Source organism: Zootoca vivipara, chromosome 7 (genome assembly GCF_963506605.1).
Source record: "Zootoca vivipara chromosome 7, rZooViv1.1, whole genome shotgun sequence".
NCBI lineage: Eukaryota > Metazoa > Chordata > Lepidosauria > Squamata > Lacertidae > Zootoca > Zootoca vivipara.
This window is the reverse complement of record NC_083282.1, coordinates 77,562,718-77,706,896: the sequence shown is the minus strand read 5'-3', so window position 1 is coordinate 77,706,896 and position 144,179 is coordinate 77,562,718. Positions and strand designations below refer to the sequence as shown.

General features: G+C 45.2%; 2 protein-coding genes and 1 pseudogene across 3 annotated transcripts in view; 1 reads left to right on the top strand and 2 right to left on the bottom strand.

Moving 5' to 3' along the window:
- Positions 1 to 9,614, top strand: part of LOC118089518 (opsin-5-like) — a 24,154-nt gene extending 14,540 nt beyond the window's left edge. The window contains exons 4-5 of the mRNA XM_035124286.1: positions 4,651 to 4,979; positions 9,027 to 9,614. Of these exons, the coding sequence (XP_034980177.1) occupies positions 4,651 to 4,979; positions 9,027 to 9,614 (917 nt within the window). The remainder of the gene's footprint in view (positions 1 to 4,650; positions 4,980 to 9,026) is intronic.
- Positions 9,615 to 60,772: 51,158 nt separating this feature from the next.
- SLC9A8 (solute carrier family 9 member A8) lies at positions 60,773 to 122,088 on the bottom strand. 2 transcript variants are annotated; one of them, XM_035121465.2, is made up of 16 exons: positions 121,800 to 122,088; positions 112,101 to 112,279; positions 107,941 to 108,021; positions 92,123 to 92,181; positions 88,418 to 88,501; positions 85,612 to 85,713; positions 81,392 to 81,426; positions 79,956 to 80,099; positions 79,045 to 79,183; positions 76,402 to 76,507; positions 70,647 to 70,763; positions 68,139 to 68,221; positions 65,684 to 65,795; positions 64,379 to 64,599; positions 62,597 to 62,743; positions 60,773 to 61,223 (listed from the first exon to the last, which is right to left on the bottom strand). In XM_035121465.2, exons 1-16 carry the CDS (start codon positions 121,829 to 121,831, stop codon positions 61,116 to 61,118), a joined length of 1,749 nt encoding a protein of 582 aa, XP_034977356.2. In that variant the 5' UTR covers positions 121,832 to 122,088; the 3' UTR covers positions 60,773 to 61,115. The 2 variants fall into 2 exon arrangements, with proteins under 2 accessions (XP_034977356.2, XP_034977358.1); XM_035121467.2 differs by having other exon boundaries at positions 121,740 to 121,851.
- On the bottom strand, positions 108,776 to 108,879 carry LOC118089614 (U2 spliceosomal RNA; annotated as a pseudogene).
- Positions 122,089 to 144,179: the final 22,091 nt, after the last annotated feature.

The window sequence follows — 144,179 nt, the reverse complement described above, 5'->3', positions numbered from 1 at the left end:
TTAACTGAAGCCTGTCCTCTGTTTTAGGGGGGGGATATTGCACTGAAATGCTGATGAAGTTTCACAAGTTGCTGCTGAAATGTGGAGAACTGAATTCAAGAGAGAGAGTGTCTGCTCATGCACACGTGGCTGTACTAGAACATTGTTTTCCATTCCACCGTCATCCCATGCATTCCACGCACCCATCCCATGTAACACTGTGTTTGCAGCACCGTTTCTCTTCCGCTGCAGTTCATCTTCCATCAAAAGCAATGTCATTCGGCTCGCTGGTTGGCAAAATGGCGTGACCTGCATATTTTTCACATAATTTGTGGCGTAAAATATGCTATTATGTTGTCGTTGTGCTATTCCACCTCGTTCATTCCAATGCAAAGGAAACGCAATGCAAATGAAGCAGGGGGATAACATAATCAATTGCATAACATTTGTGGACTGAAGGCAGCAGCAAGTACCGATCGCATTTGTGGGGTTGCTTTCTGCTCCAGACATGGGATGAGTAAGTGGTAGGTAGGTAGGTAGGTGATAGATGATAGATAGATAGATAGATAGATAGATAGATAGATAGATAGATAGATAGATAGATAGATAGATACCGGTAGATAGATAGATAGATAGATAGATGATAGGTGCAAATTTGGAAACAATTACTTTAATTTAAATTGGAAGAAAATACAACTCACCATAATGGGAAAGAAAGTGACTAAGTGGCCTGCATGCCAGATGATAGATAGACAGACAGACAGACAGACAGACAGACAGACAGACAGACAGACAGACAGACAGACAGCAGCACAGATATGTCTAGATTGTGGAGTGACCAGGAAAAGCTCTCTTTTCCAGCATCTACATACCCTAGAGGTGCTACTGCTGCTTCTGCTCTGGTGTCAAAGGGAAGCAAATGCGAATTTGATCAATGGGCTGCTGATCTGTCCACACACAGCAACTTGACTCCAAGTAGTCCATTTACTGCGTCTGATTACGGCACAGATAAAAGCATGTCTGAAGGAAGGGCAGATGTTTCCTTGTTAACAAGGGCAGCATCAATATGGCCTGCATTGCTTTGTGAGGCAGGCGCTGATGTGTCTGTATGATCGCTCATCTCGAAGCAAATGGGAGTTACTCTTGCATACTGAGAGGATAATACAGCCCTCACATCTGAAGCTTTCTATCAGACCTGACATTAAAGGTAATGTGTTGAAAGGGCTTCTGAAAATATTTGCCAGTGCAGCTCTGCATGTGCGTGTAAATATGCAGTTTCGTGCTCAAAGGGCTATTTGTCAGGCTGTTTGCTGCGGCTTTTCTGCAAAAAAAAGGGGGGGAGGGCACAAATGCAAATAGTGGTGCTCCCCCCCCCTCTATTTTCTCCCAGCAGTTCTTTGGAAAAGGTCATTCAGAGCCAACATAAATCGCAGGGCCTCAAATGTAAATCTTTCTCCCTCAGCGGAACGTTCGTTATTGTTTCCCCGAGATCAATTCTCCGAGAAACAAAAACGGAAAATAATAGTTATTTCAAATAATGGCCCTAACTGAGAATGGGAAGGTGGAAACAACTCCCAAGAGGACAGGGCTGCTAACACCCCCCCCAAAAAAAAATCCTTGATAACTAAGAATAGTCATATAATAGCCATAGTCACTCCCAATAAGGGAGTGGGTGGGTGCTACCAAGAAGTTGGGCCCATGACACCAGCGACTTCTGGGAGGCAAGCAGCCTAATCTCAAACAGTATTTTTTTGAGGGGTGGGGAGAGATCTAAATGTGAGTTTGCCCTAAGAACAGGCAATTGGTAGCCAAGGGCTTGGTATGATTCCTATGGTTCCAAAAACAACAACCCCTTATTATATTCTCTAGGCCGGGGGTCCGCAACCTTTTTCAGCTGTGGGCTGGTCCACCGTCCCTCAGACCATATGGGGGGCCGGACTATATTTTTTTTGGGGGGGGGGGGAATGAACAAATTCCTATGCCCCACAAATAACCCAGAGATGCATTTTAAATAAAAGGACACATTCTACTCATGTAAAAACACGCTAATTCCCAAACTGTCCATGGGCCAGATTGAGAAGGCGATTGGGCCACATCTAGCCCACGGGCCTTCGGTTGCCTACCCCTGCTCTAGGCTAACTTTTGCCAACCTGGTACATTCCAGATGTTTGGGACACCACTTCACTACGGTTACGGTGGAAATGGTAGTCCAATATATCTGGTGGACACCAGGTTGGCAAGGCTTGTCCTTAATACTTGGCCTGAGACGAGACCTGGTCTGTAGATTCAGCAGGAGCTGATAGAGGCCCTGAGATGGTAGAACCTGTAGCATCCTAGAATCATAGAGTTGGAAGAGCCCATGAGAGTCGTCTAGTGCAACCCTCTGCAATGCAGGACTCTTTTGCCCAGCGAGGGGCTCGAACCCACAATGCTGAGATTAAGAGTTTCATGCTCTACCGAGGGTCAGACTAAAGGCGAGGGTGCCATTTTAAAGCCACCTCACCCCACAAAAAAGACAGCCTGCAAGTTTAAAAAAAAAAAAGCAGATCCGACAGTTGGGGAAAAATTTTTCTCTTAAACTCCTGCTTACTATACTATTGTTCTACTTGCAAGCAAGCAATACACACACAGAGAGAGGAAGCATTTAAAAATGGAACTCCATTCCATTCTTTCCCCCACCTCAAGGAATTTTACCACCTCCTTCCCATCTGTTCAACAGTTTATTTATTCCATTTTCACAACTTTCCCCTAACAGTTATGTTCCATGTTATATTCTTCTGGGACTGTAATGGAATACAGTACAAGTTTTAAACTGTTTCGCCCCCACAAGTTGTTGTTGTTGTTGTTGTTGTTGTTGTTGTTTGAAATTTTAATTGTATTATTACTGATGTGTTTGCCATCCTGAGTTTCTTGGAAGAAGGTGCGGCAAATAAATCCAACGGAAAATAATAAATAAGCATGGGAGTGGCCACACTCAATCTTGGCCACACCCATCAGAGTCATGCAGCCCATGGAGTATTGGCCAAGGGTGGCCTTGGGTCAAGAAAGTTTAGCCACTGCTGTTCTGCAGGCTGACCTGAACCTCTGCCAGGACTGAGCCTGTGCATGTACAGCCTTATGTGTAGGGTTACTGCCCTCCCGCATTGCAATGGCTTCCTCCCATGTTATAACCACAGGTACTATTTTATGGTCCAACAATGAACACCTTGGAGGAAGTCAAATTTGATTGATTTGCCCTTACTATCTGCAGCAATTTGCAAGAACCTTCAGATGACTTCTGAAGCTCACAGGTCTCAACCACTTATGTGTAATACACGAAGTTGCTCTTTAAAAGTTACCCTATTGTTAGCCAGGGAAATAAAAGCGCTGGACCTTAATCTATCGTTGGCTGAGCACCTTCAAGGTCTTCTTTCTCCTTTGTTCTAGATAATGAAACCAGTGGCCTTCTTTTGTGACATTCTCTCAACAAAATCAAACTTCTATAGGGCATGATTCATATACCTACTTTGTTTTCTCTGAATCTCTCCCACGTCCCCCCAAGATCAAGGATAGCTAAACTTCCAACAATTGCAGGAAGAGCCATAGCAGAGTATTTGAGGATATGCTTTGCCTGCCAAAAATCCCAGGTTCAATCCATGGGTCCTCCAGGTAGGACTGGAAAAGAATCCAGATGACAGCCACTGCTGGTCAGTGTAGATGTGGGGCACCTGTTGCCCTCCAGATGTGTCATGGATTGGTTGGATGCAGAGGAATGGTGGAAGGAACCAGTTGGAGAACTGCCAAAGGAAGAAGGCTCAGAGCCAGGGGGTTGGTAGAAGGATGACAATGAGTGGTCAGAGGATGAAGAGGGAGAAGACTGGGAGGAGGCAAAGTAGGAAGCTGAAGAGGTAACAGGGCTTAGTGAGCAGGGAGATTCTGTGGCAGAGGGAAGTCCAGAATCAGGAGAGGAGGGAGGCCAAGAGGCAGAGTCAGGCTGGTGAAGAAGCCAGGGTGTTCCTCTCCTGCTGCGACAAGCTCCCCTCCCCTCTGGTCTCCCAGAACCAGGAGAGGCATGAAGCGGGAGGAGCACAGGCAGGTATGCAGGCACAGTTTCAGATTGCTTGGGGGAAACCCTGGAGAGGAGGAGACTTAGGCAGCTGTTGGAAGGCAAGGGCTTTTAGTTGCCACCCAGTAAACCAGTTCTGGCACAAGAGGCTTAATGACAGCCGGGTTTCAATCCATATTTTAGATGGCTTGTTCCATTTGCACTCATCTGTACTAAACATTTAAAGCCGTGCCGTGCCACTTTAAGCAGTCGTCCCACAGATCCTTGGGAACTGTAGTTTGTTAAGAGTGCTTAACAAACGTTGTTAGCAGGCTCTCAGTCACCTCTCAGAGTGACAGTTCACAGAATGGCTTAACCACCAATCGGCTCCCGGAACTGTCACTCTGAGAGGGGAGCAGGGGTTTCTTAGCAACTCTCTGTTCCCTCAGCAGACTACAAGTCCCAGGGTTATTGGGGGGAAGCCCTGGCTGTTTGAAGTGGTATGGTGCTGCTTCAGCTGTTTAGTGCAGATGAGCGGCCCCATTTTATCTCAGCAGGATCATTTTTGAAAGAAAGAAACCCTCCTCTCGGGGAAAGTTCCAAGCAGACGGGCTCTCACTTTCCGTCCCTCTCGTTTGTCCTTATAGGCAATAAGTTCTCTCCCGCATGTGCTGGGGCACTGCTATCTTGCGTCTGGGTCTACGCCCTCATCTTTGCAGTGGCCCCTCTGGCCAACATGGGCAGCTATGGGCCAGAGCCCTATGGGACGGCTTGCTGCATCAAGTGGAAAGTGTCCACCAGAGAAACCAAGTTCTACATCGGGGCCCTCTTTGTCTTCTGCTACATCATCCCTTGCCTCCTGATCCTCATCTCTTACTCCCTCATCCTTTGGACTGTGAAAGTGTCCCGGAGAGCCGTCAGGCAGCATATGTCCTCGCGGACCAAAGCCAACAGCGTCCACACTCTGATCGTTAAGGTAAGAGAACTAGATTGGGAACAGAGGCATAGGTGGGTGCCTTTTTGTCATAACCACCGCCATGTGTAAGGGTAACCTTAAGCTTTTCCCCTGAAGTCTTACAACTCCCTCGTGCCAATTGGGGTCGCCAATGTGACGCCAGCCAGCATCTCCTGCGGTGCCTCTGAATGCTCTCAGTAAATACCACGTTGAAAATCCACAGGGCATGAGAAACTGCTTTCTCCTTCCAATCACTGCCTGTTTCTTTTTCTCTTTTCTTTGAAATTATTTTTCTTTGATTTTACAAATACAAAGTTATAAAAATTCATATACGGAAATTACAGTCGTACCTCAGGTGACGAACTCGATCTGTTCCGGGTCGCAGTTCGTAACCCGAAAAGGTCGCAAACCGAGCGCCATTTTTGCGCATGCACAAAGCGCGCACGCCGCTTCTGCGCATGTGTGGAACGCGCGCGGGGCGAAAACACTTCCGGGTTTGCGGAGTTCGTAACCCGAACTGTTCGCAACCCGAGCGGTTCGTAACCCGAGGTACGACTGTATTGCGAATCCCACAGCTTCCCCCCCACCCCCTCCATGGGGTCCCATTTTGAACATTTACAACTGCCTATTCTTCCATATATCAATCCATATTGTCCATGGTATTTGTTACACTACAGGTGGAATCAAAATCCTGCCAATGTTTCCATCTGCTTACAGTGGTCTCCTAAATAACTTACAAATTTTCCCCATTCTTTTATAAAGTTCTTGTCCTCTTGCTTCCTGAGTTGTCCAGTCAGTTTTGCCAGGCTGATGGACTATGCCGAAATGGCAGTTAGTGCCTGTTTCATACCCACCAACAACTTGAGTGCCAAAACCAGGATGCACACCTTCCTGTCTGAGTTCCTGCACGAGTCATGTGACCTGCGCAAGATCACAGAGCTGAAAAGATGTGCTTTTTCAGGGCCATGCTCACAAAAATGCACATTTTGGGGAGCTCCGTGAGGTTGTGGCTCCGAAAAAAACGCTTTTCCCCCCAGGTGAAACTGCACAAGATTTTGGCACCCAAAATGGCTGTTGTGTTCTCGTGTGAGAAAACGGAATGTCCCCTTTTTTTGCGTGACACTTGTGGGTTATGCTGTTTGTGCTGGCTCAGGCTACATTCACACCAAACATTTTAAAACACCGGCTTCTCCCAAGGAATTCTGGGAGCTACAGTTTGTTGAGGGTGCTGAGAGTTGCTAGGAGAACCCTGTTCTCTGCAGAGAAATGCAATCCCCAGAGTGGTTTAACAATCAAGAATTGTAGCTTTTAGTTTAGTTGGAGTCTACCCTGTGGCTTTCCAGATCTTGTTGAACTACAGGTCATCCCTGACCATGGGCTGAGCTGGTTGGGGCTGATGGGAATTGAAGTCCAACAACTGGAGGTGCTCCAGGGTCACCATCCGTGACCTAGAGTGCATAAATTTCCACATGGGCACATGAGTGGGGTAATGTTCGATGGCAGCCATTTGCTTGGTTCTAAACCAGGCATCCCCAAACTGCGGCCCTCCAGATGTTTTGGCCTACAACTCCCATGATCCCTAGCTAACAGGACCAGTGGTCAGGGATGATGGGAATTGTAGTACAAAACATCTGGAGGGCCAAAGTTTGAAGGGGGCCTGTTCTAAACAGTGCATCTGATTTCCATGGCATCCTCACCACAAGTAGAAATGCAGCCATTGGTCCTTACTTGTGCCGACAGTTTGTTCTTTCAGAACCCCTTGGGGACAAAGTATAACGAATCTCCAGCACAAAGTTGTTGGTTTTTTCAAAAAAGAAAAGAAAAAAGAGTTTCACCCACACATATTTCCTGTATGCCATATGGTGGCGGGGGCGGGGGGGGGAGCAGGGAAGTGATACATGCTCTGGAGTGAGCAAAAGTAAAATATAACCAAGCTCTTCTATCACACCAGGATGATTTGCTCACTCATGTTGCACGGCTGTCTGTCACGACTTGACAACTTAATTTAACTGTGCATACACCTTACCCTCCTGATTTGCAAGCGTTTTTGTCATCGGTAGATTAAGGGCTGCTTATCTGAAAAAGAAGAGGAGCTCCAGGGCTTGTTTATAATCCAGCTGAGTGCACTAACCAATTCACAGGTTCAGTTAATTAACTCATTAATTACAGACTAATGCAATTAATATACACATGCACAGATTATTATTTGCAGCGGCAATGTATAGCTTCTCATCAGAGGTGAGAGAGGTCGGTTTGCTGGCTTGCTTTTTTTTTTTTTTGCAGGCAGCTGGTGCTATTTGATGGTATCCTGCTTCTAAGGTGAGATAATTAAAAAGCAAACTAGTTCATCATACATGAGGAAGGGTCGTAGCTCAGAGTTGGAGCATCTGCTATGCATGCAGATGTTCAATCCCTGGCTTCTCCAGGCAGGACTGGGAATGTCCCCTGCCTAAAACCCTGGAGAGACCCTGCCGGTCAGTGTAGACCAGGCACCCCCAAACTGCGGCCCTCCAGATGTTTTGGCCTACAACTCCCATGATCCCTAGCTAACAGGACCAGTGGTCAGGGATGATGGGAACTGTAGTCCAAAGCATCTGGAGGGTCAAAGTTTGGGGATACCTGGTGTAGACAATACTGAGCTCCGTGGATCAATGGCCTGACTCAGTAAAAGGTAACTTCCTATGTTCCTATTGGACTCACTGGGTTGCTGGGTTCAAGGAGTTGGTTTTCAAAATTATGTCCTTTCCTCTGGAAAGACCATGTTCATGGGTTGCCCACACTGGATGGAGGCGACACTTTAAAAAGGAGGAACTACGACTCCCCTCCTTCATCGTGCTGATAGTTGCATAATTCCCTTCTATGATATGGACTGCAGCAGATTATTTTTTAAAAAAATATATTTAATAAAGATTTTTCCAAACAACAAAAACATACAAAAATACAAACCACATAAAAGAAATACAAAACACATAGAAAACAAAATACAAAAAATACAAAATACAAAAAATACAAAAATGCAAGAAAAACAAAAATTCTAGCTTATGACCCTTGTTTCTAATCTAATGACTTCCTCTTTCCACCTCCTAATACGGTTCTTTGCATTTCATAATTAGTAAATTCTAAATCTTATATAAACTCTAATTGTTACTTCAATATTACCTTATTGCTATGTCTTTAATATCTTATCTTTATAAACTCAATCTATTTCTTACTTCTTAATTCGTTTATCCTTATCTTTTTTTCAATACATGTTTCACACCCTTGTATTATCTACAACCTCTTTGTATCTCCCTCACTTCCATTGGTTTGGACTGCAGCAGATTAATCTTGTACCAGCACCTCCTTGGGCGTATTACCTACCTAGAAACTGGATTAATCTGCATCCTTTCCCCGGGGGAAATGGGGTGTGGATGTGGGTGTGCAGTTGTGAACGTTTAACAGAGAACTCTCAGCACTCTCATCAAACCACAGTTCCATGAATTCTTCGTGGAAGCTGGGAAAATCCAATTCCTATCAAACTAAGCGCTCATCCACACAGGAGTTTAATATGGATTCGAAGCTGCTTGTGCCTCAAGGTTTGTTGTTGTTGCATCCACATTATGTCCTCATCTAAGCAGGAGTTTGCACTCCCTCCTCTCTGCTTAAATTTAAATTTGTCCAATCTGCAGAAAGATAAGCTTCTGTCTGTCTGGACATTATTTGCCCTCCAATGTGTTCCTTGGTGGGCTGCTTGCTCTATATTTTGCGGAGCTGGGTGAAATACACATTTTTGTTTTAAATGGTTTTGTGTCTAATACAAGCTTGGAGTGCATTTCTCTCTGTGTGTGTGTTGTGCGCTGCAGAGATTTGTACTGATTCATCGCAATATCTGCAGATCTTATGGTAACTCCTTACCAATATGCCATGGCGCTCCACATGCAGAGCCAGATTAATACATGTGCTGCAAATGGTGTATGAGCATACCGGACTCAAATTCATCAGTGGATGAGCCATTGAGTCTTGGCATGGGGAAAAGTGCCTGCAGGCTGTTCTACCATTTTTAAATTGGTTGTCTTCTCTCTCTTCCAGCTTAGTGTTTCTGTGTGCATTGGATTTCTTGCCGCTTGGACCCCCTACGCTATTGTTGCCATGTGGTCAGCGTTTGGCGACGCCAGCCAGGTGCCCGTCCTGGCCTTTGCCCTCTCTTCTGTGTTTGCCAAGTCTTCGGCAACCTACAACCCTCTGGTTTATCTGTTCTTCAAGCCCAACTTCCAGAAGTTCCTTTCCAAGGACCTGTCCCTATTGCAAGCTGTCTGTGCTGTCTTCTGCTGCAGCCGGCCGAGGGTTATCACCCTCCAGGCCTTCAACACCCGAGATGGCCGGGCTTCCATGAAGTTCTCCACCGCTTTTACCGACCACCGTGGATCCTGCAGGAACTGCGCGGACACTTTTGAATGTTTCAGTAACTATCCCCGGTGCTACAGGCTCACTCCGAAGTCGGACACAACCGCCAAGGCCAAGCCGCTGGCAATCCTGGCAGACGGAACGACTTGCCGGCCAAGTCTGAAGAGAACCGTGCAGGTCATGGTGCTCGTGACGAGGAAGAAGACCGGGATGGGGACTAGGAATGTGGCTGGGGATGTTCTGCCTTCAAATATTGTCAGAGATCTTATGTGAGCAAGGGTTCGAAGGCAGGGGGAGCCCCCTTTCTGCCTAGACCAATCAGGAATGTTTGGTTGCCATTTCAAAATCCACCTTTTGTCCACATGTATAGTTGTTTCCAAAGTGTGCTTTGCAGGCTAGGGGAAACTGCAAATCTTACACCAGCATTCCTCATCCCTCTCAGAATTCCCCTCTTTTGTTTCTTTAAGCAGCTGCAATTTTGTGCCAACAATTTTGCACCTTTTTTTTGTTTTGGAAGATCAATAATGCAGAGCCAAAAAAAAACACACCCCTGCCTCTTCATAGGTTCCATTTGGCATTTGAGACGTCACAGTGCCACTACAGGCAACTCCCCACTTGAGCAAGATGTCATTGCGCACAACTGCACATGCACACAGCATCTCTTAGTGTTAGGCAGAGGAACAATGGGGCTTTTGTTGAGGCTGCTCAGCTGACATGCAGCTATCCAGCTGACCTCACACATCAGCTGTTTGGTGGGGAGGCTGAGCAGCCTCAACAAAGCCCAGCTGTCCCTCTGGCTCCTGTGGAGACCCTCCCCGGAGCCTGAAGAGGACATCTTCTTTGAGCTCTCGGGAGGGTCTCCTCACAAGCCGCAAGGACTCTCCGGGGGTCTCCCCACGACACACATTTCACTTATGCACACGGGGGCCCGGAAAATAACCCCTGCACAAGTGGGGAGTTGCCTGTATTGGTTGGTGTGAGGCATAAATTTGAGTTTGGGTTCCACACCTGTGCAGTCTGCAGCATGCTACGGTTCACTTGCACAGCTAACATTCAGGTCAATCCAAGCGGTTGCTATTGGAGGCAGGTACAACTAACCGCTCGCATAATTAGACTGTAAAACAATAATCCAATCGAGCTGCGTCAGCTATAGCTCAAATGCAGAGGATCAGATCATCAGAGGTGTGCAAGGCCATGTGGACCAGTTGAACATCCGTCCGGCCAACCCATGCCATCAGAACGGCAGGCAGGTGCAACCGGCTCGTACAGTCATGTTCATGTCTACAGTGGCGTCACTGTTAGATTCTCCTCTGCACCACAATTCTCCTTTGAAAAGTTCTTCCTGATCCAGCTGCAGGTGCAGACACAGCCAGTACTCATCTAATTCCCTACAGAAGGGAACCCTACAGCCAACCCGAGGCCCCTCAGATGTTTTGGACTACAACTCCCATCATCCCCTGCCGGCACAGGGGCTGATGGGAGTTGTAGTCCAAAACATCTGAAGGGCTTCTAGTTGATGGAAGGCTGTCCTGCAGCATCTTTCCCTCCCTCTCCCTCTGTTGTTACACACACTTTTATGGTTAATTTTTTTAAAAAACAAAAAACTGAAGGAACACAACTCTCTCAAAAGGCATTAGGGTGGGAAGCTAAGAAATCTGAGGTGCTATTCCAACCAGCTTCTCACCCTGACTTCTGTGGTCTCCATTCAGTTGTGGAAACACACAGTGAAGGTGCTTCATTTCCCTCACTTGTATCTGAGGGGGAATGGCGATATCCCTCTACCTCATAGGAGAGGCTTGTTTAGTAGATGAAGCAACCTCATGTTTACAGTGCTTTGTACACGACAGCATTCAGTATTGCTTCATCTGATTTTCCGAGGCCATCAATACTGTAGAACGCAACAACCGCTTGTGGCCCAGAAATAAAGGCTCGTTCTACATGGAAGAATTATGACCAATGGATATAGTCCACGCCGAAAGAAGGCATAGAAGAAGATACTGGACTCCAAGGACGCAGCATCCTTTCTGGCCGGACTGTAGTCTGGGCTTCACGACGAGCTCGCCCAGCGTTTTTGCCGTCGTTTTAACAATAAAAGAAGGCAGGACATTCCCAACAACTGAGGGGCCAGAGGTGAGAAAAATCGTTTTCAATGACAAGCCGCCCCCCTCCCCTCAGTGAGTCAATGAGAGTAATCCCGTCAGTTTCAGTCTGGCACAAATGAACAAACCTAACCTCAAAGAAAAACCACCACAGCTATCAAACTAGCTCGGACTCTTTTGGAAGCGGTTGTTGTGGCAAGAGACAAAGGCAAGAGACTGCTAACAACCTAGAACGTTCTCTCTGGCTAGCGCTCGGCGATGTCCTGCTCCTCAGGCTCCATCCGGTGAAAAGGTACAGTTGGGCCAACGGAGATACAGTATTGAGAATCAGATTATTTTTTACAAAAATAAAAATTAAAAAATGCAGAGCAGCTCTTTCAAAAACAACATTATGCTTTAAATAAGAGGGTGCACACAAGAAGAGCTGCAGACCCAGACAGGTACCACTTCCCTTCCTTTGACAGGGGGAAATGATGGGCTTGCATGGTCAGCAGAGTTGTTCCACATCTGCAGTGTGGATTAGCACCAACCCATGAAAATTAGCACAGCAATTCTGTCCATGGAGATAGAAACCGCAGCCAGTCAATTTCACAGGAAGCAGCAGCTTTAAGCCAGTTCAGGCTATTTATCTGTTTGGCTTCCCATACTGGCTGCGGGTCTCTGAAGCAGAGGTTGAGGAGCCCTCGAGGTATTGATGGACTACAACTCCCATAATCCTCAGACCCCGGTGAAGCTGGCTGGGCTGATGGGAGTTGAATTGCGGCAGCATTTAGAGGACTTTAGAGCATTTAGAGGTTCCCCATCCCAACCCTTGTGCTAGTGTTTCAGATGGAAGTCTTTCCCTTCACCTGCTACCAGATCCTTTGACATGGAGATGCCAGGGAGTCAACCTAGACCTTTCTGCATGCAAACCATGCGTTCTGCTGTGGCCCCTATGATTTGGTATTGACCTCTGAGTTGACAGTGGGAAAGGCCAGAGTGCGTCTGGCACAAGACGGTGCTTTCAACTCAGCTCAAGAGCAGTCCACGGACCCAAGCTACTGCCCTAAACCCAGTGCCCATGACCCTTCCCCAAAACATTATTGCAAACTCAAATTTGGTGGGTTGTATTTTTTTCCCCTTTTGCTACTCCGCCCCCAATTACCATGCTTGTAATAAGCCTCCTCTGCAGTTTTTGCACATCTCATTTCATCCTCGCCATCTCAAGATTGCTTTGCAGTCAGCAATCCATCACATGTCCTGACATCTTTGCCGCAAGGTGGGTGGGCTTATTATCCTTCTCCATTTTGGGAAGGTGGGCGAGCAGAGTTTGCACAGGGAGATCCAGCAGTTTGCTCAGCATCGCTGCAAAGGAGTCTGGGGCAGAGATGGGGGGGCGGGGAGGAGGCCAGAGCCTTCCAGGGGTCGTTAGCCTGGGCTTGCCTCCCTGCCTCCCACCAGCACCACCATCCCGATGGCGAATGAGATGCTCGTTGCCACTGTGTGTCCTATCAATTGTCTGCTATCATTAGCAGCTGTGCTGCTCCACACATGCAGCTTATCTGAGAGCCCTGGGGGGAGAATAAAGCACTTAACGAAAGAAGCTGGGAAACAGTTTTGCTCCGTAGTGAGCCATAAGAGCAGAGTCTCTCCCACAGCCTAGGCGGCTGCCATACCACTTTACTCTATATTCTTTGCACAGGGTAGGATAAATTACCTGTCTTTCTGTATTCTATAATCTGATTCTCATCTCCTTCTGCTGGATTCCTTCTCTCGAGATACAGTCATTGCTATTCTCCATGTGAACTCCGGTAGAAGAAGAAGAAGAAGAAGAAGAAGAAGAAGAAGAAGAAGAAGAAGAAGAAGAAGAAGAAGAAGAAGAAGAAGAAGAAGAAGAAGAAGAAGAAGAAGGAGGAGGAGGAGGAGGAGGAGGAGGAGGAGGAGGAGGAGGAGGAGGAGGAGGAGGAGGAGGAGGAGGAGGAGGAGGAGGAGGAGGAATGTTGGAACTGTACCTTTTTTCGTGTAGGCCACCAAACAAGAATTTGGGAGGCAGGCTGTCGGAGAGATACTTAGGTGATAAGCCCACAGTTTTGTCTCTCCAAAAAGTCCCCTCTATTCCAGACAGGCTGGAGGAAAGACCTTGCTAATCGACCACTTCTACGAAACTAGGAAAAACAAAGGAGAAACCAGGGCACCAGAGACGATGCAACACGCAAAAAGATTTGTGTCCAGACACTGGCAGAGAAGCCAGACAGGCTGCCAACTTGGGATGTCACAGCAAAGGTTATCAAGCTGCCTTTTGCTCCATCAGACCGTTAGTCTACCAAGCCCAGCACTTGTCCACATCGACTGGCGGCAGCTCTTAAAGGTCTCGGGCGGGGATCATTCTCAGCCCTGTTGCAACCTGAGATCCTTTTAAACCAGAGACACCGGGGATCGAACCTGGGACTTTCTGCATGCATAGCATGTTCTCTCCCACTGAACAACTGCCCTTCAAAAATTAATAATAATAACACAACAACCTGCCCTTGCTTCCACTTGATTAAGTTCATTGTGCTTATGCGGTGTTGAGTAAGGCTAAGAAGAGGAAATGGATATTTTTTTTAAAAGAAAAAATGAAAAAAGAAAAACAAACTATGCAGTGGGAGTCAGTCCAGGCCAAGAGAGAGAGAAACCCCAGACAATATCTGAAGTGCTTTCCTCTTGTTTAACTGGGGCACAGAGCAAGAGATCTGTAAGCACGTCACTGTCGGCAAGTAATCTCCTCTGCTTCATTGAAGCATTTCTCTACACAGGGGAGATAATGTCAGACGAAAAGCTACATCCAAGGAAGACAAATGAAGGGATACAAAGGGGAAAAACAAAACAAAACCACAAACCAGTGGCTTTCGCTATTGGGAACACGTCTACGAGACACATGAGACATACGTCAACCTAAGATGATCAGGATAGGAACCTCCTCTCTTGCCCTTTTGTAGCAGAGGGGCACAGTTTGGAGCAACACTGCTCCTGTGGTTCCTCAATCTTGTCAATGTTTCAAAGCAAGGCCAGCTGAGGGCCAGCCATTTGTGCAATATATTATTGGGCATTTGCTAGCCGTTTCAGTTCTTAGCTAGGTTAATGTGCTATTGCACCCTCTTTGCAAAGCAAATATTTATGCAAATACGCAACTAGCTTATGCAATTAAAAAGGAAAGGAACACCCACAGAGTGATAACATTGGGGAAGCATCAAATGGACTAACAGGAAACGTTTCCAAATTAGGGCATGGGCCCTGTAAAAGAAACCGGGGTGAGCTGTTATCTGGTTGGCAACTGAGACAGGAAGTGGATGCGGTCTTTCTTCCATGATACCACATGGGCAGGATAAATGCAATGGAGATTCCTTCTCTCAACTCCCTGCCTGCCTATTGTGGGGTCGTGATTGGGGCTGAGTGTGATTGCAACCTAAGGGTTGACTGGGGCCTGCATGCATGCATGTGGTTAAAATAAGACCAGTGGCTAGGGTTGCCGACTGTTCAGCCAGCCACTCTGGTCTTCCATGCTGCGGATAACCTCATATGCCAATGTCTGCTGCAGACCAAACTTGCTATTGGGGCAGACCACTGGGCGATTTCCCCCCTGCTAGATCAGTTGGCAACCCCAGTTGAAATGTAACCTGGATAATGCTTGCTCCATGCAGCCCATCCAGCAATCGTCCAAGTAGAACGTGCGGCTCAGCCACCCCCAGAAGGTATCGGATGAAAGAACAAAAACTTTACCTAGCTTTGATTGCTTGATATTTCCCCCTTCTGGGCTGTTCTTCCCATGGTATTTCTCGCGTGCTTTAGTCTCATTTAGGCTGAAAGAGGAAGACCAATAACGCAGACACTTCACATATTTGTGCTGGCAAATTCATCGAATCCCAAGCTGCCATTTAGATGCTTTGTACCTGAAATTCCCTCGTGCCGTTTCCATTGGGTAAAGTGTTCTTCCTCGCTTGCTGTCCTTAAAAAGAAAAAAAGAAAAAAACCTAGCATGTAGCGTTGCTCTGAGTTGTCAGACAGTTTGCTGCACTTGGCTGCAGGAGCGTTGACACTCCTGCAGCGTTTGCAAAGCGACTGCTGTGTTTGTTTCATGTACCAGCCCGTCGCTCAGAGGCTTGTAAAGCGCTTTGGGATCCACCGAGATGGAAGGAGCTTCCTTTATATGTATACTCGTTACCCTTAATGCCGAGAAAATGCTGGTCGTAGCTGTAGCAAGCATGGCAAAGCATGAGTCATGCAAAACGTGGCAGATGCCTTGGTCCACTGGTGGTCTCAGCTAAGCTGCTGTTGTAAACTAGCATGCTGTCTATGGTGTGAGTGGGAACAATGAACAAGAAACAGGACGGGACACCTGATCTGTCCCGGATTTCCAGGACTGCAATGCAAAAGGATGCGCCCAGATTTTGTGACAACAGGCCCATAGCCAGCATGTGCAAATAAGCAAGCCCAGATGATTCTGCAAAGTTGCACGCACACCGACAACTTTACTACCATAATGTGTCTTATTGGGGTCCACAGATCTGTGCAGAATAATTAGCCACTAGCTTGAGGACACTGTGGAATAGAGTCCCGGCACAAAGAAAGCTAGCCCTCTGCTGTAGCGCCTCTGCATTAGAGTTGCCACCTAAATAGCCTGAAGCATGGAAATATGTCAGGCTATAGAAGGGTCACCAAAGAAGACAGCAACCTTCTTGTGCAACCCAGAAATGTCCCTTGTGGCTTTAAATCCACCGTTGATTCAGGCAACCGGGAAGCCTCGATGCTTCTCATCCACTGGTCTCCTGATCCTTTTTTGCAGCCCTCTCCTTTGTCTGCTGAAGCAAGTAGGGCACCAGGAGGACAGCAGCAGGGCAAGCAGTGCGGGAGAAAAAAACAGACAAAAAGATAGGGCAAAGTGAATGTGAGAAGTCACTACTGTGCCATGCCCTGATTTAGCGGGAGATTTAAAGGTCCATGGGCAATGACAGACTTGTGATCCAGTAACTCAGTGGGTGGTGCTACAGCATCTTTCTGTCTTCAGGTGCTTCTGTGAGGTTTACCCACATTGCAGTCCACGAGGGCTGCTTCCCAATCACAGGGCAGGGAATTTGTGCCGCTAGACAGGGAAGGTAACAAGATGTGAGACCCCAGATTGTGGTTTGCTCATGACCCCTCTATTCTGTAACCTGGTGCTGGGTCCATGTGAACAAGTTTCAAGCGCACACGCAAATCTTTGCACAACTGGAACCTTAAACATCTAGCCAGGCAGCCTGTGTGTGTTTTTAAACACAGATCTCCACTAACAGCTGGCCAGGTTAGATGAGAAGTTCTGGGCTTCAGACCTTATTGGTGCTACTCAGAGGCAAAACTCTTGAGATCAGGGTAGCAAGCAAACAAACTAGAACAACTTCCAACTGTTTGCGAGCCTATCTTTTTTTTTACACCTTTTAAAACCTGGAAATCCTACCCAAAAACCTGAATCCCTCACTCCAGACTGACCACCCAGTGGCCACCACTGAACTACCAAGGGCTACAGCTGTGAATTCCACAGCACCACCCATCCCTGCCACATGGAAACAAAATAAACCACACCACCAACCCAAACCCTCTATTTCTCTGCTTAAGAACTTGATTGTTGTGCAGAAATTGTACTTCCCTGCCCTTCCTCCCTCCCCCCCCCCCAAAAAATAAATTTGCTCGTGCAAAACTATTAAGCACTGGTTCAATTAAGTGTGAGTTCTGTTTCTCGCTGCGCTCCACCTTCTGCCGAACTAATAGAACTGCAAATGCAAGTCCCTCTGGGGCATGAGAATATGGAAAGGTTTCAATCTCCTTGGTTAATGACACCGTATCAAGGAGAGGGGAGGACAGCTCATTTGTCAGTGGTACAGGGGACCAATACTGTGCTTTTAAGTTGGCAGACAAATCTGCCTTCTCCAAAAATTACTGCCTCCATCCCCAGAACGGGCCAAATTCTCATTCCAGCTGAACTGTGACTATTTTTCAGCCTCTCGGGCTTCTGAATACTAATGGAGAGGGGAGGGAAGTTGCTTGGATGAGGGTTGTCAACTTTTTAACATGCCACCATCCCTGTGCCTTTAACAGCTGCCTGAAACACAAAGCTGTTTACACGTTACTAGCATAAAACACAGCTGGGTTGTTCTATGTCTCAATTTGGACCGAAGCTGGTTGGGGTGGGGGTGGGGACTCACCAAAACGCAGCATTTGAAAGAACAGGATGGATGCAGGGTAGAAAAGGATTGTGGCTAATGCCGAATGTACACACCAGCTTCCTGAACCAGAAGCAGGAGTGCATTGGATGTGGAGTAAATTGGGAACGTGTACACAGCCACTAGGAAGAGATAATGTCCGTTCCCAAACTGTAAAAAGTTGCACTGATTTCTGCACATCAAGGTGCTGTTAAATGGTGCAAGAGCAGACCGAAGAGCTTTTTTTCTAATCAGTTGGCAACCCTGCTATGATAAAGTCAGCTAGCAAAAAGTTTGCATTTTACCCTGAGCTGCGGCAGGTGGGGAAGGAATGGGAAAGAGAAGTTGCTTCTCCCTTATAGGGGACATGCTAGTGATAAGTTATTACACAAATGCTTCACAGTATTCCTGCATGCTCAAAAGTAGAGTCCTCCTTTAGCAACGCCTGAAATCAAGGATGCCTACAAACAGAGCACCCTGCTGATTATCTGCGTTTTACCATTCCTTAATGCAACCACAAAACTGTGATCCAGCACCAAGGCTAACCCAGGACACCCTACAAATGGCCCCACTGCTATGCCATCAATGGAAGCCTCCTATGTAATAGGTGAAGCTCAGCAGTAGGACTTAAGACCTCTCAGTCTGCATATCCTGGGACCATGCCTTCTCCTCAAGTATCCAAGGTGAAACAAGAACACCAAGCCATGAGATGTGGGATACTTCTGTACACTGCAAGATTGCCCCCAGATCACATTTTCATGTCGGGTTAGGATGGTCAGATGCAAAGGAAAACAGTATAACGCTTTAGGATCCAAACGGTCATTTCCTTAAGAGGTTTGCATTTTAATAAGTACCGAAGCAATGCTTGCAAACAAGTAAAAATAAAATACAATAATACAACTAGAAAAAAACAGATTTAACAATGTAATAGTGTTGGTACTGCCCAAATGGCCAGGAAAACAATAATGTAGTTGCCAGAAAACCAAAATGTGAGCCTCCCTACTGAGAACATGCCATAAACTACCGTAGTCAACATAATAGTGTGGTGTAAGTCTATGTCTCTGAATTATCAGCCTTGCCACTACATATAGGGCCAATATATGTAGTTGTGCAGATGAGGGGATATCATTAGGCATGCTATTTTGCACCCCTGCAAGAATCCCATGAGTTTCTGAGCCATAAGCAGACAATGCTTCCACACTCAGCTTCCCCTGCCTGCCGTGTGATCAAGAGGACTGGAAACTTGGCCATGTGTGTTTATAAAAAAAAACCCTCAGTTGCCCTCTTAGGGCACGGTGTTGCTTTTTCAGTTTCACAGTTCTTCCCCCCACCCCCAGTTGTTCACATCAGTCCAAGCTAATGGTTTGGATGCGGGAACATATGTTGAGATTCCTGCATTGCAGGCGGTTGCACCAGATCAGGGGTCAGCAAACTTTTTCAGCAGGGGGCCAGTCCACTGTCCCTCAGACCTTGTGGGGGGCCAGACTATATTTTGAAGGGGGGGAAATGAACGAATTCCTATGCCCCACATATAACCCAGAGCCCCCACACACCCCGGAGATCCTGGGGGCCAGGCCAGACCACAGGCCAGACCCTGACGCCGACGCCACTGCCTACACAACAGAGGCCAGAATACCCACCTGCTCCCCTACCACCAAACAGACCGGACCACACCGACAACCCCACCACCCCCATCAGACCCCGCCGGGAGTCACAGGGATGAATTGGGGGGGATACAGGGTGGGGGGTGAGGGGAGTCACAGGGATGAACCGAGGGGTGGGAGGGAGGGGAGTACAGGAAGGGGAATCAAAGCAGTCACAGGGATATACCGACCGATTTGGGGGGGGGGAGCCACTGCAACGCGTGGCAGGGTACAACAAGTTTTAAATAAAAGCACACGATCTACTCATGTAAAAACACCAGGCAGGCCCCACAAATAACCCAGACATGCATTTTAAATAAAAGGACTCATTCTACTCATGTGAAAACACGCTGGTTCCCGGACCGGCCGCGGGCTGGATTGAGAAGGCGATTGGGCCACATCCGGCACCCGAGCCTTAGTTTGCCTGTCCATGAACTAGATGGTGCTTGGGGTCCCTTCCAACTCTACAATTCTGTGATTGCTGTGATGTTTGTGTGCCCATCAGAGGAAGCTGACAGTGCAGGGATGACTTCACCCTATGCAAAGGTGGTTGACACCTTCGATAGAATTAGGAATGGCTCAATACGGACACTGATTGGAGTGAGGCTGCTTTGAGAAACAACACATCAAACAGCAGCATTCTATAACCAAGTACTGTATAGGGTACATGTGCATTTTTAGATAAGGTCATGTGAAAATGACCTAAACCCCAGCACTAGAAATGCACTGAGCGCACAGTAAATGAGAGAGCAGCACAGGCTTTGACTGCATGTACCCATCTCTCGGGGAGCAGTTTAATTCTGCAGCCCTTAGGAAATCCCTATACTTCGCTAATGCTGATTTCTGCATCATCAGATCTTAGCAAAAGGCACAGGAGCAGTGTTTTGTTGTTGCTTCTGGCCGGTTGGCAACCCTGCTCAACTTTACATACCCATTTGAGGAGGAAGAGACATTCCTGGCAACATATAGCCCTGCTTGGCAAACGACTGCCTGAGCCGCAGTGCCCCTTTCAGAGCGATAATAAGATTTTCTCGCTCGGCTGCAGTAAAGTGAGAGTTTGGCAACGGCAACTGCTCCATCGTGTTGCCTGCGTGTCAAAACTGTTGTGCAAATCAGCCCCCGCGGCCGCCTGGGACCCTCGCTCTGTCGCATGCGCTAAAAGCTCATCACATAACACGCAGCGCTGTGCTTCTCCTCTGTCGGCTCCCTGAACAGCGGCCGGCTCGGGTGTGTGGGCCCTTCTGCAGCTGCTGGGCCACTGTAATTACCCTCGGTCAATGAGCCTTGCTAAAATGAACCCGCTTGAATACCAGGCAAGGGAGCAAACTCCTGAGCTGACAACTCCTGTTTGCTTTTGGGCAAGGCACAAGCAGTTTTGCTGCTTTCTCCAGAATCAGCAAGCAGAACAGGCCATCTGCTCCGACAGACCTTAATAGGAGATCATCAGCGTCTCTCTTGCCCCTGGAGCCTCTGCGTACACTTGGCAGGGCTTTGGACGGCTTCGACGCACGTCCCTTTCCCAAACGCTGGGAAGGAGACAGAGAAAGAACCAGTCCGCAATCCTGAATCAAGAAGGGATAAAGCCCCCAAATTACCTGCCCACTTATCTTTGCTGAAAGTGAGGACCCAGGGCAAGTACTTTTCCTAGCAGTTACATATAGGGGATTTTGGCTTTTTTCTGTACCTACCTGGCAAGCAGCATCAGCCAGATCCCCCTCATTTCTGCAACTATTAAAAGGTGCAAGATGCAGCCCCAGCCTCCTCTCCATCTGGCCAGCCTAATAAATCAAAGGCCCAGTAGTTCTGAAACCAGAGTCAAGTTGCCAGCTTTGCCTTCCTCTGGCTGCCCCTCCAGCAGCAGTTTGAGCTGCAACAATTAGCAAGTGATTACATTTAGCAGGTGAGCATATTTAGCTCCAAGCAAGTAAATGTTCGCTTGCTTATCTCTGTATTATCGCCAACCCTCTCCTAAAAGTTGTGGCGGGGAGCAAGCCAGGTATATTCTTTCTTGCTAGTTGGTTACCTCAGCATTGGGGCTGCCAGCATGTCCCACTGTACAGAGGTCAGTCCTCTGTTTGAGGGGTCTAGACATGGAAGGTAAAGGTAAAGGTACCCCTGACCATTAGGTCCAGTCGTGACCGACTCTGGGGTTGCGGCGCTCATCTCGCGTTATTGGCCAAGGGAGCTGGCGTACAGCTTCCGGGTCATGTGGCCAGCATGACAAAACCGCTTCTGGCGACCCAGAGCAGCGCATGGAAACGTTTACCTTCCTGCTGTAGCGGTACCTATTTATCTACTTGCACTTTGACGTGCTTTCGAACTGCTAGGTTGGAAGGAGCTGCGACCGAGGAACGGGAGCTCACCCTGTCGCAGGGATTCGAACCACCGACATTCTGATTGGCAAACCCTAGGCTCTGTGGTTTAACCCATAGCGCCACCCAGATCCCTCTAGACATGGAAGACTGGGGCTCAAATCCCCAGCCAGACACTGCGTTCATTAGGTGATGGCCAGTCAAGGCCTCTCGGCCTACCTTACCTCACAGTAGGGTTGTCGCCCATCCTTAGGAAAACAGGATCGCCCCATTTTTGGACAAAATGTCCTGTTTGGTCTTCAAATGGGATGCCTTTACCCCCATATTCGAGTTTGGCCAACCCAAAATGGCAGTTGTGTTGCTGTTGGTGCAGCTGACCAGGAGCCTGGCCTGGCGCGAGTGACAATAGAGAGAAGGGGGGAGGAGCGACCTCCCTTCTCCCTCCTTCGCCCCCTCCTTCCTTCCCTCTTGCTGGTGCTCCTCCTCAACCGCCACCCTTTGGTCTAGCGAGGTGCATGTCCACCACTGCTTGGCCCCTCCACCACCCCGACCTGCCCTCCCCCCCAGGCTTGACTGTCTACTGACGGTGAGAGGCTGGAGCTGCGGCTCAATTCTTCTGTGGGAACCATCTACCCATGGCCCCTGCCTGTCAAGGGAAAGAGTGGGGCCAAGCCAGGGTGGTGAGGGAGGTGGGAAGCCGAATTCAGGGAGGAATTCAAGTAAATCAATCCAGAGTATTTGCTACTTATATGGAATTAGTCCTCCATTACATTACTTAATTGCCCTTCAGAAGAGGGAGAAAAAGGAGGAATCTAGATCCAGGCTTGGGCATCATCCGCAGAGGCTACTCTGTTACGACAAGTAGGGCGCTTCCCCAACAACCTTAGTCTGCCCTTTCCGATGCCACAACTGCCTTCCTTCTTCCTTCCAACTGGTCAGGGGATTGTTCTGTCTGTCATTCGTGCTGGTGCCAAATGCTGTTGGTCTCCTTGCCTTTTGGCCTACCAGTCCAGTGGGCACCAGCCATGCCTGGGCATCATCCTCATGTATTATTGTCTGTTAAAATGCTTGTTTTATGCTGGGTGCTGTGCCTGGATCAGTCCAGTGGCTCAGGGAAACTTGCAAGCAACACACACAAGTTAAGGTCTGTCCACAGACTCCCAGTCTTTTTTAAAAAATGAGGCAAAAGGAGAGGGCAGTTGGAAGGTAGATGAAAGTTTACACTAACCGGAAGAAAAGGAAGAAAGAAAATGTCCTAGTTTTGAACTATGTTTAGTAGTTCAACTTAGGAGTTGAAAAAAATAAGTCAACTAGAATATTGACAGGGAAACACAGGGACCCTTTACTTTTGTGCGTGATGTGAACAGAAGAGTATTTTTGTCAGTTTTTCTGTTAAAAGTCCAAAAACTCTACTGCAAGGTGGCAGGAGGAAGTTGGGGAGAGCATCTTAAGTCCTGAAATCAGCTTCCCAGGAGGCTTGCCAACTTCTATTAGCACTATTTGTTTGTATTAGCTTTACTCATCAGCCCAGCATGCAGAAATTTGGCAGCAGGAGCTTTCCTTGGCACAGAAGGAAACTCTGCGGCTGCTGAATTCCTGTCTGTGGAGTTGTTGATAAAGGCACAGTAACAATGGCAGTGAAAAGTTGGCGTCGCAACTATACGTGCCAGTCCGCTTACCTCTGGAAGAGGCTGCAAGGTGGTGCTGGGCCTCTTGCCCTGCTGCCTTAGAACAGTCACTTCCCCCCCCCCGCCTCCCTTCCTGCCTGCTTGTGGTGCTCTGCAAAATTCTCAATCCCATACAGATATGTGGGATTATTGGTCTGCAATCTGGAGAGTGTCCCTGTGGAGCAGTCTTGGAGACCTGCTCACTGGAAAGAACAACAGGAGGAGTTGGAGTGGGCAGAAGAAGCCGCCTTGTCTGTCAGCAATCCAACTGCAGTGCCTGTAGTGCGCCTGATCTTGTTGGACTACAAGTCCCATCATCCATGGCTGTTGGCTGAGCTGGCTCAGCATCATGGGAGCTGGAGTCCAACAACAACGACTGAAGAGCCTCGGGTTCACCACAGAGATGGCCCCTGCATTCTGGTATGAGTTTGCATGCATGACCACATTTTATCTCAACAAGTGTGGGGCACTCCCAGGGTTTTCCTCCCCACTTTCGCCAACAGAGATCCTACAACCTTTAACAACTACAGAACAGCCAGGACTTCAACAAGTGCAGTGTTGCCCTGAAGAGCGGTCCACTGAGGAGAAATCCGCACCTGTTGGATTTCTACCTGTTGTGCAGCAGTTAGTTGCACAAGGCTTTGGAGTGGAGGCTACCCCTCTGGAAACCTATGCGCTCCAGTGCTCATGGACGACATTAGCAATCTTTGCACATCTTTCCTGGTCTGGTTTCCTCTCTTCCATTACGGGCGCCTGGCCCTGCATCCTTTCTCTTCCACCCCAGCCCAAGTCACAAAAACTCATCTCCCCAAAACGTAGTGTCACTTTGGATTGTATTAGTCTACAGGGCAAACTTTCCACGGCAGAGGAAGCAATTGATCTGGTCCTCCAGCCGTCTCAGACAGATGCAGACCAAGTAACAGGAAGCCGCATTCCTGGGCCTGGAGATAGAGAGGCCCTAAATGGTCTGAGTGTATTAAAGAGTCTCATTTTATGATAGACAAGGCAATCAATTTGCAGCCATAATGGGTGCAGCGATGCCTCAGCCCATCAGGTACCGCACAGAAGATGGGGGTTCTTTGTCTTCTCGTTTTAGCAGCTCCCTTCTTATAGCTTATTGAGGTGGAGCGAGGGAGGGATCCAGTTGTAAAGTCCCTGTGGCAGAAATTTATAATCCCAAACAGTAATTTCCACTCTGCTGCTGCTGCTGCTCAATTTGTTCTTAAGCAAGTTGCGCAGTCCCAGAACTGAGGTAGAACTTTGTTCTCAGTCCAGGCAGAGTTGCTCTTTCCAAGGGCAAGTTAGCGTGCAGAGGGCCCATGTCCTTAAATTGTAAGGACGGAGGAGAAATTTGGTACGGTTAGCTCTGCATTTTCATGCAAACCTACGCAGTGGAGCCTTGACCATGAGGGTGAAGGAGGGGGGCACTGTCCCACCAAGCACAGTCTGCCTTCAGCTTGTCCTGCGGCGCTCTTACTTGCACTGCCTGTCACTGCCAACTTTCTCCTGTAGGCTCAGTGTTGCCTTGGCACACCTCAGCAGGGGGGAAGATAGAGAGAAAGATGGGATTGGTTGTCTGTGCCTGTTGTTTGCTCTGGTGCCACCTACTGTGGGGCTCCCAGCCATCTGCCCTACCAGCATTAGGGGTCACCAGCCCCCACAGAACCTAGACAATCTGCATTTCCCAAAACAATGCATGAACCGAAACACACAGCTATCCTCGGGGATTCTCACTTTGCCAGATGTTGTTGTGTGGTTCTGCAGCAGCAACAGAAGTGCATGCAAAGATACACATTGTGTAAGGTAACGATAAAGGGACCCCTGACCATTAGGTCCAGTCGTGAGCGACTCTGGGGTTGCGCGCTCATCTCGCATTATTAGCCGAGGGAGCCGGCGTATAGCTTCCAGGTCATGTGGCCAGCATGACAAAGCCACTTCTGGCGAACCAGAGCAGCCCACGGAAACGCCGTTTACCTTTCCGCTGTAGCGGTTCCTATTTATCTACTTGCATTTTGACGTGCTTTCGAACTGCTAGGTTGGCAGGAGCTGGGACCGAGCAACGGGAGCTCACCCCGTCACAGGGATTCGAACTGCCGACCTTCTGATCGGCAAGCCCTAGGCTCAGTGGTTTAACCCACAGTGCCACCTGCATCATGCACAAAAGCTTAGATAAAGATGTTATATATGTATGTTGTTGTTGTTGTTGTTGTTGTTGTTGTTGTTGTTGTTGTTGTTGTTGTAAAGAAGCTGGTAAAATGCGGCTAGAAAATGCTACCATTCAGTGGATCTGTAACTGGCTGACTGACCGAAACCAAAGGGTGCTCATCAATGGCTCCTCTTCATCCTGGATCTGGAGAGAAGTGAGTAGTGGGGTGCCACAGGGTTCTGTCTTGGGCCCAGTCTTATTCAACATCTTTATCAATGACTTGGATGATGGGCTTGAGGGCATCCTGAGCAAGTTTGCAAATGATACCAAATTGGGAGGGGTGGCTAATACCCCAGAGGACAGGATCACACTTCAAAATGACCTTAACAGATTAGACAACTAGGCCAAAGCAAACAAGATGAATTTGAACAAGGAGAAATGTAAAGTACTACACTTGGGCAAAAAAAATGAAAGGCACAAATACAGGATGGGCGACACCTGGCTTGAGAGCAGTACATGTGAAAAGGATCTAGGAGTCTTGGTAGACCACAAACTTGACATGAGTCAACAATGTGATGCAGCAGCTAAAAAAGACAATGCAATTCTGGGCTGCATCAATAGGAGTGTAGCATCTAGATCAAGGGAAGTAATAGTACCACTGTATTCTGCTCTGGTCAGACCTCACCTGGAGTACTGTGTCCAGTTCTGGGCACCACAGTTCAAGAAGGATACTGACAAGCTGGAACGTGTCCAGAGGAGGGCAACCAAAATGGCCAAAGGCTTGGAAACAATGCCTTATGAGGAACAGCTTAGGGAGCTGGGTATGTTTAGCCTGGAGAAGAGAAGGTTAAGGGGTGATATGATAGCCATGTTCAAATATATAAAAGGATGTCATATAGAAGAGGGAGAAAGGTTGTTTTCTGGTGTTCCAGAGAAGCGGACACAGAGCAATGGATTCAAACTACAAGAAAGAAGATTCCACCTAAACATTAGGAAGAACTTCCTGACAGTAAGAGCTGTTTGGCAGTGGAATTTGCTGCCAAGGAGTGTGGTGGAGTCTCCTTCTTTGGAGGTCTTTAAGCAGAGGCTTGACAGCCATATGTCAGGAATGCTTTGATGATGATACCTACTTGGCAGGGGGTTGGACTGGATGGCCCTTATGGTCTCTTCCAACCCTATGATTCTATTATTATTATTATTATTATTATTATTATTATTATTATTAGCATTTCACTCCTCCATTCCTGGATGTGTGATTGTTACATCACATGTCTGTGATTATTTTCTAGGCTGGAAAGCCTGAGAACGGAAGCTAGCATTATCTCTTCCGCTCTGTTGTGGTTTTGTACTTTTTACTTTCTGTTCTCTCTCGGAGCTGAAGTGAGAGAATGTCATGATCGCTTTGTCCTGTATATACTGCTTAATAAAAGCTTAGAATGAGCACACCAATCTTCACTTTGTTCCTGCTAAACTCTGCTAAGTGTGCGTGCACATAGGCATCTGCTATATGTCGCTGGAGCGCCCTGGGACTGTTGATTTGTGGAGGTCCTGGAGCTGGGCAACACCAGGAGGACGCCCAGAGAGGTTTGTCTCATCCCAGGGGCTGCATGGGCCCCCAGAGGCATATCCTGACAATTTATACCCCACTCATCTGGCTGGGTTTCCCTAGCCACTCTGGGTGGCTCCCAACAGAGGACTAAAAACAGAATAAAACTTCAAACATTAAAAACTTCCCTCAACAGGGCTGCCTTCAGATGTCTTCTAAAAGTCTGGTAGATGTTTTTCTCTTTGACATCTGGTGGGAGGGCGTTCCACAGGGCGGGCACCACTACCGAGAAGGCCCTCCGCCTGGTTCCCTGCAACATCACTTATCGCAGTGAGCAAACCACCAAAAGGCCCTTGGAGCTGGACCTCAGTGTCCAGGCTAAACGATGGGGGTGGAGATGCTTCTTCAGGTATACTGGGCTGAGGAAATGACCATTTTGCGCTTGTCCAATATGTGCGCGACCAAGCATGCGTGCATTGCCACGACCTAGAAGTGACCAGAAAACGGGTGGGGCAGGGCAGGGGCGCAAAGGGGTGGAGCAGGCTTATGTATGCTCCACCGACATGTGTTGCAGGATCCAGAGCATACCCCCACACAAAATGGTTGTTACCTGCACAAATCTATTTAGAATATATCAAAATGCATGTATGAGTGAAAAAGCTGCATAAATGCATTATATTAGAGGTGCAATAACTTTATAATAATAATAATAATTTATTATTTATACCCCGCCCATCTGGCCGGGTCCCCCCAGCCACTCTGGGCGGCTTCCAACAAAATATTAAAATACAGAAATCCATCAAACATTAAAAGCTTCCCTAAACAGGGCTGCCTTAAGATGCCTTCTAAAGGTCTGGTAATTGTTATTCTCTTTGACCTCTGGTGGGAGGGCATTCCACAGGGTGGGCATTAACTTTGCATGAATACCCGGTTCATTGTGTGTGGTCCATTTGTGGCCTGGTGAGAAAGCTGTCGGAGCCACTCTTCGATCAGAGATGCAATTCGGGACTCACTTTCGCAAAGCAATTCATGATTTCTCAATAAGGAAATATTTGCATTGCTTTGTTACCTGCCCAAGCGCACAAGGTGTGTCTGGCCCACAGGTATTTCACAACAGTTGTCACAGAGCTGAGCAACAATACACGCTTCTACTTGTGGGTGATGAATCACCATAAGGTATGCCGTATCACCTGCTCATGTCTCCGCATCAAACTGCACAGCTGTGGGGGCCTGTGAAAAGTTGGCAACCCCTCTTACCAAACTCCTCCCCTTCCACCTCCTATACCCCCATCCCGTTTTCCTTGTTCTGTGCTTCAGATGTTTAAAACACACACACTTCCAATCAATCCTGGTATGCATTTTCAATTCTCCTGCCCAACGTCTATTTTATTAGGACAATTTTACATCATGCATATGGGGTGTTAAATAATGAAGGTGATGGTACAATTATTCCTGCGGACGGCGGGTGAGTGTGGCTATGCATATTTCAAATGTGTGGCCTTTGGAGCAAGCTGGTTTCCTTGTGGTTTAACTGCAGGTGTCAAGTTAATCTGCAGAGATCAACTTAAAATTCTGTGGCCATCACCAGTCCTATGGGTTTTAAGAACCATTTCACACATTAAGTGCCACCAAGTCCACCCTCAGCAGTGAGCTGTGGGCCAAAATCCTGATTCAAAGAAAAGCATGTGCCTGTTTCCCTCCCAATTTACAGATGTGAAAAGTTTCTCAAACTGCCACTGTAAAAGCAAAATATATATTACTAGAAAGCTGCAGTGGCTGTCCACCGAGGGATGCTTGCTGAGCAGAAAAGCAAAATGTTTGCAGCTTGACATGCAAATGTCAGCAGTGAACGCTGGGAACCCTGCAGAACTTAGCTGGCAAGAAGGGTATCTAGCATAAGTCAAATTCCTCTTGAATTCAGTTTTTAATAGGTCTCACTTATCCATTACACCGAGTATTGTCTGCTTTGGCAACGGTTCTCTAGGGGACCTGGCTGAAGTTGAGCACAACACCTGCTACCTGATCTTTTTAACTAGAGATACGCGGGTGGCGCTGTAGGTTAAACCACAGAGCCTAGGGCTTGCTGATCAGAAGGTTGGCCGTTCGAATCCCTGCGACGGGGTGAGCTCCTGTTGCTTGTTCCCAGCTCCTGCCAACCTAGCAGTTCGAAAGCACGTCAAAGTGCAAGTAGATAAATAAGTACCGCTCCGGCGGAAAGGTAAACAGCGTTTCTATGTGCTGCTCTGGTTCACCAGAAGTGGCTTAGTCATGCTGGCCACATGACCCGGAAACTGTGCACTGTCAGCTCCCTCGGCCAGTAAAGCGAGATGAGCGCCGCCGCAACCCCAGAGTCATCTGTGACTGGACCTAATGGTCAGGGGTCCCTTTACCCTTTATGTTTAGGGTTGCCAGACATCCAAGTCTGACCTGAAGTCCTCAGGTTTGCCTGGCCTCTTCCAGGTGGCAGGTGGAGGGCTTGAATCTCCAAGTGGGTGAGAGCTGCTTTAATAATAATAATAAAACATTACTATTAAGACTGCATGCAAGAGCTGGCTGCAAATCATAGCACAGGCACTTGGGAGATCTGCCCTTCTCCTCTCCTAATTAACTTCCATTTCCAAGGTCTGCCTCAAGGCATCACAGGGTACTGTCCCTAGGTCTCAGATTTTGGCCCTGAAATCTCAGGCTCTAGGATGTTCCTGAAAGTGTATGATCACATTAAAGGTGATTTGAGCCAAAATAGGATGCTCAGTGCCTTGGGGGCGGGGCAGTTGTTGTCTTCTTCTTCTTCTTCAGTGATCACTCGTAGCCGAATAAGATTGTCTTCCATTAACACAGTTATAACAGTGAGTCCATAAGTGACTGTGGAGGCCAATTCTGGATCCGCATGTCCTTCCACAGTGGAGACATAGGTTTCCGGGCGGGAGATGATTATGGTGAGGGTTTGCCAAATGTGCCTTCCACTTAGCACTTTGCTCCTTTTCACCCTGAATTTGTGCTTCTTCAAAGTCCATGACACCTTTGGTAAAGGCTCTTCTCCAATTGAAGCACTCGCAGGTCAGTGTTTCCCAGTTATCAGTGCTTATGTTACATTTCTTTAGATTTACCTTGAGAGCATCTTTAAACCTCTTTTGTTATCCACCAGTATTCCGCTTTCCATTCTTGAGTTGGGAATAGAGTAGTTGCTTTGGAAGACGATCATCAGGCATCCGCACAACATGACCAGTCCAAGTTGATGGTGAAGAATAATTGCTTCAACACTGGTGATCTTTGCTTCTTCCAGTACATTGACATTAGTTTGCCTGTCTTCCCAAGTGTTGTGTAAAATTTTTCAGAGACAGCGTTGATGGAATCTTTCGAGGAGTTGGAGATGGCGTTTATAAGTGGTCCCCGTTTCACAAGCAACAGTAAAGTTGGTAGTACAACAGCTTTGTAAATGAGCATTTTGGTTTCCCTGTGAATGTCCCAGTCCTCAAACAGTCTGCACTTCAGTCGTGGGAAAGCTGCGTTCGCAGAGCTCAGGTGATGCTGGATTTTGGCATCAATGTCGGCCCTTGTGGAAAGATAACTGCCCAGGTAGGAGAAGTGATCGCTGTGGCGGAATAGTGCCTGGTGATGATTCCGGTTCATCATGGGTTAACCTATCACTCCCATGATAGGCAGGTGTTCCCTGGCAGGCGGAGCTAGACTGCGTTCTAAATGGAGGGGGAACAACTGTCGAAAGGCAGTTGGGGGTTGGGAGTTGTGGAGTGGAGGGTTAGAGAGGGAGCAGGAGGTTAGGTTTGGGAAGAAAAGTTATAACCATTATTATCAAGATGCAGGAGATGTATTAACAAGTCTGTATTATATGAAAAGAAGATATGCACTTTTAAGAACCAGAGAAATCCAGGTTTTCAAGTTAAATAATAAAGTTAAATGTGCCTAAATGTTCGTGCAGTGTCTCAGTACCTTCAGAGGTCTGACTAAGAGGCGAGAACAAAGCTTTCCTGTGGAAGAGGAAACTCTTTGCTTTTTCTCCTGTCATACAAAGGGCTGGTTAGTGAAGCCAAGGGAGCCACATAGTTGCCTAAGGGAGAGGCAAATTGTAGCAGTAGGGATCCATGGGAGGGAGACCCCACTGGTGGCAATAGGTTTTGAACACAGAGCCCTGAGGTACCCTGGAGGCAAGTCCAATTTGGACACTGGAGGTTTACTCCCGTTTGTATAGAAGCACAGGGAGAGCCTCTGTTGTTAAAGCAGTGAAGGGTGGGAAACGGGGAATCCCTCACAATCGACACTTTCCAATGTTACACCATTGAGTTGGATTTGTGGTGCTGCAGGGGGGTTGTTTTGTGCTTGTTGGTGCAGCACTTTGGTTTTTTGGATATTGAGTGATAGGCCAAGTTTTCAGTAAGCTTAAAGTCAGAGTGTGTCTGTGTTTGCATACTCATGCAACAGAAATTTGTCAGTGGAATGCAGGTTCTCTTAATGTGTTCCACAGAATAGTAACTCAAGGGAAAGTAGCAACGTGAGCAAGCCAATTAGGCTGGGAATGGAGATTCCACCACTTACGCACTTACTGTATTTTTGTAGACTGCAAGTAACAGGACTACTCTGAGGTGCTCACAAAGCAAAGCATCAAAATAAAGAGTAGAAACTGCAGCAAATTAAAAAATTTTTTAAAAAACACCTCACTTTAAATACACGTTCAAACATTCTCAAAAACTTGAAACTTCAGGCACACTTTCCACAAAATATACATTTTGAAGCATACAAACACTGCAAGTTGTTGTTGTTGTTTATTTATTTATTAATTAATTAATTAAATTTGTATACTGCCCTATACCTGTAGGTCTCAGGGCAGTTCACAACATAAAATTACAATAAATAAAAAACACACAAAACACAATAATAATAATAATAATAATAATAATAATAATAATAATAATTTATTATTTATACCCCGCCCATCTGGCTGGGTTTCCCCAGCCACTCTGGGCGGCTTACAACAGAAAAATGAAATAAAATAATCTATTAAACATTAAAAGCCTCCCTAAACAGGGCTGCCTTCAGCTGTCTTCTAAAAGTCTGGTAGCTGTTTTTTTCTTTGACATCTGATGGGAGGGCATTCCACAGGGCGGGCGCCACCACCGAGAAGGCCCTCTGCCTGGTTCCTGCAACTTGGCTTCTCGCAACGAGGGAACCGCCAGAAGGCCCTCGGTACTGGACCTCAGTGTCCGGGCAGAATGATGGGGGTGGAGACAAAGACAATCCAATAATCCTTCTTTCTACAACACATTTAAAAGGGCATCGGATATCAATCAGTCGGAGCAGAAATATATATATATATAAATAAAACATTGTCCAGTAGCAACTTAGAGACCAACTAAGTTTGTTCTTGGTATGAGCTTTTGTGTGCATGCACACTTCTTCAGATACACTGAAGAATTTAAACCAATGAACAATCTTAGAATTCTAGCAGCAGCAGCAGCAGCAGCAGCAGCAGCAGCACCGCAACAAAAGTTATTGATGACACAGATGATTTAGGAAATACTTATTAAGATGTGTAAAAGCAGAGTCCATCACCCATCTCCTACTACCCTCCTGAGAAAAACCCCACCCCACCCTCCCACTACGTATATAAGGGTCTGGTGACTTCTGTTTCAGCGTATGGTATCTGAAGAAGTGTGCATACACACGAAAACTCATACCAAGAAAAAACTTAGCTGGTCTCTAAGGTGCTACTGGACAATTTATTTATTTATTTATTTATTTATTTATTTATTTATTTATTTATATTCCTACTGCATAAGACCAACACGGCTACCTACCTGAATCTGTCGGAGGTTTGGTTAAATAATAATAATAATAATAATAATAATAATAATAATAATAATAATAATAATAATTTATTATTTATACCCCGCCCATCTGGCTGGGTTCCCCCAGCCACTCTGGGCGGCTTCCAACAAAACAGAAATTCTAAAATACAGAAGTCCATCAAACATTAAAATACAGAAATCCCTCAAACATTAAAAGCTTCCCTAAACAGGGCTGCCTTGAGATGCCTTCTAAAGGTCTGGTAATTGTTGTTCTCTTTGACCTCTAGTGGGAGGGCATTCCACAGGGTGGGTGCCACTACCGAGAAGGCCCTCTGCCTGGTTCCCTGTAACTTGGCTTCTCGTAGTGAGGGAACCGCCAGAAGGCCCTCGGAGCTGGACCTCAGTGTCCGAGCAGAACGATGGGGGTGGAGACGCTCCTTCAGGTATACCAGACCGAGGCTGTTTAGGGCTTTAAAGGTCAACACCAACACTTTGAATTGTGCTCGGAAACGTACTGGGAGCCAATGTAGGTCTTTCAGGACCGGTGTTATGTGGAAAAAGGAATGCTTTCACCTAAAGGTGTATAATGAATGGTTGAGACAGATTTTAGCAGAGCTATTTTTCTAGCTCACCATGAACTTCTCCCTTGTCCTCTTAGAATGGCAATGGCACCCACCTGAGAGGTGCTGGGGCTGAGCTCCAATGAGCTCTGACTGAAATAAAGCCTTGGATTTTAGTATCCAAAAGTGGTAATTGACAGAGCTGCAAGCTACCTAAACATACAGGCAATTGTGCCAGGGAGCCAGATGCATCGGCAAGATATCCAAGACAGAACCAGCCAAACAGACACAGTTGAGCTGTGGCAGAAGATAACAGGCGTACAAGATTCTAATTACATAGCAGGAAATGGGGAATGCGCCCTGGGGAGGCGGGGGGGGGAGAGCATCTTCACTCCTCCCACCCCTCCAGCTTGTTCAGTTCTACATCTTCTTTTCAAGACTTGTGGGGTAAGTGAGCTGGACCCAGGAGAGAAGACTTCAAATCTCCACTCAGCCCTGAAGCTCACTGGATGGTCTCTTGGGCAAATCACTCTTGCTCAGCCTAGCCTACCTCACAAGGCTGTGATGAGGATGAATTGGGCAGCAGGGAACCTAGCTAACAGCAATGGGTACAGAATAAGCCCCCCCTCTCCCCAGATTGAGGCTGAAATTCTATGTACATTGCTTGAGTGTAAGCACCATTGAATGCTGTAACACTTACTTCTGAGATCAGCCCTGAGTGCTCACTGGAAGGACAGATCGTGAAGCTGAGGCTCCAATACTTTGGCCACCTCATGAGAAGAGAAGACTCCCTGGAAAAGACCCTGATTTTGGGAAAGAGGAGAAGGGGACGACAGGGGACGACAGAGGACGAGATGGTTGGACAGTGTTCTCGAAGCTACGAACATGAGTTTGACGAAACTGCAGGAGGCAGTGGAAGACAGGAGTGCCTGGTGTGCTCTGGTCCATGGGGTCACGAAGAGTCGGACACGACTAAACGACTAAACAACAACAACAAATATGCACAGGATTTAGGTTTGTAGTTTTGTCCTGTATAGAAAATAGGAGCTTCTTCTTCTTTTAAATGAAGGCTAAGACTCTAGTCTAGGCCCTTCTGCTGGTGTTGCAAACCATGGCCCTTTAAATTCACTGCCCTGGGAAATTGCCCCATTTGTCCTCTCATAAATATATTTCTGGATGTGCATCTAAGGCATGGGGGGTGCACTTATACACCCCCACTGATCTCAGTGATTGGACTGGAATATGTGATAGAAATATTGTCTTCTCAATAGGGCTGGGCAAATGTTTCAACTTTGGTTTCTCATTTTCCCAGTCTTAATTAAGTTCAGTTTTCTTGCAGTTTTCTCTTTAAGTCACCAGTGAATTTCTCCTAATTTTCCATGCCATTTTATCCATGCGTCTTTATGCACACTATATGCTAGTATGCGGAATTTTGCAAAAAATTATTTGGCTGAAGAACCACATTGCTAAATTCAGAAAAGCACAAGTTTAGAAGAAGGGTGGCTGTGTTTTGGAAAGGGGAAACTGGAGGGGTTTGCCTTTTGGAATCGAATCTCCCCCCTCCGTACCTTTTGTCTTTTGGGGTCATGCCCCTCCTCTTTATTGCCAAGATGTAAGCGGCTACCCTATAAACCGTTGCTCATGCTACTTCTGCAAGGGCCCCTTGAAAAGCTGGCAACCCTTGCTGCGAAATCAAGCCTGAAAGTGTGCTTTACCTTGAGGTCCTGAGAAGGTGACCTTAAGCTTTTTAGGCTCCGTAGCAGTAAAAGAAGATCTTCTCCCCATCCCTCTGAATTTCCACTAAAAGCCTTGTTTATTTGATCCAGACACAGTGTGCATGCTGTCAGCTAACCCCTCCATTATCACAAACGTCATTTTGAACAGATTCAGAGGGTTTCGTGCTCAGCTTCACAAGGCATGTTAGAAAAGCTCTCCCAAACACAATTCACACTGTAGGTTTAACCTTCCTAGAAGTCTCTCCCCTGCCTATCTTTTTAGCTCTGGTGACACCGATAAATGCATCAGGCTCCCGCGGGAGGCTTAGATGCCAAAGCCTCTCCTCTCTGGCTGCTTTTTGTCACTCCATCCATATCACTGAACCACAGCCCAACTGGGGAGCCTATTGTATTCCAACATGACTCCTGTATTTTATACATTTTTAAAGAGCTGCAGCCTTAAATAAATGGCGGAGAAGGTCAGTGAGGTGCTGTGTCTGGTGAGAGAGCATCATGGCTAGACAGCCAGTCTGGGCAAGAGGGTGCCCTGATTTAGAATCAGAGAATCGTAGAGTTGGAAGGGACCCTGAGAGTCATCTAGTCCAACCCCCTGCAATAAAGGAATCCTGTCCACAGCCATCCCTGGGTGGGCTCAGTGCCCTTACGTGTGCCAGGACTTACTGAGGATGCTCTTCCATTTTTCATTGTTGTATTAATCAGCTATGAAGCCAACCTCTTCTGAGTCCTTTTCATGCCTCTTCTGGTTCTGGGAGACAAGGGGGAGGGGAGCTTGTCGCAGCAGGAGGGGGAGACACCCATGGCTTCTGCTGCCTGATTCTGGGCTTCTCTGCCACAGACTCTCCCAGCTCACTAAGTCCTATTACGTGTCTCGCCATCATTCTCCAGGCTCTGAGCCTTCTTCCCTGGGGGTCCCCCAGCTGCTTCCTCCCACCATCCCTCTGCATCTAACCAGTCCATGATGGGTAGGATGATGGGTCCAAACGTTAAATGTGCTTATTGCAGCATCTGTGACCTGTACCAAAAGTGCAAGGATATTTGTTTACCATGAAGCAACAGGAAAGTATGGGGCAGGTGGGGAGGGGGGAGGAAATGTGTGTGTCTTTAATCTTTCTCATGGGGTCCACTACATAGGTATATATTTAGACACACGCAGAGAGACACACACACCTTCCTTCTGCGTCACTGGTGGGTGAGTGATTAGCAAACTCTTTGTTAATTCTAATTGCTTTCTTATCAAGCATTTGTACTGTTTATCTCCCAAACATCTTCATTTGAAGCTTACGCTGCATAGCAAGCCTCTTGCTAATTTGGTTCTTTGCCATACCAAGGAAAATGCCCACTGCCCGTTGCTTTATGGCTTGGTGTGTCCAGGGTATTGAAAGAACTTTCCCCCTCCAAGGTGGATTTTATTTTACTCATATAACTTTTTTTTACCCCTTGCCTTTCTCTGCCCTCTTATGCTCTGCTCAGAGTGTGGCTGGTTTGGGATTACTGTACCTCCTTCTGTTGTTCCAAATCACTTCCTTTCATGGTGCCAACGGGAAGGAGAAGGTGGGATCATCTCAAGGGGTCCCCCCCCAGGTTTGTAGAAGCACAAAATAGTGACACAGTTGGGTGCCACCCATTCTCACTGCCGAGCAGTAGCAAGAGTCCATGGGGCTCCAGATACTCAAGAGTCTGTGTTCCTTTGGAGAACTGAGACACAACAGAGAGCGCCATAGCTTTAACGGCTTATTCACCTATTTACACCTTCAGTCTGCACAAAGGGAGTCCAGATCTTACAATATGGGCATTTCAGGAGGGTTCGTCCTCCACAGCAGTGCAGCCAGCCTTCAGCCAACCTGCCCAAGATGGATCCCAGTCTTTTCTCTCCCTCCTTCTTCCCAGAACACCTTGCTCAAAAACTCTCTTTCCCTTCAAACCCCATCACCCCATCACCTTGGCAACATCTGTCTCCCCAGGCCAAAGGATCCCTCTCAGGTGGCCCATCAACATATTTTGTCATGTTAACAGATCCGCTCTTCACTGGGCCAGCCAGGCTGATTTGCATTAAGTCAGTCCAGGGATTCCTGCCAACCTAGCAGTTCGAAAGCACGTCAAAATGCAAGTAGATAAATAGGAACCGCTACAGCGGGAAGGTAAACGGCGTTTCCATGTGCTGCTCTGGTTTGCCAGAAGCGGCTTTGTCATGCTGGCCACATGACCTGGAAGCTGTACGCCGGCTCCCTCGGCCAATAATGCGAGATGAGCGCGCAACCCCAGAGTCGGTCACGACTGGACCTAATGGTCAGGGGTCCCTTTACCTTTACCTTTTACAGTCCAGGGATACCCTTGTCTGGCACAGCTCTGCAACTTGTACTTTCATCCATATTCCAATTGACCAAATTCCTACCGCTTATTAATTTCTAGGGTTTAGGGCAGGGGTGTCAAACTCAAATTCATCGGGGGCCGCATCAGCAGTTTGGTCACCCTCAAAGGGCCGGTTGTATCTGTAGGACTATGTGTCCACTCTTTATTATCATAAATTATTGTCACTGCATTCAATTATTACTGTTTTTTGTAATAATGTAAGTAATAACTAGCTCTGAAAGCAGAAACATAGTCAGAATAATGGCAAGTAGATATTCAAATGCACAATTATTGTACAATTTATTGAAAAATGATTTTTGGTAACTGCACTGGGTGGTGGAGGCTCGCTAGGGTTTCATGCAGGACCTTTGCAGAGCTACTAGTACCTGGAGATGCTGGGGTCCTTCTGCATGCAGGGCAGATGTTCTGCCAGTGAGCCACCACCCTTCACCAAAGGGACTGGCTGAGGTTGACTCACTGAAGCTGCTCTCCTGGTTCCAGGGTTTAAGGGCCAGAAGTATAAAGCAGCATCCTATGTTTCTGAGGAGAGGGAGAGGGAGGGGAGGGGAGGAAGGAAGGAAAGAGGGGAGAGAAAGAAGAGTAGGAAATAAGGAAGAGAATAAAGAAGGAAAGAAAAAGAAAGAGGGAGAGAAGACGGAAAGGGAGAAAGAAGGAAGGAAGTAGAGGGAAAGAAAGAATAAGAATGAGGGAGAGGAAGAAAGTTGGGAAGGACGGAAGGAAGGAAGGAAGGAAGGAAGGAAGGAAGGAAGGAAGGAAGGAAGGAAGGTAGAAAGAAAGAAAGAAAGAAAGAAAGAAAGAAAGAAAGAAAGAAAGAAAGAAAAGAGGGAGCAGGAGGGAGAGAGGAAGGAAAGAGGTGAGAGAAAGAAGAGTAGGAAAGAAGGAATAAAGAAGGAAAGTAAAAGAAAGAGGGAGAGAAGACAGAGATAAGGAAGGAAGGAAGGAGAGGGAAAGAAAGAATAAGAACGAGAGAGAGGAAGAAAGAAAGGGAAGGGGGGGTCGCCGCCTTGATTCAGTGCCAGAAAAGAGCGCGAAGGGACCCAGGGGCAAAAAGCATTTCCCCGGCCCCAGCTGTTTGTCGGCGCTTTGTTGGCGCAGCGCTTCAGCAGCAAGGTCCCACTGCTGGGTCCTGCTGGCTGGGGCGCTCGGCGGGCCACATGACGAGGTCTGGCGGGCCTTGTGTTTGACACCCGTGGTTTAGGGGGTCCCTCCAAACCTATAACAATATATTTAAGAGAGGGAAAGCCTAAAGCAGGAGTCCCCAAACTCCTGCTGCGGCCCAATCGTCTTCTAAATCCGCCCCCTGGATGGTCCAGGAATCAGCACATTTTTACATGAGTAGAATGGGTCCTTTTATTTAAAATGCATCTCTGGGTTATTTGTGGGGCATAGGAATTCGTTCATTCCCCCCCCCCAAAAAAATATAGTCTGGCCCCCCACAAGGTCTGAGGGACAGTGGACCGGCCCCCTGCTGAAAAAGTTTGCTGACCCCTGGCCTAAAGTGACTCTAGGGCCATCGTTTGATTTCCAGCATTGCAAATCATTCTTTTTTACATCCAGTATTGACATCAGCCTCGCTCCCCATTCCTCTCCCGAGTGCCAGCTTCCATATGGCACTCTTCACTCCCGGCAAAGGTTTGTTTCCCCCACCCCTTTGCTTTCTGAGGACTTTTAACTTCTTTGCTCTCAGCTGCCTGCTTCACTTTGACTGGCGAGCCAGAAAAGCCCAGAAAGGTGTCAAAGCCTTGCAGAGAGCTGTCGCATGAGCTTCGAGAGCTCTTGAAGAGCAATTCAAAGCAATTGGCTCCGTTGGGGACCATTGCTGCCCATCACCCGGAACGTGGCCTTGGAGGCAGGCAGGCAGGCAGGTGGGGGATAAAAATCAGACCGCTGGATTTCAACGGCAGGAATGTTCCTTCCAGAATTGCTTTGCCATCTAGGTTTTTTTTTTCTTCTTCTTACTGCAGTTGCTGCCGGTGAGAAGCTGAAACTCTTCATCGGTGGCATCTATCTGCTCCCTTTCTTCCAACAGCTGCTCCTCTTTCTGTTGCACAAGTAGAGACAGGAAAATCTGGGAAATGGGATTGGTGGTTGGAGCTGCCAGCGAATTCAGGCAAGAATGCCTTCCTTGAGAAAGGGAAGAGAGCTGTCATTCTCAGATCTGACTGGCTGAATTTCTCTACCCACCCTTCCTCCCCAAGGAACTTGGGGAAGCAAACAGACATCCTGTTAAGAAACAACAGCAAAGCAAAAGCCTTCTAAAAACAATTTGACTTGAAGACAGTTAAAATTAAAAACATGATAAAAGCAATTGCAATTAAAAACAGTATTCCATCCAATGAGCTCAAGGATCTGTACCTTTCAGACACCTAATAATAATAATAATAATAATAATAATAATTTATACCCTGCCCATCTGATTGAGTATCCCCAACCACTCTGGGAGGCTTCCAGCACATATAAAAGCATAATAAAAAGTCAAACTTTGAAAACTTCATGATACAGGGCTGCCTTCAGATGTCTTCTAAAAGATAGATAGATGATAGATAGATACAGTGGTGCCTCAACCTACGAATTTAGTCTCTTCCAAAGGCACCTTTGTAGGTCGAAAAATTCGTAAGTCGAAAAGTGCCATTGGAAACGCAATTCCCCATAGGAATGCATTGGAAACGGAAAAAATCGTAAGTCGAAGCAACCCCATCTAAAAATTCGTAAGTCGAAAAAACCCTATCTAAAACCGCCGCGGTTTTCGTTCGGATGTCGAGAAATTCGTAAGCTTGCAGCCATTTGCCCAATTCATAAGTCAAAAAATTCGGTTGTCGAGTCGTTCGTAAGTCAAGGTACCACTGTAGATAGATAGATAGATAGATAGATAGATAGATAGATAGATAGATAGATAGATGATAGATAGATTAGATAGATACTTTATTGTCATTGTACATAGTACAACGAAATTGAATGCCATCCCATGAAAACAAAACAAAAACACAATTACAGCCACACACACACACCCATCACAACTCCCCAAGATCATATTATTTAGTTTCAGCATTTAATATGGTTATAGCTCTTGGATAGAAACTGTTTTTTAATCTCTTCGTTCTTGATTTAATTGTTCTGTATCTCTTGCCCGAAGGCAATGGTGCAAAAAGACTATATCCAGGATGAGATGAATTCTGTAAAATATTATTTGCTTTTTTAAGGCAATGGGAACTGTATAGTTCTTCCAGAGATGGAAGAGGATGACCGATAATCTTTCGGGCTGTGGTTATGACCTTCTGGAGCACTACATCCATGACTGTGTAGTTGGAAAACCAAGCACAGATACAGTATGTAAGAAGACTATGCTTCAGGTATACTGGCCTGGGTAGACAGGGACATTTTCAGATTCCTCCTGAAAGTTAATAGTGTTGGGGACAGGTGCAGCCTCTCCTGGTATGCCCCGCGGAGGACCTTAAGGTCTACAAACAACAATATGCTGGAGATCCCGAGCCATAAGGTGGCTAGATTGGCCTCAACTAGGGCCAGGGCCTTTTCAGTATTGGCCCCAACTTGGTGGAACGCTCTTTCACAGGAGACCAGGGCCCTGCGGGATTTGTCATCTTTCCGCAGGGCCTGCAAGACGGAGCTGTTCCGCCTGGCCTTTGGGTTGGATTCAGTCTGACCCCTGTGTTTTCTTCCCTCATGGTTTGGATTTATGGACTACTTAAAATGAGGCTGCATTTTAAATTTTAATATTGTATTTTAATCTGTATTTTAATTAATTGTTTTCTTTTCTTTTATGTCTCATTGTAATTTTATTGGTGTTAGCCGCCCTGAGCCTGGTTTTGACTGGGGAGGGCGGGGTATAAATAAAAAATTATTATTATTATTAGAGAGGGCATTATGGGAGAGAATCTTAGATTGGCATTACCTCACCCACTTCAAAATGTGGTCAGCCGGCCAAGCTGTGCTTAGAGGCCCTCCTATTTATTTCTGCTGAACCAGGACCCTGGATGTCTGCCCTAAACTCCCAACTTGATGGCACCACTGGTCATTCATGTAATGAGAACAAGGATGCAGGGTGGGGCTTTCATGGCAGGGGGGCTCCTGTGCCTTTGATAATGGACTGCAAAGCTGAAATTCAACCACAAAAGCTTTCCACCACCAGCATAAACATGCAGAGATTGAGAACGTTTTACCTGTAGAAATTCTGCTTCTCTCTCTGCCAAAGGCAGCAGGAGCTCTGGCAGAGGAAAAAGCTGGTGACTTTATTGAGAAACAAAGAAGGAAAGTATATTCTTCCCACTGCTTTTTTTAAGCTTACAAGCTTATCTAACTAGCAAGCTTATCTAACACACACAGGGATGTGTCACTGTCATCCAAAGGGAAGGAACCATCGCTCAATGACCAGCAGAAGGTCACAGGCAAAATCAGATTAAGAAGACAGGCAGAGGCCTAAGGTGGGTCACCTGCAAAATGTGATAGAAAGGACAACGCAAATAGAAATGAGACACTTTTACATTTGCATGCATAGGTAAGGCTGCCACGCAAAGTTAACAATCTCACATCAAACAAACAGCTTGCAATGAGCCTGTTGGCATGCAAAATACCTTTACATTAAAAGCAGCTAATGAAACGATGCCTTATGAGGAAACGATGCCTTATGAGGAACGGCTTAGGGAGCTGGGTATGTTTAGCCTGGAGAAGAGGAGGTTAAGGGGTGATATGATAGCCATGTTCAAATAAATAAAAGGGTGTCATATAGAGGAGGGAGAAAGGTTGTTTTCTGCTGCTCCAGAGAAGCGGACATGGAGCAATGGATTCAAACTACAAGAAAGAAGATTCCACCTAAACATTAGAAAGAACTTCCTGACAATAAGAGCTGTTCGGCAGTGGAATTTGCTACCAAGGAGTGTGGTGGAGTCTCCTTCTTTGGAGGTCTTTAAGCAGAGGCTTGACAGCCATATGTCAAGAATGCTTTGATGGTGTTTCCAACTCTCTTCCAACTCTATGATTCTATGATTTCATTCTCTGCATCTATGAAAACTTTTAATGGACCACAGCAACACAAAAGCACACATGGTTTCGCCTGTACAAAATGGCCACACATTTCACCATGTTTCTCCAAGGTGAGGAGAAACTCTTCAACCATTTCGCAGGGAAGAAACGCACCAGTAGCAGTTTCTCTCCCCTCTCCCCTCTGCCCCAGCCCCTCCCTCCCTCCCTCCCTTTCTTTTTCAGCAACTGTGTTGGCTGCCTCACAGCCATTTTGCCTCCTCCACAATGACCTGGACCCAGCATCATTCTAGGACACTCTGTGGGGGGGTGGGGTGCAGCATGGTTGCTGCCATCCAAACAGAAGCGGATCATATTTGGGGGACATTCTGTAAAGATGAGGAAAAGAAAATTTATTTGGGGGAAATTTTGTAAAGATGAGGAAAAGAAATTTTATTTGGGGGAAATTCTGTAAAGTTGGGGGAAAGAAAAAGCCAAGGGGTGGGGTGGGGATGTGGCCTGTAAAACATTGGTTCCACTCTATAGGAAATGTCATTTTACCCAATAGTTCTCTTTTGATTAAAAGGGAAGAGAAATGTAAATATGTGCATGGGCTGCCCTCTAGTGGTAGTCCAAAAGCTTGCATACGGTGAAGCAGCTTGCGTTTCAAAGGACGTCATCTGGGGATCACATGACGCCATCTGCGTAAATATGACATTGCAAGGGTATTAGCACAATATGGACGGAGTGGGGAGGAGGGAAGAGTCTTGCTACAGTGAGGATTGCCCTAAAGGAGAAAGATGATTGTACTTGCCATTTTTGGCTACAGGCTGCACGCCCTTAGGTACTGGAGAGGGAAAGGGGCATTTGCTAGCTTGGAAATAAGAGAAGTAAATAGTCCAAGCAGAGGCAGGGCACTTCTGTGGGGGTATAGGTTAGTCTAGGTAGGATTTGCAGCTTTTCCAAAAGTTAATATGGATGCCACTTGCATTTAGTGTTAGATCCTTTAGCATCTTGCATTATTACTAAAGGCACTAACTTCTGTATGCAACAATAAGAGAAGGGGAGTGGATTTGGATTGTTTGTCCCAAATGATGTCGGAGACCCCCCAAAAATGGCAGCCGCTAATAATAGGAGCACCTCCAACCAGCTTTGGCTGATGTGTCCGCTTTATCTGGCTAGAGATAGCGTGCCTACACTTTTCCACACTTCGGTAACTGCCAGGATGGGAAGTTCTCATAACACTAGAAATTGTGGACATCCAAGGAAGCCGAATGTTGGAAATTCAGGACAGTCTCCCCAATGTTCAGCTTCATTGGTTTTAGTATTATGAGAGATGGAGAGGGGGGGAATATCACTTGGGGGTGCCCTTAGTTCTCAGGCATGGGTCCTGAAATCTCAGGGTCCAGGATGCTGTTTACCTGGCAACCGTAGCTCAGAAATTTTTGCAGTACTGTATTGTAAGAGGGAACACCACTTGGATAGCTCAGTCAGTAGAGCAGGAGGCTCTTAATCTCAGGGTCGTGAGTTCAAATCCCACATTGGGCAAAAGATTCCTGCATTGCAGGGGGCTGGACCCCCCTCAGGGTCCCTTCCAACTCTACAATTCTATGGTTTTATGTATACCATCATGTGCACATATCATGGATGCACAATAAAAAGGACAGCTGGAGCCCAGCCCTCACCAGTCACCCCTACAAATGGAATTTAACACACACACACACACACACACACACACGATATATGCATTTCAAAACTTTACTTCCTCCCCCCTCTTTCTGCAGTTCCTTAAATTTATTTTTAATATTTTCTGCACATCCAAATTATCTTGACTTATTCATTTATTTATCTTCTTTAAATATACTTTATTTTTCCATCTATAACACGCCCCCATATATAAGATGCCCCCTATTTTGGGGGACTCCGAACTGAGAAAAATGGGGGGGGGATATTGTATTGTATCCATGTATAAGACAACCCACAATTTTGAACATAATTTTTTAATTAAAAAAAAAACCTAGTCTTATACATGGAAAAGTACGATATACTCTTATGTAGCTGCAGTGTGGAATGTCAATACAGACATGGGATGAAAACAATCACACATCAGCAACGGGAGGAAATAAATCCCAACAGCACACTGGGTGGACATTGGGTCAGATTACCGATACAGTGGTACCTCAGTTTAAGTACACAATTGGTTCTGGCAGTCTGTACTTAACCTGAAGCATACGTAACCTGAAGCGTACTTTCCCATTGAAAGTAATGGAAAGTGGATTAATCCGTTCCAGACGGGTCCGTGGAGTACTTAAACTGAAAGTACTCAAACTGAAGCGTACTTAAACCGAGGTATGACTGTACTTGTACCTAAAGGAAATAAAGGGCTGGATAGAATTCTAAGCATCCCATGCCACGTATTTCTGGGATTTAAGACATCGCAGCACCTCCCCCTGCCATGAAACGCAAGCTAAGAAGAAAGTGACAATAAAGCTAACTCCCAGATGTGCGAGGGTTAATAAAAACACAGAGAGACTGCAGTTCTCCTGGTGACCAGATGGCGGTTGCAAGAGAGACACTTTGGCTCTCCTTCGCAGGAGCACAGGCCTCATTTGCAAGCAAACGCTCCATGATTATGTATGCAAATAGGGCAATTTAAAAACCCCCGAGCCGACGCAAACAAATCTATACAGCATCAAACAGCCGGGATCGGCTTGGCCTGCTATTGCCTGCACTTTTGCTTCTATTAACTTGAGCTTAAATTGAAATGTAGTTTCCCCCATATGTGTCATTTGGATTAGAAGCCTGAATAATTTGCCGAGAACACGGCGGAGCAAGGCTGGAATGCTAAAACTCCGCCGCAGACTGGAAATGTTTGGGCTCCGACGTGGTTAATAATCTAAACTGAAGGTTTGGAGAAAACAATCAGCGAGGCAGGGACACGCTCGCTGCCAGCGGGATACAGCTCCAGTTTTTAATAGGATACCCGGTCAGGAGAAATATGTTTGCATCAAGGAGGCTGTGGATGTCTGGAGACAGGCTGCCTGGCTGGACCTCTCCTAGGAGGTGAAAGCGTCATGGGTGCAGTTTGCCATGCAAAGGGGGAGTAGCGCCCTCTGTGGCGGAGCATGTGCTCTACATGTACACGGTCCCGGATTCAACCCGTGGCATCTCCAGGTAGGACTGGGAAACACCTCTGTCTGAAAACCTGGAGAGCTGCCGCCAGCCAGTGTTGACAATACTGGCAGGCTAGATGGAGTAGTGTTCCTCTGAGCTTTGCCTCCTTAAAATCCCTTCTTCTGAGAGTGGCTTTTGGAAGTAATGGGCTACGCAGAAGTGGCAAAGCTGACAGGGAAATTAAGAGATCAAAATGACTAACTTCTTATATAAGAATGGAGGGCCTTACATGGGCTATTTTTTAAAAAATAATAATAATACCGTAGTCAAATGAAATTGCGGGCAGGACTCGAGATAAAAGCTGTGGAAGAAAATTGATAAAATAACTGTAACTTTTTGTCATAGAAAAAGATATAATGCAGTAGAAAATGTTTGATTAAGAACACTGTGGAAGTGGGGAATTCATTTTATGAAACAACGTAACTATGCGATATATGAAGATTATTGTGAAAATATTCAACAATAATAATAAAATTATACAGCAAAATCCCCTCTTCTGAAAGCGATCATTCACACTGAAATTATCCATCCCTAGCCACTACCCCAATGAAAATGGCACACAAATGCATATTTATTTTGGAAACTGCTGTTTGGCACAAATACATTTTTAAAAAAACGTGTTTCAAAATTTGTTTTTGAAATTGGCCATTTCTCCCTGCCCGCCACCCTCCAACTGCAAAACTTGCACTAATCCAAGGATATTTTTTTTTAAGCAGGCACATGTGGACAGATAAAACAAATACTTGTGATGCCTGCAATAGACTTCAGGTTTCTGGAATTTCTGGAGGGCAGGGAAGTAGTATTTGAGAGGGAGGTAAAACAGGACACGGTGCAAATTCAGCCCAGTGAGCACAGCCCAGTGGTATGGATGAGTAACATCTAGACAACTAAAAGCACTCTTTTGTGGATGAAAGCACACAAAATCACGCATACACACACACACACACACACACACACACAGGCTCGGTGGATCCTCACATATGCATTAAAAACACCCAGGTGTGTACACAGCCTCAGTGATCATGTTTATCTAACTTTGAGGTTCGGGCAGGAAAGATGGCTAAAGTTTACCTTACTAGCCCTGGCAAGTATTCCTTTTGTCAGCTAAACTAGAGGTGACATGTCACCGCAAGAACTAAGGAGTTGGCTGCTCTCGGCTTGTAGAAATATCTGAAAGGGAGAGGCTGGGTTTCCACGGTGCAGCTGAGTCATTTCAGACTCTGGACTTCCCAGTCTCACAGCCCTCCATTCAGATGGCAGTGTGTACTTTTTGGACCCCACCAAAATGTGACAAGTCAGCTCTGTTGTATTTGGGGATCCATCCTACTCATTCCGAGTAGCTCCCTAGTCTGCTGGCCCCAGGTCCTGCCTGGTGGGGCCACTGCTAGCCTTTCCCAGTGGCTTGGAATCTGCTACCTGTTCTCTGTTGTGGATGATGCCCATTACAGCAGGAGTGGAGGACCTCTTTCAGGCCGAGAGCCACATGGACCCACAGTTAACTTTCTGGGGGCCAAATGTCTGGGGAAGTGTCTTAGGGACCCCAAAAAATACCTTTCAGAATGATTGCACCACATTTGTTGTTTAGTCGTGTCCGACTCTTCGTGACCCCATGGACCAGAGCACGCCAGGCACTCCTGTCTTCCACTGCCTCCTGCAGTTTGGTCAAACTCATGTTGGTAGCTTCGGGAACACTGTCCAACCATCTCGTCCTCTGTCGTCCCCTTCTCCTAGTGCCCTCCATCTTTCCCAACATCAGGGTCTTTTCCAGGGAGTCTTCTCTTCTCATGAGGTGGCCAAAGTATTGGAGCCTCAGCTTCAGGATCTGTCCTTCCAGTGAGCACTCAGGGCTGATTTCCTTCAGAATGGATAGGTTTGAACTTCTTGCAGTCCATAGGACTCTCAAGAGTCTCCTCCAGCACCATAATTCAAAAGCATCAATTCTTCGGAGATCAGCCTTCTTCATGGCCCAGCTCCCACTTCCAATCAATCTGATTTCAATGCTGCCCATCTGGTGATGTCCATGTGTAGAGTCGTCTCTTGTGTTGTTGGAAAAGAGTCTTTGTGATGACCAGCTTGTTCTCCTGACAGAAATCTATTAGCCTTTGCCCTGCTTCGTTTTGAACTCCAAGGCCAAACTTGCCAGTTGTTCCTTTTATCTCTTGACTCCCTACTTTAGCATTCCAATCCCTTGCAATGAGAAGAACATCCTTCTTTGGTGTCATTTCTAGAAGGTGTTGTAAGTCTTCATAGAATTGGTCCATTTCAGTTTCTTCAGCATTGCACCACATAGGAGCAGTTAATTCTTTTTAAAAATAAATAAATGACAGATTTGGGGTAGTCTCGAGGGACCCCAAAGAGCCTCTTATGGGAGCTGAATGCTTCCTGCAGGCCCTGGGGTATCTACACCTGCACTGACTGCTAGACGCCTTCAAATTGTACTTAGCATCTCCTGGCATTGCAGCCTGGATGAAGCAGGACAGCATTTAACTAGACCTCCTCAATGTCAGGCCTGTACACTTATAGCTTTAGACATGTCGTTACCTGCTAAATTTAACCACTGGTGCTTCACTGTTATCCACCTGTAACACTGCAATTCTCAAGCCATCCTCCGTGTCTATTCTCATAAGAGATTTAAATGCACAAGCAGATGGGCAGGTCGAATCCACTTGATGAGCCGGTTAGTGCTATATTCAAGCATTTGGGCATGAAAAGGTGGCTATCAGAAGCCCTCGAATCTGTTCAGAATGGCTCCATAAAGAGCACCAAATGATACGTAACGCAATGGAGTCAGACACAAACGGGGCTTTATTGCTGAGAGTGTGGCAAAGAATAGCAGAAGCGCAATCCGTTATCCTAAATCTCCTGGTAAGTCCATTAGCCGATGAACACCGATGAAACTGGGGGGCTCAAACTTGACGTAAACTAATAGGAACAGAGCCTTTTTCAGATGTGGCTTGACCTCCATGCATGGAGAATGCCCAGATACACTTGAGCATCTGCTCAGGTGGCGCAGCATCAAAAGACCATTGGCCAGTGGGAAGATCCATAGATCAGACCCCCAGAGGGTCGACATAACCTGCCCAGGGGGTCCATGGGATATACCCATCAACAGTCTGGGACATCCCATTTTGGGGGGCCTTGCTCTCACATGGAACAACTACAAAAGTGGCACTGCCGACGTGAGCTGCCATACGTCCAGATTTCCCCAGAATACTGAGGTCGACAGCAGTTGTCCAGGTGAAAATTTGTCAGATGTCCGAGAAAATCCATGGCAGCTCATACCAGCAGTGCCGCTTTTGCAGTTTTCCCATCAAAATGGCTCAAAAATAACTTTTTTCACCGTTTGAAAAATGGTAACCCTACCAGGTGCGCATGTCATGCAAGATCGTGGTTGCCCCCAAACACACACTTTGGGGTGCTGTGCTCTCACGCAGGTACATGACTCACATGTGAGTGCGGCCCAGAAACACACTCCCAGTTTTGCGCTGGGACTTATTGGAGGGTATGGGGGCACCATTCACATATTAAAAACTACAGTACTACAGAGATGTCAACCTTTTCAAAAGCAGGAGGCCCATGGCTTGGCTTTTGAAAAACAGGGGGCACACAGTACTTGGCTAATTGGAAACCACTGCTGTGAAGATGCGCATGTGGATGTCCTCATGCTCCTGCTCTCGCCCCCTCATGCAAATGAAGCAAAAACATACAGAGGACTAGTGTGGGTGATGTTCTATTGACACCAAGAAAATAATCCCAGGGTGGCATCATCTTGTGAAACATGACAGCAACATAGCCCAAGGGTCTTATCATCCAGACCCTCCCTCCCTCCTTCTTGGGAATCCCCACTTTAAACTGGACATTCATGTGCTTTGAATGTATCCGCACCATACATTCAAAGCACATGGCTCCCCCCAAAGAATACCAGGAACCGTAGTTAACCCTGAGAGAGCTGCAGTTCCCAGGACTCATAACAAACTGCAATTCTCAGGCTTGTTGGAAGGAAGCCATGGATGGGTGCGATTTAAGTCTCTGGACCTAGACATAGAGATATTTGGCCGATGTTGTGGTAACAGGAGACAAATATTGCTATTGGCCCAAGGACTAAAATGCAACTTGCATATACACGCATATCGGAGTTCTCGAGTTCAGTATGGATTTCCAGTCCACGTAACACAACAGAAAGATGAACCCATAGGAACCTACAGTGTTTGTAAAGAACAGGTCTGGGTATGTTTCAGGCCTGAAGGCTGTTCAGAACCAGTTCAGAACCAGTATGAGACAAAAGAGCAAATATCCCAGGCTTTCAAACTTTGCTTGTTCTTGGAGAAACAGATTCCTGGAAGAGTTTCACAACAAATCGGGAAATGGTGTCTGGTAATGCTGAGCTGCCTTTCAATGGATCCTTTGTGTATTTAGCGTTCTCCTGTGGTTGCTTCATTGGTGGGTGGAGGAGCTCCATGGGAGTATGGTAAAGGGGAAGGGGAACAGACAGATGGGCGGGCACCTGGTATTGTCACAAGCAGCCTGCCCGCAAGCTGGCACCAGGGGTTGGCATCATCAGGTCTGCCAAGCCCCCCCCCCTCCGCAGGGAGTCAAAGGCTGACACCCAGAGCCTCCTGGCCCTGCAGCTGTTCCTCCTTGCTGTCACTCCCTTCAAGGGAAAGTTTGCTGCTTTGCATGCAGAACATCACAGGATCAATTCCCAGCATCTCCACGTAGGGCTGGGAGAGACTTCCCGTTCCCCTTTGTGAGTTTTGGTCAGGGCCAGGCATTCCTTTGTTGCAACAGGTTGACTACAGCAGGTTCACTATACTAGTCAGTCTTGGCAATAAAGTTTTGAATTCCACCAGTAGAACATTTAATCAACAGGGAAGAACTTTAAAAACTCTCGTTCCATCCCCATACCCTCCAAGTGTCCCTATTTTCCAGGGATAGTCCTGGAATTATGAAAGTTTCTGATTTGATCCCGGAATGTCCCTATTTCCCCCACCAGTGCTCCAGGAAGAGGATGAGCCTGTACTTGTCCAGAGCGGCGGTGGAGAGGGAGAATCCTGTCATCTCTCCATGGCCTCCCACCTTCGGCAGCTCATGGTGGTTGCTGGAGAGTGGGCAAGGAGGAGGAGAGTGGCCTCCAAGGCCTCGGGGGGGGGGGAGAAACGGGGAGCAGAGAGGAGTACAAGGAGTCTTGATAGGAAATGCTGGGGGGGAGGACTTCCAGTCTACCGCGCTGGTGGAGAGGCGCAGAAACCTCGAGGTCCAAGGTTTCTGGCATCACGGGGGGGATCCGCAGGGGCACGCGGATCCCCATAAAAACCCCGGGTAGAGCGTCCCGGGGACATAGTAGCCCGACGGAGCTCCAAACGCGACTCCTCCGCTGCCCAGGAAGCTCGGCAGAGCCCCCGAGAGCCAGCGGAGTGGTAGTCGCGGGAACCATTTTGGGCACCATCGTCACCTCCAAGAAGCGAAGCTCCGAGCCTACAGCCTGCAAGCGGTGGATTCTTCCTGCAAAAAGACTGGATTTGAACTAAGTAAGTCAAAAAAAATTGATCTGGACTAAGAATTTGGCGCTGGGAGGAGGCTTAAAAGGGAAGTCAGGCCCCCCCCCCAACTGAGTATTGGACGATGCAGTAAAGCTATGGAAAGCTCAGAAATTTACCTTAAAAAACTTTTTCCTGATGCAGAGTAAGGGAAAAAGTTAAAGTGCATTTAATCTCAGCAAAAGACTGAGATTTGACAAGGGAAAACCTCCCTGTGAACTTGGAACCGGGTCAAAGGAAAGATCGGCTAGCCGTCTTTATGACATCACAATACAAAGGAATGCACCTCTCTGAGAGCTAGAGACTGAGAGCTGCAGATAAATAAAAGAGGAATTTTTAACTTTAAGGCTGCTCAGTACTGAGTTGGATTTGGATGGTTAAGAGAAGAAGAAAAGAAATAGAGGTTGGATCCAGACCAGACAGGATTTTAACTTTTTTTTTTTTACATTTGGATAATACAAAATAAGGATAATAACAACACCACTTCCTGCCTGTTACAAATATGGAGGAGGAGAGCATTAGCAGACTGGGAGAGAAGGTTCTGGATGGTGGCAAGGAAGACACACAGTGGGATTTGTTGATTTTGAAAACAATTCTGGAAATGACAGAGGAGATTCGTAATTCTAAACTTGATATAATGTGCATGTATGAGAGGACTGAGGAATTACCAGAATTGAATATTGAAACAGATGAACTATTTGGACTTAGAAAGGAAGAAAAGGGAGAAGAAGAACGACCAGAGGAAGACGTATGCTGTGATGTGACTTTTGGGGAAACTTCAGAAAGGGCAGAGGAGAATCATAATTTTGAAGGACAATTTGCTGAACCAACAGAACTGATTTCTGAGATAGAGGAGGAGGAAGAAGAAATCACTGTTCCATGGGTGGGAGAGGTGAAACAGGGAAGGGTTGTGATTCAAATGCCCCTCAAAAAGGGGAAAAACAAAAAGGTTGTTACCCCGGTGAGAGAGGGGGAGAGGGGGGGGAGTGGGGCAGGAAGAGAATGAGAGTGGAAATAAAGTGATGGGAATATAGCAGGGGGGAGGGTTCAGCAAAATTTAGACTGGGACAGAGCAGGAGTGGGGTGAGTGAGAATTGTATAAATTTTTATGGATTGATAAAAAATGGTCTGAATTTGGAATGTATTAAGGAGCTGGCTGGAATTTCTGGAGATACCGATTCCAAGGAAAGGGGGTAGATTTAGTTCTGTGGGTGGGAATAAAAAGGGGATAAAAGAGCTTGACAATTAAGTCTGAATATTTCTGGGTAATAGGGTAGAGAACATTGGGTAATAAAGGCAATGTGAAGTATGAAGGGTTAATGGTTAAAAAGAAGTTATATTTTGGAAGAAAGAAAGTGTGGTTAGAATTGGAAACTGCAATAATTAGTGAATTATTGAGAACTCAAGAAGGGGGAATGAGGAAGTCCGAAATGTTTAGAATTAAAGTTGAAAAGCATGATAATATTTTTTTTATTTTTTTTATTATGAATATGGATATTTTCTTTTTATTCCTTTTTTATATAAGTGAAGAATATTGACGAAACAAGATTTGAGGAAGCTATGTTGTATTTTTTTGTATTTTTCTTTATGTAAAATCCAATAAAAATTATTATTATTTTTTAAAAAAGGAAATGCTGGGGGGGGGGGGGAACCAGAAATGGGAGGTCGAGGGAGGTTAGTTGTGGGGAGAAGTGAGGGATGTCCCTATTTTCATCTGAGGTAGAAAGGTAAATGTAAAGGACCCCTGGACGGTCAAGTCCAGTCAAAGGCGACTATGGGGTTGTGGTGCTCATCTCGCTTTCAGACTGAGGGAGCCAGTGTTTGCCCACAGACAGCTTTCCAGGTCATGTGGCCAGCATGACTAAACCGCTTCTGGTGCTACGGGACACCATGACAGAAGCCAGAGTGAACAGAAATGCCATTTACCTTCCCGCCACAGCAGTACCTATTTATCTACTTGCACTTAGATGCTTTCGAACTGCTAGGTTGGCAGGAGCTGGGACAGACCAACGGGAGCTCACCCTGTCACGGGGATTCGAACCGCCGACCTTCTGATTGGCAAACCCAAGAGGCTCAGTGGTTTAGACCACAGCACCACCCGCTCTCATTTTTACCTCATCTGAGGACTGTTGTCCAGAGGAAGTCCTCCTTCTCACAGTGCCTAGTTAAATATGGAACTCGCTCCCACAGGAAGCAGTGAAGGCCACCAACTCACCAACTTTCAAAGAGATTAGACAAATTTGTGGAGAGGAGTAGCTAATGCTTGCGAATACCCATCGCTGGTAACCACAAAAGGGGAGAGTGCTGTCGTGCTCAGGGGGTTCCTCACAGGCATCTGGTTAGCCTGTGAGGACAAGATGCTGGGCTAAAATGGGCCATTGGCCTGATCTTGCCGACTTTTCTTATGTTCTTACAGGACAGGCTTTGGCACAGCGCTGCTTTAATTTAGCCTTGGGCAGGGAAGACCTTCAACCAGATGTCTCCAACTCTCCTCTGTAAATTAGGGCACACAAGCAGCCTCGTTACTTACAGCAAGCTCACCTTTTAATCACATGGAAATTTACTCTGACAGCTCGATGGCCGCTCTATGTACTGTCCCAGTAAGCCCAGTCCATGCAGATCTTCTCTCTCTCTCTCTCTCTCTCTCTCTCTCTCTCTCTCTCTCTCTCTCAACAGAAAAAGGACAAAGCTTAAGACTTGTTCTTCTTTTCAAAAAGTTGGCAGGAGGGAGCGTGATTTCTCATAGGCCCACAACTATAAAGAGAATCACCAAGGGCGTCTTCACCTCCGAGGAAGATGGATGTGCGAGTGCCTGCCGCTCGCTTTCCGAGGGGCCTTAAGGCTAAAAATGACCAATGGGAGCTGCTCTGGTTCTTTTAACTAATCGACTGGAACCTTCTGAGCAATGGCAGTCATTAGGAACAGGAGTGCTGCGGCAGAGCGGCCCGAATGGCGAGGCTGTTGCTTTAACCAAAAGACGCCGTGACAGGAACGTCTCTCTGTTGAGGCTGTTGGGAAGGGCTGACCCCGCCGGATGCGTAAGGGCAGCATCAAACACAGCAGCGTGGATTTTCTGCAATACCTTGGCAGGCAGGAAGCTGTTGGCATTCAGAGCAGGGGTGGGGAGCCCCGTTCACATTCCCTCAGAGGCCATCTTCCAGGAGCCACATGCCAGCAACCGTTACTCTATCTCTCTCATGCATCTCTCTCTCTGTTCCCCATCCCGGCAAGCAAAAGGCATTAGCACAACTTGAAAACCCTTTTCCAGCCAGGCAAAGGCACTTGAGGAGGGTGGAGAACCAGGCCGTTGAGGTGTAGCTTGAGGGTGTGGGTGCAGCCTGGAAAAGGCTGTTGCCTAGGAGGACTTCCAAAAGTCAGATAAAGAGGCCTGGAGCCCGAGGTTAAAAAGCATAGAGCTGTCTCATACCAAGTCAGACTTCCCATTCAGCTCAGGCCATTGTCTATAGACTGATAGGTTCGATCCCTGGCAGCTGCCAGCAGTCTGAAATCTGGCATAGCTAAGGCCAGTTGGTGACACGAATACTGACCTGGATGGACCAAATCTGACTCATTGTTTAAAGTAGCTTCCAATCTTTCTGTGTACCTCTGTCCGTTGCCTCAGGTGTGCCCTTACCTGAGGCCCCCATCATAGATGGCCTACGCTTCCCTTCAAACTTATTCAGACATGGCCCATTCCTGAGGCCCTGTTAGCAAGATGTCTTCCAGAAGGAGGGAACTTGTGTGGAAATTGATCCACAGGGCGGTCTTCTACTAAATAGCTATGCACCTGCAAGAACTAGTGCTAGAGCAAGGGGACATTCCCCCTGTATGCACCCCACACCATCCCCAAATCTGCTCTGTGGATTGAATGGATTTAGGGGGTGCACAAGGGGAGGAGAGGGGAGGAGAGGGGGGAGAATATTCTGTTTTACCAAGGGAAACCCTTGCACTGTTGGAACCAGCAACTTAGCGCCAGGTTGAATGCAACCCACAGAGACCTTAATAATGAGCTTGCTTATATAAGAGAGTTTGCTTTAATTTATTTTAGGAGAATTTGCCTCTGCTTTCCTCATTCCTGCGGTGCCACTCCTTTTTTTCTGGGCTGACTGTATTGCTCACCTCTGAATTTTTATTTTTATTTTTAATAATTTTTATTAATTTTACTGAAAAGAAAACACAGCACTTTTAACACAACAAATACAAACAAAAATAACAAAAGAAAACATTATAAGAATAACAAAACAACAACACAAAAATCCAAAGACTATAATCCTTTCCCCTTAACATTATTAGAGGGGACTTCCTCGAGTTCCCTCTATCTGCGGTTCATTTCTCATTCATCTTTAGCAATTTCCAATTCATTATTTAAAACTCTTTACAATTTCGATTCTCTCATACATCAATTTACTTAACATAATACTTAAACCCGCAGTTTCTATAAACTTCTAAATTTAATCTTAATATACAATTTTACCATACTTTTTAAGATAAACTTTAAAATCTTTCCACTCTTCTTCAGTCGCTTCTTCTCCCCGGTCGCGAATTCTCCCGGTCATCTCAGCCAGTTCCATGTACTCCATCATTTTCATTTGCCAAACTCACCTCTGAATTTTTGGCCCTTTGCTTCATTAGCATGACTGAGGGATGCGGTTTGCTAGGCATGCTAATGCCCTTGTTGCTTTTAACACAGTTACATGTGCTTTAAAAGCAACAACTACACACTAATTCTTCAGGCTAGGAATCTGAACATGAATCTACTTTGAAAACATCCTTTGACTGAGGTGTACGCTAAATAAGTCTTCAAGACTTCTGGACAAATGATCACCTGAGCTCTTTCCCACAAGCTACCAGCAGAGGGCAGAAATGACCAATCTGCATGGGGGAAAAAAGATGAAACTTATTAAATGGTTAAGTAGGTGCCTTTGTGCCTTTATACAAAGATAAGGTGTGGAACTGGGCAGAAAATAAGTCATTGGGAGGATTCAACTATTTTTAAATAGGATCAGATGTCCCTATTAAAAAGATTACTAAAAGAAGATAATAAACATTTCTGTCAACTAAAGGTTCATACGCCTTGTGGGTGAGGTTTGCCTTTGAAAATACAATAAAAAGAACAAGTTAGTCCATGTTTAGAACCTTGGGTAAAGAAAGAAAAAAGTATTTCTTTAATAAATAGGAAACTTCTTCCCCCAACAAGAGAGGAGACCATTCAGATGGTTTAACATACACTGCAATTTTTTTAAAGAAAGTAAAATAAAACAAACCATTTTATAGAGTAGCATTTTAAGAAGTGAGCGTTTGTTTCCCCACTCCTGTGAATAGTCTGAAAGCATTTAATGAAACGTTTAAAACAAAGTATAAGCTAATATAGTAATTTTTTTTCCTTCAGAGATCCATGTTAATGTTTGATTTAAATAAATTGTTCCAAGAAAAATGTAATTGTTACAGGTCAGTTATTTAAAGTGCAATTAATCTCAACTCAAGCTTCAGTTAAAAGACTTTGGATGAAATCAATTATAAATATTAACTTTGTTTCTTTCATATGAAAGATCCAGATCCAGCAGGACTGAAATATCAGGTGACCACAGAGTGCATTAGAAGGTTGGTGTCTTCTGAGAGAACAACTTGAAGAGGTGCAAAATACAGTGACATTCTTAATGAGCTGAGAGAGATGCGATGATATAGTTCCAAATTATCCCATTATCCAAATTATCTCCGTAAACTGGCAGAGAGCCACAGAGAACTGTTGCCTTGTGGGTGTCTTTTCTTAGGATGAGAAAAGTCTGTGTTACAGGGCATGATCCTGGCAAGAGGCCATCCAATTCAGAGAGGTGTGTGAGTGATTCATGAGCAACAGGAGTTTCATTAGGAGAAAAGATCCTCAGGGCTTGCTTTGCCGCCGCATGAGGAATAGTTGAGGGAGTTGGGTATGTTTAGCCTGGGAGAGGAGATAGAATACCCATCTTGAAATGTCTCAAGGGCTGTCCCACGGAAGGTGGAGCAAGCGTTTCTCCTGCTCTGGAGGGTAGGACTTGAACCAACGGATTCAAGTTACAAGAATGGAGATTCCAGCTCAAACACCAGGAAGAGTCAGCAGTGTGATGCAGCAGCTAAAAAAGCCAATGCAATTCTGGGCTGCATCAATAGGAGTATAGCATCTAGATCAAGGGAAGTAATAGTACCACTGTATTCTGCTCTGGTCAGACCTCACCTGGAGTACTGTGTCCAGTTCTGGGCACCACAGTTCAAGAAGGATACTGACAAGCTGGAACGTGTCCAGAAGAGGGCAACGAAAATGGTCAAAGGCCTGGAAACAATGCCTTATGAGGAACGGCTTAGGGAGCTGGGTATGTTTAGCCTGGAGAAGAGAAGGTTAAGGGGTGATATGATAGCCATGTTCAAATATATAAAAGGATGTCATATAGAGGAGGGAGAAAGGTTGTTTTCTGCTGCTCCAGAGAAGCGGACACGGAGCAATGGATTCAAGCTACAAGAAAGAAGATTCCACCTAAACATTAGGAAGAACTTCCTGACAGTAAGAGCTGTTCGGCAGTGGAATTTGCTACCAAGGAGTGTGGTGGAGTCTCCTTCTTTGCAGGTCTTTAAGCAGAGGCTTGACAGCCATATGTCAAGAATGCTTTGATGGTGTTTCCTGCTCGGCAGGGGGTTGGACCGGATGGCCCTTGTGGTCTCTTCCAACTCTACGATTCTATGATTCTATGAACTTTCTGACATGAAGAGCTGTTCGACAGGAGAACGGACTCCATCGGGAGGTTATGGGTTCTCCTTCCTTGGAGGTTTTTAAGCAGAGATTGGATGGCCACCTGTCATGGATGTTTTAGCTGAGATTCCTGCACTGCAGGGGGCTGGACTAGATGACCATGGGGGGTACCTTTCAACTCTACGATTCTATGAAATTCGCTCCCCCAAGACGCAGCGATGACCGCCTACTTGGATGGCTTTAAAAGAGGATTAGACAGATTCATGGAGGGTAAGACTATCGGTGACTACTAGCCGTGTTGGCTATGCTCTGCCTCGATGCTGGATATAGCATTCTTCTGAACACCAGCTGCTGGAAACCACAGGAGGGGAGAATGTTGTTGACTCAGATCCTGCCTTGTGCATTTCCCATGGGAATCTGGCTGGCCACTGTGAGAACAGGATGCTGAACAAGATGGGCCACTGGCCTGATCCAATAGAGCTATGTTCTTATAAGATCACTAGATTGCTGCAGGCTGGTTTATATGCTGGAGCAGGGGTCAGCAACCTTTTTCAGCCGTGGGCCGGTCCACCATCCCCCAGACTATGTGGGGGGCCGGACTGTATTTTGAAGGGGGGGAAATGAACAAATTCCTATGCCCCACAAACAACCCAGAGATGCCACTCACCTCCTGCAATATTAAAAAGTCAACTGCTAATATAACACTATCAGAACATATTGTTTTCAGGGAGCCTGTTGATACTTGCAGCACCAGCCCATCCCAGGGCGGCTTTGAGGTCAACTTTATGGGCATGGGTAAATAACTTCCTGGAAAAACACGGAGACACTACATAGTATGGGCTTGGGCATATCACCTAATTAATGCTGGGTTTTTAATAAACAAACAAGGAAATGAAACCATCTGGTGATGAGCAGCTGGAGCAAGTTCCTTAGTTTTGGCGAGATGTTTACAGCTGTGATAAAATAAGCTCTAGAATCAGAAACTGGGTAAGGTCGGTCTCACAGAATCAGAATTGTAGAGTTGAAGGGACCCCGAGGGTCATCTAGTCCAACCCCCTGCAATGCAATAATCCCGACTAAAACATCCATGGCAGATGGCCATCCAACCTCTGCTTAAAAACTCCAATACTCATAAAGGTGCAGGGTAACAAAAGCAGGTTAGGTATAGTTCTGTCTCCAGTTTCCATTCCCAACTTCCGGTATGTGCAGCCCAATCTTTTTCTCTGAAGTAAAGCATAAGAAGGATTTTTGCAAAAATAAAATAAAATCTTAGATCTTGTGGAGGTCATGGCTGGGACAATGTGGGCTAAAGCCTGGCTGCCTCGCCATCAAGCATACAATCTCCTACAGCAGTCTTGGTCAACCTGGTGCCCACCCAATGTTTTGGACTACAACTCCCATCAGCCCTGTGCTGGCTTGGGCAGATGGGATTTGTAGTCCAAAACACCTGGCAGGCATCAGGTGGGCAAAGGCTGTTCTACAGTCCTTGTGAACGGTTTGGGAACACCTGACACTGTAGTGTCACTGAAGTTAAGGCCTGATCAATAACCTAGACTAAGGCTCCTGCTGTATATTGTGCTCTATATATTGAGAGCCAGTGTGGTGCAGTGGTTAAGAGCGGTAGACTCGTAATCTGGGGAACCGGGTTCGCGTCTCTGCTCCTCCACATGCAGCTGCTGGGTGACCTTGGGCTAGTCACACTTCTCTGAAGTCTCTCAGCCCCACTCACCTCACAGAGTGTTTGTTGTGGGGGAGGAAGGGAAAGGAGAAGGTTAGCCGCTTTGAGACTCCTTCGGGTAGTGATAAAGCGGGATATCAAATCCAAACTCTCCTTCTTCTTCTTCTCTAGGAGGCTTTGTTTGGTCGGAATCAAGAACACACCACCAGAGTTAACACTAAATACATTAATTCCGGTAAATACGCCACCACAGACACTAGAGGGCTGTGGAAATTTGTGTACCAGGCTTTTTAGAAACTTCTACCTATGTACTGTCTGATACCAAAGGGGTGCATTGGTTGCCAGATGTGACTCCCCCCCCCCCCGCAGCTCTCCTACCCCATTAAGGTTGTTCATGGCATCAGCCATGGAAAGGATCGTCACTTAGCTTTGGAGACTCCAGCTGTCCTAGGTACCAATTTACACTTCACACTTGCAAGCCATCAATGAATGGACAGTTCAGAAACGCCAGATGACAATAACTGCTCCTTGCTGTGGCTCCAAGCCAACAGTGCTGATTAGGGGGCCTAATCTTTTGTCATTATGGAGCTCTCTTCATAGTTCCACCGCCCAGGTAGGTTCAAGGAGTGGCAGCCTGGGAGGAGACATTTGAGGTGGCAGCTCCTGGCTGTGGAGTTCCCTCCCTAGGGAGGCGAGTCTGGCAAGTGGACTGTATGTTTTTCATCATATGCTAACTCTTTGCCCAGGTTTATGACACCTCAGAGGTATACATTTTAGTCCCCAACCTATTCTTCAGATTGTAGTTTGTTTTAACTGATTTTGATGCTGCATTTTTACGTTGCTGTAAGCCCGCCCTGGGACCTTATGGTGAAGGGCGGGTAAGAAAGGAAATGAATGAATAATACACATGTTCTCAAGTTGCTGTTGAGAGAGAGAGAGAGCTGGGGATTAAATTCAAGCAAAGTTCTACATCGCAACTGTAGGGAGGGTGAAGTGTGAGTGAAGTAAAGGAGCAGGGTCAGGCCATTTCAATCTCAGAAATAAGAAAACAGCTCAACATCTTCTGAAATACCAGAGACAACGAGGCTTTAATTAGGTGCTTTTCTTCATGCACAGTAACAGTCTTCTGGTACCATTCTTGCTCCGCACCCCTAGCCCATAATATACCAACAGAGCAAATGTAAAGATGGACCTGAAATAATAATTTAAATTGCTCACCCCACTGATGGAAGTTCACAGTATTATTCATCATTCATTCCCACCATGGGTCAGTGTATTTGACAAAGTATAGGATAAAGTGCATTACGGGTTGTTGTTTTTTGACACAGTCCTACAAAAGCTCCCTAATGTACATTTACAGAACAAATCATAATGGGTACAGCCCATTTTCTCATTATTCCAAAGTAGATGGTGCTTGCTGTTCAAGGATTCGACATAACTCCCAGAGACATTTGGCATTAGAGATCGTCCTTCATTTCAAACTATGGTGCAACCTTTTCTTAGGAAAGGAGTTTCCAGGTGGCACTCTTACAAAGGTGTATACTGAGTACACTCTGCACAACTCGAGTACTGTCATAAATCTAATTTTTGGTGTCATCGACGCAAGGGAGTCCACCCTGTCACAGTAACTCCTGCTCATCATCTTCAGAACCGGAGGGCCCTTGTCGCACTTCTTCATACCATTTGTTGGTGAGGGTTTTCATCTGTATGCGTCCGTGATGTAAGTCCTAAGGCAAAGGAACATTGCAACCACTTTAGACAGCATTTCTATCTTTCCCTACGTTGGAAGCACAGCCTGTAGCTGAAAAGTGTGAGTTCTGAACGTGTGGGTTCTGAACAAAGCAGGCACCGAATCTAATTATGAAAGATTTCTTTGTATGCTACAAAATGTTGCTGTAGCTCATCCAACCACGCTGTGAAAAAGGGAGCATAGGGGCAACATTCACACAGAATAAAGAAACTTTGCAGGTGGAAGGAGTTTTCTCTGCCAGGGTCTCAGCCTGGGAATGCCCTTTCTCTCCTGAATCCCACACCTAACCTCTCTCCCCAGGGAGGCCTGAACGGCACCAATGCTGTCATTGTTTCAGCACCAAGCAAATATAGGTTACTGTAGTTTGTTTTTGTTTGTCTCCTAGGCATCTAGGCATCTGGATTGAATGTTTTTACACTAATAGTGTTTTTAATAAGTTGGGTGTTTTTTTATAGTATCACTATATATTTTCCTTCTAAACTGCTTCAGGACATTGCTGTGGGAAATGATTCCTCAGAATGTAAGAAGAGCATGCTGGATCAGGCCAATGGCTCATCTAGTTCAGTGTTCCAGCTGCCAACCAGATGCTAGTGGGAAGCCTGCAAGGTGGACATGAGCACAACAGCACTCTGCCCACCTGCAATTCCCAGCAAATTCCTTCAGTGCCTGAAGGCCCCAGTCCTGCTACTCACCACCTGGCCTAGGGCAGGGCCCGAGGCCTATAAGAACTGCTGCTGCTGCTGCTACCAGCCAGGACTCCTCCTCTGCTCAGTGCCTGAAGGCCCCAGTCCAGCCACTCACCACCTGGCCCAGGGCGGGGCCTGATGGGCTCTATAAACTAAGGACTGTTGCCGCCACTGCTGCTGGGCAGAGAGGGCTCCATTTTATTTTGTTTTTTGTTTAAATTCCTGGTATTTTTTACCTATCTTATTTTAAACTGTATTAAGGATGTATTCTTAGTTTTAGATTTTGATTTATGTCGAAATTGTTTTCCATTTGGTTGTGTATTTTTTGATGCGGTTTATGTATTGCAGGCATCCCCAAACTTCTGCCCTCCAGATGTTTTTGACTACAATTCCCATCTTCCCCGACCACTGGTCCTGCTAGCTAGGGATCATGGGAGTTGTAGGCCAAAACATCTGGAGGGCCGCAGTTTGGGGATGCCTGATGTATTGTTTGTGACTTTTGTAATTGTGCTAATGCTGTATTGTTTTAATATTCGATTGGGAGCCGCCCAGAGTGGCTGGGGAGACTCAGCCAGATGGGCGGGGTACAAATAAAAAATTATATTATTATTATTATTATTATTATTATTATTATTATGTTCAGAGGCACAATGGCCAAACCCACCTCTTGTGTGAGCCGCCTAGTGAAGAAAGGATTCAAGTATTTAACATCGAGCCACATAAAGCCTTTGAGGTCCTGGCGCTTTAAGTAGTGGGCTTCATACTCTTCCTCAGTGAGTTCGGACAAGTGTTCAGATTCAATGGTGTTACCCTGGAGAGATCAGAGAAGGGAAACGAAACATCAGAATCTCAAACCATTGTTTCCTCGGTCACTTCTTAGCCTTTCCCATTCACATACTTCCCTGAAGCCAATCAATACCCCCGATGGAAAGCACCAATATAAAAAATAACGATTGTTCGGGTAATGGACTGCCAATTTGCAGCAGACCATTTCAAGAATGTGGGTTCAGAGGAGGCTAAAACTGCCATGACATTTGTCAGTCCTGCTCTGATACTGCTGACGGCTATGGCTGTGCCAAACACATGGAGAAGGAAAGCGGCAAGCGCATCTGCAAGGGACTGCTTGCCTCTTTTGTGAATGAAACCTCCAACCGAGCTTTGCCCGGTCTGGATTTGCACCAGTAGCATCAAAGTAGATGGTCAAGAAACATTACCATAGGAAAGGGGGAAGCCCCCTGAGCCTAAACCAGGCATCCCCAAACTGCGGCCCTCCAGGTGTTTTGGCCTACAACTCCCATGATCCCTAGCTAACAGGACCAGTAGTCGGGGAAGATGGGAATTGTAGCCCAAAACATCTGGAGGGCTGAAGTTTGGGGATGCCTGGCCTAAACTGTGGCACATGCCACTAAACTGTGGCTTAGCACAACATGTAAACTAGGCTTTTAAGTGTCCTCGATGGGAGATAATGATGTTGGAGTCACCAGTGTTTTAAAGGCCGTGGGTGCATTTGGATTTTTGAGTGAGTGATGTGGGAGCCACCTGCTCTGGTTCTCTCCCCTTGCCCTGGATCAGCTCCCCCCTCCCCTCCCCACAAGAGAAAGAAAGCATAAGTGTGCATGCATGTGTGGGCTCTCTCTCTCTCCTCTCTCTCTCTCTCTCTCTCTCTCTCTCACACACACACACACACACACACACACACACACTCTGCTCGCTTTTCGATGAATCTGGGTGAAAGTCAGATCCTGTAGAATGAACCTGGCCTTGAAAAGTACATAGAGATGAGAGGAAGTGGGAAAAGATGCTTCAGCCTTTATGTGAAGATTCACGTGAGGTGTGGCTCTGAATGCTCTTTCAGTACAACTCATTTTCTCAGTACACACTGGCCTGTTCTGAACCTTGCAGAAGAGCAGCTTGGGTAGAGCCAACTGTTTCACAGTACTTCTGGTCTGGCAAGATAGTGGGCGTAAGCAACCTTTACTCTTTGGGGAACTCTCTCTGCCTTTCTCTGAACAGAGTCATCCATATCCCCATTTTGAAATGCTTGCCAATGATTTACAGCTGCAGCTTAATGGCGGAGGGGAACACCACTGTCTCCCTGAGTGATGTGTGACTCACTATCTATGTGTTATTGACATTTACTTATATGTGACTCAGTCCACCCAGTGCTATCATGACTGAATTTCAGCAGAAATGCTATTTCACTTAAAGGAAATAACTTGCCATTAGACTTCAAGTTGTGAGTGGTATTACAAACTGGAAAAGGGCTCTGTCAAGCCCTAGATTAAAGGGCAGAGATGTTCCACGCGGAACATTTAGGAGGCCTTCAACTCCTTGGCCTGCAAGCCTCTCCTTTCCTTTAATGCCCATACAGTGACAGAAGCAGTCAGAAAGTTTGGCGAAAGGGAAGGATCCGCCCCGCTTAAGCCTGGAAGGAAAAGGAGCTCACCATTTTTTCTGTCTTGCTGAGGTTAATGTCCTTCTTGTTCTTTCGCCGGGCTTTGGAGTCTTCAATGTCAATCAGTCTGATTAAGGGCATGGTTCCTCCTCCCAGTAACAAGATGGTGAACAGCACAATGATGATTGTCGTGGTGCCAATGAGCTGCCGCTTCTCTATCGGCTCCAAGCCCAAATGGAGGCTCAAGGCATATGGGATGGCCCCACGCAAGCCTAAATGAGCAGAGGAAAAGCCCGCAAAATAAGGAAAGCAATTTATTTACCAGTGGGCAGGCTTCCCAAGCTACACAAACAATTTGGTTGTTTTGCTTGTTGCTTTAAGACTGGGTGCATCCCATGCCCGGCACCCTGCCTTGTTCTCATGGACAGTGAAAAATTATGAGTGATGCACGGTCTTTGAGGAGCACAGATTTTTGACAAGGCTGCATTGGTCATCCCTTGTTACCCTTCACCCTGTCTCTGTTGGGGAAAAGGTTGCAGCTCAGTGGTAACATGTTTTTGCATGCAGGAGGTCTCGGGTTCAATCCCTGGCATTTCCAGACAGGCCTAGGAGGGACCCCTGGCTGAAGCCCTGAGGAGCTGCTGTGAGTCAGTGCAGGCATAACTGATTTATATGGACCATTGGTATAGGACAGCTTACTATGTTCCTAGTGTCTCCTTCACAAAATGTTGGACATTTGAGTTGCCTTACGCTGAGTAAGGTCCCTGGCCCATCAAGCCCAGTATCATTCTGACAGTATTGCCTACTCTGACTGGCAGTAACTCTGCCCGGAGGTCTCCACCCGGAGGTCTTTCCCCATCACTTCCTACCTGGCTCCATAAACACAGCATCCATAAACACAGCAACCTCCTACCTGGCCATTCCACTGGAGATGCCTCAGCCGCAGAACTGTTCGGCAGTGGAATTTGCTGCCAAGGAGTGTGGTGGAGTCTCCTTCTTTGGAGGTCTTTAAGCAGAGGCTTGACAGCCATCTGTCAGGAATGCTTTGATGGTGTTTCCTGCTTGGCAGGGGGTTGGACTGGATGGCCCTTGTGGTCTCTTCCAACTCTATGATTCTATGATTCTATGATTCTATGATTCAGCATGCAAAACTTGTGCTCTGCTGCTGGCTGATGCCCCTCTTTTTTCTGCAGGGCAGTTAAATTAGTAGCATACAAAAAAAAATGGAAACTGTAAACTCCTCAGGGCAGGGACCTGTCTTTTTGCTTGCATTGCTCCATAAACGTTGATCAGTAGTACAATATGAAGAAATAACTAGGATTTTTAAAAAAGCATCAAGTAATCCAAAATACTTACCACTAAACCACATGATGAACATCATTTTTGGGGTGATCTTGTGATCGCGGAAGAAATTGAGCAGGTAGGAGAGAGGGAAAATATTGACAGCTCTGCCAAAAAGCACAAGCACCTGTCAAAAAGCAAGCAAATTAGCCACTGGGCAAGGGGAAGCATTCTTCCAGGTGCATCGGAGCAGTCCAAATTGTAAGCAGCTTGTGAGGACATACCTCAGATCAGATGACAATCAGAGTCACAAATAACCCATTATACACCAGCTCTTCTGCCAAGGGGTAGTATCCAAGGAAGTGCTTCCAGCAGCAAAAGGATTTCTATTTTACACAACTCCCCCTCCCTCTCCTGTCCCTGCATATGCCCCGTGTTCTCCCCAAATCTGCTCAAGAGGGTCGGGGGGGGGGACACAAAACAGATTTAGGGGCTGTGCGGGAAGAGGAAGAATTGCATCCATGGAAAGCGTAAGAAGGTCACTGCCCTAACTAAAGTGTTTTCATTAAAGGAACTAAAACTATTCCTTTAAGAAGGGGAGTGGGGTGTAGCTCATGATATACCGGTAGGTTACAATAATGTGTGTGATGCATGTAAAATAATACATTTTTAAAAAATTATTTCTCAGTTATACCCCATCAGGGATGTGGGTAGCGCTGTGGTCTAGACCACAGAGCCTAGGGCTTGCCGATCAGAAGGTCGGCGGTTCGAATCCTGCATTGCAGGGGGTTAGACTAGATGAGCCTCGGGGCCCCTTCCAACTCTACAATTCGAAGATCATTCATATGCTCCTCCCCTTGGCAATTCACTGTTCAACAGTGACAGAATAACACTCCCTGCTAGTAGCAGTCTCTGCTGTAGACTAATTCTCTTTAGACTACCCACTGAAAGCAGGGAGGGGAATCCATCGTTCTGACACTCTTAACTATTTCTGACTATGAGACAGCACAGGCAGCCAATAATCTCCATGTTTACTTGGAAATAAAGCAGCACTAAATAAAAAGAGACACTTCCAAGGAAATATGCAAGGGAGCAGAGTGCATATTAAGTAAACACAACTATATTATCAGAGCTTAGGCAAGAACTATGGGTTTCTTGCACAACCACTACAAAACAACATGTCATGTTCTGAGATGTGCACCTTTCGTTTTGAAAGAGAAGCAAATGCCTAGCTCCCAAGGCCTCCTGAGAGCAAAATGGGCAGAGGCAGTACCTCTCCAGTAGCAGACATGGGGGGGAAACAAAACAAGGTAGCCATCACTGCTTTGTCGTGCTTGCAAGCTTATTATGGAGGCACCCAGCAGGCCAATGCTGGAAACAGGATGCAGGACTGGGCAAGTCACAATGTCTTGCCCTAGCTGGGTCCCTGGTTGCAGGGGATTTGTGCAAGGCAGGAATGCCCAAGGCTGTTCCAAGGTCCAATTCCAGGCAAGTTATTTGCTCCAATAAGGGCTCAGGAAAAAAGCAAACCAATGGGCAGTGCAAGGTCCATGTCCCAGGAAGCGAAGGGTCAATGAAAGGCTCAGGAAAAAGGCAAACTGAGGGGCTGTTCAGGTAAGCAGTGCGTCAAGATCAGGGGCAATGTGCTGTGCAAGCTGCTCTCCCAGCCTTGTAGTGAGGCTCTTAAGACAGAGCCCCACCCTGGCTCCTGCGAGGTTGGTAAAGAGCAGTGGCGTGTGGTAATGTTTTCATAGGGAAACAGTTAGGGCCAGAGGCATAAGCTTGTGAGGGTAGAGGACATAGCCCCATCCAAATCCCCACCCCCCGGAAGAGTAAATTGCAGGTTTCTGTTAGTCTGCTAAATTCTATTCTGACAAATAGCAGTTCCATAAACTGAGGGGCCACCACAGAAAAGGCCTTCAGATTATGGAACTCCCCCTCCACGGAAGTGAGGGTGGCCTCGACCAAAGAAACCTTTAAGTGGACTTCAGAAACCTATTTGTTAATCTGATCTATTCACAGAGCTCTGCTAACTCAAGAGCACAGCCACTAAAAGTCGATGGGATTTCATTAGGGCAGACATTTCTAAATTATAAGAAAATCCCACAACTCCAGAGTGTGATTGTTAATTTACTTAACTTTCTCATTCACCCTGTTCTTGAGACCTGCATTTTTGAACTTTTCACATATACCCAGATAAATATACTACAAAGAGAATATATGCCAAAATCACAGACCCTTGGGGACTTTGACCAAGATCTTTCAGAACTTCTGAAAAGCTCTGTCTCAGGCTTTTGACATGGTGCCCCTAAGTGCAGTCACCACGAATGCTTTGCCATTATTCCTATTTTGCAAAAGAGAATCTTTTTTTAAAAAACAAACAAACCATGATGGCTACTCAGTGGGTTCATAGCTCATCAGAAAATGGAACCATTAAAATTTGGGGGTCCTTTGAAACAGCACCAGAGGAGCTCAATACAACACCTATCTAAAAAAAGTCTGAATGTTTATCCCTGAAGAAAGTACTTACTATGCACCAGATGACAAAGGACATTTCAAACTTGTGAGGAAAGCTAAATATTGACAGGCCTAGAAATGCAAAAACGCATGTTTCTGAAAGAGAGAGAACAGAGATGAACAGTCAACCAGGCTGGATAATGCAAAACCACATGGATGACCCTTTGATGCTGCAGTTTATTAGCACTGAATTACTTTGGTCTGAACGGTGTGGGGAATGCTTAAAAGGACTGCTTGATACGTATGCAGCTGTATAAATGAACAGGCAGCTGGAAGAGTGTTGTAAAGAGAAATGGAAAGAAGCATTCATGACACCCTGATAGTTTCTATTTTCTTCTTAAAGGCAGTAGAAGAGGAAAGAGGGAGTAGGAGGTTCCTCTTCTGCCTCCTTCACAGAAAGCTCTAAAATTGGACTATATTTCCTTTTATGTTCTAAGTTGGGGGAGCATACATTGAACTGGTGAACAAAAGCAACAGCAACCCACCCCACTTAATTTTAGACAATAATTAAAGAACTTGTATGTATATGCTACCTGTATGAGAACCGTGAGCAGGAACAGCAGAGAAACAGATCCCGAGAGCAAATGGATTGTACTTTGGATGTACTGACACAAAGAGCCTTACATTTGGGCTCATGTAACTAGTTGATTAGGGAGTTATCAGAAAACAAAACTTTGTAGACAACTGCATGTGCTTAAAACTAATTAATTTGTTTAGCAATTAAGAGTGTTGGACTAGGACCAGTAAGAAGAGGGCTCAGCCATGAAGCTCACTAGTTGACCTCGGGCCAATCATTTGTCTCTCAGACTAACCTACCCCGCAGGGTTATTGTGAGGATAAAATAAGGACCAGGAGGTGAACAGTGTGCACCACCCAGAGCTCCTTGGATGAAAGGTATGACATAAATGTGATGATGATAATAACAATAATTTAATCCCCACTTAAAATGACAAACAAAAATGGCTAAAATAAGGCAATATCAGAAAGGATGGGCTATGCAGAGAATACTTTTTATATTTAGTCACTTCATATTCTTTCATATTCGTTTGTTACCAGGTCCCCCCTCCCCCAAAAAAAGTTTCTTTATATCCAAAAGCTTTTAACAGCAACATAGGCATGTTGCGTCTCCTAAATCTAAAAATAGCCTAGAGGGGGAAAGGAGTCAAAGAGATCTATTTTGTTATCAATCTTGTGGCAAGTCTTAGCCAGAGCCCGGAGGATGAGGGAGAGAAAAAGATTTACTGCACATTTTATCCTGTTTGGCAGTAAAGGTGACTTTAGACTGCTTGGCAGACTCCGTATTAGTAAGTCGGAAATGTGTGGAAGAGATACTCCCCTGGCTACAGGAACATTTCTCTCTCTGCCTATAATTCATGTCTCTGAATGGCTTTAAACGGCGGTTAGATGAATTCAGATGTGATCGTTCTGGCAGCGGCTGCTACCCAAGGTATCTTAAGTGTTCAGGTTCACCGGGGGGAGGAGATTAGCAGGTGCTAAGGGACAACAGCAGAGGCGAGACATCACCTCCATTCCCCCACTGCTGGCTTTCCCAGAAACATCGATATGCAGTGATGTCCAAGACATTGGACTAGATCAGGGACGGAGAATCTGTGACTCTTCAGATGTTGCTGGACGTCAACTCCCATCATTCCTAGTCATGCTGGTGGGGGCTGGTGGGAGTTGGAGTCCAACAATATCTGGAGGGCCGCAGGTTCCTTAGATCCAGCAGGACTCTTACAATAACTTGAAACCCCTGCTACTTGCTCAAGGTGGGGCGCAGGATTCTCCTCCTTGCCATTCGATCCTAACAACAACCTTGTGAGGTAGGTTAGGATGAGAGACAGTAAGTGACTTGTTCAAGATCACCCCTTGAGCTTCATGGCTGAGTGTGGATTCGAACCCTGGCCTCTCGGGTCCTAGTCCGGCACGCCAACCACTATGCGACACTGGCTCTCTCACACCACGCTGTGCACAATAACTCCTAACCACACTGCCCTGAGCTCCATGGAGGCCTGGCAAGATACAAATGTGAGAAACAATTCCCTGCTCAGGGGAGTTTTTAATGTCTGATGCTCTATTGAGTTTCAGTTTGTTGGAAGCTGCCCAGAGTGGCTGGGGTAACTCAGATGAGCAGCATATAAATGATTAATAATAATAATACAGTCATGCCCTGGATCCCAAACACTTTGGTACTCAGACGTTTTGGTTCCCAAACGCCGCAAACCCAGAAGTGAGTGTTCTGATTTGCAAACGTTCTTTGGAAGCTGAACGTCCGACAGGGCTTCCAATTGGCTGCAGGAGTTTCCGGCAACCAATGAGAAGCCACACTTTGGTTTCCAAACGTTTTGGAAGTCGAACGGACTTCCGGAACGGATTCCATTCGACTTCAAAGGTACAACTCAAATAATGATGGCAAGCCAGTCTATAGCTACGTGAGATCTACAGGAGTATGTGGATAATCAGGAAACGTTTGAATAGCTGAAGTTCAGATTAAGGAGACCAAGAAGAAGGCAGCTTATACCACACATGAAAGCAACGGTCCTCAGTGTCTGCTGCATTAGGATCTGTGTAACCGGCGAGAGGTTATGGTGAGTGTAGTGGGACATCACGATGCCAGAGAACAAGATAGCCATGATACCTGGAGAAAAAACAGCACAAAACAGGTAAATATTATTTCACGTTATCATTGCATAACCTTACAAATCTCCCCCAGTTCTTGCTCATCCCAGACCAATTAGCAAAACATCAACACTGTTCTGTGACGCAGAAAAGGGAACGGGGAAGATAAATCAGGGAGTGAGCCCTACTCCACCTTCGGGTGCAAGTAGTTGCATCGACATTGTACAATTAGTTTGGCCAGCTGCCAAAGGCGCCTCAACCATCTGGTTCAACCTGTGCAAACATAGCCAAACTTGTCACTGTCAGACTTAAAGGAAATTTTTATGAGCTCAAAAAGCACAGAAGCTGCTATATATGCAAGGGCTTCCTTATTCCTTTCAAAATTGGAGGCAGATTGGAGGATGGATGCTGATGTTTAGGCGCCTTTGAGATTAATGGGAGGCAGTCCCTGCTTATGACGGAGCCTCAGGTTTGTGCTGGAGCTCCTAAGGCACTTTGGATTGGGCTACCGAGCTGCATCACCGTACGAGAGGCTAAATCCACATGTTTTCTGCCTTAGGGGTAGAGGAGCTATAAATCAAAACATCTACAGGCCAGGAAAAGGCACCATCTGTCCTTCCACAGCATGCACTGCCCAGATTTCAGGGGGGGAAAGCTTGCAAGAAACCAAGAAGGAAATAAAATACCGGTATTTTCTGGGATAGCAGATAACGCTGGACTGCATACAGTCTGTGAACATATTGCATTTCATCATCGACAATCTTCTCACTCTTAAGCAGCCACCCTTCAATACAGTTAATAAGTCAGCTCTGGGGGTGGGAGGGGCAGAATCTGAAGTGGCCCCTTCAAGATGAGCACATTTATTGTGGCACAAGGCTTCCTGGGTGAAAGCCCACTGAAACCCGGACTTCCGGTCTGGCGCTAATGGAAGCCGGCGAGGGAATTCTTGGGCTCCGAGGTTCCCTGCGCCTCAGAGGGGGGGAGAGCCGCTTGAGCGAAGCGGCCACCCGGAGAACCCCCGAATTGAGCTTTTCGGGAACGTGGGCACTCTAAGCTGAGCTCCTTAGAGTCCCGTTCGCCGCCCGACAACCCCCTTTTTTGGAGTGACATGAGCAGGTTGAGCGGGACGGAGCCTTGGGTCGATTCGCTAACTCTGAGGCGCAAAGCTCCGTGCCAGTGACAGCGCACGCCAGATGCCTTCAAAGACTTGATGTGGACCTGTAAGTCCCCACCGAGAAACCAATAAGCAATTGCCGAGCCTGCAGCCATTATGCTGGAACGGGACTCTGAACTTTGCTAAAAACTAAATTGAATTCTTCCCCTGTGGTAGCGGAGCCAAGGGGAGGTGAGTGATTTTCTGTGTGGACTTCTGCAAAATTGGAACTGCTTAATAATGAGCTCTCCGGTAACCGGGTGGCAGGAACCTGGAGGCCCCGACCAGCTAAGATTGGATTTTGCCTCTGGCACAACAGCCTATGCGCCATATTGTAACTTGAGAAGACAAAGGATACAGACAGTCAAAACAATCTGACAAGGTGTGTGAGAACGGGATACAAAGTGTATGGGAAAAAGTTCAAGAGGTGATGATGGGAGTAAAAGAATACAAAAGACTTACAAAGTTATGGATTGAAACCCAGCACCCACAGACAGCTTTGAGACACAGACTGAAACTTCAGAAGATAAAAACTTTAAACTTTTAAAAGAGGACCAAGAGGAGCTCCAGACTTTGAACGAAGTGCAACCGGTGAGAGAGGTTGCACAGGACATGTGTTATAACAAAAGAGCTGCATTGTGTAAAGACTTCCAAGAAATGCTTCTCCCAGTGAGAGAGGGAGAACAGGTTCTTGGCAAAAACAACCAAGCTGTGTCAAGAATCAAAGAGGTGGTCTGGATTCGAACATCCTTAGTGAGAGAAAGGAGGCAAGAACCAGGTGAAGGACATGTTAACTGGGGGGACAAGAAAAAGAGGAAACTGGAGTGGGGTCGACAGAGGGGCTGTTGGAGAGAGGAAGCAGGGCTGGAGTGGTCGAGAGACGGAGTGGGATGAGATTTAGTGTAATTAAGGGACGGATTAAATGGTTTGAAACTGGACTGTATACAGGAGCTGGTTGGGACATCCAGGGGAATGTCACACGGTTGAGGAGAGGGGATTTAGAATTTAATTTGATAAAGGTGAGATGTTAGAATTGCTAGAGTGTATAAGTTAGAATATTTTTAGTGAAATTTAATAGGCTAAAGGGTATAATTAGAGGAATAAGTAGTATATTATGTGGTTTAAAGAATTTTACATAAGGTATTTTTTTAAGATTTAAATTGATGGTTTTGGAATCATTTAATTATGAAAATTGCTAATATGGGATATAATTCGACTCGGGAAGGGAGGAACGGGGAAGTCGAAGTTACGACAGCGTTATTAATATAAGATTGGTTTTTTGCTTTTTGCTTTTCTTTTTGTAATTTTCTTTTTTTCTTTTTCTTTTTTCTCTTTTTTCTTATGCTTTTTATAGGATATTATGATGTAATATGATGATGTGAATGGAATCTTAAGTTGAAAATGCTAATAAATATAATTTTAAAAAAGAAGAAGAAAGCCCACTGAAACCCAGAAAGCACTATAACTCCGAACCTTGTTTAGCAAAAGCAGTTTAAAGGACTGGTGAGGTTTTGCTACAAGTTGGTTGAACTGGAATGGAAAAGAATATGGCTCAGAGCAAGTTATTTTGAGCATTATAGCCTTGCTCAGTTGGTTAGAGCATGGGGCTGAGAACGCCACGGTCACAGGTTTGATCCCCGTATGGGTGCGTTCTCTGGCATTGCAGGGGGCTGGACTAGATGATCCACGGGGTCCCTTCCAGCTCTGATTCTATGTATGTATGTATGTATGTATGTAGTTTGGGACTTTAAGTCAAGGTTGGAGTATACTATAATTGTTGTTGTTTGTTGTTTAGTCGTGTCCGACTCTTTGTGACCCCATGGACCATAGCACACCAGGCACTCCTGTCTTACACTGCCTCCTGCAGTTTGGTCAAACTCATGTTCGTAGCTTCGAGAACACTGTCCAACCATCTTGTCTCTGTCGTCCCCTTCTCAAAGGAAATGAAAAACTTCCTATGCAATCAGGACTAGGCTACAGGCACAAATGGGGGCCATGCCTCTGCAGCATTAGAAACACAGATAGTGATCTGATAGTAGCTGACAGGCTCAGTAAACCTCAGTGTTTCCATAATCCCTTGGCTGATTTTGATACTAGTATTACAGAACCCCAACATTTTTCAAGTTGATGCTTCTTAGTAACTTAGTTTTGAGAGACTTTTTTAAGATTTCAATTTTTAAAACAAAATTTATATAATATTTACTGCATAACTTGTGATTTATCAAACTAAAGGCATCTCGCCAACCATTCAGCAGGTGAACTCATTCAAGCTTCCACAGAGGCCATCTGAAAGTACACTGAAGATCCTGAACTATGGTTTTAAAGCTAAGCCCATTGATTCAAAGTCCCTGTGTACTTTCTATGTACAGTATTCACAGAGCTGGAGGCTGCAGGCCGAGATATTTTCAAGTAGTGAAATGACGGCATGTACCATCCACGAAAGCGAGATCGCACGTGACATGTCACCAAACTCCACCTAGACAGCATTTGCCAAGCTCTGAGGAATTTCACTCAGATGTGCAAGTGCTTGTACAAAGAAAATGAAAAACTTCCTCTGCAATCAGGACTGGGCTACAGGCACAAAAAGGGGCCTTGCCTCTGCAGCATTAGAACACAGATAGTGATCTGATAGTAGCTGACAGACTCAGTAAACCTCAGTGTTTCCATAATCCCTCGGCTGATTTTTAAAAAATGCTCAGTTACGTAATAACTCAGTTTGCCCAATGTAATTCCTAACACTTCATTAAGTGTTTATTAAATCATTGAATGGGCTCCAAATTTCTAATTATTAATAGTTCCACGGTTTCTCATATTTCATCTGGGATGCACTGCTACAGAAGGGTAAACATAGCATCCTTAGGGTCGCTTCAGGACGGGGAAGAGCTTTAAAATCCATTCCATCTTAAGTGGAATGGAAGTGGTCATCAAAAGAGCTGCTTCATGTCTGCCTTAGATGAATTAGATTCACTGTGCAGCTGTTATCAGTCATCCATCATGCCTCCTATGGAATCCTAAAGGAACAACCAGAAAGGGAAGGAATAGGGCACCTCTTACATGTAAAGCAAGATGGATTTCAAGCTCTGATGCTTGAGATGAATGGCAGGCAGGCAGACACATCAGAGAGCCACCGTAGTGCAGAGGTTAGAGCGTTAGACTAGGATGTGGGCAACCAGGGTTCGAATCCCCACTCAGACATGGAACTCACTGGTGAGCCTGGGTCAGCCTAGCCTACCTCAGGGTTGTTGAGAGGATAAAACAGAGAAAGAACTGCATGTGTCACCTTTGAGCTTCTTGGAGGAAAGGTCGGAAAGAAATGTAATAATAAGAAGAACTATAAAACTTGTGGCAAATCAAATGGAAGTTTTCTTAAGTAGCTGCAGAAAGAATGAGGGAGAATGTTTCAAATCCTTTATGCAGAAACCACCACTATTTGACTGTAATCTTTCATACCTGTAATTATAATAAATGCAAATGTACTTATGTGAAGTCACAACACCCCAGATGCTTTAGAGAAATAGCCAGAGGAGCACTCAGGCTCCTTACTAGTCAATACATTTGCGTTTCATTGATGATTAAATATGCATTTCCTTCCATGTCTTAATGCATGGTCCCTTATTTGGTGGCGGGGGTAGGGGGTGGGGAGGAGAGTAGGGTTGGTGTTAAAAACAGGCGATTGTGTTCCAATGTTCAGACTCTGGAAAGGGACCTGGGTTTCCTGAAGCACCCTTGTTGGGGCTAATGCAGCATTAGCCTTGGGGCTAATGTAACCACACGGGTTACATTACGAGCAAAAAGTGTTGGAACAGACTACGAAGCAGGCTTACATCATTCAATACAGAGAGAGCTTCTCCGTCTTCTCTTCCTATAGACATGACTAAGTTCAACCAAGAACAGACACTTTATTTATACTACCTGAGCATCAACCTCATACGACGCATGACTCTTGTACAGATGTTCTTTCTTCTACCTAGAATGTACAGCCTGAGTACACACACACACCCCACCTTGTTCCTTCCCCCTGGGTAAAAGTAACTCAGAGCCACACCAGGTTTATATGTATTGGGGATTTACACCCACTATCCATCCCCTCTCTTTCAGTCTCAGACTGGAGGTTGGGTTCCAGGACACAAATAAACCAGGCATTTGTCTTGGTTAGGTATTAGCTTCTACCCTGAGCTACTGGGGTAGAACAAAAGCATGCACTGATCTGAAACAGTGCACTTTTCCCATGGTGGAGTTCCCCCCACAGAATGTACTAAAGCTCAAGCAACCTACAGAAGTAGCGTAAGAGCTTATTATTTGGATGCAACAAAGCGGATGCAGGAGAATAAAGATGACTGAACACCCCGCAGCACAAATATTGGCGCATGAGCTCTACAGCCCTTGCAGACAATTGTGGACAAGAAATATGCCGAAGAAGCAGAAAGTTCTGACGATCCCAACAGACTGTATATCTTTTTGACAATCTCAAAGAGGCCTTGGGCTTATTTGTTTTGCAACTTACCTGAGAGAGAAATGCCTTCTGCAAGTCCGTAGGGAAGATAAGCAAAGATGATCATCATTCCAAACTCCAGGGAAGGAGTTTTCCGTAAATCAATATGCTTCAGCACGTTAATATCAAAGAGTTAAGCAAAATAAAAGAAAGATACGGGAGCAGGAAAATCAGACAAGTAGAAAAACAGTTCTTTTTTGACCGGAGGAGAACAAAGAGGGCTGGCAGTGGAGGTCCCATAGTGAACCAATATATAGGACCCATGAGACACACCCTGTGCAAAGCAGAGTTCTTGTATTCTTCTCTACATGCTGTATAGTGCAGGGGCAGGCAATGTTGTACGCTCCAGATATACAAGTCCCACATCAGCCCCAGCAAACATGACCAATGATCATGGATGATGGGAGTTGTAATCCAACATCATCTGGAGGGCACCACACAGGCTAGGCCTGATATAAAGTAGAACAACAGATGCTGTTTTCCTGCCATCTGGTGATGCTCTGTTGGAAGAATCGAATTTTAAAGGCTCCAAGAAGCAGGGCAGGTCCACTCTGTATACAAATGCCTGGTTTGCACAACACACTAGGCCAAATCACGGTTTATCAACATCGCACAACTGTCCAGGCTCCTGGAGTGGAGCTTGCAGCCGCTTTGCTCCTCACTGGTCCTTTTTGATGCCACGTGGCACTAAGCCAAGGTTTGCCCTAGCATGTTGTCCGAACTGGGACAAGTGGCTGGCTAAGCTCTCTCCTCATTCGCCAAAAGGTGAAAGCAAGGATTTGTCTATTCATTTCAGTGGATCTACTGCAAATATGACTTAGTAGGATATTGCCCTGTGTTTTGCACCTTGCAAACTACACTGGAATCAATTTGGTGAAGCACAGTATAAGAAATGCTTTACCTAAATAAATAAAATTATTAGAAAGCTTGTGACCCAGAAATATGCATTTCTCATCCAAATCATTCAGCTGTATGATGATAACAAATAATGTCAGTTGCCTTTTGCCTTAACACATTATTATGCTCCAGAGCTAAGGTACTACTTTTTGAAATGGAAAAATTTAATAGAAGGGAAACTGAACTACCCACTTCCTCATTTTTGTTCTTCAGTTATCAGCTGCCAATGATCAAAAGATGAAAAGGTCATTTTCCCACCAACCCAGCTCAACCACAAAGGTTTAATTTTACAAAACAACCCCATTCAGTGTTTGCATTAGGAATGACATGAAAAAGCCCCTTTGGCTAAAATTTACTTTAAAAAACACACACCAAAAACCACCTATTTCTTTATTTGCATTAAAAATATACTCTGCCCTTGAAATATACATGCACTGCACTATTTTGAAATCACCAGCTTGTTTTCCTCCCTACCCCCCAGAAATCTTTTGAAGCTGCTTAACTGGTGTTGAATTGCATACCACCTGCACTTCCCTGACTTTGCAAGATGAAGTCAGTTGGTCAAGCACCATTAAAAACGCAAGACAATGTCAGCACAAAGGAGACACAATCTCTGCAACCCTGACTGTAGCTCTAGCGGAGGGACTCTGGAGTTCAAGCTAGTATGGAAAGCCAATTCAGTTTTACATAAATCCTTAATGAATGAGAATGATGGCCCAACAAGCCGTATATACTTTTCAGACTGTGCTGCACAATTAATCTTCCCCTTCCCCCTCCCCCCAAAAAACCCTCCCCCCCAAGAGTTGAAGGACAACTTACTAAGCATTGAGTCATATGAGACTACGGTGGGAGGGGAGGAATTGCCCCAAATTGGGCAGAAGAATCTTGCATCTTGGCATGCCAACTCTAGGGGGTGGAGGGATCTTCAGCCCCCTTAATATTTGTTTCAGCCCCCGCCCAATGTTTAGGGGGCATGGCACGATGTTGTGGAAGGCTGCGCTGACCTGTGTGGTGTTCGGAGACGCTGCAGGGACTGGTGTAGCCTAGGAGAGGGCTGCAATAGCCTCCATGGCGTCAGATGTGTGTGACATTGCGTCACACACACACAATGCGTGCCAGCCCCCTCCCCAATCTTGGGGGCAACTTGGCATCTCTTCTTGCATCGATGGCATGATCCAGCAGGACTCTTCCTTCGTTCTTAGGAGGGGAAGGGGGAAATCAGTTGTGTGAGCTTGCCTTGTGCTTGCAAAATGCTGGACACTACAACCCTTAGTACCGTATGCTTATTTCAGCAACCAGGCCCGCAAGGTGGGTGGTGGGTGAGGTGGGGCAGAATCCCTAATTTGCTTATGGGATGTTTTATACATATGAAAACTGGAGCATATGCTAACAAAAATGACCCATTACTGAAAATGGAATTAATGCATTAGGACTAGTACAGCAAACAATCAGCATATTTATACCCCTCTATAAGTATGTGCAATGAGCTATTATACAGTAGCTTAGGCCTTAATGGGATCTGCGTAGAAATGCAACGGTTTAATGTGATCCAAAATCGCTGCCCACTGGCACTGCTACGATTAAACACGAAATAGAAGAGAGGAAACAGAATGCCAACAAAAAGGCTTTCGAGGTTTTTGTGTTGTTGTTTTTTAAGAAAGATAATCTCCATATGAAACATGACCAAGGGTCATTATTAAAATGGAAAGGCATTCTGCTTTATGCATCTGCTTTACTTTACCTAAAAGCGAAGGATATTACTGCAGAAATAAGGCCAGTCAGAGTTCCCAGCGCTGCGGAACCAAAGAACATCTTCAGAAAGTAACCCAAGGCCTGCAGAAAGGTTTGCCATCCACTCACATCTGACGTATGTTCTCTTGTCAAGCCTTCTGCTGTGCTGGGAACAATTAAAAATAAAAGGACAAGGAAAGAGGCTACATATTTGAATCTTATGACTTGCAAGCTCCACTCCATTAAAAAAAATATCTCATCAACCTCTATTTCTTTGTTGAAACTGCTCTTAAAATGCTTTTACTGTGATATAACAAGTAGAATGTCAAGAGGCATTAAATCAAGTGCTGATGCAATCCCCCCCAGGGGGAAACGCAACTCTACTGAAAAAATAACAATAATCTGGAAGTCTAGGTTCGCTTTTTGTGATGCTCTTAAGCAATGGTACAAAATAAGCAAGGAAGATGCCTGCTGCAGCAGAATAGATGGGAATATGTATAAGCAAAGAGGAGATGCACTTTTTAAGAATAAACCCACCAGCAGAAGGCCCGGACTCTCCCTCTCCCCACCCCTCTCTCTCTGTGTGTGTGTTACAATGCTGGATAGATCCTGCCTCCTTGGAAAATAATATCTATGAAAAAAGAAGGTGCTCTTTCCTTTGATCAACAAGGCAGGTGAGAATATGGAAGGGAAGCATTCTGTGTGTAAGCAGGGGTCAAAGGAAAAAGGCAGGTCAGGACATTGGGGGTGAATAAAACTGGAAGGCTGCGACCCTTGGGATTATAAACAAAGCATCAAGCCATAAAGCTAAGTACACCTGGGGAATAGGGCTATTTCACATGTTATCTGGAGTCAAAGGGGGGTCTGACAGCAAAATGCTGCAGCCAAAAATCACAACTCCCTGACAAGCATAGAGGAACATTATGGCATGTACTTACTTTGTTAACACAATTGAGACAGCATCATTGAGAATACTTTCCCCAAAGACCAACATGTTAAGCACAGGATCCACATTGAGAGCATTAAAGATAGCAATAGTAGCTACTGGGTCGACAGCGGAGATCAGGGAGCCAAAAGCAAAGCTGTACAAAAAGGAATAAACAAAAGTGTTAGCATTCTTTTCGAACTATTTAATGCTACTGTGCATGTAATAATAAGCATCGCTGAGCAGTCCTGGGGTGCATCAATGGATTTTTAAAAAAACAACAGTTTTAACAGGAGTGACTTTTCACATTGGAAGACAACTGCTACCAAAAAGTCGCAATATCCTTTTCAAAATCCTTTTGATCAATCTCTTAAGTGAAATAAACTATTACCAGATCAAATGTGTGTGTCTGTGTGTCGCTTTGAACTGATTCTCACCGTGTTACTAATTCAGAATGAAGGTTGTGAGCACCCTCGAGCAACCCAGTCAGATGGACGGGGTACAAATAATAATAAAATAAAAAAAAATTAAGTTTTAAAGAACAGGGCACTGTTAACAAAGAAAGAAGCAGCAGCTGGGAAAGTTCTGCTACCCATTAACTGGCCAAATCTGAGTGTAAACCGGCAGACATTATCTCGCCAGTGATAATCATAAGCTGATGAATCATTTACAGCTGGTTTCCAGATTTCTCAGCAGTTGCATTTCTCTTCTGCAAGTACATATTTTTGATCAAACGTCCCCCATATTCAGCAGGAGTGGATTGTACCCCCTGGAGGGTAGGGCAGAAGGCAAGGAGACCAACAGCAGGTGCAGCCCGCGGCAATGGCAGGCATAGCCAACTAATTCTAGTTTTGTCTCTACCCTCCTCTTTGCTGAGATCTACAAGCATAACACAGAGTTTAAGAAGGAAGAAGTCGATAGGCAGTCCTGCGACTTGGATTGGTTGTAGGTATGAAGGCATGCTGGTTGAGGGTAGATTAGAAAATAGGTGGGGAAATGCCCCACTTTCCCTAAGGGAGCATTTGCAATGGTTACCCATGAGATTTCTCTTTAAACACAAAGCATCACTATTAAGTGATGCTTAATAACAAGCCAACTGAAACGTTATAATTAATACCGAACGAAGTGGTGCAGATGAAACTAAGGTGACTTCTTATCCACAATTAATAGACGGAAGGGCTCGATACAGAAATGTGTCCTCCTTGTCCCGCATCCCCTGCCCTCCCTGGCACAAATTTCCACGATAGCCATAGTTAAGAATTGAATCAGCATGGAATGAGCTGTGGTTGCAAGTAGTTGGGTTCCCCCCTTTCGAGGATCTGCCAACCACCCTTCAAATAAGTACCAATTTCATCAAGAGCTATCAAGGAGAAGTGCAACCACTGCAGCATTTTGGAGAATCTCTTACACAAATAATAGATAATGACACAGATTCTGCCAAAAGCTTACCTGTCAGTCATGTTGAGTTTATAAATAACGTCAGCCTAGAGGGGGGGAAAGCAATGAAAACAGAAAAAAGACTTTTTAAAAAATTAACTTTTTTGCTTTTTAAAAGTCTGTATTTTTGTGCCATGAAAGAGGCATGCGTCCTAGAAAATTCTGACAAACGAGAACACTTACAGTCGCAGCTCATACATCCTAATTAATTTATATACTGCCACCAATATGTGTGAGAAGTAGATTCTGTAAAAGACCGAGAACACTGAAGACCAGATAACTATTTGGGCACTACAGGTTATCAGAATCTTAATTTACTGTTCAGTGAAGTACTGTATAAGGAAGCAGCACAGCTTGCTACAGCAATTTTGTTTAAAAAATGAACCAAAACAGGATCAGGTATAGTATTAGTAGTAATAGTAATCCCACAACTTAAGTGCCTATAGCTAAAATCGTCAAAACACATTGGGTTCAATAGCAGGTGGGACTGACAAAGTCCCTTTCTGCCCTCTGTTTAATTTTTAATTTTTCTAATGCATTCAAGTTAAATGCTAATGAATGTGTCATGGGCTGGTTGGATGCAGAGGAAAGGTGGGGGGAACCAGCTAGGAATCCCCAGGGGAAGAAGACTCATGAGCCTGGGGAGTGGTGGTGGGATGAAGACGAGTGGTCAGAGGGAGAAGCCTGGGAGGAGGAGGTGTCAGAAGATGAAGAGGTAACAGGGCTTAGTGAACAGGAAGAGTGTGTGGCAGAGAGAAGTCCAGAATCGCAAGCTGAAGCAGGAGAGGGGGGAGGCCAAGAGGTAAAGATGAGTCAGGCTAGTGAGGAAGCGTGGGGGTCTCTTCCTCTTGCTGTGATCAGCTCTGCTCCCCATTGGTCCCCCAGTACCAGTAGAGGCAGGAAGCAAGAAGAGCAAAGATAGGCATGCCAGCACAGTCTCAGATTGCCTGGGGAAAACCCTGGAGAGGAGACTTAGGCAGCTGTGGGAAGGCGGGGACCTTTAGTCTCTGCAACTGCTTCATAGGAGCAAGGCCTACCGAAGGGACTTGCTGTGCTCAATAGGCCTGGCACTGCTGTGTAGATCCTGTTTTTCTAATAAAGAATTAATTTCACCTACTCTGTGCGATCAGCAGGTTCACTTCTGACAAAGTGTTATTTTGACAACTAGAGAAGGGTTGGTGGAACATTTCCAACTCAAGAGCTATATTTCCTCTTGTCTAACCTTCTGAAGGCTGCATGCCTATGGTGGGAGGAGCCAGAGGCAAGAAGTGGGTGGAGCAAAGGGTGTGACAGAAGTTAACCATGAAAGTGCCGGGGGGGGGGAGCAGACAGGCAGACAAACCCTCCATCTAGGCAAACAGAGAATTATGCCCCATTCAAGTACACATTATTGAGGTGGACACAGAGCAGGGCCAAGCATGAGTAGAGTCCTAAGGGCTGAATACAGAGGCCTGGAAGGATGCATTTGGCCCCTGAGCCTGAGGTTTCCCATGCCTTCCCTAGAGCACATTGCACAAAATAAGAGGGCCACAGAAGGCTATATATTGCCATCATGCTTAACATAAAATCATAGAATCATAGAACTGTAGAGTTGGAAGGGACTCCAAGGGCCATCTAGTCCAACCCCCTGCATTGCAGGAATCACAGCTAACATAAAATGCCCGAGAGTGGGGTGCTAACAGAAATAAATGGATCATAGAAGCCTATGGATAATGAGGTGGTCAAGAGATGCTTTACTGAGATAAATCAGAATATCACAGAAGGACTGATCCCCTGCTTATCATACAACGAATGATAAATTACAGGGTGCGAAAATGGGCAGTGGTGGTTTTCTTGGCACATTTGGAATCAAACTGGACAAGACGTAAGAAATCTATAAATAGATATCCTGGTATTTCCTTAAAAGGGGAGAGGAGAAGCAGCTACTGAGGGCAAGAGGGAGATTAGGGTAATAGCACTGAGGGAAGGGGTTTAAGCCTTTTGTCTACATAATTTTCCTAAAATAAATCCTCTCTCCTGAAACTGCTATTTGCCTCATTGGGAAACATGTCTGGGTAAATGCAAGACTTAAACGTGGTATGGGACAATGAATGCGACAATGCTGTGATCGATGAAGGAACTCAAATGAGGAGACTAAGCTAACCACTTAGGTTATGCAACACTTTTAATGAGGGACGGGGGAAGATCCAAATTAATTAAAATATATCCACAAGGCAATAGTAAAGAGCACATTTGCTTGCAGAAGCATGAGTCGTAAGCAGAACAGGCAAATTACTTGCTCATACTTTGCAATGTTCGTAGTATATAAGCAAGCTCTTGTACAAGAAACAAATCTGAAGGGCAAAAGCAAGGAAGATGTATGATCACTTGAAAAAAGCCGAGACAATGATCTGGTTCTCTTGTGACATTAAATCGTGGTTAAAATAAGCTATGCCCCTGAAATCGCAAGCACTACGCTCCTTCTCCACTCCTACTGGGAAAGAAGCCGTGGTCTGGCTTGTGTTACCCGAACCTTGTTTCACTCAAACTATGAGCACTAAGAGGCTTCCCTTGTGGTCTGTTTGGGAAGAAACAAACCATGATCCTGCGTTCAGAAAACAGAATAAGCCAGACCATGCAGAGGCAGATTTAGGGGAGTGCAAAACTGCTTCAGTTGCACTTGATGCAGAGCCTCAGGGGCACCGCAACTATCAGTTAGATTGGAGCATGAGCGGAGGGGCAGGGGGTGCTGAATCCTGTACAGTTGGTTCTTCTTGCTTAAGTGCAGAACCTTGCATTGGCCCAACTGAAATTTATTTTGTTAGCTTTGGCTTACAATTGTAAATTTATAGACATTTTAAAGCAATGGTTGATTTTATCCAAGGTGTAAAATACCACATTTTTATCTTCCTAGTTGTAACAGTATTTTATACATTGCAGAAACGATATTATGATTATTTTTTTGGCAAACAAATGAAAAGCCTGTCAAAGAACACAATGTGAAAGTGATATGAAAAGTTGACTTACAATGGCTTCCTTGCAAAGACTGCTGTACACATTGTAAAGTCTCTCTCTTTCTGCTCTGCGTACAATGGCCCTCTGGGATATCGTAGTCTAGGGCAGGGTTGACTTAACCATGATACTAGGCAAGGATTCAGTCCCTGCTGAGGTGTAATTAATTACCAGGAGTTCCCCGGTGTGAAAATTTTGCTTTCTTTCCCCTTGCACTGGGATTTATTAAAATCTCTGTAGTTCAGAATACAGTAGCTGCTTAAAGTAGCACAAGGCAGAGGAGCAACTATGGGGTGGTATACAACATTAGTCATACTCAGACTCAGTGAAATCAATGGGCTTAGGTCCATTGATTTCAGTGGGCCTACTCGGAGTATAACTAACATCGGTTATCACCGGCTGTTTTTTTCTCATGTAAAATACCAACATGGTCAGCATGAAAAGCTGAATATCTGTAATGTGTAAGATGGAGATGATAACTTGTTGAAGGTGCTTCTGAACAGTCAGTAGAGCATGAAACTCTTCATCTCAGGGTTGTGGGTTCGAGTTCCACATTGGGCAAAATATTCCTGCATTACAGGGGGTTGGACTAGATAACCCTCATGGTCCCTTCCAATTCTATAATCCTATAATTTTATGAATGCCCAGATTTTTTGGGGGGGGGTGTTCAGGAGGAAAAGGAAGGGAAATATTCTAATAGGCCGTCAAGTTACTCTAAAATTTCTGTATACACACACCTATGAAATTTATCTAAAAATAAATGTTTTGGGTTTTTTTTAAAAAAAGAATTTCCTCAGCACTTCTGGATATTTCTCCCTTGCTTTTTACCCCTGTGGGAAGGTAGTTCTCTTGCTTCTGAATCCCTCATGTCATTCAGCTTGGCCCTATTCCTAGATCAACATCACCAAAGACACTTTGATCCTGGTACGATGCAACATTTCAGTCCAAGAGGGAATGTGGATTTCTGAAGGTTGCGTCTGAAATTACACTGATCTGCTTGACAAATCAGCCAGGGGCACAGCCCCCCAGAATGTCATCACAGCCCAACACTATGTTGACCCAAGTCTGCCTGCTAGTTGTGCGTCTGAGATGCACGTCTGCCAATCTTTCCATCACCACAAAGGCTCGTGTCTTCAGCCATTTCTTTCCAACAATCCTGCGTGTGGGTCAAAGGACCCAGTCCTTGGCAGCGGCCCAATATTTCACACCGCAACAAACCACATGCACTCAGGCGGCCTCACCTGACCCAAGAAGTAAATTCCTCCACCAACAATGAAAGCCGAAATTGCTGTCCCAATCACAGAAAACAGAGTGATGGAGCCGATGTTCTGAAAGAAGTTGCCCTAAAAACAGGTGGAGGGGAGGAATAAACAATAGTGGGTTTAGAGAGGACTTAAATATGAGTTAGGAATCATCTGGGTTCAGACCCGGAACCTGGAAGCTCAGCCTCTGAACGCATGAAGTAATAATAAAGAATAATGTATTGGAGAAGCACAGAATGTGTTTGCCCACGAGTAAGTAAACAGAGCTCAGCCATGCATGGCTAGGATTAGCAGACAGGGCTTTCAGAACCAGGGGCGCTGACTTTTAAGAAGGCCTAGCATCTCATGTTCTTAGAAGCTAATTGGAAAGTGCAGGCATTTTTTTCATTCTATTAGAGCAAACAAAGAACCAAGTGCATTCACAACTGTTTGGTTTTAAAGCTGCTGGGGCACTTACATGCTCCACCCCAATGAGAGTAATCAGTGTGCAGAAACAGGGCTTTCTCCAAGGTGAAATAGATCACTGGCTGGCGGAACAGATTGTTGCCACCCACCTTGCCCGACAAACTTCCTGTGTAGCTGATGCAAGGAAGTGGAGTCTCAGTGCTTCCCTTCCTCAGATCAGTACTGAAATGATTATTAAATGCATTTGAGCCAGATGAACCAAGACTAAGGTACTCTCTTTCCCCTACTTCAGGGGTTAGGAAGCCCCCCAGGTGTTACTGGACTACAACTCCCATCATTCCTGGCGATCGGCCATGCTTGCTGGGGCTGATGGGAGTTGGGAGTCTTCAGCAACACCTAGAGGGATGGAGGTTCCCCATCCTTGCCCTATTCCCACCCCTTCCTCTCTAGCAGTGACAAATCTTGAGTAGCTCAGATGCAGGACAGCATTTTGTAGCTCAGGTGCAGGACACCCTTTTGTGGTGTTCAGTTCTCTGTACTGGGGACTACTATGTCCCATGTGATTTTGAAGCAAGCCTTTGACCAAACGGGAAAACAATTTTCAAAAAGGTAAGAAATGATGCAGGGACCAAACAAAGCAAGATAAATGAGGAAATTTTATTTCTCCCTGTCAAAAGAAAAAAAAACTTTCTGACAGTTAAGAGCTGTTCAGCAGTGGAACAGATTCTCATGAGAGGTGGGGGACGTTCCTTCCGTGGAGGTTTTCAAACAGAAGTTGGATGGTCATCTATCTTGGATGCTTTAGCTGAGATTCCTGCATTGTAGGGGGTTGGACTAGATGACCCTTGGCGTCCCTTCCAACTCTAAGATTCTATGATTCTATAATCCATTTCCTGGTGTGCTTCTGAAGGATCTAGTTCTCATTTAGATCCATATGACTATAACAATTTGCCACACAGTGATACTACAAGCTCTGGGCAACATTAATAATGGCATTAAAAGTTCACATGGATTTAAGCAAAAAGTATGTGCACACATATCATTCCTGCTAAGTCTCCTCCAGAAAATCAATCTCACTCCCCCCCACCTCTCGCTGACATTGAGTAATTTTCTTATACAATAGTTTATTAGATTTTACACTTGGTGGAAGGAAATGTGACTTAATTAATTAGTTAATCAATGCAACTTTGAACTGCAACTCCCGTCAACCCCACCCAGATCTGGAGGGCACAAGGCTTGAGAAGACTGATCTAGCCTTTTTCTTCCAAGTGGTCCATCTCTCCTTCATAGGAATCAACTCCTATCACTTTAACCCTTCCCTTCCCAAGCACCATTGCCTTCGTATGTCTTTCCTTCCCACCCTAAATCACAACAGGGGGGCAATCATGATCAGGAGTGGAGTGGAGTACTTGATCCTAATAGCATTCCCAATAGTCCCTTCTTACTATGCTCTGAGTCAGGCATGTCCAAAGTCTGTGTCAGGGGCCTAATCTGGCCCGCCGGTCGATTTAATCCAGCCCCAGTGGCAGTATATGTTCTGGGGTAAAATCCTTAAAAAACAACTTTGAAGCTCAACAACTTTAGGGTTAAATCCTTTAAAAAAGCTCAAGTACTTTGGTCGGCCCTCACGCATGTTCACTTCATCAAATCTGGTCCTCTTTGAAAAAAGTTTGGGCACCCCTGGTCTCAGAACAAACCACCCCTCCCTTAACATTTGGGGCTGGGGAAATGGCTTCAGAATATTATTTGGGTTCCAGAATTCTAGAAGCAGAGTTGCTATTCCAGTTTCACCCTAAAGCAGAGAAGCAGCTAAATCAGGCATCCCCAAACAATTCCCATCTTCCCCGACCACTGGTCCTGTTAGCTAGGGATCATGGGAGTTGTAGGCCAAAACATCTGGAGGGCCGCAGTTTGGGGATGCCTGAGCTAAATCATTCACATTTCGAAGCACTCTGGAATTCTGCCCTGTTGGAATCTTTCTTTAGTAGATGCTGGTATTGGGCAAGTTCAATGCTGGTATTGGGCAAGGAGATAGTCAGGCCTTGCAACAAAGGACTGAACTAGATTGCTTTTTGGTTTTGACTTTTTTTGCTTTTTGGTTTTGACTTTTTTTGATCAAGGCATAAGTAATGAAAGATAGAAGCCTCAATATTAGGATCACCCAAGTTCTTCTCTTAAGGGCTGGTTCAAACTTGTATGAATGGCCCATCACATCATTGAGGTACCATGATGAGAAATTAACATTCTACCTTTCCCAAGAGATACACTTGACATAAAATGATGAAATTTTAGTGAATGCCTCCTGTCAACTCCAATGTAGCTGTCATCACAGTAATGCCCAAGACACAAACATAGCTACAAAGGATCTACGATTTCTCACCTTGTGTAATGAATACCCAGATTCAAATATAATTGGTGGAAGTAAAAGAAGGAAAAACATATTTGGGCGAAACATTTCTTCTTCCTGTAAAATATAGCAGACAAAAAGATATATGAGAAGGAAATTTCAAAATTTGTAATAAAAAGAAGGATAGCACATCTGGGACAAACAAACCCAACTCCAGCTTTTTTGAAACATCTACCAAAAGGGGAATATTTTAAGAAACTAATACACTGGGAAAGGAATTTTATATTAATCTGCCTCATTCCCCACCATGAAGAGGACTTTAGGCAAGCAAACACCCTCAGGATTGCCTTTAAATTGCCTTTCATTCAATTACTGAAAAAAAGGAAGCACAATTTGAATTGCTGCATCCAAATAAATAGCGAGGGAAAGCGAGCCTACTGTGCCGCAAAAAACTACATTTCACTATAGGACATACTGAGGCATTCTTATCTTTGGCTTTCAGAATCAGAAATGCAATCAATAATAAGTGGAACTTTAATATGGATGTGGAACTGTGATGAGTTCTATCACTGATTGTCACAGACGTGTGCTATCTACATTGACAAAGGTGGCTTCCATCCTATGGAAAGTCCTCCTTCCACAGTGTGGATGCCACAACAGGTGCAGAAATTCCAGGCAGAGGAGATACAGGAAATACATTGTTCTTGTAGCTCAGCATCTGCACTGGTTCCTTAAAGAAAGTATGTTTCAAAAGCATGTTTCAAAAAAAGGCTTGCTTTGACCAAGAAGTCTTAAATGCCACGTTTTACAATCCACAGGTACCACCCCTTTCCTAAAGCCCAGTCACGACACCTACCATCAGCTGGGAATACTCTTAATGGCATTTTATTGGTGAACTATAATGGACTATAAAGCAGCATGGTCACTTCTTGGTCCAGAGCTAAGAGATTTCCCTTTCTCTGACAAACACTAAAGAAAGAGTGTTCATTCTGACCCGTTAGATTATATCTGATCTTTACTGAGCATCTGTTTGTGGGGATATTATGTAACAATGAACGCTCATCCTGATTTGCTTGCAGGGTGTTCATATGTCTTCCCTTTCATCATCCCTTCATCCCACATTGTTCAAAATTTCTCCATCACTTTCCTAACTGCAAAAAGTCAAATTCTTTTTTAAGTGGATTTGTGGTGCTAGAGTGACAGAGTACTTTAATCCACTTTAATTGTTCCAGCCTTTTGTGCCTGAACCACCCCACACACAAAAAATAGCAGAGGCACCCTAACCAACTCTCTGACACTGCATGACCCAAGCAACAGATTCACACTCATTTATCAGGGGCCATAGAGGTCAGTTAGTAGCAACAGATACTTCCCAGGCTGCTTCCCTCTTTTCTGCCTAAACCCACTAAAGGAAACAGCCACATAAAATACACAATCTATAATGGTCCAGCACTGAAATCTCAAGTCTTTTCAGGGTTGGCTCACTAGCCCAAACAGGTAACCTAGGCACAGGTGGAGATCCTACCAGGGAGAAAGGCAGTAGCAAAGGAACTAGTCAATAGAGAGGGGTCAAAAAGGAAGTCAAGAAAAAGAGTCAGGTAGATACTGCATAGTTCAAAATGAAGGACAAGATAGTGGCTGTAGGGCAGAGTGGGGAACTAGGGAGTGTGTAGTAAGATGTTTTGAAACTCAGAATTGTGGCGCCAGGTCAAATCCTCAAATACTAAGTTATTCAGTGATCCACAAAGCTACACAGGAAGGACTAACAGCTGCATTTTTCTCCAAATATTGCAAATCTCTGATATTAATATAATTGATGGAGCTTAAAAGCTCACAAATTGTGGGTGTTGGGGAAAATGCTTAACTCAGACAAATTGGTTTTAAAAAGTCATTTGCCACACTTTCTGTTTTTCAAATGCTGCAAGCTGACATCAGCAAAACCATTTTGTTGATTTCTCATGGCTTTCTCCTGCATTTTATATTTACAAGTGCAACATTTGTACTGGAAATTACATAGGGCTGCAGATTTTTTAAGTGCTGACTTTTAAAGTCCATCATTCCAATTGAATATCAGGCTTGTAAAGTGCTGATAACCCTTTTTTAAAAAAAGAGCTGAATTTGAAGTAGACCACATTTTTTTATGATTCTTAAAAAAGAAATCTAAGCAACTAGGTATTGTTATATAACCATTACAGGTGGGACGGGGAATTGAATCAAATCGATGGAAAAGGGGGGTGGATAAAGAGATATAGTGATATAAAAAGTATAGAGAGAATTATCTCATTGTCTAGACAGATTGTTTCCTGTTTCACAGTGAAGAGCTATTTTGCACCAGGGCGGAAGTGAAAGTTGCCCATAAAAATAAACAGAGGAACCCAATACTTTAATATAGCTGGGATTAAGCACCAGGGTGTCCACCCCCACCTAATATCAAAAACTCTATTATAGCACCCACCTTTTGCAATGCCCACCCCCAGGTAATTCATGAGGTAGAGACAGTAATCGCTTTTAAACACCTCTTAATCCCTTCCCAAAGCCATCAAAAATGGTGGCCATCCCCACATCCTGTGGCAAGGCAATTCCATAAAGTAATGTTATCTGCCGCTCCAAGTAAGATCCCCAGCATCTCCAGTTCAAAGGTCTTTCAAGGTAACAGGACCACAAAATATTTCTCGGGAGATTCTGGAGAGCTGCAGTTAGGCAAAGCGGACGACACTTAGATTAGCACTGATCTGTTTGTATGCAAACTTCCTTCCCTAGATGTTTCTGAAACTAGACAAAAAGGAGTGGGTTAAAGCACTCTGTAACTGCAGCAGCCTGTAGTGGGGAAACTGAAGCCCAATAGATGCTTCCGAGATATAAAAAGTAGTAGTTAAAGGTATAAAAGAACATGGGGCTGGTTGGGCGCAGGCAATACTTAAAGCAGGTGGTGGGGGGGAACGTTCAGCCCATGGACCAAACTTGGCCTGCCAAGGCAGTTTCCCCCAAACCATGTCCAGTTGCCCTACAACTTATGACTTATGTGACACCATACATGATGTCATGTGAAGACATGGCTGTTGCACAGAGAGTTCAATCCTGCTTGGTTCAGATGCACCAGCCAGTCCCCACTGGTGTGGCTGGTGTGCCCCAAACAGGTAGGGTTGAACCCCACACTCCCCCTGTGCATATGCCTTAAAGGAACATGCTAGACAGTTCTCAGCTTCTGGCATTTGAATGAATTTTATTTTTCATTCTTTGATCTGGCTCGTTTTTAGCAGCATTTCCAGGTTGGCTAGAGATGAAGAGTCCCCAATTAAGCTATGTCTCTTGGGCACTTGCGGTAAGTGACAACTTGTGCTGCCTGCCTCCTATCCTCTCCTGCATCTGGGCAGGAGGGAGGGAAAGAGAGGAGACTGTTGAACTGCGGGAAGGAAAATGCGGGAAGGAAAAGTATTAGGAATGGGACACACATCTCTCATAGTGCTAAAATCTGTGTGGCAAGGGTGAGGGTCGGTGCAGGCATTCCCCTTTCCAAGTCCCCTGGACTAACCCAATGCTTCTTAAATGGTGATGCCCCGGGCAGCTGCTGCTACTGCTTCTTTTGTGGGCTGCGATGACCAGTGCAAAATTTGTCCTGCTTCAGGGATACAAAGCAAGGAACCCTAAGTGGCACTTCTTTTGCTTGCTCAAATTAAGCGCAGCATAAAAGATATGGTAAAAACAACAACCAAGAACTTTAAAATGTTGTCAGAGTACCTTCCAGTTGGCTAGCTTTTGAGCTTCTATAATTTTTATAAATGCTCCCATGAGGATACCTAAAAGGAGAAAGAGAGAAAAGCACAATGTGAAACGTGAAAAGCTTTGACCCATCAGAGTGTTCAGGTGCTCAGTTTTCTGTGAATGGGGAACACAAAGATTTAGTGGTGTCGCCTCGCCTAAAGCACAATCCTGTGCACATCGCAACTATGACTCAGCCCGTTCAATCGACGTCAGTCCAGATTCAGTGAGCTTTGCTCATCCTCCTCCCCTTTCCACCCATTTTCCTTTTCCACCTATGTTTTTAGACAGAGTACAAAATAGCCAGGGCTCCTGGAAATGCATAGCCTTATGGTATTCCCTGCTACCTCATATCCAGGAAATCCTTGCAACCCAGAAGGAAAAAGGAAGGCTAAAAGGAGATCTCTTGCCCTCAGTTCCCCTATTGCAAATTTGAAATAACCACCTGGTAGCCTGACTGCAGAAAACAACCTCCTGCTTCAAAACATTTAGCAGAAGAAGAGGTCATTTCTCCGATGGATTGGTAATGCCTTGGTTTCTCTTCTTTAATAGTTCCTTCCTTCTTCCTCTAAACTCTTAAGGAAGTAACCTTCTAACTCCTCCTTCTAACCTTGTTGTTGTTTAGTCATTTAGTCGTGTCCGACTCTTCATGACCCCATGGACCAGCGCATGCCAGGCACTCCTGTCTTCCACTGCCTCCCGCAGTTTGGTCAAACTCATATTGGTGGCTTCGAGAACACTGTCCAACCATCTCGTCCTCTATCATCCCCTTCTCCTTGTGCCCTCCATCTTTCCCAACATCAGGGTCTTTTCCAGGGAGTCTTCTCTTCTCATGAGGTGGCCAAAGTACTGGAGCTTCAGCTTCAGGATCTGTCCTTCTAGTGAGCACTCAGGGCTGATCTCCTTAAGAATGGATAGGTTTGATCTTCTTGCAGTCCATGGGACTCTCAAGAATCTCCTCCAGCACCATAATTCAAAAGCATCACTTCTTCGGCGATCAGCCTTCTTTATGGTCCAGCTCTCAATCCCATACATCACTACTGGGAAACCCATAGCTTTAACTATACGGACCTTTGTCAGCAAGGTGATGTCTCTGCTTTTTAAGATGCTGTCTAGGTTTGTCATTGCTTTTTCTCCCAAGAAGCAGGCTTCTTTTAATTTCGTGACTGCTGTCACCATCTGCAGTGATCATGGAACCCAAGAAAGTAAAATGTCTCGCTGCCTCCATTTCTTCCCCTTCTATTTGCCAGGTGATGGGACCAGTGGCCATGATCTTAGTTTTTTTGATGTTGAGCTTCAGACCATATTTTGCGCTCTCCTCTTTCATCCTCAATAAAAGGTTCTTAAATTCCTCCTCCTCCCTCTCTGCCATCAAGGTTGTGTCATCAGCATATCTGAGGTTGTTGATACAGTATTTCTTCCAGCAATCTTAATTCCGGCTTGGGATTCATCCAGTCCAGCCTTTCACATGATGAATTCTGCATATAAGTTAAATAAGCATGGAGACAATATACAGCCTTGTCGTACTCCTTTCCCAATTTTGAACCATGTCCAGTTCTAACTGTAGCTTCTTGTCCCACATAGAGATTTCTCAGGAGACAGATGAGATGATCAGGCACTCCCATTTCTTTAAGAACTTGCCACAGTTTGCTGTGGTCGACACAGTCAAATGCTTTTGCGTAGTCAATGAAGCAGAAGTAGGTATTTTTCTGGAACTCTCTAGCTTTCTGCATAATCCAGCGCATGTTTGCAATTTGGTCTCTGGTCCCTCTGCCCCTTCGAAATCCAGCTTGCACTTCTGGGAGTTTATCAATGAAAAATTGGTGTGGTGCGAGCAAATTTTTATTCTGAAAGTGCGGCCCAGAGAAAAAAGTTTAAGAACAACCTTCTAATCTAAAAATTTGCTCGCACCACACCAATTTTTCATTGATAAAAATGCATTAGAAAACAAAAAGAAACAACTCCTAGCAATGTTTGATTTATAATAGAGAACACAACCACTCCATAATATGAACACCCAGAAAATACAAAACAGAAAATATGAACACCCAGAAAATACAAAACAATGCAACTGCATAAGAACATAACTCATTCCCAAAATATAATTATAAACGAGCCTCTTACATGTGTACCTTACATATGCAGACAAACTCAATGAGAGGTGTTAACTTGTTTGAGAGGTGATCTCATTTATCTTAGGTCTAATTTGAGACAAACTCTCATATCCTCATCAACACAAAGAAGCCTCTCTCGTTTCTGAACTTTTATATTTCTGAACTATAAGAGTTGAAAACCCCTGTTCACCCACAATATGTTGGACAGAATTGCAGAATAGCCAATATTCTTGCTCTAATTTTGAAAAATATCTATCCATATGCTGCTGTATCTGTCTGTCTGTTTGTCTGTCTATTTACACAAAACTATCACTACATGACACTATTTAAATGTTTCTTTGATTGTCCATCCTCTCCTGCCTCACCTTTTGAGAACCACTGTTCTAACTCAACTTAGATCTCTGTCTGGCACCTATAGTTTGTACAAGATTTTCCCCACACACACTTACGCTGGGGTTACATTCTCCCCCCCCCCCATATAAGTGAAATCACGTAAAGTGGGGGGCACCCTCTAGTTGCCATTTTTGCCACTCTGTCTCTTCAATCCACACAAAAAATACTGTATCCCCAAATATCCCCAACTAAAATTGAAGCTCTGGGGCTGACAGGAGGAGGATGCAAGGGAAAGCAGCTACTGCTGCTGAGCTACCCCGCACATCAGCTGTCAGGCGGGGAGGCTGAGCAGCATAAACAAAGTCCTGCTGTGCCTCTGGTCTCTTTGGAATCTGGTGAGGGTCTTCTTGCAAGCCACGAGGCCTCTCTAGCCCTCTCCCACCATTTCTGGGTTTGAATTCAATCATTTATTTAATTCCCGATGCCATTCGCACACGAGGCAATCACGCATAAGTGAGGGTGGGGGAATGCCTGGATTTACTTCAACACAGAAAGGCATGTAGGAGCAATTCTTTATTCTAACTCTGGAAGATGTGGTTTGAGAACTGGAAGTGAGAGTTTGGAAGGGTATTTTTAGAACAGGCAGGTGCCACTCTGACCTACAGAAGTGATCAAAAGAGCATCACATGAGCAGCTCCTGATGAATGTGTTGTAACGCAATGTACTGTGAAAATATGAAGCTTCTTTTTGTTTCAGGGACAACCTTCCACGTGTCAGTATAGGATGACCCCTTAAAAGATTGCAATAAAGTGGTTTGGGGGGCGGGGAGAGAAGTGCAGCGACAAACCTTGAAAAGTTTACTGTTTACTGTCTGTTGTTGAATGACCTCCCAACAAAGAAAGCAGTGTGTGATGCAACAGAATTTTTCTCTTAATCTTTTAAGTACAGGAATAAGAAGAAGCCCAACTTATATTTTACTTGTGGAAGGTATTTCTTTTCCAGCAGGCCTTTGGTTAACTGTGTGTTCAAGACTAAATTGTTGCAATATTCTGTGGATTTTCATTTTAAACAGCATTTTTCTTTTACCTGCTTATACTGTTTGTTGTGACTCACCCCAAGATTACATGCGATGAGGCACAGGTCATATAAATCTTACAAATAAAGAAATAGTTGAGAGGTACCCTAGAAGCTATGCGGAGCTGACTCTCACTAATTCCAGCAAAGTCATCCTTCCTCCAAGGAGCATAAAACCAAAACTAGTCAATCAAATGGAACAGTGTCAACTGAGCCTGATCCAATCTGCCGCTTCCCAGCTATTCATAGACTCTTGGAATCAGAAGAGACCCCTGAGGGTCATCTAGCCCCAACCCCCTGCAATGCAAGAACCTTTTGTCCAGTGTGGGGCTTGACAACTATATCTTCAGTTCAGAATTGTAGGCAAGCTTTCCAGGTACCCTGCAAACTTGAACCAGGTTGTGCTTACTTTCTCTTTAAAAACTGTTAACAAGGCTTTGGTCACATTTGCATTTCATAGGCTGGGAGAGAAGACCTACATTTCCAAACTTGATAGGCTGTGTCGAACAGCTCAATCTATTTCCCACAACCCATAGTGCTGAGGAGAGTTTGCTCTGCTGCCAACTGGAGAAGTTTCCTAAGCATAGTTAGAACATGATGCCCTGCAGGCATTTCCATGGGAAGCTACAAAAGTATGCATGTAAAATGGGACAGGTGAGCTCATTTTGGAATGGGTGGAATCTCCTAGCCAGCAGGAAGGATGTGATAGAAAGCAAATCCACAGGAGAAACCAAGAATATTGCTTAAACAGCTAATGGGTTAAGATTAAGCAACTGATAGGAAGGTATCTGAATTTAGCCATTTAATCTTCTGCCTAGTCACTGGCTGGCAAGCTTTTATCAAGAAGCAAAACGAGAGACGACTTGTTCCAAACTATGTTTGATGTATCACTTCTGCACTGAGTGAACTGTGGGAAATGTCATAACACAGCTGATTGCTTGAAATCTCAAGAGTGACACGTTTTCCGTAACTGTTCATAATTAATGCTTTCGTTCCCCATACACATTTTACTTTAATCTCTTATGTATTACGCATTCATCTGTTGAAGAATAGAACCTGCTACATTAAGCCTGTTCAACCAATTTTCAAAACTGCTGCTAAACACACACACACACACACACACACACCGACATACCAGCTGTTCTGATACCAACTTCTTCTGTAAGCTTTGCTTGTTGTTGTTGTTTAGTCGTTTAGTCGTGTCCGACTCTTCGTGACCCCATGGACCATAGCACGCCAGGCACTCCTGTCTTGCACTGCCTCCCGTAGTTTGGTCAAACTCATGTTCGTAGCTTCGAGAACACTGTCCAACCATCTCGTCCTCTGTCATCCCCTTCTCCTAGTGCCCTCAATCTTTCCCAACATCAGAGTCTTTTCCAAGGATTCTTCTCTTCTCATGAGGTGGCCAAAGTATTGGAGCCTCAGCTTCACGATCTGTCCTTCCAGGGAGCACTCAGGGCTGATTTCCTTAAGAATGGATAGGTTTGATCTTCTAGCAGTCCATGGGACTCTCAAGAGTCTCCTCCAGCACCATAATTCAAAAGCATCAATTCTTCGGCGATCAGCCTTCTTTATGGTCCAGCTCTCACTTCCATACATCACTACTGGGAAAACCATAGCTTTAACTATACGGACCTTTGTCGGCAAGGTGATGTCTCTGCTTTTTAAGATGCTGTCTAGGTTTGTCATTGCTTTTCTCCCAAGAAGCAGGCGTCTTTTAATTTCGTGACTGCTGTCACCATCTGCAGTGATCAAGGAGCCCAAGAAAGTAAAATCTCTCACTGCCTCCATTTCTTCCCCTTCTATTTGCCAGGAGGTGATGGGACCAGTGGCCATGATCTTGGTTTTTTTGATGTTGAGCTTCAGACCATATTTTGCGCTCTCCTCTTTCACCCTCATTAAAAGGTTCTTTAATTCCTCCTCACTTTCTGCCATCAAGGTTGTGTCATCTGCATATCTGAGGTTGTTGATATTTCTTCCGGCAATCTTAATTCCTGCTTGGGATTCATCTAGTCCAGCCTTTCGCATGATGAATTCTGCATATAAGTTAAATAAGCAGGGAGACAATATACAACCTTGTCGTACTCCTTTCCCAATTTTGAACCAATCAGTTGTTCCATATCCAGTTCTAACTGTAGCTTCTTGTCCCACATAGAGATTTCTCAGGAGACAGATGAGGTGATCAGGCACTCCCATTTCTTTAAGAACTTGCCATAGTTTGCTGTGGTCGACACAGTCAAAGGCTTTTGCATAGTCAATGAAGCAGAAGTAGACGTTTTTCTGGAACTCTCTAGCTTTCTCCATAATCCAGCGCATGTTTGCTATTTGGTCTCTGGTTCCTCTGCCCTTTCGAAATCCAGCTTGCACTTCTGGGAGTTCTCGGTCCACATACTGCCTAAGCCTGCCTTGTAGAATTTTAAGCATAACCTTGCTAGCGTGTGAAATGAGCGCAATTGTGCGGTAGTTGGAGCATTCTTTGGCACTGCCCTTCTTTGGAATTGGGATGTAGACTGATCTTCTCCAATCCTCTGGCCATTGCTGAGTTTTCCAAACTTGCTGGCATATTGGGTGTAGCACCTTAACAGCATCATCTTTTAAAATTTTAAATAGTTCAGCTGGAATATCATCACTTCCACTGGCTTTGTTATTAGCAGTGCTTTCTAAGGCCCATTTGACTTCACTCTCCAAGATGTCTGGCTCAAGGTCAGCAACCACACCACCTGGGGTGTACGAGACCTCCATATCTTTCTGGTATAATTCCTCTGTGTATTCTTGCCACCTCTTCTTGATGTCTTCTGCTTCTGTTAGGTCCTTACCACTTTTGTCCTTGATTATGGTAATCTTTGTACGAAATGTTCCTTTCATATCTCCAATTTTCTTGAACAGATCTCTGGTTTTCCCCATTCTATTGTTTTCCTCTATTTCTTTGCATTGCTCATTTAAGAAGACCCTCTTATCTCTCCTTGCTGTTTTTTGGAAATCTGCATTCAGTTTCCTGTATCTTTCCTTATCTCCCTTGCATTTTGCTTGCCTCCTCTCCTCCGCTATTCGTAAGGCCTCGTTGGACAGCCATTTTGCCTTCTTGCATTTCCTTTTCCTTGGGATGGTTTTCGTTGCTGCCTCCTGTATAATGTTACGAGCCTCCATCCATAGTTCTTCAGGCACTCTGTCCACCAAATCTAAATCCTTAAACCTGTTACTCACTTCCACTGTGTATTCATAAGGGATTTGATTCAGATTGTATCTTACTGGCCCAGTGGTTTTTCCTACTTTCTTCAGTTTAAGCTGGAATTTTGCTATAAGAAGCTGATGATCTGCGTTACAGTCAGCTCCTGGTCTTGTTTTTGCTGACTGTATAGAGCTTCTCCATCTTTGGCTGCAGAGAATATAATCAATCTGATTTCGATGCTGCCCATTTGGTGATATCCATGTGTAGAGTCGTCTCTTGTGTTGTTGGAAGAGAGTGTTTGTGATGACCAGCTTGTTCTCTTGACAGAACTCTATTAGCCTTTGCCCTGCTTCATTTTGAACTCCAAGGCCAAACTTGCCAGTTGTTCCTTTTATCTCTTGATTCCCTACTTTAGCATTCCAGTCCCCTGTAATGAGAAGAACATCCTTCTTTGGTGTCATTTCTAGAAGGTGTTGTAGGTCTTCATAGAATTGGTCAATTTCACTTTCTTCAGCACCGGTAGTTGGTGCATAAACTTGGATTACTGTGATGTTAAAAGGTCTGCCTTGGATTCGTATCGAGATCATTCTGTCATTTTTGAGATTGCATCCCATTACAGCTTTTGCCACTCTTTTGTTGACTATGAGGGCCACTCCATTTCTTCTACAGGATTCTTGCCCACAGTAGTAGATATGATAGTCACCCAAACTGAATTCACCCATTCCCTTCCATTTTAGTTCACTGATGCCCAGGATGTCGATATTTATTCTTGTCATCTCATTTTTGACCACATCCAGCTTACCTCTATTCATGGTTCTTACATTCCAGGTTCCTATGCAATATTTTTCTTTACAGCATCGGACTTTCCTTTCGCTTCCAGGCATATCCGCAACTGAGCGTCCTTTCGGCTTTGGCCCAGCCGCTTCATCAGCTCTGAATCTACTTGTACTTGTCCTCCGCTCTTCCTCAGTAGCATGTTGGACGCCTTCCGACCTGAGGGGCTCATCTTCCAGCGTCATAACTTTTATATGCCTGTTGTCTTTGTCCATGGAGTTTTCTTGGCAGGGATACTGGAGTGGCTTGCCAGTTCCTTCTCCAGGTGGATCACGTTTAGTCAAAACTCTCCACTATGACCTGTCCATCTTGGGTGGCCCTGCATGGCATAGCTCATAGCTTCTCTGAGTTATTCAAGCCCCTTCGCCACGACAAGGCATTGATCCATGAAGGGGATAAGCTTTGCAAATTGCTTCAAAACACATTTAGCCTGGGACAAACCAGTATGTGGATAGGAGACCAAGTGCAAATCCAACATAGGTTACCACAAATTCTGCCTCAGGCAAACATAAAAACCAGCCAATTAAAAAACCAGTAAAATCAATTAAATACTTTCCATCAACCACATAAAAGTGGTTGTTGCTTTTTTAAAAAGAGAGACCAGCAAAATTCACAAGGCAGAGGTTCAGAAACAAAATCTGAGCGCTTAGTAATGCTCATCACAAAGGAAAGCATTAGAAGGCCCTCAGTTCTTCTCCAGCTCAGATTGGAAGCCAAATTAGAGAAGAGTTCTCAGTTTACCTCCCCCATTCAGTCCCAAAACAGCCAGTGTGGAGCAAATAGTGACTGTTGCTGAGTAACTTCTTGCCTCAAGGAGTCTAGAAACATAGGAAGCTGCCTTTTGCCCATCAAACCCAGTGTTTGTACTCCTGGGATCTCAAGCAGGATTCTGATCCATCACCTAATACCTGACCCTTTTAACTGGGTTTTAAGTGGTTGAAACTGGGACCCTCTGCATGCAATGCATGTGCTCCAGGATGGAGTTAAGGTCACCAAGCTATCCCATCTCCCCAGCTACATTCAAAGCTGCAGCCTCTTTCAAATATCCCCATTGATTTGAATGGGGACTTTGGACAGGCTGGCAAATAAGCTCAGCAATTTACAAATTCTGAGGGAAGTGGTTAGTTTTCTTTCTGTGCCAACCCAATGTGGTCCATGAGAAACCATCCCTAGTAATATCCAGTAGTAACTGCCCCGTTACAGAGCGCTAGAAAAATTTGCACACGCAGAGGCTTAAGAGGGCAGAAGCACAGGAGACTAATTGGATTAGCACTTCCACCACTTTGACTAGAATAAGAGATCGTCAATGGTCGCCTTCTGCAATACTGCAATGGGATATCTTGAATGCAGGGGGGAAGTGTATTCAGTTGAACCAAGGCAAGCCCAAGACATTTTGCTGCCTGTGGAAAAGGACAGCGTAACACTACAGCCCCAGTCCACTTACAGAAGGCAACTGGACTACAAACCAGCGGCAGCCCATGGGGTGGGAACTGTTTTTCCAACACTAGCTTCACTGCTGCATACATGGATGGGGCTGGGCGGTGGCAAGGCTGGGGCTGTGTGCATGCCCCAACAGATCCAATCTAACACTCCTGCCATTGTACCTATGCAACTCCAGCTACACCCAGCTCAGGTACGTAGTGGCGCCGGTGGTGTTGGGATGGTGGCTCTGCCCCCAGCATGTGCACCACTAGTGCTGCCAGGTGAAACTTAATTCAACCCCTAGAATGGGATAGCATCCTCCAGCACACCTAAGGCAGACCAAGGATAGGTCATGTGGCATACACCAAGAACCTGCCCCCTGAGGCAGTCACCTCCTTCTGCCTAATGCTAGCCTGACCCTAAACTGGACCTTTTAGGATGATGGCAAAATTATAACCAGATTACCTTGCAATGTTACCAATGGTAAGGAGTTTGGGAGGAAGAAACTACAGTAGTACAAAGAAACAATAACAATAAAAACCTGCTTCTAAAACAAGCTCGTAAATGACAATGAATTTTATCCCCTGAAGGTCATGCAAATAAATTATCTTGAACGCAGACTGTAAGGGTTCCTGGCATGCAAATTTGGATCTCTTTGGCAGAGGGAGTTCATAACAACCCTTATTGTGAAACAGTGGTTGGGCCCGGAAGCTAAATTTCCAGTAAAGAGTCGGGCGAGACAAGAAAAACTCATACCCCACTTATTCAACAAGTAAACTGCTTTGAAGTCAGGATCCTGTTGACACAACACTAAAAAATGTTACAAGATACAGGATTCCTGAGGAAACTGAGAGGAGAACTTGCCCAAAACGTAATCCTTGCATTCCTCCCTCCAAGTGAGATTGCAATCAGTATGAACATAAAACTGCTACTGAAGGAACTTCCAGGAAAATTCATGCAAATAAAAGTTAATAAGAAAAAGGAGAATCTGATGTTCTCACACCAGGGGAATTAAACAAAATGCTCCTTTGTTTAGAATTAAAAGTCGCTTAGAATTAAAAGTCGTTTAGAATTAAAAGTCTTCCATATAACTGTCAATCAAGATAGTAAACTCAGCAGAATATGTCACGTCTGTTCTATAACCACTAGATGCAAGATTCAGGTAGGTAGCCGTGTTGGTCTGATGCAGTCGAAATAAATAAATAAAAATTTAAAAACTGTTCATTAGCACCTTAGAGACCAACTAGGTTTGTTCTGGGTATAAGCTTTCATGTGCATCCACACTTCTTTAGAGGTGCACATGAAAACTTATACCCAGAACAAACTTAGTTGGTCTCTAAGGTGCTACTGGACAGTTTTTTATTTAATTTTATTTATTTCCACTAGATGAAAATTCAGTCTTCTGTTCTCATTTACGGGATATGCAAACTGAATTTGCAGTGAATTCCTAAATTGTGCTTTTATTAACAAATGCTCTTCAGTTGTTTCTCATTGCATGTTTCTGTGATCCACCCTGTGACCACATGGCACATGGCAGGATAAAAACCTCCCAAATAAATAAATAAAATTACAACGGCACACGTTCTCACGCTTTGAAGGCATAGTCACTCAGAAATCAGGAATGCTACATCAGCAAGCCAAACCAATGGGTAAGCAGAATCCAGCTGCTGAACTTTTTAAACGTATTTGCAAATGCTTCAGAGTTTGATCTGGATTTAAGATGACAATCTCTTACTCCCCAAGTGACAGAAATAGCCCTCATTACGCTACATTAAGGATGCTTCATAATCTTGCAGTAGCTGTAAGATTTTAAGATACAGAGATTAGGTTCTCAGAGCAAGCTCAGTAGCATACACCCTTAAGGAAGCACTTCTGTATCTCTTTCAAATACCAACTACCCCAGAGTAAATTATAGTTGCGGCACCCAAGATTGACTAGAGCTGGAAGGTGCCCCTCCTCCCCAGCTCCTAGGCACATCTTAGTTTTGTAATAAACAATTAGAGAAGTCAGCCTGAACCATTTCAGAGGTAGATTAGTAAAGTTTTAATGAATAGATCTGGTTGCTTTATTTTTGTGCCAAATATGATCCGAAACAAGCTCTTTCATTTTGAGTCCAAAGTTAGCAGGTACATTGCATGTTATAGTGAAAGCACTTCTGCTAACCACTTCTGCTTTTCCATTTAGCAATAAAAACACATCTCACCATTCGTCTATCTGGCTCAGTACGTCAAGAGCGGGCAGGAAAGCAGTTAAGAGATATGTTGGTAGATCTCTGGGTGATTTCCTATAGGGTTTATGACTTTCAGTTTTTTAAAAACAAATAAATCTGCCCCACCCCCAAAAAAATACTTTTTTGCTGCAGAAAGAAAGAAAGGAGGATGACAGCCAGGGGGCAGTAACCAATTTTTTTTATGATGAAGGATAACGAGCTCAGCTCAGTTCTAGTACTCACAACAAATTCATGGGCTCAGAATCCCTCAATTCTAGATACATGTCTTTTGTACCTGCTCCCAGTTGGTAGATCTCAGGGCTTACATCCTGCAAGTCTAAATGCTGCCCACCCTGGTTCACACTGACTGGCAGTGGCTCTCCAAGGTTTCACAAAGGAATCTTTCACAGTCCTATCTGAAGATGCCAGGGATTGAATCTTTTTGGATTCAGCCCATGTGCTCTACCAACTGAGCTACATCCCTCCCTCTTGAGGACAGCTCCTGAAAGATAATGTGGCTGGTAGTATCATATGCCAATGAGCGGTTCAGCAGAACCAACAGGGATGTGCCTCCCCTGTCCAGTTCCTGCGTAGATCATCCACCTGGTCGGTCTAAAACCAACCAGAATCAGGCCTGAACTCATATAGGAAAGAATTCAGATAGTGAGCTTCATCCAAGAAAGGCAAGAGGTTGTTTACCACGTTCTATGACCTTAATCAAGAAAAGAGCACTGAACACAGTCTGAGAATTATCTAGGGCAATGGGATCCAATAATGCCTTTTTCAACACCTCTACACCTCTAGGCTTTACCATCACAAGTGAACTAACTCTTCTACCTGCTGCAATATTTTATGGTCTCCTTGCTTGTACTTTCTCTCTGTGTTCGTACTTTAATGTCCTTTCCAAAACAGCACTCCCTTATATTATTGCTCTTTCCTAAGTGTCTTATGGACTACCGCAATGCGCTCTTATGTGGGGCCACCTTTGAAGGCAACCCGGAAACTACAACTAATCCAGAATGCGGCAGCTAGACTGGTGACTGGGAGCGGCCGTCAAGATCACATAACACCAGTCTTTAAAGACCTACATTGGTTCCTAGTACGTTTCCGAGCACAAGTCAAAGTGTTGGTGCTGACCTTTAAAGCCCTAAATGGCCTCGGTCCAGTATACCTGAAGGAGCGTCTCCACCCCCATCGTTCTGTCCGGACACTGAGGTCCAGTGCCGAGGGCCTTCTGGCAGTTCCCTCGTTGCGAGAAGCCAAGTTACAGGGAACCAGGCAGAGGACCTTCTCAGTAGTGGCACCTCCCCCTGTGGAATGCCCTCCCACCAGATGTCAAAGCGAAAAACAACTACCAGACTTTTAGAAGACATCTGAAGGCAGCCCTGTTTAGGGAAGCTTTTAATGTTTAAAAGATTATTGTATTTTAATATTCTGTTGGAAGCCGCCCAGAGTGGCTAGGGAAACCCAGCCAGATGGGCGGGGTATAAATAATAAATTGTTGTTGCTGTTGTCGTCGTCTTGTTTTTGCTCTATCCATAGCCACTGCTGGCAGGAGGTTGGACTGGGTGGCCCTTGTGGTCTCTTCCAAATCTATGATTCTATGATTCATATTTATCCTAAGGCTTTTGTCATTTGTTCCAGGGCCAACTCAGCATCTGATCTCCCTCTTCTTCAGACAATGTCTCAAATGTGTTCCTCAGTTCAAGTTGGATGTACTTCACAGGACATATCGTTCCCCTAGTCAGCTTTCTTTGTTCCTTTCTCCTGGCATTTTATTCTTAGTTTGGCGTTGCCTTGATGGCAGCTCCTCAATGGCATGCAATGTTTTAGTAGCATCATGATAATTAATACATGGTTTTTATGTAGTACTTAATTCCAAAGGGCTCAAAGCTTATCAGAATTACTTACATATTAATAAGAAGCAGCACTATGACCTTGATTATTATTTATAAAGAGCTTAAAACTATTCTGGGTCCTATAGAATAGCTCCGTGAAAAAGCACTCCTTGCCAAAGGCTTACAACTTAACAATGCAACAGGGAGAGAAAAGAGCAATCTTAAGAAGAACAGCTAATAATTGCAGTTAAAAGAAGGGCTAGTTATTTTGTGACTATTTATCTACATTAGCTCAGCAATACTTAACAACAAACCTTAAGGCAGACTAGTGTTAACATAGGTATTTTACCCATGTTAAAGATGGAAATGAGCTGCTGCTGAAAGGTAGGCAATAGAACCATCCCCAACCCTATATCCTTCAAATGATTTAGATGCAAATTCCCATCATCTTTAGCCAGCATGGCCAATGGTCAGGGATGATGAGGGCTGCAATACAACATCAGCTGATGGTTGGAGACACCTGCACTAAAGACCACAACCAGTGAGTTCATGACTGGTTTAAGATGTAAGGGATGTAAGGGACTTGCAGTGCAGAGTTCATGCTTTTAGCTACCAGATTTCCCTAAAAATAGCTTTCCATCTTGGATAAATCTTCCAACTTTCAGCTTGGATGAATCATAGAATTGTAGAGTTGGAAGGGACCCTGGGGATCCTTTAGTCCAACCCCCTGCAATGCAGGAATCCCAACTAAAGCATCCATGGCAGATGGCCATCCAACCACTGCTTTAAAACCTCCTAAGAAGAAAAGCCCACAACCTCCCAAGGTAGTCTGTTCCACTGTTGAAGAGCTCTTATCGTCAGAAAATTCTTTCTGATGTTTTGTTGGAATCTCATTCCTTGTATCTTGAAGCCATGGGTATGGGTCCTACCCTCCAGAGCAGGAGAAAACAAGCTTGCTCCATCTTTCATGTGACAGCCCTTTGGATATTTGACAATGGCTACCCTGTCTCCTCTCAGTCTCATTTTATCCAGGCTAAACATATCCAACTCCCTCAAATTGTTCCTCACAAGACTTGAAGGGAAAGCCATCGCTCTCTTCTCCTTTCAATTGACAATGTAAACAAAACTTGACTTCCTCATGCAACATAAAATCCACTATAGCCTCATTTGAACAAAATGCAAAACACCTGAACAGACCTCAAGGGGAAGCACTCCCACTTCCTTTTCCACCCCGTTCAAGACACTCACGATAGGGAGAAAGCTATTATGTTGAAACCCGACCAAACTGTGGCCCGCGTTAACTATAGTTAAGAGATCAAACTGTGGTTTACGATCCTGTCTTCTTTAGTTAAGCCATAGCTAAGATCGAGCACAATCTGGAGACTGACATAAAAATAAACCAAAGTTAATTGAAACTAAGTGGAGGCTTTTGATCTCCTCTTCACAATTGTACCAGAAGAGTGAGGACACGAGTCTAAGGCTCATTCATGTAAAACTAAACCATAGTTTAGTGTTACACATCCATACCAGATCTATGTCTATTATTCCCAATCTCTTTCCCCTGCAGGACTCCTTCTCATGTTCTGTTACGATAGTCTACTTTCCTATTGCCTATCATTTATCGTCTTTTGCTAACTGTCAGTCACACGTTTGGAGACAGCTGCAGAATGCTTCTTCGATTCCATACCTCTTCCAAGACCTTCAGCTGAGCAATATTTTGTATATACTAACAAGTCAAGCATAACCTCCATGCATCTGCCTACAGTGAACTGTGAAATCTGGAGAACTACACACAGTACATCTGCTTCTGAAAGCGAGAGAGCAGCACTGCCTATATCTAGGCCAACTCCTGCCACAGGACACTATTAAACTGCGGGTGAAAGTTCTCTCCAAAATCAAGGAAACCTTTAAAAAAAGCAAGCGAAAAAGCACTTTATGAGCTCTTCACGCCATAAATTCTTAACTTTATGATACTGGGTCTTGTTTATAAGAACTCTGTGCCCCTGCCTGTAAATTCTGCCTTCTCTGCTTTTGTGTATTTTTTAATAATGATCTAATTCATCAGACTTCACACACAACCCGGTTGGTGCCTCTGAATTTTCTCCAGCTGCTCACATCCTTATGATAAGCATCTCCCTGGCTGTTGACACAGAGTCCACGAGAAAAGCAGATGGCTGCATGCCTGCTGCTGTTAGGAACATGGAAACTGACTTATACCAGGTCAGACTATTGGTCCATCTAGCTCGGTATAGTCTGGCAGGTGCTCTCCATAGTTTCAGGCAAAATCTCTCCTGGGCCAACCTGGAGATGCCGGGGATTAAACCTGAGACCTTCTGCATGCAAAGCAGATGCTCTCCCACCAAGCCACGGACCTGGGAGACCAGGCTTCAAATCCCCACTAAGCATAAAACTTGCTGGGTGACCTTGGGCCACTCACTGCCTCTTAGCCTAACCTACCTCACAGGGTTGTGTGGAGATTAAAGGAGCGGGGAGAACCATGTGACTTGAGCTCTTTAGAGATAAATGGTAATATATAAATGCAATAAACAATAAATAAACAAATTCCCCCCAAGCACAGCAATGAATGGGTCTGGAGAGAACTGGTTCCCCCTGCGAACTAGATTAGCTCTCAGACAAGACCTGGTTCGTTCCCTGCAAAACAGCCTGCACCGTCCCTTCTCCCTCTTACAGCCCATTTGCTTCACTGAATCGGAATGAGCGCTGGAAAGAAAGGATGTGTTTTATCTGAATTAATAAGTACACAAGAATACAGTTCCTTTCCCCCATTGTTATGAGGTACTCACCTAAAGAAACAACAGCAACACTCTCTGGCATGAAATGCAGCCTGAATCTTATCAATAAATGCACCAATATGATGCAGATACCTGGCAGGGGAAAAACAACAACATTTAGGTACAGGATAAACAGCAGCTACATAGTACAATTCAAACAAATTGCACGATTCCCTTTTGAAATTGAAAGAAATGCAAAGCCAAAAAAAAGTAGTAGTAGCGAAGGAGTTGAGAAATACCAAATATTGCCAGAACAGGGACACGTTCATTAAAAGATGAAATAGTAGGTTTTACAGTGTTGTGCAGGTTCTTTGTTTTTAAGAAAATCTCCTTCAGTATCCCCCAGGTGGATAGAATCATTCTTGATGACTTGATTACAAAGAACCATGCGTGCCAGTGCACATGCGTAACAGGGCTTTCGAGACCCAAGTGCCCTAAAAAGTCCTGATTCTCAACACATTGGCACAAATCTTAAGATAAATGAAGAAGCTTACAGAAGGCATGTTTCTCTTCTCCTCTTGCAGCCTCCTGTGTGCCCCCAAAAGCCTCACTGGAGAGTCAGGAGAGCTCCGCTAAACTATTTAGAATAAGGTGGGGGAGCTCTTCGGGGAGATGGGAAAAAGGAAATATTCCTTCTATGAACTTCCTTCAGTTAACTTTTCTTAGGAGCCAGCCTGATTTTGGCCAATTATCTTCATCTCACATTGCTTAGGAAGACATCCCGACTCTCCCGAGATTTTTAGGCAGCGGTGTCTGCAGGGGAATCGGGGTAGAAAACTTTCATTTCCACTGTCTTCTGTAAAATAACTTACCTTAGGATGCCAGCTGTTTACATGGCCATTAATCCAATGGATTTCAGTAGAACTTACCTTACAGGTAAAACATACTCAGATATTAAACTGATAAGAACAGATGCTACACTTGATCTTAGCCAAAAGGCTGAGAACCTCTTGATACTACCCCTATCAGTGCCGCAGAAGTGCCATTGCTGTGGTGGACTGTCAAAATCTGGTATCTAGCATTTGCAAGCCAGACAAGGACAACTGGTCCTCTAGCGCATTGGTCTGCAAATGGTGGTTCAGGACCCATAACCAGGTTACAGGTACGGTAGATGGATAGAAACAAAGCATTAGAAATGGGTCCCCAGATACAGATTTGGGCTGAAAGGGATCCCAGGGCTGAAAATATTGAAGACTACTACTCTGATAAATGGGGTACATGGGAGGGCTCAGATCCATTCCCTCAAATCTCTCAGTTGTGTTGTGGTTTGGAGCAGGTATTAGGAGGAGCAGTCTTGTCCGAGCAAAACGAGAGGCTCCTGCTGCTGCTTAACGTCTTCATACCTCAGTGCAAATGAAAGACTCTCTGCTAGTCCCTCTGTCCACTTCAAGGGGATTCTGTGGAGAGCAGAAGGCTGGTGGCAACCATAAAAAAAGATGGCTGGCTAGTCCACCAAGCCAACCTTTGCAGACTCCCCAGCCCATGTGTTTATTTTGTGCCAGCTAGTTATAGTCCTATTGTTACGGTTGTAGCAGCTGGACAGCTAATGGCACAAAACCTCTATTTGGGGTAGGGGTGGGTAGTAGCAGGTAGATGGCACTCACAGTACTGGCTGCTTCCAGGACAGTTTTTAATACAGTCCAGATCTTAGTTTATTCTGCTAGAAAAGGGAGGGAAAGAATCTTCAGAGCCAAAGAAACCTTTTAAATTCTTTGAGATGTTTAGACTTTGAGTTGCATTATCTTCTGCCCTTTCCTTTGGCTTGGAACTTTCATTTTTATGACTCCTTAAACATCAAGTTAGCCTTGGATGCAAGGCAGATGCTGGTTTGAAGACAAAGGGCTGTTTTGCACAGACAAGGAATGTTCGTTTATTTGCAACAAAAACAATCTCAATTTTATTGTCTTCTTTTGCTTTGCTTAAAAAAGTCTCTTGCCACTTTACAATAGGATCTGTCTCTCCGTGCTTATAAAAAACGTCTATGGTAGTGCAAACAAGCCTGTACTTTCTCACATGAAGTGCATATTCTTATTACAGCAGACGTCTAAAAGATCACGGAAAACTGTCAAACATTTTGCTTTGTTTTTCTGGAGAGGACACACACACACACACACACACACACACTTGCAATTAATATGCTATGTAAGAACACAAGAGTCCTGAAGAATCAGCTCATCTAATCCAACATCCTGGCCAACAAGGTAACCCCAGGAAACTCACAAGCAAGGTATGAAGGCAGCAGTCCCGACGGCCCAGTATTCCCACCAAGTGACAGGTGTTTAGCAGGAAACTACCTTTGAGCATGGGAGCTGCATAAAGCAGGGGTGGGGAACATCTGTCCCACGGGCCAAATGTGGCCGGGTGTCCACAAACCTATCAGCAAGGGTCTTCATAGGCAACCCTTGCCCTAAGAGACCACGACTCAGTGGCAGAACACATGGTGTACATGCAGAAGGCCCCACATTCAGCCCTTGGTAAAGGTAAAGGGACCCCTGACCATTAGGTCCAGTCATGACCGACTCTGGGATTGTGGCGCTCATCTTGCATTATTGGCCGAGGGAGGTGGCGTACAGCTTCCAGGTCATGTGGCCAGCATGACAAAGCCGCTTCTGGCGAACCAGAGCAGCACACAGAAACTCCGTTTATCTTCCCGCTGTAGCGGTACCTATTTATCTACTTGCACTTTGACGTGCTTTTGAACTGCTAGGTTGGCAGGAGCTGGGACTGCACAACGGGAGCTCACCCCGTCGCAGGGATTCGAACCGCCAACCTTCTGATCAGCAAGCCCTAGGCTCTGTGGTTTAACCCACAGCGCTACCCGCGTATCTCTAGTTAAAAAGATCAGGTAGCAGGTGTTGTGCTCAATTTCAGTCAGGTACCCTAGAAAACCGTTGCCAAAGCAGACAATACTCGGTGTAATGGATATATAGTTGAACCTTGCTGATGGCAGGTTCCTCTAAAGCCTAGTACAAATATGTTATCACCATCAACACAGAAAGGTACATGACTTTGGAGAGTGGAAAATGCCAGTTGAGCAATACTATCTCAATCTACTGCAATTAAATTTGCCAAACGCCTTCTGCATGCCCTGCAGATGTTGCAGGACTCCAACTCTCATCAGCCCCACCAGCAGGGCCAATGATAAGTGACACTGGGAGATGTAGTCCAGCAACATCTGGAGGACCTTGGGTTCTCTTGCCCTTGCTTTAGGGCAGCAGCATCTTGTCCAGCCCTACCACTCCCTTCTGCTCAGCACCAAGCCTGAAGAAGAGCTCTCCAGAACTTGCTCACTACTTTGTGGGACATTTGTTGGTGCTAACAGAGCTATTCTTCTTCTGCGATGGCATGAATACTAGTGAACAAATGACTGTGGGCCCTGCAGTACCCAGAAAAGCATGACAGCGAGGATGCAATTAAAGCAGCAAAGTGTGTCTTCTTCACTGCCACTGAGCAGGCTCAATAATGAGCATTCACTGTCATTCCATCCCATTCTTCTGGAGTTTTCCTCACATGCATTCAAGCAGAATCCTAGCTTGTTTCATTGCCGTCAGCACTGGTATATACCAACAAGTCTCCCATCAAGTGGGATAGGGGCATCCATTTATTCCACAGATCAACCAGGGATTCAGCAAGACAGCCAGTCATATTATCTGGAAAAATCCCCCAAAGCCTTTTGGAAACTAAACGAATCTATCAGCCTCTGAGGGCAGACCATCCTAACAGGTCCCTAATTTCTCACGGGCTTGTGTAAATACAACAATCCGCATAGAGAATCACCCAGTTCATATGCACTAAATAAGCATGCAAATAAAAACCATGCAAAAACTCAAAGGAACAAAAAGGGTTTACTAACGTTCCACACTGAAATAAAGCTAGTGATTGGGACAGGGAGGAGAAAAGAAAAGTATTGTTTGACTACAGACCCTCAGAAGCAGACTAGTTTGCTTGTTTTTTAAGGATCAGAAACATAATACCAGGGACCAATTATTGATAGAAATAACAAATATGTAAATGAAGTCTAAGTGGGAATGGCCTGTGAACAGTGAAACAGGGGACTTGGGTAACAGAGATGTTTAGGTTACCCATGTTCCTTAGTTTCCACTTGCCCACCTGCATTTGCTCCGGGGAGCAGCCAAGAGTAACTGATCAGAAAGTCTTGGATGCACATTCACCTAATACAAGAAGACTAAAGAATATAGTCATGCCGCTTGACTGCTCCTCTTGTTGAGCTTGCACCCCAGTTTGCACTGGAAGGATAGGCTTGGCAGGCGTAGGAAGCACCAGCTTCGTTGTGAGCGCCAGCGTGGTGTGGAGGGTGGCATTGAGCACTTCATGGGTAGCATTTGAGAACCTGTAAGAGAAAACACACCCAGGTTAGACTGAGCAGACACTCAGCTGGTTTTTCTCCAGCAGGCATCATTTCTGCATGACTCACTGAAAGCTAAAAACTCTTTTGTTTTCAAGTTATGCTTTCAGTTAAGACATCCTTGATATAAAAAATATGGCAAAATGGTGTTAAACCTGGCCCACATACTGAACTGCCTACACTCAGCTGCATGCACTAAAAACAAGGTTAGGAACATGTGATGTTGCCTAAGACCACAGACCAGTATTCTTCAACCACGAGTCCCCCATATGTTGCGAGGCTGCGACTTCCATCATCCTAGACCACTGGCACAGCTGGATCGGATTTGTAGTCCAGTAATACCCAAGGAGCCAAGGTTGAAGAGCACTGATATAGACCAGGCATAGGCAAACTCTGCCCTCCAGATGTTTTGGAACTACAACTCCCATCATCCCTGGCTAACAGGACCAGTGGTCAGGGATGATGGGAGTTGTGGTCCCAAAACATCTGGAGGGCAGAGTTTGCCTATGCCTTATATAGACAATTTGTCGATCTTGTCCATTGTTGACATTTCAGGAAGAGATCATTCCCCATCTGCTGCAGACACAAGAACCTTTTAACAAGAGATGTCAGAGACTGAACCTGGAATGTTATACATGCAAAGCACCATCTCTGAATTACTCCCACCCCCAATGATTTAGTACACAGTAAATGTTTATTGGAAGAAGTATTTTTTCTGTTATCCCAACCCCCCCCCCCAAAAAAATGTGAAATATGGGCACCTCTCAGAGACCCTATTCTCCTGCACTTCTGTTATGAATGAACATGTGTCAGATGCAACAACAAAGTATTTGGTAAGAAGCTACACTGAAACTAAAGTGCTCATTAAGTACATATTCCTATATGTGTGTACGTTGCCTCAGGTATGTGAGAGTGACATGTTTTGCTGCTTTAAATTTTCTGCTGTGCAGCACTGAGCCTGCCTAGACAAAAAAAACAAATTAAAGATAAGATGCCAAACGAAGAGGGGTGTGTGTGTGTGTGTTTTAAAGGACTCTTCTCATGAATAGTCAGCAGCTTTCAGGGACTGGCTAGTGTTCCCTGCAGGATCAGGTCCCTTTGGACATAGAGGAGGAGGAGCTGGATCTTCACAGGGGTGGGGAGGTGATTTGGGGGAAGCTGCTGATGGAGATGGAATGTATTTCAGCAAAGTAAATAAATGGTCAGTTCTAGAAAGGCAGCCACAAAAGGAGGCAAGTGCAGGAAGAAAAGGAACTAGCAGGGTTTGTGGAAGTGAGATATCAGGAAAGGGCCAACTGAGGCAAGACGCAAAGCAAAACATAACAAGAACAGGCAAAAGCCAGGAGAGAGGCTACAGTAAATGCTTTGCTGCACAGAGTAAAGGCTGCCAAAAGGAAGTTTATACAGGGACAAAAAAGGGCATTCACAAATCAAAGAGGGGAGTGGTAGAACTGGGCAAAGAGCCAGCAGAACTAGTTGGGCCCCAGGAGGCCTGTGATTTTCCAGAGATTCAGTGCCTTATAGAGCAAGGCTTCAGCCCAACTGCACAAGGTCCAGCATTTAGGGAGGGAAAGGGCATTAAAAAAAAAAAACCTGTAGCTGAAGATATATCTGCCAGCCTTGGATGTAAATCTTCCCTGGTGTGATGCAAAAAAAAAAACCCCACCCACAATTTGCAGAAAGCAGGTTACAGCAGAAAGCAAGCAAAAGTATTGGTGGTAGGGATGTCCCAGAATGCTTCTATTACATGGCAGTATTGTGATGAATGAGCAGCTATGCACCTTGCCTGGCACCCTTGTTCTACTTCTTTGAGGGGAAAGACAACCATATTGACCCTTGGACTTAAACTTCGTAAGAGAGAGTGGATGCCTTAGGGTACCTTCAAGCAACCAATATCTTAAACGGCTCAGGACCACAATACCTCAAAGACCACTTCTCCCCATAAAAACCAGCTCACTCTGCGATCATCCTCTAAGGCCCTTCTTCATGTTCCTCCTCCATGGGAGGACAGGAGGCTGGCAACATAAGAACGGGCCATGAAAACCATGAGAACAGGCCTTTTCTGAAATGGCTCCGTTTGCGGAATGCTTCCCCATGGAGGCTTGTTCATTACTGTATATATCTTCATTACTGTATACATCTTCATTACTGTATATATATATATATATATATATATATATATATATATATATATATATATCTTTAGGTGCCAGACAAAAGCCTTTGACCTTTTTAAATGTGTTTTGTGAAAGGGGGGAGGTTATTGGCTTGTTTTGTTTTTATTATGTGCTCTGTGGCTATCCTTCTGTACTTTTATGCTGTGAACTGCCCTGAGATCTTCGGATGAAGGGCAATATAAAAATTTAAGAAATGAAATAAATAAATAAATCTCTAAGCCCGCTGAGAATGTCAGAGGCCTTGTCAAGTGTGAGTTAAAGCAGCTAGGCCAGGCATGTTCAAAGTCTGTTTCGGGGGCCTAATCCCGCACCCCTGTGGCAGTTTATTTCCTGGGGTAAAATCCTAAAAAAACCTCAACAACTTCAATCCTTAAAAAAGGTCAACAGCTTTGGTTGGGCCTTTGGCTGGCCCTCACGCCCCTTCACTTCATCAGATCTGGCCCTCTTTGAAAAAAGTTTGGACACACCACTGAGCTAGGCCAAGTTGGTGAGAAATTGAGAATGCGACAGTCTTGGATGATGAGGCAGGCGGGGGCGCAGATATGGATCATGAACTTTGTGATAATGATGACTGTGAGGAGAGGGTGGTCTTCTGCTACCTAAACAACACAGAAAGACCCCAAAGTAACCTGAGGTGTTCTCAAGGAAGCAGAAGATAAAGGGGGTGAGAAGACATATACGAGTTCTTGCCAAGATGGAAATAATGGGCAATTATTCCTAGACACAATGGGCTCCTCAAAACATCCTTTTTTTTTGCTGCATTCATGTTGTTTTGTGTTTATGATGGTATTGGGAAGGTTATATATGATTCCTCTTTCAATACTGTACTGCTTTGGGCCAGCAAATGTTTTGGGGTGGACATTCTGCTTTGTTTCCAATCAGTGCATGCTCCATACTTTCCTGTTGAAATCCTGTAATTTTTTGTTCCACTTTTATTGCACTATAGTACAATAATGCCCCTCCAAATGGCAGTAGCATAACCTTGGGGAATTACTGCAGAACAAGCAATAAAGTGGAATGGTTTGTGGACAGTACAGTGTAAATCTATCACTAATGCAATATTATTACATCGGTGGCATGTTGCAGAATATACCAGCAAAAACCCACCAGTCTGAAGGGGGGGGGAATACATGTTGAATTATTATGGTCCAGTCATATATTCAGGTATTCAAGTATTTGGTATATTGTCGTGCACATGACAAAAACAAATAGTAGCACATGATGACAAAGGGACTCTAGCATTAGGTACTGGATTAAAAGAGGTAATAGACTGCAGGATATCATAAGCTTTTATCTATAAAAGGCGGAAATCACTGGGACCTGCAATAAAATGTTGCAGTACATTGTACTCCTGTACAAGGTGCCAGACAGCCAAACATGCCCTTTTCCTGTATATGCCATTTCACTCTTCTTCTCCCACCTGTTTTTCACTACTACCTATCCAAAAGTTAATCAGCATTCTGTGCCCACTGCAGTGGAGTAGGAATGGGCAGAGGGCAAAGTGAATTTATTTCACAACAGGGATTGTGGTGTCATATCTTGAGCCACTACAGTATATGCAAAACCTCAGCATGTCACAAGCTTTTCTCTGAGCGAAACCCACCAAATAAGCTGAGGAAACAAAGAAGTAGGTTTAGGTTGCACAGCATGCTTGCCTAAGAGTTCAACTGCCACTTTTAGTATAAAAAATGCCCAAGTCTTTTTGGGGGGTGGCTTATAGGTATTTCTAAAATATAGTTTGTGATTCTGCAAGCTTGGGGAAGGCATCCCTCAAAGCCTGGGGCCCTTATATAACCCAAACAGCACAAAACACATGAAAGGAGGTATCAGCGGGCTTTGGGGGACACCTCCCCAAGCTTGCAGATACCTCCTTTCATGTGTTTTGTGCTGTTTGGGTTATATAAGGGCCCACGCACAAAGGAGGACACCTGACTCATGTTTAAATGTTTTTAATTCTTTTAATACTGTTTGTATTGCTTTTGTTTTGTATTGTCAGCTGCCCTGGGCTTCTTTGGGAGGAAAGTCAGGATAAACATCAGAGAGAAAAAATAAAATAAACCATAAATAATAAGGAAATAAAGCTGCTGTTTCCTTTTTTATTATCTCTACAGTTTGAAAGCCTGCTTCTGAAGACTGGGAACTCTGGTCTACCCTTGCTGTTTCAGGCTGTTTTGCTGTATTTACAAAGAATGCTCATCTTTAATAAAATACATTTAGTGCTGTTTTTTGAAGAATACTAATAAAAGATGACCTGCTTCAAAATGCTGCAGTGTGAGGGGCTGCTGTTCAGATTCTAGCTGCTCTGTTCCATTTCTCCTTCCCCACCACTGCTATTCCAGGGCATTTTACCCCCAATAGTCAGTCAGAATTTTAGCACACCTAAAACTCACTAGGGTATCTTGGAAGTTCCCCTTTATAATTTCTCTTCCTTTAAAAGAAATGTACGTCAGCTCACTTTGGGGTTCCTCCAAACCCTCTTGTGCAGGGGTAGTGCTGCTTTGGCTACTTAAGCAACAATACTCACAATCTGAACATCAGAGAAAGAGGAAATGATATAAAAATGCAATGTCATTAAGCAATGGTTCAATGGTGACTGTAAAACTAAGGGATCAAACTTAGAGGAAGAGCCACCAGGATGAGTGAGGTTAGGACAGTATAAAATCTACAAAAGAGGATCAAATTTATGTGGGAAATGTTCACATACAGAGGGCTCCTTAATTCACATGTGGTGGCAATGCAAATTTGAAAAAAATGGGAAATTATATATAACAAACTAAAAAAGATGCTTAAGTGCACTTTCCCCCAAAAAACCCAGAAGCATTCCTGTTAGCAATAGTAGGTCAGGAAATACCAAACAAAGTTAAAAACTTATTACTTTCTGCAACAGCAGCCACAAGAATACTATACGCAAAAATGTGGAACGAGAAGGCTATCCCAACAAAGGATCAATGGCTGCTTAAACTAATATAATATGTCGAACTAGCAGGTATGACGGCCAAAATAAGAAATATAGATGGAAAGATAGTGACAAGTGAGTGGGAACAATTTGAAGGGTATTTAAAATGAAGTGGTACTAAGATAAATCTACAAGCAGGGATAAATCTGTGATCAGCATACAAAATAAAGGATCATGAATGGAAGGAGAAAAGAATAGATATAATCCATGGAGATGTAGCAAACTAATGAATCTGTAATAGGATGTCAATGAAAGACAGGTTGGGAAGTCTGTATTAGATTTGATAGGATGGAAAAAGATATGTATAATGTATGCTGAAAAATGCATAACTAAAAATAAATTTAAAAAACTGATCTCACACAAGACTTCTCTGAGGTTTGCAAGCAGAGCCCTGAGGCATCCCTAGGCCCACTTTCAAAGAAAATTGAGAATGATTTATGGTGCCCACATCACAGCTGGTGAAGCATTATTCTGGCAGCTTGGTGAAGCTTTGCTGGAGCGGTGCGGGACAGGCACACGCTGAGGGTGGTATGTGGGGCAGGGAGAATCTTCCAACGCTTGGTATACATTCAAATCCTACATTTGTACCTTTCTGCTAAACTATCAAGCTGCTAATCTGCCGCCTCCTCATCTTTTTCCTGCCCAGACTCGTATGCCAACCTGCCATATGCCAACAAACTCTTATGAGCTGTCCACACTTTCCCCAAAGATTCTTAGTAATGGGTTTGCTCACCCCTCCAGCCACAACCTGAAGGACACAACTTTGGAATGATGGTGCTCTGGTCTCTTTCTTTTTTTACACTTATGTAAATCGTATCATTTATATAAAATCCTTACTTATATACTGCTGTTTGATATTTGACAGCTATTTACCTAAATCCTTTGCTGTGAATACCTTCAAAAAAATGTTACAAACCATATTTTAAAAATAAAAGTTATATTTTCTTTTTCTTTCTTAAACTTGCACATTAAATGCAAAGGAACCTCTAATGTAAAAATGAGAGAGGGGGGATAGAGTGGATTTCTGGAATATGCCGCCTTAATTTACCTAACCCAGCTCAGCTGAGATCCAGTTTGCTGAGCCATGGCTGAAAAAGAAGTACTTGGGAATGTGGCATGGTTGGAACCAAAGAGGGATGACAGGCTGGATCCTACGCCTGTTTCCATCTGCCAGACTTAGGCCAGCTCAGCCAGCAACAGCCCTGCTCCTGAATGGAGCTTGGATCTGGTGTACAGTGGTACCTCTGGTTACGAACTTAATCCGTTCTGGAGGTCAATTCTTAAGCTGAAACTGTTCTTATCCTGAGACGCTCTTTTGCTAATGGGGACTCCTGCTGGCGTGTGATTTCCATTCGCATCCTGGGGCAAAGTTCGCAACCAGGAGCAGCTACTTTTGGGTTAGCAGAGCTCGTAACCTGAAGCATTCGTAACCAGAAGCGTTCATAACCAGAGGTACCACTTTACTTTATGCCGGCTCAATTTATACCAACATGCTGTATACTGTATAGGATTGTTCCCTTAATCACTTCTTTGTGAAACAGTTGTGAAGTGCATGAGAGTGTGAACTAGGTCCACAAGTTGTTGTCCCTCATCCTAATTAACCTCAAAGACCTCTAGCAAAAAGTGTGTCAACATAAAGAAATTCAAGTGGGAAGCATCAATAAGGGGGTGGGGGTGGGGAGAGAGAAGGAAAACAAGTCAACTTGCTATCCCCCTTCACTTTTCTTATAGCTACTTGGCACAAGATGTACTGGTGACCATCAGCTTGGATGACTTTGAAAGATTACACAAATTAACGGAAGACAAGGCTATCAAGCCACAATGGCTATGTTCTTTCTCTAATGTTGAAGGCAGTACACCTCTGACTATTACTTGCTAGGAATCACTGTGAATAGAGGATGTGTGATTATAATGAGGCTTTGACCTGATCCACCAGAGCTTTTCTTGTTTTCATAGGTTCTCTGGCTCCATATTCCTTCAGTCAGCAGCCAGCTCTCCCTGTTAATGTGTGGGGCCATCCTGCAATTTACCTAATGTGCCCATCCTTTTGAGCAAATGATTTGCTTAAATAGGAAGGAAGCAAGCAAACATACATCCTCTTCCTTCCAGTCTAAGATAGTCCCAAACCAATTCTAGGGGCTTTGCTGAGGCTGAAAATACAGCAAGGCAGTAATAGTTCTTTTTCAGCCTAGCAACTTGGCAAGTGCTGCCTACTGGTAGACATGCCATGTGCTGATCATCTTCAGGGGCTGCAGCTGACTCCATGCAGCACAACCAACTCTGATTTCTAAAAGTCTGCAGGTGGTTTTATTTGTTGGGAAGGGAGAAGTGACAGGCATCCACACCTAATTATCTCACTTAATCACCCCAATTCTCACACACTTGCAAATCTAAGCTGAAAGGAAAGTGGTGACTGGCAGTGGTTAGCTATATGATTTGCACCCACCCCGAGATACTAAGCTATTATAAAAAAAGAACTCCAGATAAATCCATGCACAGAAGGAAGTGAAGAGGAGAAACATGTCCTTGATTGTGGAACAGCTTATCTGGTATCAGTGACCTTACCAACACCTGGAACTTGAGCTGGTAATACCCCCAGGGCCCCTATATGCTGGCTCAGATGTGTATTTACATGCAACACTTAAAAGCACTTTCATGAGCTATTTGTATGCAAGCATTCAGTTGTCAACATAATAAAAGGAATTTCTTAAATGCATGGGAGCATACTGCCCAAGGTACATTTTACATTTGGACAACAGATAAAGGGAGAGGAGGACTTTGTATGCTGCCGTAAATTCCAAAGGATGAGGTAGCAATCTAATGTTGATTTATTTTACATTTTTATCTCCAAGGTGCTCAATGTGGCATGTACAATTCTCCCCTACCTCCCCAATTTTCCATCCCCAGAACACCTCTGTAAAGTAGACTAGGCTGATACTATAAAGTGGTTCAGACATAACCTTAGGCCAAACCATGTTTTCACACAAATAAGCAGGTTCCTGGAGTCAAAATCCAGGCCCTGCTCTTCCTCTGGTTCTACTGCTGCTGAGCTACTGAGGACAACTCAGGACTAAACCATGATGTGGCTTAGGTATATGTATGAACTTTGCCTTGTTGTTTGTCTCACTCCAGACAAATCACAAGCTGTAACCAAAGGCAGTTCTCAGCATACTATGCATGGTTTGTCTGAGAGATACAAATCATAAGCCTGAGATCAGGATGCAATACTATGCCAAACCATGGTTTAGCCTTGCGTAGTGTGGCAGCAGAATGTCCAGCAGCCACAAACTTCACCCTGGTAACCCACATGAGTTCACACCGTAGCATCCACACTTCTGTTTCTGCCATAATTTCTAGGCATAGATCAGCACTTTGTAGGCACGGGTCCAAATGATGGTTCTGTTTTTGTCCTATTGCTTTCCCCACAAAAAAACTGAGGATGGTCGTTTCCTCCCATTCTGTGGTACAGAGCAGGTTTTCTCACGCACCAAGGCAAAAAACAAAACAAAAAGGCAATCAAGATACCGCACTTTATAGCTGTCCCGTGTCTAGAAACACAGCAGAAAAGGAAGTCTGAATGAGCCCTGACCCTGAGTTTTCCTAGAGAAAGTCAAAAAGGAAAAGAAAAAAATCCCACTCTGACCCCATGCCTACAAGTTTTGCCAAGAAACTGCGGTACTAACAGCAGTCCGGATGATCCCACAATGAGGGCAAATGGCCTATGTGTGAACTAGGCCAGGGATTGGCCACAGGTCACCCAATGTATTTTTCAGACCGAGTGAACCCTGGCTACCTGGCTTGTAGCCCAACATCCTCATTCTAACTGGCAACGCGGCTGGTTCAGGACATGGGGCTGAGGCAGACGAAAACAAGGGTGCGAACCGCACGTTCCCCGGGGTGGGGTGGGGATTTTGACCCCAAGGCGCTCTGCACATGCTCAGAGGCGCGTGCCCCTGGGGCAAGCAGGTTTATGAGGGCACCCGCTGAAGGGCAGGGCAGCGCCTGCCGTGGCTCTTTACCCCTCTGCCCCGTTCAGCGCCTGCCTCGCCCGGCCCGGCCTCGCCTCCCCACGTTCCCTCTCGCCCGCATCGCCCTGGCAACCGGGGCCTCCATTCCTCCCGCCTCGGCCTGCCGGGGATTTCCCCGCGGACGCGCCTGCCAGCCTCCTTCACGGGGCGCGCTTTCCCCCTCCCCCTCCGCAAGGAGAACCCACTCACTCCATTTCCGCCATTTCCTCGCTTTCTTCTTTCTCCCTCCCGGATCTTAACTGGGGAGGGAAAACTATTACCTCACCACACACCCCCACCCTCACCTCGCACCATAGAGAGCCGGGGCTAAACCGGCCGCAGCACACTTCCGGGTTCTCGCTTACGCCTCTTTGGGCTCCGGACGAGGCGTTTCCATGGCAAAAGGGCGGGGTGAGTATCGAGCGAGTGAGACGCGCGGGTTTCCTGGCAGCGGCGTCACCGTTGCGTGGTCGGCGCTGGATATCACAGCCGCCCTTGCGAAACGTGTCGCCCTGTTCCGCTGCGCTGGGAAACTATGACGAGAGAGGGAGTTGCATGTGGATTCCCGGGAAAGGGCGGCGAGCGGACATTCCTCTTCCCTCCCTGTTCCCTTCTCCTTTCGTATCGCTTCTGTTCAGCTTATGAGCTGGGACTGCGATCCCCTAAAAAAAAAAAAAGAAGATTCCTAGCTACACCCAGGACTGCGTTGCAATGCATACAGTACATACAGTACATTTTTCATGATAGGAAAAAGTAGCCCTTTCCATCTTCCTCAGAATGACTTATGGCACTTGACTGTCCTCTTGAGAAGATGAGCACAGCCACCCTAAAGGAGCCAAAAAATGGCACACTCTCCCCCTCAACCCATACATCTTTTCCAACGGCATTCAAATTATTTTGGCGCATAAGGCAATAAAATACCTCATGGGCCTCATCTAAGGACCTCACGCTTCCCTGACAGTAAAAAAAAAAAGCATCGTCCGTGGTACAGTATCCTGAAGCAGCTGTCTGAGTTAGGGAGGCATGTCGCTAGCTGAATCACTGTCTTTGGTTGCATTTAGCCATGTATCCGTACTTCCTAGGTACCTGTTGTACCTTGTAACCTGTGCCTTGCCTGCTGTGCACCAATCAGATTTATGCCTTTGGCTGAAACAAAGCTGGGAATTTGAGTTCTTTGCCCAGCAGTGAGAGCCAGGGGGACACTGGCAAACCTAGTAAGATTCCCCCACCAGAGGCTTCATAGCCCCGCTATGATAACTGAACAAGTAATACCGTAGTTGAATATGGTGGTTTCTGTATTTCGAAAAGTGGTTTGCAATGGAGCCTGTGGCTTGTCAGGGCCCCCCTTCTTCATGGTAAAGAAGACATTGCTTCACTCCGTGTGGTTTTGCGGTGATGTGCTTGAGACGTGACTTCCTCACAGGTTTTGCTAGCAGCACATATTTGGTAGGTCAGTAGAGCTGATTCTGGAACACAGTGTTGCTGGTAACTTCCGCTCTCCTTGTATGTAGAAGCATATTGGATATTTCATCATTTTTCAAAAACCACACTGCAGGTATTTGATCAGCCAGGCATAAATATTTATTTGATTGTAGCAAACTACAGAAAAAGCGGGGGGGGGGTTCTTTTGGGTGTTTCTGTAAGTTTCTAATGAGCCTGGTTATAGGACATTTGATTTGAACCTTTGATTTGATTTGAACCTTGCTGGATCAAAAGACTTACAGGATGCATTTTCAAAAGTGGTGAGCATCCATATTTTTAGGCGCAGGGCTAAGGAAGTTGCATGTGTCCCAGAGCTCTGTTAACCCCCTTTACAATGGAAAGTCTTTGCATGCAAGATGCTGGTTTCCAAGCATGACACCATGTTACCACAAAGTGTGAAGGAACAACTTTCTGGAATGAACAGGAAGCCCGACAAGCCACAAACAGAACGCAACATGGCCTTCTCTAAAAGCTACAGAATAAAAGACTCATCATTTTTTTGGTAAATGATATACAAGGTTTCTATCCTGCATTTAGTTGCAGTAAGCCCCGTTTTTATATAACAGGAGTTACTTCTGGGTAGACAGATATAGGATTGTGCTGTATACCACCAGCCTTTACAGGTTGCTCTGAGGAGCTCACTACATGCTAGTGCAGACAGATTTAACTGAGCCCTGGTACTACCTTGGGAGGGGGGAATTTAAAGCAGGGAAGAAGAAAGAGAGGAAAGTCCCTTCACTCTAAATTTCCACCTCCTGAAATGGCATTTCATTTTAAAGAACTGAGGTTTGGTGACATACATTTGCTTGTCATGTACATTACTGTGTATAACTGGTCTACTGTAGGACAGAGGTGGTCAATTTCGTGCCCTTCAGATATCGTTACAATACAACTCCCAACATCCCCAATGTTCTTACTCCAGCTTCTGCCCTTCCTGGACAGATAAAACCAGCATTGTGGGAACTGTTCTCGCGTAGTACAATCCCCTGCCTTGAGGATGGTGTGAATTTTCCAGCTAGGTGGGTGGGGACAACTGCATATCTGTTTTGTCTCTTTTCCATCAATTCAGCAACCTCCCTTCAGGCATCACACCAAACAGGTCAGAGAAAGTCACATAAGTTCCAGGGGCGTACCCAGGATCAAAACTAGGGGGGGGGGGAGCCATGGTCGTTCAGGGGCAGGGCCAAGGCACGGGAGGGGAGGGGACACAAACGACATCGCGGGCCCAACGACATCACGGCGGCGGCGGCCACCTTGTGCTTCTAGGGCTGGCAGCAGCGGCGGCTACCCTGTTTGGCTGGAGAGGACAGGAGGGTCGGGCAGGCGAGAGGGGGTGGCAGGGTGGGCAAGGGCGAGGCAAGCCATGGCTGCAGTCACGATGGCTCCGAGACATTGCTGCGTATCAGCATACTATTTCAACCATGTCTTGGGTTCAAGCCCCACCTTGGGGGAAAATTCCTCCATTGCAGGGGGTAGGCCTAGATGACCCTTGTGGTCCCTTCTGACTACAATTCTATGATTCTATTGATATATTACCATAGCATATGCATCATTCTGCTTTCTTGAATTGTCCTACTCCTAGGCATAGCAGCCAACTCCTAGAGGCCTAGGTGCCTCCCCCCCCCCAATTACTGGTAAATACCGTATTTGAAAGAGTCATCCCCCCCCATGTTGATGGGCTTTCTATGTGGGGCTTACCTGCCCCCCCCGTATTTTATTAAAGATGGAAGAGGGAGGGAAGGAAGGAAGAAATAGAGAGAGGGATAACTCACATTTGTGGGTGCCTCTGGGTGACGCTGTGATGCTGGAACTCTGCAGCAAGAGGAAGATACCGGTACGCCTGTACAGGAGCCTTGTAAGCAGCTTTCTCTCTGCTTGATTTACAGCAGGCACGTCCAACAGGTAGATTGTGATCTACCAGTAGATCACTAGATGTCTGTGGTAGATCACTGCTAGATCACTGGCACCCCTAAAAAAAGCTCACCCAAAATTTTCCTCCTCCCTAAAAAAAGCTGAACTATGACCTGAAGCCCTAAACAAAAATGGGCCACCCTCCCTCCTAAAAGAGTCTCAACAAGTTTGACCTAAACCCCCCAAAACAGGGCTTCCCTTCCTTAAAAAAACTCAACAGCTTTGACCTGAACCCCCCAAAAGGGGGTAGATCACTCCCAGTTTTTAACTCTGTGAGTAGATCAGAGTCTCTTGGGAGTTGGCCACCCCTGATTTACAGTATACAGATGCAGGAGGAGGGGCAGACTGGAACACCACTGCTTTTTATAAACATCACTGTGTCTATCAAAGCTACAGCTCCCCCTTTTCTTATTCACTTCCTTTTAGCCTTGCAGAGCCACCTCAGTCAAATTGAATCCTCTGCACCCTCATTAAATCGCCAATAGAACTCTTAATGCGATCCCTGAATGCTCATTAACTCCCACTGAAGAGCAATAGGGTGAAGTGGTGAGCTATCAAATCTTGCCTGAAAGGGGATATCTGCTCCATTGTCTTAACTGCTTAACTACCGGTAGCCACTTTGCTTTATTTATTTGATGTGTTTTTGTTACAGCTATGCTCCGGCAACACACACACACCCCCAAGCAAGCGGAGACCGAGCGGCTCTCGCTAAAGCAAAGCATGTCTCCCATTTGCCCTTTTCCACTTCAGTTTTTGGAGGGGAAAAGTGCTGGTTATGGTCTGTAAAATACGTGTGTGTTTTTGCTTCGGGGGGGGCAGCTGCCCCCGCCTGCCCCCCCCTGGGTACGCCTATGATAAGTTCCCAAGTGGCTTGAATATTTTTCTGAACAAGATGATCCTCTAGACTAGTTTAAGGAGCCATAGCTCAGTGGTAGAACATTGGTCTTGTATGCATGATGTCTCAGGTTCAATTCCCAGCATCTCCAGGTAGGGCTGGTAGGAGCGGTGCCTTTTTGAGACCCCAGAGAGCAGCTGCCGGTCAGTGTGTAGACAACCTGGCTTTGGACTACAATTCCCATCATCGCAGACCCTTGGTCCTGCTAGCTAGGGATGGTAGGGATGATGGGAGTTGTAGTCCAGAAACTGCTGGAGACCCAGTTTGGGCAACCCTGGTGTAGACAATACTGAGCAAGGTGGTCTGGCTTGTTATATGTTCCTGTGAGACTGTAATCAGCCAGTTCTGAGTGGAGGCACACTCCTCTGAAAAAATAGGTTTGCAGCTTTGTGGTGGTCCTGAACCCTCCTTCGTCTTTTTGGGCACAAGAGACTTTGAGAGTGGAGAATGCTTTTCATTGGCTTTGGCTGCTATACCAGCTGCAACCTCATCTGAACCCAGAGTCTGGCTGTGTAACAGCCTCTTAAGATAAGTGCAATGAGGTCTATATGTGCTTGCCCCTGGGGAGCAAAACAGATGCCGCAATCTGTGCAGGATGCACGAGAGTTGACTGGCACTGCTGACTCAAATGGCATCTCAGCGGTCTTAAAAGAACTCCACTGGATGCCTGTTTCTTTTCCTGATCCAATTTGAAGTGTTGGTGCTTACCTTGAACGTAGGGTTGCCATGTGCCCTACTTCACACAGGCCTCTCTTTTGAAGTCCTCCATTTGGAGGTGTTCTCTGTTTAAAGAGGCCGCCCAGTCCAAATCTGGTTTAAAGGTAAGGAACCCTACAAAGGGAGGGGCCTTGACGTTGCCCATCAACAGCTAGGTCAGTGAGAAAGGAAGCAAATCCCCAGTGCCAGTGAAGTTAACTCTTTATTCAATGAAACAAAATACAACTCAGCCTAGTGGTCTCAGTAACCCTTCCCAGTAGGCCTCACCCATATGGAACAGTTGCCAGGATGGAAGGTCCCTGCCTTCTGCCACCCTTAAGGCCCCATCCAGGATGTTTCCCAAGCAGTCTCAAACTGTGCCTGCGCACCTCTGTCCTGTGTTCTGCCCTCCTCATTATCCTGTGCAGTCTTGGAGACCGGGGGTGGGAGGGGCTTTTTGCAGCAGGAGGGGGAGACTCCCTGGATTCTTCAGCAGTCTTTTAACCTCCCCCCCCCCCCTCTGCTCCAGCCTCAGAATCTGAACTCTTCCCTGTCACAGGCTCTTCCTGTTCACTAAACTCTGCTGCCTTTTCATCTTCCAACACCTCCTCCTGCCAATCTCTCCTCTCTGACCACTCCTCTGTCTCCCACCACCAGCCCCCTGGTATTGGAGCTCTGTTTAAATTATAGTAACTGTAAGGGGGAGAGGGTATAGAGAACCTCTCCCTCTCATCAGGAGCAGCTCCTCCCCAAGCAGCAATGGAAGCGCGGGGTCTGAAGGGGCTAGTCAGGAAGCGGAGAGAGGGTGCCAGGTCTCTGGCAGCATGGGAGAGCCCCTGCTCCACAGGTGGGAAGAGAGAGAGGCGGAAAGGGGGGGAAAGGGAAAGGACGGAGCGTAGACCCTGTCCCCCGGCACTGGAATTAAGGAGGAGGAAAAAGGGGAGGAGATTCACTGTCCCCAGGCTATTATGTTGGTCGAAATCGCGCAAAGGGGCAGTGCCGGATTCTGGATCGGAATGAGCAGACATGTTTCCAACACCTTGTTACACTGTAAATAGAGTGCACCAATAAAGACTGTTAAAAGACAAGCATGTGGAAGGTCGTTACTCTTGAGTAGTCGCAACAACCCCTGACAGTAACTATTTCTAAATTTGCAGCTATAAATACAAATTACTCTTTGCAAATTTGTGTCATATTTCGGGGGGAAATGCAAAGCCTCTTTATTGGCAATGCATAAGTGGCCACCCTACCTTAAAGCCTTAAATGGCACCATCAGCCAAAGTCCGCCTCCAAATACCACCTTCATCTGCAAGAGAGGGGGCTTTGTCAGGAATGGTGTCCAAGCTATGGGACACCCCTGCCCCCGGGAGATACATGTGGCACAAACTTTGCCATGTTTCAAGCACCAGGCAAACTTAAAACAAAAAATCATGCTGGCATTTAAAAACATTTCTGCTCCATTGTATTTTAAAACCTTCTGGCTATTAATGGCTCTTTCCACCTGCTCTTTGTGGTTTTACCCTTGGGGCAGTATTCAACAAACTCATACCATCAGCGTTAAGGACTTATGACTGTACAATTGAAATACCTCCCCAACAACCCTGCAGAGCAGATTTGGGGGCATGGGGTTCACACTTGTTTTTTTGGGGGGGATAAAGAATTGCTTATTATAGGTGGGGGGAAGAGATGAGGGGGAAAGTTCCATTGTGCAAGTGGAAATCTTAGCACTAACAGAACAAGACTGTGGATGCCGCCCTGTATCACTTTTGCAAGCCCCTTTGACATCATTGATAAAAGACTATAACTGAGATAACAGGATAAATAAAATATTCAAGCACCCTGCTGAAGAGGGTGGGCTCGCATCTCAGAGGAATGGCATGGTTTGGGAGAAGCGGGGGAAGAGAAAGAAAGAGAGGCAGCGATGCACAGAAAACCTGACATTTTGAAATGGTTTTTGCTGGTTAAATTGTGCAAAGGAAGAGAACCCAAAACTTATTTTTGCTTGCACTAGAGAAGAATGCAAATAGAGCCAACCTGGTAATAGTGTACAGTACTCTTCACAGCCCACACGCTGCTGTGGCACAAAAAGTCCCCCCTCCAAGAAGAGCCATCTGCAAAGCTTTCATTTGTGGTTGTCTGCCTGCATGGTTAATAAGCATCTGTTAGTAAATGTTTGCTTGACTCCTTCCTTGAATGTGCACAGGAATTTTATTATTGTTTGAGACTCTTCCCCGCCCCCACCTCACCCAAAATGATACAGCACTAAATTATCCTGTGTTTAGCCTTAATTGCTGGATGTTACAGGGCAGTCTAAACATTAGCTGTCATGATATAGTTGGAATCAATGCAACAGATGTCCAGAAAACTGTGTAATGTTGTAAGTCTACATATACGGTAGATGTATGTGTATGTGTTGTTAATCTACACGTATCTATTTAAAGACATAAGCTTTAGAGATGGAATATATGTAACTCCAAACAACACAGATGCATATGTCTGGGCACTACGAGGTCACTATTTCTTCAAAGAAAGTTCTTCCTCTGCAAAGACAAGTAATAGCTGCTATATTCTTTGTCTTAAATGAGTTGGGGATAGGCACTTATTTTCTTAACCCATAATCCAAGAGTGGAAATAAAAATAAAAATAACCCACAACCTTTAAAAAAAAAGTCGCATATCAATTTGAGTTGCAAAATCAGCGAGTATTCAACAAGTTGCCTTGTTAGTGGGAAGTAACCAAATGAAATCTAGATTTTTGCTACAATTTGTGTTGGTTTGTCTCAAACTGTAAACTGCTTGCACTTCCTACTGGGATAGTATTTCAGTAGTATTTTCTGTGATGCTGATGACTGATGTTATGGAACAGGAAACAAAGAGTAGGGAAAAAAATGGAAATTTTATATCAACAGTTTAGAGATTTATTTTAATTATTAAGCAGTATATGAAACTTGCTAAATAAATGGATATTCTCTCCCAATGGAGGAAGTGGAATCCTCCAAAGATCAGTACAGTACAGGGGCTTTAAAAATCCCCACTTGTTCATAAATGACTGTTGGGATTGTTCTAAGCAAAATCTGCTCTTATTCCCTTATGGGGTACACAAGAGCCTTATTGGGTTCTCCATCGGTCGGAGAATATATAACAGAGGCCAACCAGAGAAGTTTGAGAAGCAAAGCCTTTATTTGCTGTTGCAACAGGGTCCTTCCTCTCACGCAGGAGAACAAGGAAGGAACCCAGAACAAAAGAGAACCTCCACTTTTATCAGTTTCCCCATCACCAAGAAACGCCCCCAATACATCATTCCTACATCACAGCTATGTAATCAATACCTCACAAAAAGGAGGGTTCAAGGTAGAAATCTGAGCACTTTTGACACCTCTCCTAGTCCTCCTATCACCCCTCCCAGGTGTGAATTCCTAAACACAAAGAGAAATTAACATTTTTATAAGAGTTGATCACTGTCTTTTGTTCAGAGGAGTCTTCCATTGTGAATGAGATACCACTGACAGCGAATTATGGCTCCCAAGTTGCTAGTCATGTGGAAATGTGCGCATATGCTGATCCTTAAGCCTTCCTTAAGGCAGGGTTGAGTCCAAGCGGGAGGGGTGCGGGTCTCTGGAGTGGAGCAGAGGCGAAGAAGGTGGTGTTGCGAGGGATTCTGGGTAACTGCAGCTGTCAGGTTCGGTCACCCCTCTCTGTTCATTAGTAATGGTGCCCTGCAACCCCCCCAATATTATTTTATAACAGGATGAACAGTGAGGTAGCTACATTGACTGATGGCACCAAATTGCTCAGGGTTGTTAAAAATAAAAAGGGATTGTGAGTAGGATCTCTCCAATTTGGGCGAATGGGCATTAAAATGGTGAATGAGATCCAGTGCAGACTAGTGCAAAATGATGCACATTGCACCAAAACATCCTAACTTTCATAGCAATATTTACATGCCTTAATGACCGGTTACCAAAATTTTAGTTTGCCTATGTTTTCGTTCATAATTTGCTTTCCATATTTTTGACCATATTTTGTTTCCCATGCTTACTCAGAAGTAAGTTCTGCCAAGTTCAGTAGGACTTGCTCCCAAATAAGTATGCATAAGATTGCCTATCTGCCAACATTTTGGTGACAAAGGCAGGACTGCTGCTTTTATGCACTGCATTCCACACTGAAAAGGGCTTTCCCCAGAATTCCATACTTTGCACTGGCTGCTGAAACAGGATGTGTTAACTGAGCATAACCATTTACTTTAGTTTAGGAATGTTTAATCTCATAATAGTTATATGGCTGTACTTATTATAGCTGCACCTTAAACTTCTTAGCAGATTCCATTATCTGGATAAGCAAATATGGAAGGGGAGCAAGGCCTGGAAATTTTGTGCTCCATGCGTATGCCTTTATATTTGCATATGTACAAGAGCAAAGATTAATCTGCCACAACCTCAGGTACATGAAGATTTAATGTCTATCGATGAAGGGGAGCCTGAATGGGAGAAAGGGAGACAACATTATCTGCTGTTCAAAGGAACGGCCTTGCACTGAAATCTGAGCAAACATCTGAGAGGAGATTTAGCATCTGAGAGTTAATCTACCTTGGTAACATATTAGCAAACACAATGACTGTTCTTTTACTCAGCAAACCACTGTGTCATACGGTACTGCTTCTGGAAAACATAGATTGTATGGCAAATTGGGGAATCAGTACAACGGTACTGTACTCATATGCATAGCCTCCTGGGAGTAAGTTCCATTGAACTCTGTGGTGCTTGCTGCTGACTGCATAGGCTCAGCCTGTAAAACACATTGAAATTTAACAGAAGGTCTTCAGTCAGCTGAAATGCAACATTTAGCTTTGAATTAGAAATGCAAACCATCTTGCAAATAAATGTTGCCTCTTAAACTTAAACAGGGCCTCTGTCAAAAAGAATAGGTGCATGGTGCAAACTCACTGGCTGTCATGGACTGGCTGGACACAGAGGAGTGGTGGGAGGCACCAGCTGGGGAGAAGAGGGAGCCTGGGAGGAGGAGATGTTGGGAGCTGAAGAGATAACAGGGTTTAGTGAGCGGGGAGAGGCTGTGGCAGAGGAAAGTCCAGAATCAGAAGCTGAAGCAAGAGGGAGACCAAGAGGCAGAGATGAGTCAGGCTGGTGAAAAGCCAGGGTGTCTCCCCCTCCTGCTGCAAGAAGCTTCTCTCCCCACTGGTCTCCCAGGTCCAGAAGAGGTATGAAGAGGGAGAAGCAGAGACAGGCACGCCGGCATAATCTGAGATTGCTTGGGAAGGACCTGGGGAAGGAGGAGCTATAGGCAGCCTCTGCAACTCATAGGGACAAGACCTACCAAGAAGAGTTGCTGTGCTCCTTAGGCCTGTCTCCCCTGAGCAGGCCATGTTTCTGCTAATAAAGCATTAACGCCACATACTCCATGTGATTTATGGCTGGGTGGTTCCCTGACATTGGCAGAGCCTATCCAGTGCTCCTGCTGGCGCACTTGCACTGGATCAACCGTCTCACCCCTCACCCTCTCCTCAGAAAGCAGCAGCATCCCACCTGCGGAGAAGCTAATGTTAACAGTTTTGCCCTACCCAGCAAGCTGCTTCTGCTTATTATTATTATTTCCTGATGACACAATATGACACAGTGGCTTATCTATGACGCTCTAGGTTGATAAAATAGCCTGCTTCCAATTTATCATAGATCTAATGGAACCTTTGCTGATAAAGCCAGCACTTGTCAATGCAAGGAATTCAAATCACCTCCTGTATATATATGGGGCCTATTTCTTTCTTTGCATATACAGTGGTACCTCGAGTTACAGACGCTTCAGGTTACAGACTCCACTAACCCAGGAATAGTACCTCGGGTTAATAACTTTGCCCCAGGATGAGAACAGAAATCGCACACCGGCGGTGCAGCAGCAGTGGGAGGCCCCATTAGCTAAAGTGGTACCTCAGGTTAAGAACAGTTTCAGGTTAAGAACGGACCTCCGGAACGATTTAAGTTCTTAACCCGAGGTACCACTGTATAATAAGAATATAAGAGCATCAACACTCTGTTTGCCTTGGCTGTTTTCCAAGGTTCTTAAGGCAGGGATGGGGTGACATTGCTCTGAGAACAGTGGGGTGGGGAGAGAAATGAGTAAGAGCAGGTTAATATGACAGTTTTGGTCCTCTAGTGGTCGGGGGAAGGGAAGAGGGAAAGGAAGAATTCGGGAGGGGACAGGTGGAACTGGCTGGGAGCAAAAGGGGAATCTAGAAGAATGAGAGGGAGGTGTTCGGTGAGATTTGCTGTCATGTAAGTGGGTGCACAATTTGAATCTTCTTATACTCTATGTTAAATAATAAGGCATAATGCAGTCACAATGTAAGCACTTTGAAAATCCACAGTCTTCAATGATAAATGCTGTTATGTTGTTGTTGTTTAGTCGTTTAGTCGTGTCCGACTCTTCGTGACCCCATGGACCATAGCACGCCAGGCACTCCTGTCTTGCACTGCCTCCCGCAGTTTGGTCAAACTCATGTTCGTAGCTTCGAGAACACTGTCCAACCATCTCGTCCTCTGTCATCCCCTTCTCCTAGTGCCCTCAATCTTTCCCAACATCAGGGTCTTTTCCAGGGAGTCTTCTCTTCTCATTAGGTGGCCAAAGTATTGGAGCCTCAGCTTCACGATCTGTCCTTCCAGTGAGCACTCAGGGCTGATTTCCTTCAGAAGTATTGGAGGGGTGAAGAATGGATAGGTTTGATCTTCTTGCAGTCCATGGGACTCTCAAGAGCATAACTTTTATATGCCTGTTGTCTTTTTTTTTCAAAGACAACAGGCATATAAAAGTTATGCTCTTATGTACCATACTTAAATCCACTGAAAACAAGGAAACTTCAAAATAGAGGTTGAGCTCCAGATGTTGCTGAACTACAGTTCCCATAATTCCCGCTAGTGGGACTCAAGGAAGTGAAGAATATAAGACAGAAGAGGCTGCAGAAATAGAGTTGGGAAGGTGAAAGAGGGGTTTAGCAGTTGCATGGGGTGAAAAGGAAGAAGGTCTAATGCAGGCATCCCCAATCTCGGCCCTCCAGATGTTTTGGGACTACAATTCCCATCATCCCTGACCACTGGTCCTGTTAGCTAGGGATGATGGCAGTTGTAGTCCCAAAACATCTGGAGGGCCGAGTTTGGGGATGCCTGGTCTAATGTCTTATCTCTGGGGCAGGTGGAGACACTGGCAAGCAGAGAGGCAGAACCCCTCTAGTTTTAAGCATCTTGCAGAATCTGCATGGCTTTCTTCACCCTACATAAAAAGAAGCCAGGATGTAGCAAGAACAGTTGATTTAAGGGATATTCCAACAAAAGCCAAGTGATGAGCTGCAGGTCTAGCTTTCAATAACGAGAGAAACATTTGATGGCCCCAACCCCCACATGCATTTTTGTTCATTTTGGATATTAATGAATCATGCTTCCTCCAAAAGAAGCTCGGAGCAATACACAACAAGCACAAAACCAAAACACACCAAGCATCACTAAACACATATACCAGCTGAACATTAAATAACAAAATCATTAAAACACAGACTCGTCCATTGCTGCTAAGGATTAAACTTTTCAATATGAAAATAAATAAGATTTGTCATCATCAAACCGTTAAAAATCCTGAACAAATTAAAAATTATCCTCAAATGACACCCATTTATCCAATAACATGGGAGACAGGTGTAAGTCCAGGGGGATTTCATCCCAAAGTCTGACCCCCACTACAGAGGAGATTATTCTACACATCCCCTCACTATGAATCCTAGTAGGGACTGTGAGCAGAGCTCCTTCCATTAAGGATCAAAATGACTGGTATTGGAGGAAGCCCTCCTTGCAGATATTCAGGGCCCAAGGAGGTCAGGAGTGGGGTTAACTGGGTCTACCAGGGTTCCCCATTTTGCCCATGAGGCCAACATACATACACCTGCCCTACACCTGCCGCCATATATGATGTCAAACATGGAGCAGGTAAAGCAGCTGAGGGTTCCTGCAAAGCCCATTTTGTTCCATCAACTGAATGGCAGTGCCTACAAAGCTCTGTGCAAGTGCCCTTCCCAGGTGCCAACAACCAGCTGATTGCCACGTCAAGGAATCGTGAGGCTTTTTATGACATCTCTGGAATTACAATATTCTTGTGATCTAAATAGCATCTCCGGGTGTCACATCTCAAATGCGAATAGAATATATATGAAGACATTAAATGTGCCTCACCTCTCTAGCAAATTGCTTAAGAAAATATTAATTAGCAAATATCAGGCTTAAAAGTTTGTAACCAGTAGCACCTGTTTTGGACTAACGTCCTTTTTAATGTGGCACAAGCTTTTGTGTGGTCTTCTGTGTCCTGTTTTCTGCATCCTGTTTCATCAAATGCCAAAGTGTAATTAGCTAGCAGAGCCATCACAATATGGTTAGTGGAATGTTTGCTCTCAACAACCATTCATATATACTATACTATACTACAAACATCAAAGGAAGGCAGACGTCTTTATAAATGAAAGACGAGGCCATAGTCCAAGGATGGGGAAACTTTGGCCCTCCAGATGTTGTTGGAATACATTTCACATCAGCCCCAGCCAGCTAAACAGTGGTCGAAGGCACCTTTTGTGGCTTCCACTGTGGCATGGTGCCAAGTGAGGCTGGTCTGGTCACACTACCCTAAAACTGCCTCTGTTCTTTAATTTGTGTTTCCGAGCACAATTCATTTTGAACTCACAGCTGTCCATGGAGGCGCAGGTCAGTTCTGTGTCCAGGGTGGCTGTCTACCAGCTCCATCTGGCACGCAGGCTGAGCCCTACCTGCCCGCGGAATGTCTCGCCAGAATGGTGCATGCTCTAGTTATCTCCCGCTTGGACTACAGTGGTACCTCTGGTTAAGAACTTAAATCAGGGGTCCCCAGACTACGGCCCGGGGGCCGGATGCAGCCCAATTGGCCTGCCAATCCGGCCCGCGCCGCCGCACGCCGCACGCTCTTATGGCGCACAGCGCGGCAGCGCTCTTCCGGGTCGGGAAAAAAGTGCCGAAAATCTTTTGTGCGCATGCGTATGGGCCTCTCCCGACCCGGAAGAGGTCATTTCTGGTGCACTTCCGGGTCGGGGGAGGCCCATTTTCTTGAGAACGGTCACTCAGAGGTCTCTTACGACATCTCTGAGCAGGTTGAACTGTTCATTCATGTGTTTTAATTTACTGATGTCATCAGAGTTTGGTCTGTTTGTGTATTTCTCCAAGGAGGATGGCCAACGTAGACTGCCAGTGGACATTTGGGGCAAGATACCATGCAACCAACTATTCAATATTAAATCTGTTAAGCCATGGGTGCTTCATTTGTGTGGCTGTATGCATAGCCCCCCCCCCCAGTCGCTTCTCTGTGCTCACTGGTGTTGGACAGAAGTTTTCATGTTTAATACAGATCTGGTATATCTGCAGTGCTGTTTATCGCTGTATCCTTGAGTAGTGAGGAATACAGGAATACAGTTTGGAACAGCTTACAGACTATAGGGCAACTCTCCGTTTATCTGCACAAGTGGCTGCTGCAAGGCAAGGCTATTTTGTTGTTTCAAGGTAATGTATCTGATGGTTTCCAGCCTTCAGAGTAGCTCACAGCTCCAAGTGCAAATCGGTGTTGCATGAGGATGTGGAACTCCACTGCATAAATGCTGCAAGCTGTGAGTTGGTGGGTGGTAGCTTTTATTATGAAATAAGTCCTGAACTATTGCCCTTGATGGGAAATACTGTAGAGTGAGTTTGCTCTGAGATTTTTTAAGCTTTCACCTCATGCTTTTAACTGCAACAACAATGCTGGGCTTGTTATCTTGGTCAAATTCTCTATTATTATTATTATTATTATTATTATTATTATTTTGCTTAAAAGTTTCCACTCAGCTTTTATAGCAAGGATTTATTCAGGAATCAAAGTGGTTTGCATAGATTTGTTTACTTCCAAAAATTTAAACATGTTCTAGAGCAGCGTTAGGGAACTAGTGTAGGGAACAGTGTTAGGGAACTTGTCCTCCAGTGTTGCTGGACTCCAGGTCCCATCAGCCCCAGCCAGTATGGTCAATGTCCAGGGATGATGGGAGTTGTAGTCCAACAACATGGAGGCGGCGGATACTTGATCTAGGATGGCTGGAAACAAAAAGATGCAGGGCTCCAGTACCATTTAAGAGTTGTTGAAGGAATTATTCATAGGTAAAGCTTGTCAGGAACTGCTCATCTGGGAGGGTCTGACCTAAGATGGGCATGCTCACATTGCCATTGCTTGGAGACCTTCAAGTGCAGTGATAAACAGCGCTTTTGAGCACTGCAGATATTCCAGATCTGTATTAAATATGAAAACTTCTGTCCGACCTTCGAGCGACAAGCATCTACAGTATTAGGCAAAATTGCACATATTATTGTGAATAGGATGTGAAATTTGCACTAAAATGTTGACTGATATTCAAGGGGACTTAAAAACAAACAAACCACAAACTGATGTGGAAATTAAGACTAGAAAAACGAGAAACTAAGAAAAGCCAAAAGTGACAGATCTCTACTGACAGCTTCCCTGTTTCTCCTTATGCCAGCTGTCAGTAGAATTTTGCATGAGTAGCTTTAGAAACTGGCACAACCCAACCCACCACAAAAACAAGGTGGGGTATTGCAGAACGGATGGATTGAACGAATAAATAAACCACCTAACTGCCTTGTAAATAAAGGCTCATTTACGCCAGTCTCACCATTGGTTTAATCTATTAATCTATCTGTCTGTCTGTCTGTCTATCTATCTATCTATCTATCTTTTTAATGCATATTTTTATTTAGAATGTAGAGCCTTGTGCATGTTAACTTGAATGTAAGTCCTAACTGTGTGGTCATACCTGCGGCTCCTACATAATGATTGTGACCTGTTACTTCTACCTAGTCTGTTTGGGAATGGAAGAAGTCGGCTCGCTTTGCTTCGCATCCCAAGTCAAAAGTGTTGTGTCCTGGCATATTGATTCCCATGGGAAACATCCGCAGTCAGCAGCTTTTATCTGAGATATTCACGGGTGGCTCTTTTCTCAATCCTGCCTCCCTCACAGGCATGCTCAGTAGGGACCATTGCGGTAGCTGCTCCCAGAATTTGGAACTCCTTCCCTGAAGAAGTTAGGCTGCCTTTATCCTTGTTATCCTTCCGGATCATAAAATTGTAGAGTTGGAAGGGAACGATGAGGATTATCTCGCCGAACCCCCTGCAACGCAGGAATCTTTCACCCAACGTGGGGCTCGAACTTGCAAACCTGACGTTTAAGATTCTCATTCCAAGAGGCTTTCGAGAATGGGCTGCTTTTATTGAAAGGGCTGGTGCCGTGTTGCTTTTATTGCAATTGTATATATAAAGTTTTAATCCTATTAATGTTTAATTGTTTTTTAAAGATTCCCCCCCCCCCAAAAAAAGTTTTTGACTGTAAGCCGCCTTGAGTCCCTGTCAGAGGAAAAGGCTGCTGGATATAAATAAATTAACAACAACAACAACAATTCTGGCTTTTCCTGGTGGTTTGTTAATTTGTAAATGTAAATGGGATAATAAAGGAATAATTGCCTCTCTTGGCACAGAACTGTTTCTTACACTTCTGCTGCTTTACTTAGCTGGGCACTTAGCGGGCTGGCAGCGCTGCTGGAAAAGATAATGGATGTGCTACAACTCCCCGTGAGCACGCTTGCTGCTTCCTAGAATGTGACTAATCCAGCAAATTCTCATGGCTATCTGCGTGCCAGCTAGCAGTTGTTAGATAACTGGAGTATCAAAATGCATCTAATTATGTAGGGAGTGAGTAAGGTTGCACCTAAAGCAGGAGTGGAGAAGTTGTGGCCCACCTAGATATTGAGGGACTACAATTCCCATCATCCCTGCACTGGCCATGCTGGCTGGCGCTGATGGGAGCTGGAGCCAAAGACATCTGGGCAGAGTGGCCAGCGACACATGAAAAAAAAGAGGACAGAAGAGCTCACAGATTTGCATAAAATGTGCATGCGCGCAGATGCAAAGTTAGAAATGATTGCTATAGTTTAAATAGAAGTGCAATACATCTTGCCATAGTGAAGATGCTTGCGACGGACCACATGACCTCTGTTTCTTCTCAGGTTGGTGTCCAGATGCAAACTGTTGATAGGCAGCTTCAAGACACCTCATCTCCCTATTTTCTTTAAACTGAACATGCACCAGGCAGGCATTCTAATCTCTAGCTACCTTACCTCTGAATTCTGGAAGACCACAAGTTAGGGAACCTGTGAAACGGAGTCTTGTCTTCCAAAACGTACCATTCTACCTGTTTAATGCCTGTTCCTCCTCCACTCCCTTCTCACTGCTAGTGACCCAGGCCCACATGTCACTGGCTGAGAGAGAGAAAAATAAAATAAAACAGGTTTACATCTTTGGTATAGTATACTGGTCTACCCTGTGTATTGATATCTAAATAAAAGGTAAAGGTAAAGGACCCTTGACAGTTAAGTCCAGTCGAGAATCGCTCTGGGGTTACGGCACTCATCTGTCTTTACAGGCTGAGGGAGTCGGCTTTTGTTCGCTCCGCAGACAGTTTTTCCGGGTCATGTGGCCAGCATGACTAAGCTGCTTCTGGCGCAATGGAACACCAAAACCAGATCAGTGCATGGAAATGCTGTTTACCTTCCCACCTGAGCGGTACCTATTTATCTACTTGCACTTTTTGGGGTGGTTTCAAACTGCTAGGTTGGCAGGTGCTGGGACCAAGCAATGGGAGCTCACCCCCTTGCGGGGATTCAAACCACCAACCTCCTGATCGGTAAGCCTGAGACACTCAGTGGTTTAGACCACAGCGCCAGTGAATTCATTCTCCCAAGCGTGGATCCTTGACGAGGATGATTGACATTTGTTAGTTGCCTCTAGCAAAATAAACACGACAGACAAAAACAATTCAAACCAGAGCATTTAAAACGTTTGATGCAAAATGGCTAAAACGCTCATCTAATGTTGACAAAATGGCAGAATCCATGCACAAGGCGGAGGTATCTGCAGCAGTCATGGAAGCAGCTGGCATTGGTGGTGGTGGTGGTGGTGGTGGAATTGCTGGGCCCAAAAATTGTTGGGGAAGGGGTATGGTGAAGAGTAGAGAGCTAGGAGGCCTGGTGCAACAGCTGATTCCTGCAGCAGCAGTGCAAGATTCTCCCATGGAAAGTGCAATCCTTCTGGCTGCACAGGTCTGCTTTGCCATCATGTTCTGCACAAGGAACTAAACCCTGCTTCCTGAAGCGCAGTCCTAGAGGGTTTTTTAAAAACCCAATTAAACATTAACCCTGCCCCCAAATTGATTGGGGGCAGGATCAGAGTTGGGAGTTAGTTAGGTTTTTTGGGGGGTGGAATTACATAGCCCTAAAACAAACACGTAGGACGTGGGTATCGCTGTGGTCTAAACCACAGAGCCTAGGGCTTGCCGATCAGAAGGTCGGCGGTTCGAATCCCCGTGACGGGGTGAGCTCCCGTTGTTCAGTCCCAGCTCCTGCCAACCTAGCAATTCGAAAGCCTGTCAAAGTGCAAGTAGATAAATAGGTACCGCTCCGGTGAGAAGGTAAACGGTGTTTCCGTGTGCTGCTCTGGTTCACCAGAAGTGGCTTAGTCATGCTGGTTGCATGACCTGGAAGCTGTCTACAGACAAATGCCGGCTTCCTCGGCCTATAGAGTGAGATGAGCGCCACAACCCCAGAGTCGTCCACGACTGGACCTAACGGTCAGGGGTACCTTTACCTTTACCTTTAAAACAAACACATTACACTATCCATTTCTAAATTATCAGTGTTTTTTAGTTTCTCAGAAATCCAGCATTTTCTTCTAGTGAATGAAGTGCACATGAAAAACACACCTTAGTAAAAAATAACGTAGAAAAATGCATTACCTTAGAAAAGTATTGCTTTGCAAAAGTATGCATATCAGGAGAAACTTGCAATACAATGCTGATGAATTTTCACAAGAACTTGAAGACAAACCACACACCGATGTGGAGAATCAAAGATCTGAAAAAAATGAGAGACTGAAATGGCCCATTCCTAGTGAGGTCCATCTTAACTGCATTGCTACATTGGCTACGCGCTTTTGTTTCATTACATCTCAGAACTTCCATCTGTTAATTTTTTGAGCCTTAATGTGAAGCTGAGGGATCTTCCAGAACAGCATCAATCTGCCTAAGTGTAGACCCTGGAGAGAATTGCTTGTTTTATTGTCTTGAAAATGTATGCAAATAGCTTTCCAAAAACATTGTCATCACCATCCACATTAAAAGCAATTAACTTTCTTTCCTGTTAACATGTCTCTGCAAAGACTGCCCTTGCCAAAACCCAAGTGCAGCCAAATAAATCATTAGCAGCAGCAATTCTGCTCTGAACTGTTCTTCTCCAGATGAGGCATAAATCACAGGCAATGGAAGCGGCGGCGGTGGCGGTGGCAGCAGCAGCAGCAGCAGCAGCAGCAGCAGCAGCTGTGTCCAGCAAAACAAAACACTGTAGGACAAGGGTGGGGTTTTGTTTTGTTTTTATCTTTCCTTTCATTGAATGCTTATTTCTAATTGTTCATTTACAGCTTCTGTAGTCTCAGATTGATAAAAGGCTGCAATCCTCTGCACAATTCGGAATAAGCTAAACGCAATGGGTCTAATTCAGCTCTAAAACCAATGCTTGCTTGCTTGTTTTAAATTATTAGACAATGCATAGATTGGCTCATGCTGCCAGACTCTGCCCTGTTCACACCATCACCTCCAGTGTAGTGGACCATGAACTTGAATCACAGCCCAAATCGGGCGTAGCCAATGTGGTGTCCTCCATATTTTTTGTAGGACTTCAAATCTCATCAGTCCCAGCCACTGTGGTCAATGGGCAAAGGATGATGGGAGTTATAGTCCAGTGTCAGGGTGCTGTCGACGGCTCCTGGCTAACTGCCCAGGAAATCAGAGAGGCAGAGAAAGAGCAAGCTTTTCAGATCTTTTATTTTTACAGGAACTCAAAGAAACTTACCTACTTTGAACCAATGTTGCTCCGAGTAAAGTTCCTCCCTGTCAGTCAGACTCCTCCTGCTGCTTGCGGTGGCTGCTAAGGGCAAACTTCCTTTGGGCTCTCTGTTCAGCTATTTGCATCGAACGTCTGGTTTTTGGAGAAGGTGGGGGCTCTGGTAGACTCTCCAGAGACAGCATGTCATTTTGCTGCTGTACAGACTCTGTCTGTTCAATGCTACCTTGTTCCTGCTCTTCATCACCCATTATTTCTCAACTCCTATCTTCTTCTTCTCAAATCACACTTGTAGGTCTATACTATTTGCCCCTTCTTCCTTTCTGGGTGGCTCCTGGGGAAGCGGTCTCCACCAGTCCTCCTCATCTGCCCAGTTCCTGACACCCGGTGTGTCTGAAGTGCATCATATTGGCTACCACCAAGTACATTGATGTTTTCGTTCTCCATCCTGGGATTTAATTTCTGGTGCCCATGGAGCAAAAGCAGAACTCTGAAGAATGACAGTAACAACTCAAACTAGCATACCCTTCAACATTTTCTTGATGAAAATAGGGATGTCCTATTCAATAATAATAATAATAATCATAATAATAATAATCATAATAATTTTATAATTTATACCCCACCCACTCTGGGAAGCTTCCAACATATATAAAAACATAAAAAACATTAAACATAAAAAAGACCTTCCTTATACAGGGCTGCCTTTCAGATATCTTCTAAAGGTTGTATAGTTACTTAGCTCCTTAGCTTAGGGGTCGCATAACTCCATACCCTCCAACATTTCTCAGGTGAAAATAGGGATTTCCTAAGGAAAAGCGGGACATTCTGGGATCAAATTAGAAACCAGGGTGGCTTCTGTAAATCCAGGACTGTCCCTGGAAAATAGGGACACTTGGAGGGTTTGCACTAAACACATTAACAGCACACTGGCAAAAGGGGGGATAAGGATAGTGATGGACTGGGAACAGATACCAAAAAATATTCTATCCCTGGTAAATGGGACCAATGGGACAACATGAAACTGGTTTTGCAGTAATGAATGAATGTATATGAAAGCATAGACCAGCGTTTCTCAACCGCTGTTCCACGGCACACTAGTGTGCCGCAAGACGCTGGCTGGTGTGCCGCGACGTGCGGCGACGAGAAGGGCGATTTTGCAGCTGCAAACTCCACCTCCCTGGGCGTCCTATTTCTTCGCCCCTTCTAGTTTCCACAGACCAATCAGCTTTCATTATTTCCATTTTCCCCATGCCTCACGTGACAGGATCATCCCAGAATCCTTTAGCCAAGATGGCAGCCTCCAGCAGCTAATAGTGCCACACGTGTGTCTCTTTTTTGGAAAATCGAGCGGACTTCAAGTAGCTACTTTTAAAATATTCAATCTCCATCATTCAAAAGGTAGTTTGTTGCTAATTCACGGAGGCATGAAGACCAAATCGTCGTCTCACAAGTCCGAGAACACGCACAAGGTAAGAATACGGGACGGTGGGGTCGGGTGGGGTGGATCAGAAACCCAGATCTTTTAAGAACTCGGCAGCACTGACCCGCCGGAAAGCAATATTTGGCAAGTGTTTCTTACAGTCATAATTATAATATAGGGCGGCACAGAGTTAATTTTTAAAACTTTTTTAATGGTGGTGTGCCTCGTGATTTTTTTCATGGAACAAGTGTGCCGTGGCCCAAAAAAGGTTGAGAAACACTGGCATAAACATCACCTTGCCGACAAAGGTCCGTATAGGTAAAGCTATGGTTTTCCCAGTAGTGATGTATGGAAGTGAGAGCTGGACCATAAAGAAGGCTGATTGCCGAAGAATTGGTGCTTTTGAATTATGGTGCTGGAGGAGACTCTTGAGAATCCCATGGACTGCAAGAAGATCAAACCTATCCATTCTTAAGGAAATGAGCCCTGAGAGCTCAATGGAAGGACAGATCATGAAGCTGAGGCTCCAATACTTTGGCCACCTCATGAGATGAGAAGACTCCCTGGAAAAGACTCTGATGTTGGGAAAGATTGAGGGCACTAGGAGAAGGGGACGACAGAGGACAAGGTGGTTGGACAGTGTTCTCGAAGCTACGAACCTGAGTTTGACCAAACTACGGGAGGCAGTGCAAGACAGGAGTGCCTGGCGTGCTCTGGTCCATGGGGTCACGAAGAGTCGGACACGACTAAATGACTAAACAACAACAACAACAAACAATATGAATGCAATGCAGCTGAGATAAATCTTGATTAAAACTTACTGCTGCTTCCATTGCTATGGAGTGACACTGACACCAAATTAAACAGAATGTAGTTCAGGGGAAAGCATTTATGACGAGCATTTTTTGTTTGCACACAACCACCAGACTGTGTAGGACAGGGGTCCCCTAACTAAGGCCTGGGGGCCAGATGCGGCCCAATCACCTTCTATATCCGGCCCACAGATGGTCAAGGAATCAGCATGTTTTTACATGAGTAGAATGTGTTCTTTTATTTAAAACTAGCTGGCCCTGCACGCGTTGCTGTGCGTTAGTCTGTCAAATGGAGGGTAATAGCCCCCCTTCCGACCCCCCTGAGTCTCAGAGTCCCCTTGTTTTACAGGATCTCGTGGCGGAGGCGGGGTTTGTGGGTGTGGGCTAGACTCCATGGGGAGGGAGGAGGAGGTGGAGGAGGAGCTGTGGGAATAACATCACTTGAGGGTGCTGTATTAGTTTGTGGAAAAGCAGGTTTTTACCTGCGCAGGTATGAGATGCGAGCAATCTGAGGTTGTGCAAACA

Bases quoted from the DNA above. Each gene is read 5' to 3' on its own strand.
- SLC9A8 (XM_035121465.2), bottom strand. From the start codon at position 121,831: ATGGAAACGCCTCGTCCGGAGCCCAAAGAGGC. The intron at 112,280-121,799 runs GTAAGCGAGAAC...TTTCTCTTACAG, and splicing joins CGTCCGGAGCCCAAAGAGGC to GTTCTCAAATGCTACCCATG. The intron at 65,796-68,138 runs GTAAGTACTTTC...GCTTTTTGACAG, and splicing joins CCTTTGTCATCTGGTGCATA to GTGCTTGTGCTTTTTGGCAG.